The sequence below is a fragment of the Marmota flaviventris genome, chromosome 1 (assembly GCF_047511675.1).
Source record: "Marmota flaviventris isolate mMarFla1 chromosome 1, mMarFla1.hap1, whole genome shotgun sequence".
Lineage (NCBI taxonomy): Eukaryota > Metazoa > Chordata > Mammalia > Rodentia > Sciuridae > Marmota > Marmota flaviventris.
Window position 1 is genome coordinate 31599257 of NC_092498.1, and position 144179 is coordinate 31743435.

General features: G+C 34.4%; 3 protein-coding genes and 1 long non-coding RNA gene across 7 annotated transcripts; 2 read left to right on the forward strand and 2 right to left on the reverse strand.

The window, feature by feature from the left end:
- Positions 1-36723: 36723 nt before the first annotated feature.
- On the reverse strand, positions 36724-41782 carry Tfpi2 (tissue factor pathway inhibitor 2). Its single transcript, XM_027925629.2, has 5 exons — positions 41601-41782; positions 41215-41397; positions 39640-39819; positions 37950-38120; positions 36724-37594 (listed from the first exon to the last, which is right to left on the reverse strand). The coding sequence occupies exons 1-5, from the start codon at positions 41686-41688 to the stop codon at positions 37545-37547; spliced, it is 672 nt and encodes a 223-aa protein (XP_027781430.2). The 5' UTR covers positions 41689-41782; the 3' UTR covers positions 36724-37544.
- Positions 41783-42012: 230 nt separating this feature from the next.
- Positions 42013-58674, forward strand: Gngt1 (G protein subunit gamma transducin 1). Of its 4 annotated transcripts, none has more exons than XM_071612369.1 (4): positions 42013-42194; positions 52371-52440; positions 55746-55851; positions 58482-58674. In XM_071612369.1, exons 2-4 carry the CDS (start codon positions 52400-52402, stop codon positions 58608-58610), a joined length of 276 nt encoding a protein of 91 aa, XP_071468470.1. In that variant the 5' UTR covers positions 42013-42194; positions 52371-52399; the 3' UTR covers positions 58611-58674. The 4 variants fall into 4 exon arrangements, with proteins under 4 accessions (XP_071468470.1, XP_071468484.1, XP_071468479.1 ...); XM_071612383.1 differs by having other exon boundaries at positions 55749-55851; XM_071612378.1 differs by having other exon boundaries at positions 42013-42162.
- Positions 57920-95626, reverse strand: LOC139705783 (uncharacterized). Its single transcript, XR_011707606.1, has 3 exons — positions 95518-95626; positions 70732-70855; positions 57920-58354 (listed from the first exon to the last, which is right to left on the reverse strand). It is a non-coding gene; the product is annotated as an uncharacterized lncRNA (long non-coding RNA).
- On the forward strand, positions 66066-70353 carry Gng11 (G protein subunit gamma 11). Its single transcript, XM_071612389.1, has 2 exons — positions 66066-66528; positions 69924-70353. The coding sequence occupies exons 1-2, from the start codon at positions 66433-66435 to the stop codon at positions 70047-70049; spliced, it is 222 nt and encodes a 73-aa protein (XP_071468490.1). The 5' UTR covers positions 66066-66432; the 3' UTR covers positions 70050-70353.
- Positions 95627-144179: the final 48553 nt, after the last annotated feature.

Here is a 144179-nt window from a genome sequence, read left to right on the forward strand (position 1 = left end):
TTATGTAGTTAGGTTGGTTCTAAAATTTATATTTTAAAAGTGAAAACATAGCCAACAATATTAGAAAGAAAATCAATATGACAGAGTCAGCCTTATTGGCTCTGAATGATATCAGAGAGCTCTAAGAGTTAAAATTGTTTATATAGACCAGATTAGTCTAAACAGCCCCCCAAACATCTGCGACTTTGGTTTCTATGTTATTGACTACTGAAAAAGCTGTAATATGAATGAGAAAACAGGATGGAAATTTGTTTTTATCCCATTCTATCAGATTTTTCTTCTACTCCTGAATTAATTCATTCAGTATTTTGTGCATGTATGAGGAGCCACATTTCTAAATTCTAGGTAATAGCCTTTGGAAAAACAAACAGTCATAAATCCTTCTCTTCTTGGGTTTATGTACCAAAAATAGAAAGTCTCAGCAAAGGAATATGTTATAAGAAAGACCCAAATAATCATTTAGAATTAAAAGAAATATAAAAATTGAAATAAAAAGCTCAGTGGATGAGTTCAGCTGCAGAATTAGTGGGGAAAAGAAAAGTATCAGTGAACTGGGAGACAAAATAATCAAAAACAACTAATCAAAAACAGACAATACAAACAAACCAAAACATCAAAGTTCTACAGGATTAAACGAAAGATATAATGTTTATTCATCAGAGCCTAGGAAGAGTATTAAGATGGCACAGCTGAAAAAGTAGTAGAAGTTACTACTTTTTTGCTAAACACCTTCCAAATTCAACAAGAGAAATAAATCTACAGCATCAGGAATGCAGGAACAGCCCAAACAGGATCCACTCAAAGAAATGTATTCTAAGACATGTTATAATGAAACTTCTGAAAACTAATGACAAAAAAGTTTAAAACAGTGATAAAACAAATAATACCTGTTCTGGAGAGGAAAACAATTCAAATAAAATAAAATTTCTCATCAGAAGACAGAAACTAGAAGGGCATGGCAAGATGTTACTCAAGCATTTAAACAAAAATAAATCATCAACACATAATAACCCAGTGAAAATATCCTTTAGGAAAATTAAGATATTTTCAGATTAAGTTAAAGTAGGAGAATTTGTTATTGATAGATCAACCCAAAATGAAAGGTTTAAAACAATTATCTTAACAGAAAGGAAGTAATATAGAAGGAAGCTTGGGACACCAGAAAAGAAGAAAGTAATAAACAATATAAGTGAATATAAGACATGTATCTTCTCTTAAGTTTTCAAATTGTGTTTGATATTTGAAGCATAATTTATAACACTGTCTGATGTGGTTGTAAACATATATAGAGAAAATTTTTAAGACTGCTCTGAGTGAGAAAGCGTAATTGTGAATAATGTTTGTATGTAATATTAGGAAAGCATAAAATTTAAAAAGCGGAAAAAGTAGAACAAATAAAAAATAAAAACTTTAAATGGCAGTCATAACCCAAGCATATAAATAATTATATGACATTTAAATAGTTGAAGTATACCAATTAAAAGACAGAAGTTGTCAGAGTGAATTATAGATATTGTTGATGGGAAAACAAAATGGTACTCTAGAATAATAGTTTGGCAATTTCTTAAAAAACAATAAATGTAACTACCATAAGACCTAGCAAATATACACCTGGTCATTTGTCCAAAGAAATAAAGATATATACTCATACACACATACATACACACATGTGCACACAGACACACATAGTACATACACTTGTGTCAACTTCATTCACAATGGGTCAAAATTTGGAAACCATATTGAGTGCAAGGTTAAACAAACCATAAGGCACTCATAATATGGAATACTACTCATCAATAAAAAGTAAACTGTTAGTACATTAAAAAACCTGGGTAAGTATTAAAAACAAATATGCCAAATAAAATCAATGTTAGAACATACATACTGTGTAATTTCACCTATATAACTTTCTTGAAACATTATAAAGTGGATAACAGACTAGTGATGGTAAGTAGGACTGTAGCTGAATTAGGTCAACACTAAGAATCCTTGCGGTTATAGAGATATGCTGTATCTTGAATACATAAGGCCAATGTCCTGGTTGTAAAGTGGTGTGACAGCTTTTCAAGATGTTACCATTGGGGAATATTAACTAAATGGGGTACTGAGCACTCCATATATATCTTGCAACTGCATGCTCATCTATAATGATCTAAAAAATACAAATAAAATTGTAATCAATCAATCTGTCTTCTGAGTTGCATTATTTCTTTTGAAAAGTTACACTATATTGTACATTGAACTATTTTCAAAAATAAAGAAAACTCTTTTCCTTTCCCAAAGAACTACTCAATGTATGGGAAAAGTCTGAGTATAAACATATGACTGTTGTGTAGTAAGTGCTCTGGGAAATCTCTGTATAAGGAATATGCATATTCAGGATGGATTAAATTACATTGTCCAGACAAGGGGAAATATTATCTTGGACTGACCTGTGAAATCATTGGCCAGAAAATGGAATAGATTATGCAATGGGAGTTGGTATTCACCAGGTTTCTTAGGAACTTCAAGAGTTTCCCAAACAAAAGTGTGGTAAGGAACCTGGGTGGGTCCCTAGAAAGGATGGGAAACCAAGGTCAGAACCAAAAATACTTAGAAGTCACAGTGTGGAAAAATAAGGGCCTTGATAAGGAAGATCCTGAAAGAATAGACTGAAAGCCACCACAGTGAAGCAGGTAAAACGTGTGAAGTCCTCATAAGTGACTATGAAGAGGATGAAGAGAGACAGAACTGGAACTAGAATATGATCTTCTAATGGCCACTATAAGCTTGAATTAATTTTGTGTTTTATGTACTTTTTAAAAAACTCTACTTAGAATGCAATGTATGTAGGTGGTTAAAACTTCCTTCTGTGTTTTCTTCTCTCTCTACCTTTCCCTCCTCCAATCCTCTATCACTCTGCTCCAGGCTAAGGGACCCACTTCCAATTACCGCACTTGCTCTCTATGCAGGGGGTTTGTTCCAGTCCTCCCAGAGGGTGCCTGAAACCATGGATAGCACTGATCCCTATAAATACTGTGTTTTTTCCTATATATGTACAAGCCTATGATAAAATTTAATTTATAAATTAGGTACCATAAGAGATGAAAAATAACCAATAATAAGAAAGAATAATTATACTATAGTAACAATTTTGTGAATATGGTCCCTCTTGAAAGAGTCAATGTAAATATTTATTTTTTGGATTGCAGTTGACTGTAGATAACTGAAATTGTGGAAAGTAAAATAGGGCTGGGGCTGGTGGAGTAGTGTAGTCTCAAGTAGAAATAAACAATTCCTAGACCCTTCTTGATGTATTGTGCTTCATGATCTAGTTACACTCTACTGTTCAGATTTCCTAAGGTGAGAGAATTAAGTGCTCTTCCCAAATGATCTTCTTGACTCCAGCCTGGCTAGATTCTAGTCCTAGCTTCTTTCAAAAGAAAAGTTATTTTATGTTGAAGTTTAAGAAAACAGAATAGTCATTTATTTACCAGAATCTCATCTTCTTAGAATTAAATCACTTGTATTTGAGGGTGGTGAGCTTTACTTAACCCGAGAGGTCTGTGAATGGATCTTGGAAGTGAAAAACCCCACCTGTCTATAGGTTTAAGAAGCGTGGCTCAAATTGTTTTTGAAAATAGTCTGAATAATTGCATCCATCCTCAGCTAATATTTCAAATTCATTTTGACTTATATTAGTTGGTTTCAATTTACATAAAAGTGCATTCAGAGTTATGCAGGCAGTGAAACTGCATGAACATTCAAAAAATAAGCGATTAACGAAGCAAAATACAGGATTTGGTGAGCAATGAAAATGCCCACATCCTAAAGTTGTAAGGATGAGTGAATTGAGTAATTACTTTCCAGTTCTACATGAATCGTAAGCATTTTCAAGAGACCAAACATTTGGCAACCCATAAATTTCTAGCATCAGTGCGGCTCAAATATTTTCTCCTATGCATTTGTGATTCCTTGCAATTTGCTCACCCACTACCACCACTAATAGGGGGAAAGGTGAGGAGGTGAACGGCCTGCCTAAGTAACAGCTGTTAGATTGCTCCCTGTGTGGCCAAATCACTCTCCATGGTATATTAGATCTGATTAATACAACAAATTAGTCACTTGTCATACAAAGCAACTGTGCCAGGGAGGTCACTTGTAATCTGCCATTTTTCAAACAAAATAAATTCAGTAAGGACTAGGTAAACAGCAAAGGACATAGTGGATTGTTCCCCTTTTTGTACTGAACTCGCCTTCTGGTTTCAGCCCTTCTTTATGTGTGCTTCTCCATCAGAGGCCCTTTCTCCTACAAGAACATGTTTTAAAATGTGACTAAGTTTCAAGTTGTTAGGAGAACCCCAAATCTGACTTTCTTTCTCTAAGGACTTCCAGTGGTATGTCCAAACAAATCAGTCTGTTAGTGCCCCTGTCCTAGCTATTCCCTTTTTATGTCCCTTTGGAAATTCCCTAAAGAAATATGAGCTTCCACTTCTTGTCTTAAGAGTGAATGGATTGACCTGTGCTTCCTAAGATTTCTTCAGTTTTAATTCTCCAAATTTTGTTAATTTAGCCTTTTTTACCATAGTAGCATAATGTGTCTTTGGCATTAAAATGAACCTGGCTTATGAGATAATGCAAAAACCAATAATATATTTAGTTATCCAACTTCTAGTTCTCTGTCATCTCTGCTAATAAATTCAAATTTGGGGACTGAATTGCTGTAAGACAAGCAACAACTGAATACAATACTTCCTATTCCAATCCCCAACATAGAAGAAATGTTTCTGATTTCATCGAAATTCCTTAGAGTTCTATGAATGTTTAAACAATTTTCTTCTGTTACCTATAAGAGCAATTCTTCCCATATAACGTATGTTCTCACTAAATCACAGAAATTTATATTCTGCACATAAAAGCTGCCTATTCTTTCAACTTTATGTACCTTCTAAGCATGTTCAGTAGATCAGAACCTACCTTTAGAACCATTCAATAAATGGTTCCAGAAGGTACAGGATAAAGTTCAAAGACACTTCCCAGGGATGGCCACTGTGAATTTTTGATAGTAGGAGTTTGGGGTGGGGGAGGGCTGCATATATAGAGAGTAGTCTTCCTCCTGCTACTCCAACATTTTTCAACTCCAGTTTTCTCCACTATAATGAAGGAAATAGTTGAATATTTTCTCTAAGGCCTCATTTTGTGTGTGTGTGTGTGTGTGTGTGTGTGTGTGTGTGTGTGTAGGTAACTGAGGATTGAACTTAGGAGCACTTGAGCCACATTCCCCAGCCCTATTTTGTATTTTATTTAGAGACAGGGTCTCACTGAGTTGCTTAGCGCCTCACTTTTGCTGAGGCTGGCTTTGAACTCGAGATCCTCCTGTCTCAGCCTCCTGAGCCACTGGGATTACAGGAATGAGCCACTGTGCCCAGTAAAGGCTCCATTTTGATTCAAAATAATGTGTCCTTAATGCTGCCCTTGAATCAGCTGACCAGAAGAATATACCTGGTTTGGTGGCAAGCAGTATCTATATATTCCTGCTTGATCAAGCAGTATCTATATAGTCCTGTTCCTGAGGTCCTCTGTTATATAGTCTTAAAGGGAAAATCTTTGTAAAAAGTAGAATGTTTTCCCTTCTAAACTTAAATCCACACCCACAAAGCCACTCATCCTTCTCAGTAGCTAACAACCCATAAGCAAAATTTTGTAAAAATGAAAGCTTGAGCATATTAGTGACCTTTCATTAGGTTCACCTTGTAGGCAGATGTATTTTATAGGCAGATGACATGAGCCAGAACCAAAATCTGAACATGAGAAATGGTCAGAAAGGAGGTTAGCAGTCTGTGTGTAATGTCACCATCATACACATTTTGAAATCAAACCCAGTAATGCCAATGGTGCTCCTCTGGATTTCCATGAGAGCCTTATCAGGTTCTAGCCCAAAGACACTCATTTATGTATATTATGTGTCAGTCCCAGGCAGCCTTAAATACATGTATAAGTATTTACTAAAGCTTTTATAAATGACTAGAAGTTATGCAAGTATAGTAACTGACAATTGGCAGTGTACAAAGGAGTTAACTTTTGGGGGAAAATACTTCATAGATGGTGCCAGATGCTTCACATTGCATCACTTTTAGGGGCAACTGTGTCTGGTTTAAATGAGGCTGAGATGGATTGGTGAGCTCATGTGAAGACAGCTTGGGTATCCCATTGTTAAGTTGTCCATTTCTTTTTCATTAAGTATTTTTAATTTATAACCTAATCAATTATTTTATTCCATGATGGCAAATTCTATTTTCATAATTCCATCTTTTCTTCATATTTATCAATGGGAATCCTTCTCTAAAGAATATTTCTCATTAATCAGTTCTCTTTGATCACCTTTAAACACAGTTTATATAAGAAAAGCATAGATAATTCTTAATTGGTTATTTCTAGCCACCAATTTTCAGAGTAAAATATTAGTGTCCTAGTTATTTATAAGCTGTTCAATATGTTAATGTTTGTTATTGTTTTGTGTTATTCAGTATCTTTAATATCATGGGCTAGCATAAGTAAAATGTTTCTAAAATTACATTTATTATCATTCTTGTATGAATTGCCCAATATTTGGCCAATGAATAAAATATGTTGTAACACACTAAATAGTACCTTCTATAGTCACTTGAAGTAATTTTTCTGTGAAATTATTTTACCAAATTACCATATAATTAGGTTATATTCTATTTAATTTTTATTTAAGATTTTTCTGGTTATTTTATTATATTAGTTATTTCTTTTTATTATTTTGATTTAATGTTATTTTTTAAAAACATAAAATATACAGTATAAAGTTTGTTGAGTATTATCTTGGATTTTTTTAAAATCATGATCCCTCAAAAGTTAAATAATTTCATTTAGTGGAGAAGCAGAGAGAGAGCATATGAGAATAAGATGGAAATATATTTCCTTTATGCTTAGAGACAAATGATTAGAGTGAGGAGATTGCTTGCCTGAAGGAAAAAGCACGAGGGTTTATTCAGTCTATCAATAGAAGATAAACCAGTAGTGTACTATTAATGTGTGCAGCCATAGTTAAGGTTGGAAGAAGCCACTGATGAGGAGAGCCCTATAAGCAAATATAAAGTATGTTACTGAGATAATCAATAAGAACTAATATTGAAGTTTGTCTTTAGATAACTCTAAGGGATGCTTCAATGCAGAAATTAAATTGACCACATGGGAAGGGGGACTCCAGTCCTATGTCCTTAGAGATAAGCTCCAGGTTCCATTTAAGCTCAATAATACAAGAGCAAGTAACATATTTTAAAAATATGAAAAGTGGGATTTACTTTTTATTTCTCCAAACTCCACACCTATTCATTCTGTATAATTTTGACGTCTCACATTTTAGTATTTCAAATTTGGTAGAAATGTCAAAACTTTTAGTTTTAGGCCTCTTTGAACCTTCTAGAAGTTTATATGACATCTGCTGTTCTAATCATCAAAGCTCAAGCTTATAAAGGGATGAAAAACCTCTCAAAAGCAAGTGGAAAAAGTAAACACCACCCTTACAGAGAATAAGGGACTGAGAATAAAGTACATGTGATTTAAAAACAAATGTTTTGACCAAATTGGACACTTAAGTCTTCCCATAATCACAACTGAGTTAATAATTCTGAAAGACTGAGAGTTTGATAATAAAATTTATTTTTGCTTGGCCAACTACCCAATCATTCTGAGATTCCAACCAGAATTCACCCTCATTGGCTGCTGTTCATCATCCCCAAGTGAAGGAACACCCCAAACAGGAGTAAAGCACTTGCCTTTCTCCCATCACACTGTGGCAAACGTGTTATTAGTGTCTTCTGCATTTTCCTCAACTCATGGGTTCAGGTTGGATTCTATCTCTTGTTACCCTATTTAACTTCAAAATATTTTTTTTTTATAATTTTCAAATAAGTTTTAGAAATGCTGAGTTTGATAACTGAAATGTTCTGTTTTAATTTTAATGTATGGATGTGATATTGATTGAATTATAAAATTATTCTCTTTACTTGAGGAAAATAGTACCATGAGTCTATAAAGTTTCTAAACAATGTCAACACTGGGCATTTTTCTTTGAGTACTATGCAGTACAACTTATCCAATGTGGATACCTAACAACTGAGATATGTGAATGTATTCACTGCCTGGATCCTGAAGCCTTGGTATCTTAGTTTTTTCATCTCTGTGACTGAAAGACCTGACCAGCACAATTTTAGGGGAGAAAAAGGTTATATGAGGGCTCATAGTTTCAAAGGTCTCAATCCATAGACAGCTGGCTCCATTCTTTGAGGCTTGAGGTAAGGCTGAACATCATGGTAGAAGAGTGTGGTAGAGGGAGGCAGCCCATATGATGATCAGACGTGCAGAGAGAGAGAGAGAGAGAGAGAGAGAGAGAGAGAGAGAGAGAAAGAGAGACTGACTGACTCCACTCTCCAGATACAAAATATATACCCAAGCCACATCCCCAATGAACCACTTCCTCCAGCCACACCCCACCTGCTTCCAGTCACCACTCAGTTAATCCCATTAGGGTCCAATTCACTGATTAGGTTAAGGCTATGATCTTTCTACTCCAAACCTTCTTACATTGTCTCATATGTGAGTTTTTTGGGGGACACCACATCTGAACTGTAACACTTGGCCAATTAGATAGAAGACTGATTGGGTATGACTAGGAGATGTTTGGAGAAACCCAAACAATTATACAAGGAAACTCCATTTTGAAAATTAAGTCATGCAAATCCAGTGGGATGATTCCTCCCTGACTGTTAGTTCAGGGACTGCTTTGCAGATAAAAAAAAAGTTTGCCAGACAGCTGTTCCTAAGAACTATTTTATTTTGTATTTTCTGTTTTTGTTTTGTGGAAAAAACCTAGACAACCAAACATTTTTTCTGGGATTATTTTCTTGTCCTGCCTCTAAAAGATACAAACCAAGGGAACATTCTATTTGTTTGCACCACAGGAACTGTAGACAGATGATTTAGCCAAATGGCAGGCACTGAGCTATCTGAAAAAGAAAAGCAAGGAGCATAATTTGTTTGGGGATAAAAGAGGGTGGAGGAGAAATAAGTCTTTGTCTCACTATTTCATTTAAGGACAACGTTAAGTACTAAAATTCTTTTTGTCTTCATTGTTTCAGGTGGTCACCTTTGCAACAAAAGATATGTTTCTGTGTTTCCAGTACAAATTCCTACTTTCAATTGAGATGGTAGAAAATTTAGCCATGGATTAACAAAATATGCCTACACCCATCCACTCCCCACTCATCCACACCAGCAAGAACAACAAAGTTTTACATATACACAGAACTCTTACATAAATATTCCAATTGGGGGATATTTTCACCTGGATTGGAGAGTTAATGTTTTTTCTAAACATTATTTTAGAAAGGACACAATTTGGGGTCTACATCATTCTATACAGTTTGGTAATAATAACAATTGCCTGTGTCAATAAACATTTTTTTCCTTGATCTAAAGTTCAGGATCTTTATTTTGAAAGGCTCCTATTAAATAAAAGTGATTCCCCGAGATCAGGGGAATGTTTTACTCAGGCTTAAGAAGGGAGAGTCATGGGAGTTGCAGATGAAATTGATCATCAAGATTACCATCCTTTTTGAAAATTGCCCAAAGAAATATATTGGGATGTCTCCACCATTGTATTCAAGACTTTAAAGAGGGATCCCAATATAAAGCAATGTGAAAGGCACCCATCAGATACAGTGAAATACAGAGGAAATCCTTCAGGAAAATATTCCAGATGTCATGGAAAACTCAATGAAAGGTAAAACATAGAAGAACTTACTTCTTCTAAACACAATGACCAGTGTAACACACAGACAAAGGGATGCATATAGGATTTCAAAAAAGAGGAAGAAATTCCAGCTACTACAATTGGGAAATCATTGGACTAGATGGTATTTGCAATCTCTGTCAACTGTAAAGTCCTGTGATGTAAGCACTATAGAAGCAGAATATTTATTGCACTATTATTGGCTGTGCCCTCAGTAGAACATCTGATGATCAGAATGATGGGAAGTTATACATATTTTTCTACTAGTATTTTCTAGTAGTCAGACATAAGTGTCCTCTTCAGCTGTGCTCATCTTAATACCTTTGTCTAGGAGGTATTTGGTTTTGCTGATGGCTCAGAGGTCTGCCAATGAGAAATTATTCTCTGGAATGAACTGCTCTGGATTTATATCATCAAGCCACATCGTTGTACAAATCAGAAACATTGTTTCAGTGACAAAGTATCTGCAGGAAGAAGAAAAATTAAGCAAATGAATACAATAATAATATTGTAAAATTTTAAAACTCATAGAAAAGGAAAGAAGACCAAGAAAATACCATGATGATGCTATTTGAGAAAGAAAGAAAGTTTGATGTCTTGACACCCAAACCCAGGTAATCACCCAAAGCAACAGGTGGTTAATAGTTGTCAATATGAAGTGAAAACCCAGTGACAGAATCTTATCTATTTTAGTGGACACCTTCCATTTCCTTTTCTTCACCTAGGCATGGTTCCTGCTCTTTGCAAGAGGAAATTTGGTCATCCACAGATAGATACATTGTAAAATTCTGCTTGTCAGTATATATTTGGAAACAGGATCTGCCAATCTTGCTTGTGATTTTTAAACTTACAGGGAATGTTCTGAAGAGACTTACTTTCACTCTGTTGATGACAAATTCTAACAGGTGTTGTTTTTTCATCAAACTTTTCATTCCTCGTGTGACTGTTAGACAGAGACCACCTCCAAGTTCAATTTTGAAGGCTTGCGGTCTACTGTCTATTTTTACCTCCCTCTTGCACCCCCTCCTTTCCTGTGATATTTATGATATCCCAAAAACTTCCATTCTGCATCTTTCCATTGCCCCTAGACATTTTGAAGCTTCTATTACTTCTGTTCTCCATGTTCAAATCTTGCTGTCCATTTCCTTCTCAACCCTGAATGTGCTATATACTAAGTGTTACTGTCTACTAGGAGTTTATTCCTTATAAAATAAAAACAATGTCTTTATTTGCCCAGGCTGCATGCTACTTCTAATATAGGACAGGAACTGTATTTCTGAGGATGACAGGCTCGGGGGCATTCAGGTAGAAAAATATTTTTTTTAAATATGCAACTTTCAAAAGGTCACTAAAAATATTCACCAAAAGTTGTTACAGACTTCCAAAGGTCATATCTGAAATTTATATCACCTATAGGAATCTATAACAGTGGATTGACTTTTCTTCTTAACTATCCCTTCTGATTTTTAGTGTCTCTGTCCGAATTAAAGGCATTTTTGGCAAATATCTATTTTTTATAATGTTTTAAAAATATTTATTTGGGTAACTCCCTCAGATGATTTTTTTATTTGTTCAAATGCATCCCAATTTCGTTTTTTTCACACCTGAGTTTTTTGCATAAAGTGCAAGATTTTTCATCAATTTTAGCATTATGAAAATCTGGTTTGTGTAGGGTTTTTCCTGTTGGAACTTGGGCTACTGTATAAGCTAATGTGACACTTTAAGAATGTGGTCAGGACTAGCTGCTATGGTAAATGCCTGTAACCCCATCAGCTCTGGAGGCTCAGACAAGAGGATAAGAAGTTCAAAGCCAGCCTCAGCAAGTTAGCAAGGCTCTAAGTGACTTACTGAGACCCTATCTCAAACTAAAAATAAGGGGGCTGGGAATGTGTGGGCATGTGGCTCAGTGGTTAAGGCTCTCTGGATTCAGTCCTTAGTAACACACACACACACACACAAAAAAAAAAAAAAAAAAAAAAAAACCCTGTGATCAGGAAAAGTAATTTATTTTGTACTCCCTTACTGAAAAACAATGAACTTGCATGATTTCCTCTCCATCTACTGGTTAAGAGCCTAATGCTCTTATGAAGTGGTTTACTTATTAAGACAATTATGTACATCTTAAGCATTCCTAGTCACATATATGATCTCAGGCTTCTTAAAAGATAACCTTATGCCATGTTAATAAAAGACTATTATTATAAATTCCATCAGAAACAAAAGATCATATTCTCAAAATTTACCTCATTTATTTGTGTGTGTGTGTGTGTGTGTGTGTGGGTGTGTCTCAAGATTTTACCAGGCTCTACATACAGCAAGGAAATATTTAAATAACTAATTTTCTAATTTTTAGTTGTTTCTCCTTCTTATGTAAAATAGCTTTTGTGAAGAAATATATTAAACCCTTTTAGTGGTAATGTCATAGGAGAAGAGGTGTTTCTGGAGAAGGGTCTGAGGAGTTCTCAAGAGACTGGGAACTTGACTCAGGACCAGAGGGGTCCTTGGCTTACATGACAAAAAGATTAACAGTATGTAGTAGGCAGAAGCATACACAAATATTTCTTTAGAAAAGTAGATACATATATAAGGAAAAATGCAGGAAAGATGATTTTTTGGCAGGCTGGGGGTGCTCTTTTAAAGAAAATCAGGTGAGAGGTGAGTATGGGAAGGTATGTAGGAATGAGATCAATCTGGTGATTACAAGATGATTTGTGGAGGTTTGGTCATTGTCAGGATCCTTAGGCTGGTCTTGTCTCCCTTTTCTTGTCAGTAGATAATGTTGGAAGGTCTCCTAAATTATAGGCTTCTCAATATATTTTCTCTTTCTTAATCTATTTATGGGGGGATGGATAATTTTCAGTGCATAAGGTCGACTTTCAGATTTCCCAAGAATATGGGAGTGATTGACCTAGGAGAGAAACTGGATTAGGAAGTGACAAGCCTGGAGAAGTAGGCAGAAATTGTGAGTTAAAATTTGATTTCCTGGTCCTTCCTTTATGTCTCTTTTCTACCTACTTTTTTCTTTCTTTTATCTGACCTCACTAACATTGTAATTATTATGAGATTTAATGTTGGACATAACTAATGTTAAAGCATGTTGCTTTGTAGGAGGTTGGATGAACAGCAATTCCATTCATCTCCTGCCAAGGCCACTGATCTCTTCACAGGGTAATATACCTTCTGGTACTTCATAGCAATTTCTCTTCTCTTTGGTACCACCATGCCATGTAAAAATAAGTTATTTATTTAGATTATTTTGGTTGTGCACAAATGAGTTTTTCTTTCTTTATTTCTTTCTTCCTTTTTTAATGTTCTTCTGTTGTTGGTGGTATTGTTTTCAGAATTTGGAAATGTTGATCTTAGTTCAGACCTACAATCACCAAAATTTTGTAGGATAATATGAGGGTCTCTTCACTGCATTTTGCATTCCTTTTCTTCAGTTTGGAGTCACTGGCCTTTGAGAATAAATGAACACAAAGTTTTAGGTATTTTCCATCTCTGCATTATCCTTAGCCTTGAGTTCATCCTAAATTTTGCATTTGATTTGGTCATATTCTTGGGTTAGGAAGACCAAATGCTAAATTTGTCTAATACCCAGATTCACAGAATTTCAATTAACCTGGACTTTGAAAGATAAGAATTGCATAGCAGGAAGATTTCTACATCTCCCAAATGTTTTTCAGCCTCTGAAGTAACTCAGTAAAGCCATGTATACTGAATTGAGTTTACAATTTTAATTAATATGGCAAAGCTAACTCTAGTTGCTAAGACAAGACAGAAGCTTCTGAGAATGTGACATAAAGATGCAATTCCATGCTTTTATTTTTTTTTTGAGAGAGAGAGAATGAATTAATATTTATTTTTTTTAGTTTTTAGTGGACACAACATCTTTTACTTTTATGTGGTGCTGAGGATCGAACCCAGCGCCCCGCACATGCCTGGCAAGCACATTACTGCTTGAGCCACATCCCCAGCCCCCATGCTTTTATTTTAAGGTCATATGTGAACTTGCCAGATTTTCCATTATAGCTATTATGGAAATCCTAAAGGAAATCTCTATGATGGTTTGTTGTCTGTACTGTGAAAATATTCTAAGAAAAGTAATTTACTATTTTGAGATGTTTCTGGAAACTTTCCTGTATTTTACTATTAAGGTAAACACTATAATTATTACAATTTATTTCTATCATTTCCAAACTTTTCTTACCCAATACTGTTAGAAGTAGCAATTGGACTTTTCATTTCTTCCTTCTATAATTTTTTCTTCAAAGAAGATTCAGAGAAGGAAACAAAGGAAGAATTTCCTCCTGCCTAATAAGACCCTCTCATCTAATAATGTTGCTACTATGTTGATATGCTATGTAAATCAACTTCAGAAAATTATATTTTCATCTTAGACATGAAGTTATGAAGCAAAAAATAAACCTGTTTTAAGGAAGATAAACTAATTATATACAAGGATGTGCTTGAAATAAGCGGCAATCATGGCAAATTATTTGTTTTCATGTTGCAATCTAATCCTTCTTGCTTTCAATGGGGAAGAGAGTTAATTGGCATCCACATCATTTGCTGTGAAGATAATGAAAACCATTTTATTTTCTATTGCTTAGTCAAGTGAATATTATCAACAAAAAATGTTATGTTAACTGTGTATTCTGAGAGTAAGATATTTTTCAAAGATATTAAAAATTAGAGACGTCAAGGCAAAAAACTCTACTTTCCAATCAACTGTTTTCCCCAAATTAATATACAAGATGGTATACTCCAAGGATTGATCATCTTTGTCAGCTTTGTTACTTTTAGGGTGGTTTATATTAAGGTAGCAGGTGTATTTCTAAGAAGTGACTGGCACAATATTAAAAGACAAGTTAATTTCATTAAATCTTATAAGAATTCTCAATTTCACCAGACACTTCTTTTGGACTCAAATGTATTATTAAAGAAAACAACTACTTATTTGTTTCCCCCAAAGTCTAAACATTAACTATAAATGCATTTATTTTCTGAGTATCGAAAGCTTGATTGTATTAAGTGAAAAGTGCCATATTTTATTTTTGAAAAGGACATAGTATTTCTCCTTTGGTATTTCTATCTTTCTAGTCAAATTAAATGTGCAGCCACATGAATTCAAATAGGAAAAAAAATGTGTCACCTACCAATTAAAGAATAAATAAAGTTTAGTATATACAATGTGGTATGGTGGGTTTTCAGTGGAATCATTTTAAAGGCCACTAGAAATTGTGAATTTTCAAATTGGTAGAAACAAAAAGGCAAACATTTTTGCTAAATTTACATAATTTATGTACTGTAGAATTACTTCTACAGGCTAAGGTAGGAGGATTACAAGTTCAAGGCCAGCTCCGGCAATTTAGTCACCCTGTCTCAAGATGAAAAAATAAAATTACTATGATTAAGTGGGTGTTTTCTGTATATTTTTTTCTTTTTATATTAGTTCATTATAGTTATACACAATATTGGGGTTCATTTTGACACAAGAATACAAGCATGGAAAATGATTTGCTCCAATTCAGCCCATAGTTTATCCCCTTTCTCTCCCTTCCTCCCTCTACCTGTTCCCTTTCCTCTACCCTACTGATCTTCTATTTATAGTTTTTTAAAAACTACTGTATTATGGATATTTTTTTATTTTAATATTTATTTTTTAGTTATTGGCGGACACATCTTTGTCTGTATGTGGTGCTGAGGATCGAACCCGGGCCGCACACATGCCAGGCGGACGCGTCACCGCTTGAGCCACATCCCCAGCCCTATTTTGGATATTTTTAAAGACGGAATTTGTGGTATATTCACATATGTACATAGAAAAGTTTAATATTTATTTTTTTTAGTTTTCGGTGGACACAACATGTTTATTTTTACATGTTGCTGAGGATCTAACCCAGCGCCCCGCGCATGCCAGGCGAGCGTGCTACCGCTTGAGCCACATCCCCAGCACGATGGAATGGTTTTAAGGTCAAATTTACCACTTACTTTCCAATACCTTACAGATTCTAGAGCTATGTAGACTGTGATGACTAAAACTGTTTGAATTAATAGTTAAATGATATTTACTTTTTAATTTGCTTATCTTTTTTTTTACTTTAATTTGCTTATATCACTTATTGGATATAGATTTACTAAGCATATACCATATGCCACACACTGTATTAGGCATTGGACATATAGAGATAAGACAAAAACTTGACCTTCAGTAGCTCCCAGAGTCCCTGTAGAGATGTTAGTAGTAGAAGAGCAATAATGAAAGTAGATATGAAAATCAGTGAGCATATAGAATAGAGCTTGATTTGCTGTATATAGAAACACAAAGAAAGAATTCACCTGAGTACAGTATCATCAAAGGGGACTGACAGCCAAGTAGATCTTAAAATACCTATTGAATGTGACCAACAAAATTTTAAGAAAAACTTAACATGGAAATAAATTGATTTATGCAGTGAGAGATAAAAAATAAGAAAAAAAAGACGGATGAACATAGAACTCTGGGAAGTACCAACACTGGAGAGAAGATGATCCAGCTAAGCAGACAGAAAAGATGTGGTAGAGATAGGGGAGAGCTGGTAAGAGTTGTGGTTCCAAATTTAAGGAAAGAAAACATTTCAGAAGGAAGTAGGCCATGTACAACTGTTGAGGAAATCACAAGAAAGATAAACCCATATGCATGGCAATTAACAGATTAACAGTGCTTTACCCAAAGCAACTTCAGATGAGTGCAGAGGGCAGAATTATTTCCTGTTTTGGTGGAAAACTGAAGATGTATAAAATCAAAAAACTCACATTCTATTTGAGGACATATATAAATGCATTGAACATATGAGTTAGCATCACATGCTATTAGAGAGTAAGCTTTATACAGTGGCAATTATAGAAAGGATAAATTTTGAGCCAGGTGTGGTGGCCAACAACTATAATCCCAGTGACTTGGGAGGCTAAGGTAGGAGGATTACAAGTTCAAGGACAGCTTCAGCAATTTAGTGACCCTGTCTCAAGATGAAAAAATAAAATGACTAGGATGTGGCTCAATGGTAGAGAGCCCCTGAGTTCAATTCCTGGTACCCCACCCTCTACCTCCCCCAAAAGAAAAATAAGTTCTATAGAAGCTGGAAGAATGGGGAAAGGAAGTAGGGCTTTCTATAGATGAGGGAGCCCCAGATCATAAAAGTAGAATCTAGAAACCCACAGGGACATTGTGGGCATTGCATGAAGATAAAATTTCATAATTTCACTAAATTATGATAAAAGATCTTTATACATAAAAGTTGACCAAATTATGCTATGTACATAAATGAATACACTAGTGAATTTAATCTTTATGTATATCTATAAAACACCAACTTGTGTATGTGTGTGTGTGTGTGTGTATTATATATATATATATATATATATATATATATATATATATATATATATATGAAGATCAATAGAGAATGACAGGCAGGGGGAGGGAGGAGGGAAGGGGAAAGTACTGAGGACTGAAGTGGAGCATGTGGACATGATTATGTCACAATGAACCAAATATTTTGTATAACTGTCATGCACTACTAAAAATATTTTTTAAAGTACTTGAAATTACTCTGCTTACAAAGTGACATCTGATCATATCTAAACAGAAAATTTGCATCAGGGCAGATCCATAAAAACTGAAACAATTGACATAACAGGGAGAACAACAACACTGAGAATATTTAGCTTCACTTAAATATTCAGTGTTCTGTAAAACTTATTTATGTCCTTAAAAATCAGAAATGTAAATACTCAAAGGCTTCACTCTACAATATTATTTGTTACTATGTTATGCAGCCGATTTTCTCTTCTGTGTATCAGCAGAAATCACTGGCCCTGTTAGTGTTTTCTCTTGATTTAAACTTAAGTCTTATTTCAACTTGGTCCTAAGGTTTTCTGATAAGATGGGTGCTGTTATACTGCATCCCTTTTGAGGCCCCTGCATCATTTGTCTTACCCAACAGAAATCAGTGTGGGCTCCTAAGTTATTTTGTACAAATTAAAAGGTCGAAAAAACATTTTTATCCACTGTCTAGAAAATGTGGTTTATGGTAGCAAAAATCTTTTAAAACACAAATCTGTGGGAGGAGAGAATAATAGGAAAAGTGTTTTTCTTTTCTGTGTAGAAAGTTTGGGAAGATGGCATTATATGCTATTTAAAATTGATGCTGACAAACAAAAATCAACAGTTTGACAAGAGTCAAAGTTCAAACCAACTGGAGAGGTGATTTAAGTTAAATCCATCTACATTTAGAACATTTGGACAATTTAGCATTTGAATTTTTAATAGGAAATAGAATCTTTTTTAACTAAAATATCAGGGACATATTTCCAAGAAGTAGGTAACTGATATAATTCATACTCCTTAAAGGCCAATGAAATATCACATTTGGTGATGAAAGAGGATATGACTCAAGATTTAACCAGCTTCTTTCCTGAATCTACACATAAAAACAAAATGTGAGAATATTCATTGAAGAATATCAGGTTGGAATATTTTGAAAAGGTCACAGATTATGCTGAGATATATATATATATATATATATATATATATATATATATATATATATATATATATATATATATATATATATTATATATGGAAGAAAGATTAACTATATATGTGTTATTTCATTAGCAAACATGACAGGAAAATACAAATATAAAGATATATAAATATTTTCCAACATTATCAGTGAAAGTAACTAATAAGTATCTGTCCTTGGACAAATATGCCTCTAATTATATGTGAAAGATAACCAAAGATTTGTTGATCCAAGAGCTGATTACTCAGATTTATTTATTTCACACTATAATCAACAGCAAAAGTTTGATAAAGATAAATACGTTGATAGAAGTTGAATTTGGCTGTTTTTTGCTTCTTTTAATACATTCTCATATTAGGTCAGCCATAGTTGGAGTTGCACAGCTACAAATCAATTTTGGTAAGCTGCAAAAGAAAAAAAAAGCAATCAGAAACATGTAAACTGGATGTCATACTTCCATATTGTGATGTACACGTTGATTCCCTCTTCTTCCATGAGTCAGTCTTTTGCCCTGGTTCCTGCTCTTCATTCAATTTCTATGGAAAGACAACATATGTTAAAACCGTTTACTTTGACTCTGATAATGTCCTACTAAAAGACGCTGCATTGACTCCTTGCATCTGAACAATCAGTGCCTCAATCCACAGGTATGAAATTTTCAGCACAAAGTGATTTATTGACTAGGTTAATTCCAGTCCTTGATGTCTACCAACTCAAGATTGCGATAATTTTCATTTATGAGAGGAAAAGTCAAGCAGATCACTCCTTCCCCATTCAGTTTCAAGTAATCACAGGCATCATTTGAAGCCACTGTCATTTGATAACTACTTTAGTATGAGCTGTTCAATCTGTTTTGGTAAAGGCATGTGGAATAATGGAGGGGGCTATAGTGATGGAGGAAGAGTGTGCATGAGAATAACCATCCTACAGATATCAATCATAAATTCTGGAAAAAGCATAATAAATAACTTTTGTAATTTTTTTCAAGGCCATTAAACCTTATGGGAGCAAGATCCTACAGTTTGTGGCAGCCATGACAGATGCAAAAATAAGGAAGAACCCTACTACACACACATACATACATACACACACACACACACACACACACACACACACACACACGAGGGGGCAATAAAGAGGAAAGCACAAACATGAGCATAAACCCAGATAACTGAACCCTGGGTGTAGGGAGTCCTCTGTAAGGAATAGTAAGCATTCTAAAAAAAGTGAGTGGGAATTTTAATTGCTGCCCTTCAGAGGGGAGACAACATGGAACACCGAGGACAGACAAGGCATCTTCTGACTAGAATCAAAAACACCCTTCAGAGGAAGATAACAGAAAGCCATATCAATGCACATGACTAATACTAAAACTACTGATTGTACCAATGGTTGGTGAGGATAATATAGAACTAGAACTCAAAAGACACTGCTTAATGTATTGCTAAAAGCAGCTACCTCTTTTCAAAAAACACACTTTTAAAAAGTTAAATATACAACTGCCATATGACCCAGCCATCTATCTCTCCCCCTACACACACATGCATATAAAATTTCTATATGAGTGCCATAGTTTTGTTATAATCCTCAAATTGGAAATGTCCCAAACATCTATCAAAAAGTGAATGGATTAAAAAAAATGTGGGTAGCTATATAATGCAATAAAAGGGATAAAATACCACACGAAAACATAAATACAGTGTATGATTCCACATGTGTATGTATGTATGTATATAATATGTATATATGTATATATACATTCACACACATATATACAAAAATATACTCATTCCATATATTTCTAGATAATACACACAATCCATTATCACAAAAGAAGACTTGAAGTTCCTAGGGAAGCTGAAGAGTAGATGGATGGATGGATGCATTGCTAAGGACCACAAAGAAAATAAAGTTGGCTAAGGTTGTGATTGTGGTAGTAGTTTCATACACACCACACACATATGCATGCTATGTAAAACACCATAATCATGTGGAATTTCTTGAATGTCAATTACAGTTCAACAAAGGTGCAAAATATTACTAGAGAGTAAAAATACAGTAACCTGTGTTACACTATCAACAGAAACAAATCCCATGATAATCTAGATGTTGAGGTCAGCAGACAATTACATTCTCTAAAAACTGAAATAAAAATTATTTTCACATGTATTTGTAAGACTGACTATATATTGTTATAAAATGTCTTATGCCTGTATCCAGTGGCTCAGGAGGCTGAGACAGGAGGATCACAAGTTCAAGGCCAGCCTCAGCAATTTAGCAAGGCTCTAAGGAACTTATGGGAAAAGGGGAGGGGGAAGGAAGGGGATAGGGGTAGAAAAGACAGTGAAATGTGATGGTCACCATCACCATAAGTACATGTATAAAGACAACGAAGGATGTGACTCTACTTTGTGTACACTAGAGATATGAAAAATTGTGTTCTATACATGTAATATGAATTGAAATGCATTCTGTTGTCATATATAACAAATTAAAATTAAAAAAAAAAAAAACTTTTAAGGGTAGTGAACATATCCACTACTATCTCAACTGTGCTGGTGGTTTCTCAGGTGGATGGCTACATACATATGTCTAGACTATCAAGCTGTACATTTTAAATATGTGGATTTTACTGTGCATAAATTATATGTTAATAAAGCTGTTAATAAAGATCTAAAAAAAAGAGTACTACAACCCAGAACAATGGAAGTAATTCAAAATAATATTGTTATACAGAGTAATACAGTAATACCTTAAAATCTGGAGGTGAGTGTGTACATGCACACATATGTATGTGTATTTTATTGACACTATTTTTCAGTTTCTCACCTGAAGTGATTATATAGGAATATTTTATATTATTATGCAATACACTGAAAAAATTAATTCCAGGAATGAATACAAACTAATAAAGCTATGTTAAAAGGAGGGGGGGGTTGGAGATATAAAGCTCAGTAGTAATGAGTCCCTGGGCTAAATCCCTAATAACAACAAAAATCAAAAGGGTCTCAATAAATATCCATATTTGAATTTTTACAAAATATATGCTTAGAAATATAAAATTAAACTGGAAATCAATAACAATAATATATTTATAAAGTCTTATAAAGTCTTTAAATATATGGAAATTAAACAATGTCTTTATAAATAAGCCAAGAAAATATTTTTACTAAATAAAAATAACATATCAATATAGTGTGATTCAGCTAATACAGAATTTAGAGAGAAATTTATAGTCTTAAATATTTATATTTGGAAAGCAGAAAGCTTTGAAATCAATTGTTTATATTACACAAGATAGAAAAAAATGAGCAAAGTAAGCCTAGATAATGAAGGAAGTAATAAATATAAGAACAGAAACCAATTAAATAAAAAACAGAAGAACAATGGGAAAAACTAACCAAGTCAAAATTAATTCATTGAGGACATTTATAAAATTAATAAACCCATATTATGATTGATTTTAAAATAAAGAGTACAAACACAAATTATCAATATCAGAAATTTCAAAGAGGAGATCCTATAGACCCTATGAAGGAACTAAGAACACTGGAGAATCTTGTGCCAGGGATTCTCATGAGAATCCCATACTCTGCCTTACGTTGTCCTTGTCCTGACCCCTCTCTGCTCTCACACCTGGGAGGGTGGCTATTTCAGCCATTTCCCTTCATCCCTCCCATCTCAGCTTTGTTTTGCAATTGAGAAAATCTTACTCCTCCATAACATTCTGAACCTTGTGTGCTGAACAAACTGATCAGAGGTGATTATGCTACCATGATATTAATTATACATATCTCACTTATCTACAAAATGTGGTTTATGTATTCGGGAGTATGAACCTCAGCATTGAACAATGTGGGTCTCTCTGTTTAATTATAGTTGGCATTACTAAAAAAGAAAAGTTACTTTCTTTTAACATTAGAAGAAATGTAAAATCATTTTGAAGGAAGTTGATTTTTTCCCCCTAACAAATGTAGCTTTGCAATTTCTAAAGAAAATCAAAGTATCTTCTTGTAATCATCCACTATTCATAGTCTGGGAAAAACTTTAATAAGGAAAGGTAAAATTACTATTATTATATGCTAACTTGTATTTCTTAACTCCTTTCCACTTTATACCTTCATTCTGAAAGTAATAGACCTGAAATCCCATAGAATTTAAACTGATCTTTTCTCTGACTTTGTGATTGAAGGGTATGAATTTAGCATTTCCTGCTCCTGACTTCTCTCCAGAAGAAAGAATATTTGTAATAGTTGCTTTGTAAGTTTCACAGTGACCAAGTACTGCCTGTACAAGCCTCTGTGGTCTTGGTTATGATCAATCTCTAGATAAGAATGCAAACAGGACAGGTAGAGGAAGCCACATTAGTAAATTCTTGCTCATAAGTAATAACTATGGTAAATAAGCAACAAGTAACACACTCCGACACAAATTAATTTCTGCTTTTCATTCCCAAGAAAAGAATATTTGGCTATTTATATAATCATATAATTATCTCACACAAAAAATGATTTTTCAAGTCTTTTTTTTTTAAACAATCCAAGGAGTCTGATCTGAAATAGAGGGAACTATATTACATAAGCATATGAGGAAGCCTTAAAGTGAGAATTTTTCCTGGAAAATTTTATTTATTCATTCATTCATTCAAAAAATAGTTACTGATTGCAAAAAAAAAAAATACTAGGGATTACACTAAACATTTAAAATCTACAGAGAAAAATAGAAACAATAATAAAATTTTTACTTAATACATCTAAAGTTACTAGTTTCAGTTAGGCTAGCAACTGATTGTTTCAGGTACCATGTCAAGGACAGTCTGTTATGAATCAAAGATAAATGAAGGAGACTAATAGTCCAGAAAAGATGGCATAGATCCATTATTTCCCTGCTTCTCCCCTGTAAGGACAAACACAGTCCATGGAAACAGCATAAGACAACTAAAAGAAAATTCTGAAAGGTGTTATGAAAGAATGCAAGCTGGTTTGGGAACCCAGGAGTAGAGAATAACACAAGAAGTCTTATGTCCAGTCCATTCAACAGGAGAAGACAAATCAAACCCATTATTTCCTTATCTCCACCCTAGCCACAGAAGGCAACCCATATAAGTTTCATTAAGTTCGGAACTTAATGGAAATCCCTTTGACATCAGGCCAATCTAACATTACTAACAAGGAGAATTGATCAGCCAACCACAAGAAACTTCCAGGAAAATTACAAAACTAAAAAATACAATAACAGAAACAATCCACTGGATGGATTCAATAATACAGTGGAGATGACTGAACCTAGAATCAGTAAACTTGAAGACTGATGAATAGAATTTACCCAATCTGAAAAGCATAGAGAAAAGAGAATAAAAGAACAAAAACCAGAGTCTAGAAACCATGCATACTGTTCACAACAAAAGATACTTTTATATCACTGAAATCTCAGAAGGAAAGGAGAGTAAGAGAGCTGAGCAGAAAGAATATTTGATGACATAATGACTGAAAGCTTCTGGAATTGAAAAAGCTACAGATTCAAGAAGTTAAGCAGCTTAACCCAAAACAGACTAAACTTAAAGAATCCATCCTATCATAATTAAACTTATGAAAACTAAAGACAAATAAAACATCATGAAAGCATCCAGAGAAAAAGAATATATTGTCCAAAGGAATCATTAATTTGTGTGACAAAGGATTTCTTATTTAAAATCTCAGAGATCAGAAGGAAGCAAGGCATTTTTCAAGTGCTCAAAGAAAAAGAACTTTCAACTGCATATTCTATATCCAGTAAAACCACCCTTTAGGAATTAAATAGAAATAAAAACATATCAAATTAAAGACTACTAAAAGAATCTTTTTGTGTGAATAAACAAACCTTTAAAAAACCCTTTAAATATTGACAAAAGCTCATATTCAGAAGAAAGGAAATGTATGACAATGTGTAAAATGTATAAACTTTTAAAATTTATTTTACAATTTTTCTCCTTTCAGAAAGGAAAGAGAACAATAGAAAAGGGACAAATAGCATATATAATAGACCATAATGCACATAATACTAAGTGTGTAAATCACATTTGATGATTGAAACAAAAAATTGTAAGACTATCTGAGACTGAAGACATTTATATTTAAAAGTGGGAAAAGTAAAGAGACTTATTTAGAAGTTGACTTTCCACACTTCACTAGAAGTGCTAAATGTCCATACCAGTAGTCTGGCACATATGTATATTGTAATACCCAAGGTATCAGCTATAAAAACTATCCAAAAATATATGCTCCAAAGACCCTTTAATAAATAGAGATGGAATCCTAAAAATGTTGAAATATCCACAGGAAATAAAAAAGAAATAATTGAACCAAAACAAGAAAAAAAACAGATAATAAGATAGGTTGCTGCATGTCAAAAATTGCTGTAAAGGTACATGGTCTAAATACTGAGCAAGACAGGTCTATTTGGAAGGTTAGGGAAAAAATGTCCTTAAAATATGCAGGTCATGGAAAACTTGCCTTCAAATCAATGACTTAGGTAGGTTGAAAATATAAATCATTTAAACATTAGTAGAAATGGTTATGTTAACATCCAATATAATAGACTTCAGAGCGAAGAAAACTGTAGGAAAAAAAGGATATTATAGGCTACTAGGTAATAAAAGGATCAATCTACCAGAAATATGCAATGATGCTAACTAAATGTGTACACACCAGAGAAAAGACTCTTCCAAATACATGGAAAAAAAATGGACCTGAAAAAAGAAATAAATTCACTATCACATTTGGGGAATGTTCACCAAAATACTAAATCCTGAACCATACATACATTTAGAATAATTGAAATCATACATAATCAATTGTAGTATAGGAATTCTGGATAAAATTTGAGTCAGATTATCAAATCTTAACATTTTCCAAATAGCCACAAAAATATCTACAAATACAAAAAAAAAAAAAAAAAAGCAACTGAAAATGACACTGAAAACTAAAGTTACTAGAAAACTTATTAAGATGTGAAAGAAGTTTGCACTAATTGAAAAGTTATTGGAATTTATTAGGACACATAAAACAGTAGAATTATGTCTAATTGAATATTCATTTAAAAACCTAACAAAGTGGACAAAGTTATGATCAAAGATAAATATTGAAAAGTTCTTTTTAAAATGGTACAATGTAATTTGAAAGGCTACATCAAATTAAAGAAAAAGACTAAGAAAACTTAAATAAATCAAGAGTCTATATAAAGAGGGAAAAAAGTACTAAGATAAAATAGTGAATTATTAAAACCCTTCAAAAACCAAATAAATAATTCTTATATAATCCAGAACATCAGAAAAGATTAAATATTTAGAGTAAATTTTTTTTGTCTAGCAATATACTAATGAAGAAAAATCTGATAGAGCATTACAGAAAAAAATTCAGATTATTGGCAAAATTCCTTTAAAAATTAACAAACTGAAGTCAGCACTGTATCAAAAGTTTTAATATTCATATAAGGATCATTTTTCAGAATTTTTAGATAAATCCATGTTGAGTTATCAATTAGATAATTTATATCAAAAGGTCAAAAGTGAAAAAATTCACATTTATATGCTATAAATATAACTAAATTCATTATCTATTTTTGATTTAAATAGGAACATCCTAGTAAATTAGAATAATTATATTTAATTAATCTGAAAACTAATACTCCAAGCCCATGGCCAAGGGCATGATTAACCGTAAGACAAAAAGGTATGTTCATAAGTTGGAGTAAATAAAAATACATTTCTATCATGTCATTATTTCCAGAACTTTTAGCCAATGCAACATGAAGAGTTTAGATATTGTTAATAAGACCATAAGATTACTATTTGCAGATTTGTTACTCTTTCTGTGAAAAGAGCTTTAAAGAAAAAAAAATCAACTGAAATTGTACCCAGGAAATGTTTGGTGTGATTCAGGTACCATGTCCTATAGATGTCCTATAGGCCCATGTGTGTTTCACTCCTTTCCTTACTTTTAAGACAGTAAGGAGAACTTCTTTGAGGAAAGCAGGTAGCCAACCCTGGAAAGAAGTGAGATGCATGGCTTTACAGTTAAAATCCTTAGAATGTTGATCCTGATCCCATTGAAGGGAAAAAGAGTTTCATCAGTCTTTTTTCTCTACAGAGTTTAACAGAGAGTGAGATCCTGGGAAGTTATCTGCACAGGCAAAGGACATGAGTGACATGAGGCTGTGAGTGAAATAGAGAGACCCTTCAGAAGGTACCTGTGAGAGAGCGGAGAAGACGAATGTATCTGAACAACGCATAGGCATCCGGGTTCCAAAATACCAAGCAGCACATGGATTCAGTGTGAGCTTACATTCTTTTGAAAGGCCAATTTATCTGGACAAGTAGCTGTGCAAAACAATTCCATTACAGTAGAGACATGAAACTCACCAGAGGCAAGAAAGATTGCTAGATAGAGCATCCTATTGCATAAAAAGGTCAGGAGAGTTATCCTTGACTCTGACGTCAGATATCTGGAGCTGGCATTTGTGACTGAAGAAGTCTCCCAGGTCCACTATCCAAGTGAAGCATAAAAATTCTCACATGTTAGTACTGTGCCTTTCCTAGGCTTCATGGTTTAAGTATAATTTGATAAAAATGATAGAAATACGACTTATTTGCATCATTCACAATATTGACAAATTTATTTCTTTTTCTTTTTTGCAGTACTGGGGATTGAACTGAGGGTTGTTCTACCATTTAGTTACATCCCCAGAACCCTCTTCTTTTTTTGAGACAGGGTTTCACTAAGTTGAGCCTGGCCTCAAACTGGACATCCAACTGCCTTAAACTCCAAAGTTGAGGGGATTACAGGTGTGTGCCATGGAGCTCAGCCAATATTAATTTTTTTAACATTACAGATACCGACATTTTGAAAATAAAAAAAAAAATAGAAATGCAAATCCAATTAATGGATGGTATGTTTTAAGTTAAAAACAGATTCTAAAGTTAACCTAAAAAACAAATGCAAATTGCTAAGAAATTACTTTTAAAGAGCAATTAAACACTGTGATATTATTACAAAAATCAATATAAAAAGGGCAAATACCTGGCCTTTCATACTTGTACTTAAATGTTTGTTTTAACATATTGTAGCACAATTGACTTAGGGATTTTGAAATACAATGATTTAAATACTCTTGATACTTGTCTTCTTGGAGTATAACAGTTAATCTTGAGGTTAGATTAACCTTGATTATTATTCATGAGAAATAGCACTTATAAACAAATCTGGATTATATATATTATATACATTACATATAACAATGTTGTCAAAAAGTGATAAATCATTTTGCTTGTTCACTTAAAACTGCAGACTACATTTGAAACAGATTTGATTTTCTCGTGTAATAATTAAACTTATGATATACCAGCTAATGAACTCCAGAAATAAAAAGGCTGAGAACATATTTTTAAAATTAAAAATTATAGGTGAGCAACTTCTCCAAGTTAAAAAAAATGGGGATTTTACAAGTAAAATTATACTAAAAGATTCACTTTAAAATACAATGGAGAATATCAATTTGTCATGAGAATTGTAGTGGTATGATTCAGATGAAAAATTCCCAGGAGAGGATGGCTAAGAACAGAGGGCATGCCTCATCAGTATCAAATATCGAAAGAGCTGCTACACAAAAGACATAAGATTAATATAAGATTAACATCCATTTCAGAGGGGAGCAGCTGGCCTCTATTACAAAACTATAATTTAGGGTCATATAAATTTGTGTCTTTGCTGAAGAATCTATTAGCATCAAATATTAGGTATGGTAAGTTATTAATGTATGCATAGGTTAAGGAGCTTAGGTCCCAAAGACAGTGTCAACATATAATTTCTATTCTATATGATTTAAGAGATATGAATAAAAGACCAGATTATGTAAAAAAAGAGAAAAAAATAATCCAGGGTTTTTAAAACATTAAAGATTATTTTAATTGTAATACATTGTTTGAGACTTAAAATTTCCCTAGGATGTTAGTGGATATATATGTAAAAAATAATAATCTCTCCTCATACCCTCCAAAGACTATACAGATCCATAAGAGATCTAATAAAACCACCCATAACTTAACATCTACAGTAAAACTAAGAAAAAGAGAAATCACAAGATTCAATTGACATTTAACTGAGGAAACAAGATGAATATGTGAAAAAGAGGAGACTGCAGTTGGGTCCTAGACCTGGAGAACAAGGAAAATTTTGCCCCAGAAAACAGTTTTACCTACTGAGGTCTGAGGCCTGGTTGATCAAAGTCATAGCTATTGGTAATTTTTCAGGAAGGGAGAGGGGTATGAAAATCACAAAACCAGAAGTGGCAATCTTGAAAGGCATCACTGAGGTGGAACAGAAGGCAACCAAAGAAATAAATATTCCTTGGAGACCTGGCAGTGTATGGAAAAATGGAAGAAGGAAGTAGAAAGCAAAGGTCTGATAAAAAGTGAAAAGAACCACAGGTATAAAAGACACACCAACCTGTAAAAAAGGCATCTTTTATTAAATACTCTATACTAAGAGAAGAAAAGTTTCTTGAACCAAGGAACATAGTAAGCCAAACCTGCACATAATGCTCTATAGGAACATTTGTTGTGGCTGATCCAGGAATATCCAAGACACTTTACAAGGAAGAAAAAAGTCAGACAACATTCATATATGCTACTGTAAGAAAAAGAAAGTAAAACTCATTTTTAATTTAATGAATATATTACTAAAAATGCAACTGAAAAAATTTTGATGCAACACTCAAATATAAAGTCCTAACAGTCAATAAGTAATGATGGCAAATGTATGTGTATTCAGATATACACATGTGGTTTCTAAATAATAAATTATACTTAACATATATGTTAAATATATATCCCAATTAAAACTATATCCTTTCTTCTCAATAGCATGTGAAAATTGGAATTACATTGTCACAAAGAAAATCCTCAATAACTCCCAAAATAGAAACAATGTAAAAAATTGATAATTAAACAAAATAGAACAAAATAGTAATATATATTTCTTTCACCATAAACATACCTAACAAATTTACTTATGAATATAGGTTTAATAACCTTAAATAAAATATAACCAACTAAATCCAGTATTACATATGAAAAATCTAAAGATGACTTATTTGAATACAGGATGGTTTAATATTGTTTTTAGGTATTTTTCCATACATGTAGTGACAAACTATATGATCATCTTGAATTCTTTTACAGATAGTTGTTGGTATAAAGAAATGAAACTGATTTCTGTGTGTTGATCCTGTACCTGCTACTCTATGGAATTCATTTATTCTCTAAGAGTTTTATTGTAGAGCCTTTAAGATTTTCTAATTATAGAAATTATAGGGCCATGTCTTCTGCAAATAAGGACGATACTACTACTTCCTTTCTGATTGGCATGTTTCTTTTTCTTCTCCAATTGTGCTTACCAGTACTTCCAACAAACAGAATGGAAAGTGTAGGAATCCTTGTCTTGTACCAGATCATAAGAGGAAAAGCTTTCTGTTTTCTTTCATTGATTATGATGCTAGTTGTGGCCTTTTCATAAATGGCTTTTATTATATTGAAGAAATTTCCTTCTGTCTTTTTTTAGAAGATTTGCATCATGAAAGGATGGTGAACCTTGTCAAATACTTTTAATGCATCTATTCTGATGATCATTTAGTTTTTGTCTTTCATTCTGTTTATGCATCATTTTGGTTGATAGGCAAAGGTGAATGTATAGAAGAGAAAGAATATTTTATTACTATAAATCTATAATCATTCTTCTATAAAAGTCAAAAGACATGGAGATGGGGTATAGCTCATGATAGAGAACTTGCATAGCATGTGTGAGGCCCTGGGTTCAAAATTTCAAATGCATTTTTTCAAAGAAATAGAATAATTGTAAAATTTATACGAGAGACTGAAATTCTGCAGAGAGCCAAAAACAAAAACAAAAAACTTAGGAAATAAAATCTGACACATTACACTTACTGATTTCAAATTATCCTACAAAGTAATAGTAATCAAAACAATCTGGAATTGGCATAGAAATAGACATAGATCAATGAGACACAATAGAGAGGTCAGAAATAAACCCAAGTTATATATAATCAACTAGTACCTGATCAAGGCCACCAAGAAGACACAATGGGGAAAGGATAGTCCCCTAATAAATGGAATTGGGCAAACAGATGCCCACAAACTAAATAATGAAACTGAACCCCTTATACAATCCATTCAAAATAGATTAAAGATGTAAACATAAGACCTGAACTATAAATTCCTAGGAGAAACTGATATTGGCCAGGGCAATGATTTCTGGGATGTTACAACAGAAGCTCTGGTAACCAAAGCAAAAATAAACAAGGGGACAACACCAAACTAAAAAGCTTCTGCATGGCAAAGCAAATAACAAATGAAAAGACATCCTATAAATTGGGAGAAAATATTTGTGAACCATGTGTCTGATGGGATTTAGTATCCAAAATATGTAAGGAGCTCACTCAACACAGTAGCAAAAATAATAGGCCAAAGATCTGAAAACACATTTTTCAAAGAAGACATATAAATAACCGACAAATACATGAAAAGTTGCTCTGAATCACTCATGTCAGGGGAGTGCCAATCAAAACCACAAAGAAGTATCTACCCCCATTAGAATAATTGTCACCTAAAAGTTAAAAAGAAAGGGGAACCTGAGTATTATACCTGAGAAATTTAATTTTGTGCACCATTATACAGGGCAGTATATAGGCTCAAATTTTTAAATATATAACTACTATATGATCCAGTTATCCTCTTCTGGGATTTCTTCCTAAAGAAAATCAAAGGAATACCTCAAAAACATATCTGTATTCCTTTGTTCAATGCAGCCTATTGAACTGCACTGAACAGCTGGCTATTCACTATAGCCAAGAAATGGAGACGACCTAAGTGTTTATCAACTTAGGACACTTGTGGTATATATATATACACATATACACACATATATGTATATATGTATATATGGTATGTGTGTATATATGTAATATTGTATAATATTAATATGTATACATGAATAATGTATTATATGTGTATAGTCAAAATATTATATGCCTTTAAAAAAGGAAATACTGTCATTTGCTGTAACATGGATGGTCCTGGAAGACATTATGCTAAGTAAATAAATAAGACACAGAAAGAAAAATACTATTATGATCTCACATATGGAAACCAGAGAGAAAGAGAGTTAGAACCAGAGGCAGGAAAGGAGAGAAAATGGGGAGATGTTGGTCAAAGTTTACAAACTTGCATTTGGGTAGGATAAATAAATCTAGAGATCTTATGTTTTAAGAATTATACTTAATATTTTATATTGAAAATTTACTAAAAGTTGAATTTAGGTGCTCTTACCAGTATATAAGTAAGTATAAAAGGTAATGGGTAAGTTAAAGTGTTTATCGATAGTAATGTTTATCAAAACATTGTTGTACACCTTAAATTTAAACCAAAAAAAAAAAAAAGTTTAACTCTAGTAGTTATTTTAGAAACACCAATTAACTAATGCAAAAATACCACTTTGTCCTAACAAAGAAGTGATTTCTTCTTCGTTATACATTCTTAGTTGAAGATATTGGTATAACTGTTATGCAATTTTTCACTATATAATGAGAGCATTAAAATGCTTTTACTCCTTGGCTAGGTTATTTCTACTTTAAGAAAACTGAAATATGGTGATGAATCATATGACAGTGAAGTTCTGGATTTTTTTTCCTATATGGTATGCAGAAAATATAATAATGTAGTTAAAATGAAAATAACCTATTCATTTTTACATGAAAAAATTAGATATCTTTAACAATAAAAGTTCTAGGAAAATAATTAAACACTGTATTAGTGCAACTAAGAAGTTGCACAAGGTTGAGCCAAACTGTTAGGATAAGTGATAAAACCTGCTTGAGAAGGTCAAGGAATGCTTTGTCAACAAGAAGCTTCACTTTGTCAAATATTTGCAAGGAGGGAGGATTAAGTTGTTAAACAATATTTCTCAAAGGACCTTGCAAGTCTACATCCTAATCTTCTGAAGTTATTGTTTACAGAGTACATGTTTGAGCACCATCTCCAAACCACTAAATCAAAACCCCGGGCACAGAGCAAAGGATAGGAGCATGCTGTGTACCTGGCCTCACATGACCAAAAACTGGGAACCACATTACAGAAAAGTAAAGTAGTATGACATGCTTTGGAAACTGCAGATATTTGGGAGTCACTAAACTCCAAATTACAGTGGGTTACAGATGATGGTGAAATAGGGGAAGATGAATCTAGAAACAACTGTCATGGACCACTCATGATAAGGTTTATATGACACGCTAGAGGCTTGGAGACTAAACAAAGATTTAATAGAAAACCACCAATAAATTTTAAGCAAACAAGTAACCTGAGCAGATTTTTTTTCCCCAGAAAGAGTACCTGGCAACAATGTCAAGATATAGAGCAGACAAAGGAGGAAAGAAAAAACATATTCCTGGCATAAAATAAGGAGGATTAGAATAGACTTAAATACATATATTAGGTGAATAATTGAATATGCAGGTCAAGAGAAATGAAGGAGTTTTAGATAATATTTGCTTGTCTCTAAGTATAAAATAATATATAGATATCTTAAAAGTTACAACTCTGCTTTTCCCATTTTATTTTTTTTCCCAAGACCTAATTTTATCAGAAACAAACTTGTAAAGATGAGTTCCTAGCATGCTGTGATGATGAATCCTGCTATCTCAGCTACTATGAAGGCTGAGGTAGGAGAACCACAAATTTAAGGCCAGTCTTGCAAACTTAGTGAGTCTGTGTCAAAATAAAATTAAAAGGGCTGGAGGTGTAGCTCAGCAGTCGAGTACTTCCCTAACATGTGCAAGGCCCTGAGTTCGATTCCCAGTACCAAAAGTAAAACAAAACCAAAAATGGGAGTTCCTGCCAAACCATAATGCAGTCTACAGATCATAGGGTCCAAAGAAGGATCAATATGCATCCTTCTAATTATTTTGTTTCAGGTCTACTCCCAAGTGTCATTCTAGAGCTTTACCTCTGGTTATAACTCAGCTGAAATTTCTACAGCCCCTGTATCATACCAGGACAGACACTGTGGAGGATTTCCATTAGAGGGTAAAACAAGGCTTAAGACTTAGTGGAGACAGGATGACACTTGGGGGAACCATGATGCAGATGGTATGGAAGTCTCCATTGCAGTTTCCATGACTGAATGTCGTGTGTGTGTGTGTGTGTGTGTGTGTGTGTGTGTGTAAAAGAGACACGAAAAGATTATTTTCTCATTAAAAGTTACTCCCATACCTCCCCCATTCTTGCTTTTTAAAATATTTTTGGATCAAAGAATGAGACATTCCTTTTAATCATACTGTCTGGTAAAACCACAGTAGTTTAATTGTCTTTATGCTTCTGTGGTGAGAAGGAATTTCCTTTTGACTGCAGCATATCCTATGATTGCTTTATATATACTTTTTTTTCCCCTCTTATGTTAAAAATTATTTTGTTTTCAAATTTTATTGATAAATAATGATTGTATGTTTATGGAGTACAATGTGATATCTGATACATATTTAATGAAATAGTAGAGGTCTGGGGATTCAAGCAGTGTTATGTGAAGGATCTCCTTCACATAAATTTGGTATTTGAAATACCAAATTAGGGTTCTCTTTGGAGATTCCAGAAGCCCCCAAAATCCTCAAAGGCTTGACATCACTTAGTCTATGACCACAAAGCACACAAAGAAATCTTGTACTATATTTTTTCTCTAAACCCACCAAAAATAATTATAAACACAGGCCTTATTCAACCTAAACCTTTCAATGGCATGCTGCTTTTTGTTGCTCTTAAGTCACACATTCTATAAAAGCACTACCTCCCCTTTGTCTTTTTAAAAATTTTTGACTGAAAAAATTCTGGAGAAACCTGTATATTTGTCCTGACACACCATTGTGGATTTGGCAGATTTTTTCCTCTGACTTCTTATAATTTGCTCCTGTATCTCCAGTATTTCCTGATAATCTGGAGATATGATTATACAATCTAGAGGTTTGACTGACTATAGTCTGATATTTTTTTCTTTCTGCAAGGATATCTTGTGGAGGATTTCCACTTCTTACTGAACCATTATCAGGAGGCATATAATGTCTACAACACACTTTTATGGATGTTAACATTATCTGTTGATTAAAATGGTTGCTTGATCCCCATAATACTATTTCCCACCAGCCTTCTATGCAACAGTTTCAGCACCTACTGATAATTTTCACCCAGACTCAAACTTTCATAAGGGGTATCTTCTAACTTCTTAATGCATATATTAGGTGGAATTCAATGTATAACTTTCCCTAATTTTATTGCTGTGTATTGTTTTTAAAGCATAAATTTAAAAAGGATAAATGCTTTATTCTGTTAATTCATCAGTTTAATTTTCAAAGTAATGAGAAAAATGTCCTCAAACTTACAAGTTATCAAAAGTTTCTTTTTTTTTTTTGCTTGATACTGGGGATTAAACTCAGGGTCGCTTAACCACAAGGCACATCCACAGTATTTTTATATATATATATATATATATATATATATATATATATATATATATATATATATATTTTATCTAGAGACAAGGTCTCATTGATTTGCTTAGGGCCTCACTAAGTTGCTGAGGTTGGCTTTGAACTCTAGATCCTCCTGCCACAGCTTCTCGAACTACTGGGAATACAGGCATGCACAACCGTGTCCAGCACCAAGAAAGTTTTCTAGATGTGTGCATGTGTGCTTGTGTGTGTGTAATTATGAACTCATGGAGTTATATATATATTTGGTTTTTCTCATGTATTGAGCTCATTATTTCTTGTTCACATAGTCTCATTTTAGGTCAGTAGAAGCTACCTAATGTTACACTCCTGTTAGTGGCACAACTCATTAGCTTTTGACAACTTCCTTGATTTTTGGAGTAATATAACCCAGGCTCCTATATTATTTGGCCCAGATCTGTATTAACAGATGTCTCTGAAAAGCACTGGTTCTCTTCACTGAGATATAATATCGGGAGACCGAACTCTGGGTGGTAGGCATATACTTGCTGCTATCAATATGTCAAAACTTCAAACTTTTCAATGGAAGGATTGGAAAAACATTTTTAAGAGAAAAAAAAAATGTTTGTACTATTTTTATCAGTTTAAATGTTTTTACATAGTTTTTTCTCTTAAAACTAAAAATTTTGACTTACAAAGAATAGTAAATATTTTTTCTAAAAATATATAGAGAATATTCTATTCATAATTGAAAGTAACAATAGCAGTATTACTAATTATGATAAGACTACTTACTGAACACTTTTTCAGATTTCTTCAGTATTTTTTACCCTTAGGTTATATATCCAAAAAGATATATGTTCAAAAATGTGTTTTGAAAGTTACTGAAAAATAAGTATATATTCTCTGTGTAGTTAGACCACTATTTGATATAAATGTGGATCAATTGTTTTGGTTTAAAGAAATGCTTTTTATTTTTAAATTTATTTTACATTATGTAAAATATTTTCCTGATCCAAGATAAAAATTAGAAAAGGGATATTCACAGAAATTTTATCATATACCTGGTCCACTTCTGTCCTCTCCCTTCCTATACAGGTAACCATTTTTAATGGTTTTAGATCTTCTGTGATGTTTGTATGCATGTATAGATGTGTGCTTATTCGTATTGTGGGGTTTCTTTTTTTTTTTTTTTTTTTTTTTGTAGCAGGGATTGAACCCAGGGGTCCTGCTTAATCACTGAACCACATGCCCAGCACTTTTTAGATTTTATTTAGAAACAGGATCTTGCCGAGCTGCTTAGGGCCTTGCTAATTTGCTGACGCTGGTTTGAACTCACAATCCTTCTGCCTCAGCCTCCCCAGCTGCTGGGATAATAGGTGTGCGCCACTGTATCTGGCTTATTCATATTCTTTAGGCCCTATTTTTTAAAGGTATTCTTGGGATCAGATGTTATCTATATATAGATATTTTGTTCATTCCTCCTCTACAAATTCTTCAAATTGATTAGTATCTAGTTTATTTCCAGTTTTCAGTAACAATCAATGTCCTTAGGTATACACTTTTCTTAAAACTAATTCTTGGACAGGTTTTCAAAAGAGACACTGTTCAAGCAAAGGACAAATGCAATTGCAATTTTGCTAAATAAGAGGCATAATTTTAAACATGTTAATATTTTAATATGTTAATTTTTCCAAGAAAACATATAGGAATTTTAGAAAATTTATTACAGAGAAAGAAAAAAACTCATTTTTGATCCTATTTATAAGAAACAATTTATTGGTGGAATTTAAATTATTAAATCATGCATGATTTTTGGTATAATATAAACAAGAACACAACAAAAATTTTAACAATTTTAGTGGTGTCCCACCCATTTTCTCTTAGGAAATAATATAACAACCGGAAAACTTAAGGCCATCTATCTATATGTATACACACTATATATGTAATTGAGGATAGACAGAGAAAGAAAAAGAGAGACATAATAATTTTCCCAGGAGAATATTTATGATTTTAATAAATTGACTAGCTTTTTAATTAAGTCAAAATAAGTTATTGTATTGTCTTTTAAATAAATCCCCTTACTCATCACCCTGCAATTTCACACAACAGAAATGGGAGTACAGATAGTAGGGTCTATGTTAGTATTATTTGGAATGATTTTTAAAAGTCTTGGTAAATTTGCAATTTTGTCTCCTTGGGTTTAATATACAATTCAATTTTTTAAGTTCATAATGAAATGTATTTTCCAGTTCTTTGTATGATTATATATGTTTAAAGTACATGATTCTGTCTAATGCTACTTGAGTTACTATCACCTTCTGAAATTAGGACTAGCAACCCTAAGAACTGGGTGAATCATATTTGTTTTTATATCTTATACACTGTAAGAATTCAATCTCATAAAAAGGTGGACAGTAAATTAAAAATAACAGGTTAACATTTGAATAGCAGCAAGTTATGTATAAAGAAGTAACTTGATTGATACAAGTTCAATGAAAACTGTGATTGAATCACTATTGATTTGTTTCCTCATGCTCCCATATTATTCTTCAGATAGAACCATAAAGACAATAAGCATTCATAAGATGACATACAAGAAAATGCTTAAAATTGCTTCCTCTCAATTTTCAGGCAAAACGAAGCCTTGGCATCTTCTTTTTCTTCCCCTTCTTCAATGCTAAAGTCAACAAAATAACAATCAACAACATATGTCTTTGTCTGCAGGCTCACGTTAAATCACCTTTCCCAGTATGCTTCAAAGCTCACCTCATCTTATGTTTATTGATGACAAAAAATTCAGTTAAGTTCTTTATACACTCAGCTTATAACCTTCTTCCTTTAAAAATACTAGTATACAGCTACTGTCCAGTATAAACATTTGGACAAAATAGATCAGCACGTAAGTGCTATTTATGTAGAACTGGTCTAGAAATGGCAATTTTCTATTAGTAAAATGGATACATAAAATATAATTTTGCTTATGAATTATTTATAAAGTTTATTTAAAAACTGAGTAAGAAAAAAATCACTACCTTTTGCACAAACACGTGTGCAATCCTTCATGTTAATAAAGTTATTGTCATTCCCTCCACAGCCACTATAGGTGAAAGCCACGCAAGTTTTGTATCTTGTATTAAAATAATAGCGAGTCACATTAGCAGAGCACAGACCCTCATCTTTTGGGCTGTAGCAAAATATTGGACCTTTATGAAAAAGAAAATAAAATTAGAAATGCTAAAATACAAAAATTAATAAAAGGTGATGACTTCTGAAGTAATCTAATCCCGAAGAGGCTTCATTCTGAATTCAAAATATCATATTAAGCCATTTGAGAAGATGAGTCTCAAATAACAGGTAAACTTGTGTGCCATCTTTTGATGATTCTAATTTTGTAAACTGACAGAATTCCTTCTGAATGCCTTTCATCCTTTAAATATGAAAAGAAATTAAACGCCTAAACCAGACATGGTCAAGTAAAAAAATTCCCTAAATTTTAAAGTGATAAAACGTGACATACTTTGGTGAACTTTTTTTGTGTTGGTAGTTTTATTTTAAATGTTTTTATCAGCTCTCCTTCCATTATTAATCAAGATTATATACAATATGTGAGTGTGTGTGTATATTCCCAATTACCAACCATTGGAACAACAACATCTACATAAATGACTTAAGAGAACATCAGCAGCAACCATTTCCCCCTTTTGCATATTTACTACACTATAGCTACATGGCTTAATCAAATTCTCTGCCAAAGCATAATTTCTTGATGACTGAATGTATCTTTGGTATGTCTGGGAGAAATGCATGTATTATTTCTTTCCACAAAATTAAAATACTTACCAAGTCACCTATGAGTTTGAGGATGAGGATGTGGGTTGTAAGAAAAAGAAAAAGGGAAAGGATAGAGAACTCTTGGTGAAGCAATTTGTAATTCCTAAAGAATACAGAAATCTAAGTGAAATCTGAAGTCTGTATATATTCCACTGTTTCATATGCAAACCTGATTCCACACAAAGCTTACCATCCATCACTTACCAGCCCTGAGAACTTGGCAAATCATTAACTTCTAGATTATACTATAATTTTTAATATATAAATTGAGAAATGCAGGTTGAACATTCCTTATCCAAAATGCTTGAAACACGAAATGGTTTTACATTTCATATTTCTTTGAATTTTGGACTATTTTCACACACATTCACACATATAAGATATCTGGAAGAGGGAACCCAAATCCAAACATGAGATTCACTTCTTTTCATATATGCCCTATATGCATAGCCTAAAGGTAATTTTATATATTTTATTTAATGTGTCTGTTTTTTTGAAGGTAGTCCATCACAGGAGGTCAGGTGTAGAATTTTCCACTTATGACAACATGACAGTGCTCAAAAAGTTTCCTACTATGAAGTATTTAGAATTTCAGAGTTTTGGGTTAATCAGACATGCTCAACCAGTGGTTTTAAAGAGACAACACAGAAAAGGAAGCAAAAGTTTGAATAATGGCTCCATCACTTACCAGCCCTGAGAACTTGGCAAGTCATTAACTTCTAGCTTATATCCTCAGAAGTAAAAATCGGGACAAAATACTTTTTCTCATGACAAGCATTCTTGAGGTTGATATTACATCCATCTTAATTTCACATCAACTTATTGATTTTTTTCCATCGAAAAGTCTTGATAGAAAAATGAAATAAAAATACCATAAAACATAGTACGTACTTTTCTTTGGTGCACAGAAGTCCATACAAGAAGCTTTATCAGAGAACTGGTTTCCATTACGGTTACAACCAACAGACATGAATTTTTCACATGTCATGGTCATTAGATTGAAGAAATACATTTCTCTGGGCTCCTCACATATATTCTCATTGACTTCCAACCGACAAATGTGGGGAACTTCTACAGAAAAAAAAGCCAATAAAATAATGTTGGTCAAAAGTAGCCTTTTGGTCAATGTTGGTCAAAAGTAGGCGCTGAGGATGCAGCTCAGTGTTGGAGTGCTTATCCACCATGCACAAGACCCTGCTCGTTCAACCATATGAAGCAAAATCAATCAAAATTTTTAAGAAAACAAATTGGGGGAAAATAATCATTTAGTACTGGAAGAGTAAATCCCCAGAAGACTGTCCATTAATCTAGTGATTTGACTTGTTTTAAAGAGTATATTCAGATTTGACTCAGTTGTGTTGTATCTTTGAAGTTCAGAGGAAAGACTCCCTGTTCTCTAGTTGTTTCTACATATAAAGTTAATCAAATCATGTTTATATGAATACCCATGCCCCCTGCTCAGAGTCTTAAATGGCAAAGCCCTGATATAGTCCTTGAAGAGTTATAACAAACAAGTAAAACTGGACAGAGTTTTGTAAATCACCATATCCCTACAGTTAACACAAGACAAGTTTATTTATCAGGACAAAAAGTTACATAATGAGCTAAATCACAATAATAAAATCCACCGCTGGCTGTGGTAGTGCATGCCTGTAATCCCAGCGATTTGGGAGGCTGAGGCAGGAGTATCAAAAGTTCAAAGACAGCCTCTGCAATTTAGCAAGTCCTTAGTCAATTTAGCCAGACCGTGTCTCAAAATAAAAAAAGGGCTGAGGATGTGGCTCAGTAGTAAAGCCTCTGGGTTCAAGTCCTAGTAACAAATAAATAAATAAATAAATAAATAAATTGAAAACACTAAAAATATTTTAGATTGGATAATTGACACAAGGAAATGGTGTTCTCAAGGAGAGAAAAAAGCACTTATGTTTCACTTGATACATTCCCTCCCCACACCTTGTGTTTTGGGTACCAGGGGTTGAACCCAGGGGCTTTTAACTAATGAGCCACATGCCCAGCCTTTTTTTTTTTTTAATTGAGACAGGATCTCGCTAAATTGCTTCAGGCCTCCCTAAATTACTTTGGGCCTCGCTAAATTGCTGAGGCTGTCTTTGAATTTGCGATCCTCCTGCTTCAGCCTCCGGAACCAGCCGTTGGGGCTACAGGCATGCCCCACCGTGCCCTGTTAATTCCCTCGAATTTTTGTGCCCCCAGTTGAACTAACCTCTTTCCCAGAGTCCGCGCGGGCACTGAATTGTGATGTCAGTTAGGTGAGGGAAACTGTATAGTGGTTGTAGATTTGTGATCATTTTCGGAAAACTAAAAGCCAAGTGGGATCTGCTTAACATTTGAGGAATTTTAGGACAAAATTTAGCGGAGAAATGAGATCCGGTGAGTGTGTAAATTGCCCCCAGCCCTGGGGGCGACGCGGGCGGGCGGGAGGAGTGAGGGACATTGCCAGGCACTTACTCTCGATCCTCCTGCAAGCTTCATGGCAGGCCGCCCAGGTTTCGAAGTTGTTGGCGTTGCCCTTGCAGCCCCCATAGATGAACTGGCGGCAGCTCTGCGTGTACCTGTCGTAGTAGTAGCTGGGAATTCGGGCCCTACAGGGCCCTTCGTCGGGGGGCAGGAGGCAGATCTCCGCGTTATTTCCTAGGAGGGGGCAAAAGGAGGGCAGAAGAGAGCGGAGGGAGTCAGACACCGCCCCTGGGAGGCGGAGGCTTCCCGGGGAGTTGGGTCCCAGCAACTGTCAACTGGGACGCCGAGCGGGGGACGGGGGAAAGCCGGGCCAAGAGAGGGGCCGAGGGGTCCAGGATGGCGGGCGCCAAGAACCGCTTCTGGACGGGGCCAGATACCTATGTGCTCCTGAACCAGGTGGCCGGGGGCGGCCCCGATCATAAGCAGGGGCAGAAACATCAGCGCCAGGCGGCCAGTCGAGTCCATAGTGCCGGTCCGAGCGAGCAGCGGGACTGGGCGTCCCAGGACAGCGCAGGCGGACCGAGGTGCGCGGCGTGCCACCGTCTGGCAGCGGGTGCCGTTTTTATGCGGGGCGAGCGTCCGATCGACCCCCCCAGGAGCAGAGCGCGCATGAGCGGAGCCACGAGGGGCCCCTGACTCACGAGGCAGGGAGGTGACCCACCCCCACCTCCACGCCCCCACCCCACCCCCACCCGGCCCAGGCTGCTAAGTGTGTAGTGGGGAGAGGAATTCCCCACCAAGTTGAAAAGTTCAACCTGCCTCCCAAACTTTCTCTTGCAGCCAGAGGGGATGCCCAGAGTGCGTGGAGGGAAGTCGGAAAGCCAAAGGGAAATGACCTGTGACTGATTGCTCAATATTTCCAATTTGCAGCCTCGAGGAAGCCTTGAATCCACATCTCGGGAGCTTGGAGTGCACGTCTGAGAAGGGCTGAGAGAAAGTGTGAGTCACTAGCCACGGGTCTGACCAGAGAGGTACAATGGACTCTGTAGATTGGATTCATAATTTCAATGTACTTATATCTGTATTTCGATTGAATTCTAATTTACATTTAAGAAAATGCTCATAATGTATCTTAAGTGTTTAGATTTTCACAACTGTATATCCACAACTTCAAACAAGAATTAGAATATTTCTCTCATCTCAGAAAGTTCTCTCATACCTTTCCCAGAGTCGATCCATCCATCCCCAGGACAGGAGCAACCATTTCTGATTTCTGTCATCATATATTAGTTTTGCCTGATTTTGAATTTCATAGAAATGGAATCATAAAGTATGTACCATTTGCATTACTCTTGCTCAACTATTATTTTTGAAATACACCCGTGTCATTGTGTCAATAATTCATTCATTTTAATCCAATATGAGACTATACCACAAATATCCTGTTGTTGATTATATACAACAAATGTACTGTTTTTCTAGTTTGGGGCTGTGAAGTAAATGTGTGGATATGCAATTTTTATTACTCTTGAATTGAATACTTAGAAATATTAGAAACTGCCACACAATTTTCTGAAATGGTTGCATTGTTTTACATCCCCATCAGCCTTGTATAAGAGTAATAGCTATATGCTTTTGGGAAAGGAGCATACAAGTCCAGAGAGGTCCTTTTGAAGGATCCCGAGAAATTGACCAGATCAGCCCCTCCCAATTATTGCCTTAGGTCAGTACATCTGTTAAAAGTTTGTTACTTTTTAATATAAAATCCATATTGAGATGTTAGATGAAATGATGAAGATATTTTAGGATGGTAGTTTAAAGGTTTCTCTTGAGAAATGTGTCTTCCCTTCCTCCCCTTTTCCTCTTTGTATTTGACATTCTCTAGTTAATAATTATTCCTGACTTTCCATGGAGATACTGAAGGGAGTTGAAAGAAGTTCTCTTCCAAGTTTCTGGAAAACCCTGAAAACTTGCTCATAGTGGGTCAGTAGTCTGGGATATTTTGCACATCATGTCCTTTGTGTCAGTTTTCAACAGCCCTGACATCATACTGTAGAATCATATTCCTCAAAATAGTAACCTGTTCTGGAAATACTGTCAGTTTTGATTACCAGATATCTGTGATTAAGAATGATGGTCAGATCTATAAGAGTAAATGCCTAACTACAAACTCTCAAGGAGCAGGGAAAGGGAAGTTTGTATAGTTTCCATGGTGTAATGCTCTCATTATGACCAATTCCAACGGCCACTGCAGTTACCAGTGAATAACAGAGTCGGGTAGAGATGGATATAGTCAATTCTCCAGAGTCACCAGAGCATCATCCACTGAGGCAGCCAGTTTTGGAAGGACAAGAATCAGATTAGGACCTCCTAATACCTTCCAAATACTATTAGTGGAGGGAGATTTTAGCAAACATTTAGCCAGGATCATATTTAGAAGAAAAGTTAGCTTCAAGCTTACTTGTTCCCATTGTTCTGAATATAACAAAACATATCTCCTAAAACAGACATAAATAAAATTCAAAGATTGATACTGAATCAAGAGTTGTTACTTGGTATTGACTAATGACATTTATTTCTCTTCTTTGTTCTCAGCTACTGGAAATTTTTTGATCATCTACTACTCATATTTTTTTTAAAAAAATGAGCCTGAATCACAGCAAATATTTTGGGAAATTACATGTTGTATTGGAGAAATAGGCTTGGGAGTCAGAGGACACGTGGATTTTATTCCTTGCTCTTTTGAACAAGTTAAACTCTCAGAGCTTCAGTTTCATTCTCTGTTTAAAAAAAGAAAAGGCATTATTAATCACTCTACCACACAGACATGTTATGAGGATTAAATGGAAAGTGCTTAAGTATCCAAAAGACATTCATTCCCTTACACCATGGCATAGAGTCATCCGAATCATTCCCTATTCCATTTCCCATTGGGAAGCCTGGAACAGTTTATAGATGGTACATTGATTCTAATTAGGAAATAAAGCAAGTTGAACTGGACTTGTAGGACCGAAACCTGTGGCCTTGCTCCCATAGGCTCTTCTTGGTGAAGCTCGGAAGCCACCCCTGTACCCAGCAGGGGTCACACCAACCAGACACCATTTCGTGGTAGTTTCTTTCAAGAGAATAAGCTTCCAGGTGCTCTCAGTCAGAGCAGAATACTCAGTCCACTGTAGGCTATGGTGTGACTCATGGATTAGGAGCAGGAGTAGGACAAAGCAGGCCTCATGCTTCTTCTTAGGTGTAGTGGATAGACACAAGTTGAACTCAGTACTCTGAGAGGCACTTTAGAAACTTATATTCTTTCCTTTTTCTATGTGAAACAAGGTGCATCTTTAATGCCTCTTTGTCTACCATAGGAGGAAGGAGAATTGAACAAGAGTGATAGTTAGAAGGTTGGGACTGTTCAAGCCAGGTTGACACTAAGGAAATTACTCCGTTTAGGAGGAACACTTGAGTATTTTTGTATCCATGAAAAAAGACATCTTCCAGTGTACAGGGAATCTAAATTTCTCTGGGGGGATTACTCTAACATAACTGAATTTACAGGAGGGGCCATCTGGGAGGAGCAAAGTGACTCCCATGACTTTCAGAGGGATGTCACGTCTCTCCATGTCCTTACATGCGTATCTAGACCAAAAGGTTGCCACAAGCCTAAGGGGAATATTTCCTTTGTCCAGAGTCAACAGGAAATGTCATACTGGGAGGGAACTGGGGAAAACAGTCATCCAGATTGACTTGTCAATACCATACCCAGTGACAGTTACAGTGGTGATGACTAAAGAGAGAAGCTTGAAATAGTTTGAAATATGATAAAATTAAAAGTATGGAGTTCTTATAGTGTGGATGCCAAATGCTAAAAAAAAAATTTAATTGTGTTCATTTTACATCTGTATAAACTGAACCTAGGATGACAAAATATCTGGTCATGTTTACTTAATGCAATTGTGAGCAGAGTTGAAACCAGAACCCACAGTTCTTGGTTCTGTTCCTATAATCATTCTAACACACCCAGACCCAGGCTCTTCCTACTGTACCAAGACCTTAGAGGAGAATGTGAAGAGAATTAAAAGCATGTCAGCCACAGTGAGTCAGGAGTACCTGTGCATGTTGGATTTTTTACCCTGATCTCTTTCCCATCCTCTTTGGCCCCCAGAAGAATGAATCTGAGGTTAATCTGGATCATACTGGCCCATAGAATTTCCAAGCTTCAGTAAGATGCCCTGTCCTCTGCGATCCCCACAGGTTTCTTAGGCGATGAAGAATTTATGGAAAGGACTGAAGCAGACGATTTTTCTCTCTGCAGACACCTTAGGGAGATGTGGTATGTCTGGTATATGAGTGAATGATGAAAATTAATTGAACCCAGTGATTTGGGGATACATATTATATAACAGTCATTGAAGGAGTAACATTGGCAACCCCTTAATAAACAGACAGTTCTTGCTGCCTGGTAGTCTAAGCCCTATCAAAATAAAACCTGAAATGAGTCTGGCTGACACTAAGGAGGAGATCACACATCTGCTAAGAGAAGCAGTTAATCTCTTCTGAGAGATAAACAGTCAGGAGGGCTTTGTTAAAGTTTGGGCAACTCCTTCACCAACTAGGCATTTTTCTAACCAATTGGGCCCAGTCAGAAGCATTGACTCAAATTGCACCCTCTGTCAGACATAGTGTGAATTTGAGTGTATTGTGTAATAAAGAAGCCACACCAAAGGATGGGACAGTCTGTATGATGAATGTTTGCCATTCCTGTTCCCTCTAGAAAAAAAGAGAAAATGGAAGATATAATGTACCTCTGACTGTCATTATTTATTCATTCACCTATATAAAAAATAATTTGGTTAAATAATTAAAATGTTCCAGACTTTGTGCTATATATTTGGGAAACAAAGATAAACACACTAAGGGTTTCATAGCATAGTAGAATAAACAAATGAACTGTATACAACCTGTTTACAATATAGTGTTTTTATTACAACATTAAAAATATGTTCCATGGTCTATGGGCTCATATAAGAGGAAGTATGCAAAGGTCAATTCAAAATAAATTAAATATATACCAACATACCTGACACTACATCTTCTATGCAGAGACTCATTCTCTAATCAGATAGGTGATTTGGTTGGTCATTTTAGTTGCTATAGCTCTAGCAGAATATTGCCTTCTGTAGAGAAACAAAATGATAGAAACCTCTTTTCTCTGTTTCCTGCGTATATGTTCCTTCAAATGCCTACTCATGATGTAGACCATCTTTTCTCTCACTTAATGGGACAAATTTTTAATTATGTATGACACCCAGAAAGTTGGGACCAATTTTGAACCATTTTATCCAAGATCTTCCACATAAGCACAGCCTCATTGTCTACTTAAAACTGCAGTATGGCTTGTCAAGCTACTAGACAGTGGCATGTCAAGAATGGAGTAAGAAAAATTTCTCCCTACTTACGGGACACTCAATAGCAATAACAATAGTAAGGAGCACCATAATGTTTATTGAGAGCTTGCATTATGCTTTGCCTTCCTCAGTTCAGTATGTCCCCCACCATAACCACTTGAGGAAAATTCTTTATTCTCCTTACTCTATAGTAAGTTAACCAAAGCTTCAGACGAACACTTGACTTTCCCCAAGCTACATAGCCAGCACAGGCAATCTGAGTCCTGACCCCTGGTCTCACTCACTGTAGGCACATCCTTTTCTTTCATATTTCCAAAAGATGAAGTCAGGCTTATTACATACAGGCTGAATAGTCCTCATCCAAAATGCTTGAGACAATAAGTGTTTTGAATTCGGGATTTTTCTTAACTTTGGAATTTTGCATACACAAACGTATTGGAGATGGGACCCAAGTCTAAACACAGATTCATTTATGTTTGGTATACACCTTATTGCATAGCCATAAGGCAATTTTATATAATATTTTTAGTTCATTTGCATTTTGACTGTGATCAGTCACATGAGGTCAGTCATGAAATTTTCCACTTGTGATTTGTAAATGCTCAAAAAGTTTTGTATTTTGAAGCATTTTGGATTTTGGCTTTGGGGATTAGGGTTGCTCAACCTGAAGTGTTTAGGATCCTGGTTCAGTACCTGGACAGCCATATCTCAGATTTCATTTTTAACCAAACATGAAGTTTACAATTCATTCGAGAGAAAACAGACAGCTACAATGCAAATACATTGCCATGATGCTCTAAGAGGAACATCTGCCAAAAATTGATAATCAGATTAGAGGATTGAGAGAGCTAATCACAGAAGTCCTCATTTTCAGGGTTATATTTAGCATAAATTAATAGACCTTGACCTTTCAAATGTAGAGACACCTTTTCCTTGCAAAAAATATTTTCATTTTTATAGGAGAGCCAAAATCTGACATCAGTTATGCATTAATGACTGAAGTACCATATGCCCTTCAAATGTCGATTTGTTCCAGCTTTATGTGGAAAAGCTTTCGTATCTTAAATCAAGCAAGAGGACCAAGCTGCCATAAGGGGTAGAGGAGGCAGCAGATGCAGTTTGAAAGTGACATATATCTCCTAAGACTCTCACCATTACCTATTAGCTGAGGGGAAAACTAGTTTAACTGAGACTTCTGTACCGGCAGAGAGTTGCATATGCTGGTCTGGACTGCACATAACTCCCAACCAGGGAAGTGTGAGTTATTCCTGCCGGCCAAATGAATCTCCTGTATTCCCAATCTTCCTTTTTCTCTCACAGTGGAAGTAATACTCTGGCCAGAGACCAACCCCCTTCATGGGGTATCATGGAGACTAACAGGAAAACATTTCAGGAATGAGGAAGAATTTGAAATCGCTAATCTTGAGAGATAAATTGGACAAATGTAGATGGATATGTGGTCTTGGGTGTTCTTAGTGACAGCTGCTTTGCAAGGGTGTACAGGGACTCAGCCCTCCAGTAAGATGTGGCAACATAATCGTTGCCCTTGAGGCACTTCCTGTTCTTTCTCTTCCCCATATGGAAGTTTAATTAGAAGAGAAAGTGGGAGAAAGAGCAGATAAGAAAGTGGAGGTGGATAGTGACAGGAACAACTTTCATTAAGTTTGGTGGAACAGCAAGGAGTGAAACAAAGCTCTAATGGAAAAGGGACATGGAGTCATGATTGAAAATACATCAGAGAGAGCATTACACATGGAAAATATTAAAATCTGGGGGTGAGTGCTTACAGGTTAGAGAGGGGCAGAGCTGATTTTGTAGAAATAAAGTGAATGAAGCCCTTGAATAGACAAGAAGAGAAAGGACCCAGAGTAATGGCCAGGGGGTTTTCCTCTACTGAATTGCTACAATTTCTCAATTTATCTGTCCTTTTCCTCTGGCTGAACATTAAAAATTGGGATGACTCAAGGCTCACCCTTAAGAACTTTCCTCTAAATGTACTCTTCTTTTTATGTGATTTCAAAAAACTAAAACTATCAACTGCACACACTCATATATTTACATAAACATAAAATTGTGTCATCTTTGATCTCTCCTCTCTTCTGAATTCCAAATATTAATTTCTTCTTAACATCTCCACTTGGATGTCTAATAGATTTATCCAGCATTATATTTCCTGAGCTGAAGTCTTGATTATAAATCCCCATTTCCTATAAAACCCCATTTCCTCTTTTCTGATAAATGACACGTAGATACTAAGATTCTCAAGGCAAAAACTCTGGAATTACTCTTTACACCTCCATCCTATCTTTACCAAATCCATTAATGTTCCCATCATTTCTAGCTCCAAATCATATTTTTAATCTGCATGTATCTTTTATAACCATGGCAAATAACCATTGTAATTTAAATCTATCAGCTCTTAAGGAACCACTAGATTAGGTTCTTGCTGAAACTCTTGTTTCACTTGTTTCCCACTCAACCCCTACAAAGCAATCAGAGTAATTTTTATACATCACACACCACATCACAATTCCCTATTCCTTTAATATAAAATCACAGCTCTTCAGTAGCTTCTCAGTTTATTCCTCACCATGATTTGCAAGGCTCTTTGTGATCCTATATTGTCTCCCTTAATTCACTCTTATTTGATTTTACTGTGTTCAAGTTCCACTGTATTTTCTAATCTCCTAGTTCAATCAGCTTGTTCCCACCTCAGACCCTGGTGTGAGCCATTCCACCTGCTTAGCCCTTATCCCTGTACCAAATTCTCATCTCCTGATCTTCATATCTGTCTCCTTAGGAGCTGAGGAGACAACAGGAGCTAAGAAAGTTGATTTTGTTTACTGCTTCAACCCCACAGGAATATTTACCAAGTAATTACCCCCTGGTAATTACTTGGTAAATATTTACTGAATAACAAATAGTGTTAGCTGCTATCATTTGATCAGCCCAGATAGAAACACAGAAAAAAAAGTGAAAAGATACCAGGATATACATGCATGGCATGTGAACATTCAGCAAAGTGACTGGCAGATGGTAGGGGCACAAATATCATAAGCTAATAATTAAAGCATCTCACTTAATCCTTGGGACACAAACTCCCTCTTTGTTAATATCATCTCATCTCTCTCCTTTTAGAGTGCCTTGGGATGATCTTATCCTGGGTGTCCTCATCCATTTTCATGGCTCTCCCCTTCAAGAACTGCCTGTTGAAAAGAATGGCTAACAGTTTTCTCAAACTTAGTGTTCCAGGACTTTCTGATCTCAGGAAATAGCAAAACTCTTCTTTGTTTCTCAGGCAAAGAAAAAAATCAGATTCATTTCCATCACCACCTTTTTTTTTTTTAACTCAGCATTTGTTCTGTCAGCAGATCCTATTGTATTTACTTTCAAAATATATCTAGGATCTTGCCAGCTGTCCCCAAATCCATTCCTAACATTCTGGTTTTACCTATCATCCTATCTTACCTCAGTTACTGCAATTGCTGTTCCCTGCCACTCTCGGCTCCCTATGAACTAATCTCCAAATAGCTGCCAGAATGACCCTGCCAAAATATGTGACAGATAATGTCACCCTATTATTGAAAGGTCCCTAATGTTCCCTAAGTCACTCAGAATACAGCACATCTTCACAGTTGCCTGTGAAAACTCCATGGGCCCTGATTTCCTGTACTGCTTTCCCCTGTAGTCACTAGGCTCCTCAGATTCACGCCTGCTCGCTGCTGCCCTGCCCTTGCCGTGCCCTGGGATGATCATCTCTTAGATACTTGCATAGCCCACTCTCATGGGTCTTCACTCCAGGAGCATTGTCTCAGAATGGCCTCCATGACCACTTTCTGTAGTTGAAACATTTTTTTTTTTTTTGCTACCAGGGATTAAACCCAGGGGCACTCAACCACTGAGCCACATCCCAGCCCTTGTTTATTCTTTATTTTGAGACACCATTTCACTCACTAAGTTGCTTAGGGCCTCTCTAAGTTACTGAGGCTGACTTTGAACTTGAAATCCTCCTGCCTCTATAGTTAAAACATTTCTGACACTCCTATTCTTACTCTTTTCTTCATTTACATGTTTCCTTAGCAGTTATTACAATTTAAATTAGTTATAACTTACTTTTGTATATTGTTATTGTTTTTCTTCCTCACTAGAATAATATTTTTTGTTTTTATTCCCCCTCTCCTACTGCCAACCATCTAGAATTGTGTCTAGCACATAAGAGTTGCTCACTACATATTTGTGGGATGAATGAACAAAATGTTAGCTGTTAATCTTTTATAGTCCTAAGTAAAATATTAGGATGAAAAAGAATAGTGTAAGGTAAGTTACATACATATGATTTCAAATTTAATATAGTGGATTTTTTTCTGAAAATTTGTGTCAAACTGAATGTTTACAAATTAGATAATATTTGGAATATACAGGCAACATTTCTATTTCAAGGAACTGGTGATTAAACCTCTGTATAAAACAAAGGAATTTTGAGCACTAACTTGAATGACTTTTCCTTAATCTAGGCCCTCATAAGTTAAATATTTTATTTATCAGTTTTTTTTTGATGCACACTTAAAAACAGAAAACAGGCAGCCTTTGAACCTTATTCTAGCTCATATTAATTCTAAAATAAATTCACAAGAAATGTAAAGGAAACTTCGAAAGATATTAGAGACCCTTAACACATTTTATATAATTCTATCCTCCCAAAATGTTCAAAATGAATTTTGAAAAAAGAAACCACTAATGCTGATGGAGCAAAGGAAGCCCCAGGCCTCTGTCAATAGCCACCATGACTTGATTGCATTGCTAAGTGCATCTGCCTTTCTTTTCTACATTTGGTCAATATGAACTTTTTTTAAAAGAAAATTAATGTATGGAGGTTGTTTGCATAAAAAAAATATTATGTGTTTACAGAAAGTACATAATGAACTATGCTGTTTAGCTTCCATTTCTTTATGAGAAACTGCCCACTTGGCAATCCTTTAGACAGATATTGTTGGCCATATTTGGCTAGTAAGAACCCATCCTGGTGTTTAAGACCAAGGAGATTCAAGACAATGTGTGTTCTAGCTTGCTCTCTCTCATCTAGGGCTATATGATCACAAATCTCATCTAATCCAGAGTCTGGCTGTTTAAGAAATATTTTATAGTGGCCCATCTAAAACCATCAATATGGTGCTTGGATTGTAATTAAGGAGTTTTTTTAAATTCAGCAAATTATAAAGAATGAAAATGGTTTTAATATGAAAATATTCATCATGACTATATATAAAAAAAAGTGGTCAAATATTTCTAATGTGTAGAATCACCAAGGATACAGCAGCTAAGAATACCAACTGACACATATACCAAGCTATGTGGGCAGTTAATGATATGATTTTCTGGAAACAACGTAAACAACTTTCTGCAAATAATTATTGGTGCATGATCTCTACTCTATTTAGTAAATATTTTCATTATTGTAAAATTCAGTGTGTATAACACCATGAAATACGTTTTATGTTTTTATCTAAAATGAAGTTAGATTTAAGGTCAAATAATATAATTTTTTTTACTATGTAGATGTTTGACATGATATTTGACAGTCATGTTGGCTTTGGAAGAGTTCAACTTATGCATTAAGGTCTTGGGAAATGCAAGATATCTGACATCCAGCATTCACACCCACAAAATCTATTAAAAACCACAACAAATAATCTGACTTATTTTCAAAAATCTCCTGTAGGGGGCAGTATTGCTCCCATTGAGAACTTCTATGAATGGAGTACAATTCTGAGATTCTTCCTCCCACTCCTCTCTGCTTTGCTTTTTCAGCACCTTGGATTCTCTAATGGTAGTGCAAGATGAAAGAAAAGGTAAAAAGGCAAAGTCTCCTTCTTCACAGGTATGTTTTCCTGTGGGTGGGCTTATTGGGGTATGGATCTTTGGGTTGATTGAGGATGATTAGTAGTTGGGCCAGTAATGTTATCTAGCTCCTCTTAAGACTTCCCATGGAGAAGTGAACTAACCTGAAAGCTTAAAATACAAGGGAATGGGGTAGGATTTAGTTCCATTTATTGCCAACTCTGAATTTTGTATGTTATTCTATAGAATTGTTTGAAAAACAATTCCTCTCCTGTAACACTAATTTGAGAGAAGTGCACTGGAAGTGAAAACACCCCCAAACAGAAATCAAATACCTGGTGTGGTAAGCTCAGCTTTACTGCCTCTTAATGGGTGATGTTGAACACTTAAAGATGCTAGGCCACGTTTGCCTCATTTGAAAAACAGGACAGAGAGTAAAGGAGACAAAGTTATATATGAATTCTTTGATCCCTTGACTCTAATATAACTGTAAATATTAGGAATCTCCATGCAGACAATGTACAATGTCCTCCCTTGTGTGGCTGGGTGTCCTCGAAGGAGTGAAAATTGTGATCTACTCTTTTTTTCTTTTAATACAAGAACTGTGGCATAGATTTTGGCGAGCTTCCTAGAGTCTTCCTCAAAACGAAGTGATTTTTAAAAAAATGATTATATGTTATTAAACATGGTAAATCACAGAATTTTAGAGTTGAGACATCACTTGTTAATACATGAAGTCAGATAATTTGCAAGTTTTTCTATATCTAGGTGAATTTTATGACATAGGTTAAGTAAACTTACCACCACTTGCTGATTCTCTTCTGTATACCAGACAAGATCCAGAACATTGGGTAGTGGTGAGGACACAAACTTATGAAATGTATGGCCTCTCTACTAACAGTTAACTATTTTAGACTGGGTTTCCTAGAAGCCAAGTCTAAGACAGGGATTCTTACCCAGATGGTTTATTGAGGGTAATCTCTCAGGTGGAAATCTCTGAAGAAGTGAGGAAAACTGGATGGGGCAGAAATTAGTCAAAAATGTAATTTCAGAAATCAAGTATCATCCTGAAATTCTGGAACTCTGGTAATTTCTCAACTACAACTAAGATTTTCAACCAAGAAACAAAGTCCAAAGCTGCTAGATTCAGCCAGCCATTTGCTACACTTAGATCACCCTCAGGGATAGGTAAGGACAGAGTCTTCCAGGTGTTACAGGTGAAATTGTTCCCGTCAGTCAAGAGCCAATTTGCACAGAACATCTGCCCATGACAGTTAATACCTGTAGCTGCTAGAGAATGGGTACCTCAACCTAGAAAAGAGGTTTCTGTTTTTTTAAAGAATAGAATATCTTCAAGGTGGGCCTGGTAACTCTGGAGACTGAGGCAAGAGGATCAGGAGTTCGAGGCCAGATTCAGCAATTTAATGAAAAACCTCAGCAGCTTGGGAGACCATGTCTCAAAATAAACAAATAAATAAATAAATAGGGATAAAGATGTAGCTCAGTGGTTAAGTGCACCTGGGTTCAATGCCCAGTACAAAAACAAAACAAAACAAACTTCAACCTAGTATTGCTCCTATTTTCCAGTAAACCAAGGCATGGCCAGGTTAGATAATTTGGTCAAGGCCACACAGCTAGCAAGTCAAAGATGTTTTTTTGTTGTTGTTGTTGTTGTTTGTTTGTTTGTTTTTTTGCATCATATAGTATAACTTCCTGGAATAGAGAAAAATAAATCTTAAGTACTGTCCCAGATTTGCTAAGTCAAAAGCTCTTTGATTGGGCTCATGTTTAATAAGATATGTGCTCTCATTAAGGAATTAAAAATACATTCTGAAAATAATACACTATTTTTACTATACACCAAAGAAATTCTTAAACACACTGCAGTGTGAAGTATGAGAAGTTTTTCAATGTGGAGAAAAGTTGTGCAAAGGACAAAATAAGCAGATAAAACTAGCAGAAATACTTGTGAGGTTTTATACATAGCCTGAAATTGGGTAAGAAGGAAGAATAAATTTGAGAATGGGCTGTCAAATATCAGACAATTATTGCACAGGAAGAAATGATCTCTTTATTGTCAGATTGTTTCTTAAAGAATATAACACCCAAAACACAATGATATATGAAACACTGGGTTCAGTGCCCAAAGAGTATTCTTGTCTGTCTACTGGCCTTTGCTGCATGACAGTTAACCCCCCAAATACCCTAAATTACCTCTTTCCTAAAGAGGAAAAGAATATTATAAGACTGGGAAGGGAAACAATATTTCCTTAAAGGTTCTGGAAGTGAAAACATTGTATTAATACAAGGAAATAAGTTCACGCCTATATATTATTAGCAGAGTATTTTCATGCAGACATTCAATGTCATGTTCTCTGAAATGACATATGATCTGAATATGTGTACTTTCAAAAAAGCACTTCCTTATAAAAATTAAACTAAAGAGACAAAATAGAAAAAGAGAAGACCAGAGAAGGAAAAAATTGAATTCATTGGCTACAATGAAATTCTTTCCAGGCAATTTCATAGGAGTACTAGGCTAGAAAGCATCTTCCCCATTACGTGTTGGTTTAATTGAGGAAAAGAGATCTCTAACAAGTCAGAAGAGTCTGTTCTTCTCATGTGATGTGCATTGGTAGATCAGACTCCTTGTGTTCTCTTTAACCTGTTACATCTGCTCATCAGCATTATGCAATTCATTATAACATCTATATACAAATTCCAGGTATTGTGTGGAGAAACACTTTTAAGTAATATACTAATTTTTTTTCTGATCAAGAAGGTTGTTTGTTTACTCTATTTTTATTTTGTTGGTTCACATTTCAGTCCATTACCTATAATAAATTTATACTGACACTTTTTAGATACTTTTCCTTTAATACCAGATTAAATACTCTAGCAATTTAGGGGATTAATGGGTAGTCCTCAAAATGACCTTAAACTCAGTTAAATGGTATAAATTATGGAGTGGAGGGCTTGACACCAGAGTTGAGGGTTGAAAACCTAAAGTTCGCAAAGTGCAAAAGACCAGGGGAAAAGAGGAGACTTAAATTTTTTGGTTATATGCTAACTAAACTGACACCTCCTACAAACTACTGGCAGGTGTGAGAGTCAAACGCTTGCTTTAATCATATTAGTGAAGATTATAGTGAAGCTTTGAAACCCCAAGGCTAGTGTGCAGTGCTAGAGTGATTCAGAGAGAGCTCGCAAGAAATTCACTGTCTTAAGAAATTTAAAATAAAAACCAAGAGCAGTTTGCTTAGTAAGTTAAGAGCCGAGGGAAGAGCTAAGACTGGATTGAAGTCCAGAAATTCAGCTGTTTGAGTTAACACTATATTTTTACAGCAGGCAAAAGATGCCAGTGATCAATATTGAGGACCTGTCAGAAAAGGACAAATTGAAGATGGAGGTTAACCAACTCAAGAAAGAATTGGCACTGGAAAGGGTACTGGTAAGTTGCAGCTCTCCTTAGAATTTTATTTTAAGCAAGAGGTGCTCTGGGAATCCCAGGTTATAAAACATTGACTGTTGTTGCTGTTTATCTATTATATACCCAAGCGACTCAATGTGCTTAAAAATGAATTATTCATGTAAAAATTCATTAGAGATTAAGAAAGTTAAACACGAAGATTATGTCTCTGATTTAGACTCTAGGTCAAGGGTTGAAAAACTGTTGTCCCTAGACCAAGATCAGCCCTTCCTTAACCTGTTTTTTGTATGACCATTAAGCTAAAAAACATTTTCACATTTTAAAAGAGTGGCTAAAAATAAAGAAAGTAAGAAGGAGAGAGAAAGGAGAAAGGAAGAGAGGAAGTAAGGAACACGAGAAGAGAAGGATGAAGGGAGAGAGGAAAAGAAGGGGAAAGAGACTAGATTTTAGTGAAGCATTAAAATGAAACAATGCATGTAGACATTTTGTTTGTACTTTTCTAAATTTTCTTTACATGCAATATTTTGATGTTGTCGAAGTCTTTAAATCATGACCTCATCCTCTCCAGCACTGTCCTGGGCAGTAATGAATGAGTACATTCTATTCTTCTTTTGCAACTAAGGATGACTTCTGGCACAAAAACTCACTGGTTTCTTCCAAAAGCATCTGAGACCTCTTGGAAAATGGTTACCAAGAGTTCTCTGCCACTAGAAGGGGTAGACATGGCAAACTAATTAATTGTCCACCAAACAAATAGTGACTAAAGCTTGGAAAATGTAGATCTGTACTTTAGATTTCTTCATTTTAGGAAAGTTAGCAGAACTCAAACTCCTCCACAAATGATAGCAGCATATCTTACATTTTTGAAGAATACATAATTTTATCAAGACAAAGTGCAAAGGGGGTTTATATTCTTTTCATACCTTGCTCAAAATTCTTAGTCCCAATCAAAATTAGGTTTTTAGCTTATCTGATGCGTATAATTGCCTCAAAGTCCCCTGTTGCCCTTTCATACAGACAAAACATGTTTTTATGTAAAGATAAAATTGAATCCACAGCTAGTACAAAAGCTTGGAAAACACACTCTTTGACTTAAAGTTCTTATCTTTCTATTTTGAGGAAAATAAAGTTTTGGTGTTTCTTTTTCTCCATTACTCAACATCTCCCAGCTATTTGAAGTCAAAGTGATCTAATATCGGACTGTAAGAACTTTCTCTCTCTCCTTCTTGCTCTAGAGATAAACACACACCTACCCCCCACACACACATATTCACACACAAACATCCACATTTGTCTTAGTCTGTTGAGGCTGCTGGAACAGAATATCATGTACTAAGGATGAGTTCTGGTACAAAAACTCACTCAATGGGTGGCTCATAAACAACAGAAATTTATTTCTCACAGTTCTGCAACAATGGTAATTCCAAGATCAAGGGCCTGCTCCCTGTTCATACACTACAATGAATATCTTTTCTTTTCACTGTGTTCTTACCTGGCCAAAGAGGCAAGGGAGCTCTCTGGGGTCTCTTTTATAAGGACACTAATAGCTCATTCATGAGGGCTCTACCTTCATGATCTAATCACTCTCATAAGACTCCATTTTCTAATACTATCACATCAAGGCTTAGGATTTCAACATATAAATTTGGGGAGACACAAATATTCAGACACACACACATACATACACATATATCAATATAAATAAATAAATAAATATATATATATATGACATAAAGATTTTACTTGAAAAAAATCAATGGATTGTTTAATAATTTAAGAAATGGTCACTGAATAAACTTCCAAAAATGAAGTATTTCTGTGTTACTGTCATGAATAACATTAATTGAAAACAAAATAAATTGAAGCTAAAAGCATGAATAAGTGGATCCCATACCGACTAGTACTACACACATTTGTAGTTACATGTGTATACAACATTGCCTCTCTCCTCTCTTTCTGGCTGAGTCCATTAAAACACTAAAGCCTGTTTTTTGTGGTTGTTGTTTTTGTTGTTTTATTTTTTCATTAAGCTGTGATAATAATGTTACAGGTGAGTTGGGGGCAAACTCATAAACATGAGAGACTCAGCTCAGTACATACTTATTTATTGAGCACTAACTAAATGCACATTCTGCTATGAATGCCTGGGATACATTAAAAAAACCAGCCAAAGTTTCCAACTCCACAGAGCTCATGTAGAGCACTGTCATGGTCAGTCCTTGTAGACGAGTTTAAAATGAAGTACACATATGTATTTCTGCGAATCCAGGATGGTGATAAGCTTGGAATTTAAAATTACTCATCCCCTTCTATCTTTACTAGTCACTTTTTGGAATGAGGAAGAAGATTTAATTAATATTCACTTGTGCTCCAGTTGTGTTCGATCCCTGGATCTTGTCTCCTTTGAAGCTGAAGGCAGGTTCTGCTGGGAACCTTCCCTGGAATGTGGCCAGTGTCTGTAAATATTCAGGAGGATGAGTTGGGGGCAGCTCTTTCTTCTTCTATGTAAAAAGCACATATGCATCTGCAGAAAACAGAAAGAATCATTTGTAAAGATACAACGTGAAAGTTTACTGTAATAAATAAATTCTCAAAATCTACAGTATTCTGTTTTATACCATATGAGTTATCTCTTTCTCCTTCCTCTTAAGGTGTCCAAATGTTGTGAAGCAGTAAGGGATTATGTTGAAGAAAGATCTGGGGAAGATCCTCTAGTAAAAGGTATCCCAGAAGACAAAAATCCCTTCAAAGAGCTCAAAGGAGGCTGTGTAATTTCATAAAGAAAAAAAAGTCTTTAGAATATCTGTAATTGTAAAGAAAATGTGATTTTTTTCTCATGTATAATCAAACATGCACATGAATGTTTAAATTTATAAATGTAAACTTTAATAAAAACTGGGATTAACAACAGATGATTTTATGTTTTTCTTAAGATAGTTAGCACAGGGTTTAACACATAATTGACAATAAATATTGATGAAATCTTCTTTAAAAACGGTTACAATTGTTTTTTAACTAATCTCTTAGTATTGGAAGTTATGAGCAGACAGTAAATATTTTGTTTCTTCACTTTCCTTTCAATACTCATAATATTCTACTTTGAAATGTTACAAGTTAGACATGTTTTTCTCAACCTTTCTCTTGGTCACAGAATTAGGAAGTCTATTGTTTTGACACACTGATGACCTATCTTGGCAGGATATGTGCTGCAAGGGTTTTGTTCTTGATGATTTTTGTTTCCCTTTCTCCTTACCCCAAGTCAATGGAGATGGTTTTAATGTAACCTCTTTCTCCATTCTTACCCAACTCTACTTCTCACCAGTAATGTGATTTCCCCCCAGAATGCTAACTGGATTAAGGGTTCAGTCTGTGGTCACTGAAGCATAGTGAATTTAACTAGCAACAGGATAAAAGTTATTAGAATGGACTTAGAAACCAGAGGGTTCTGGTTCTGCCACTTTCTTGCCTAACTGACTTTGGATGTTCCTTAATTCTTTCTAAATCTTTGTTTGCTTTAGTCAGCTTTTGTGTTGCTGCGACTAAAATACCCAATGTGAACAACTTAGAGGAGGAAAAGGTTATTCTGGTTTATAGTTGCAGGGGTCTTAAACTCCGTTGCTTTGGGCCCAAGATGAGGCAGAACATCCTGGGAGAAGGGCCCAGAAGAGAAAAGCTCCTCAGCTCCTGGTGGGGTCAGAAAGCAGACGTGGGGGCTACAGAGAACAACCCTTCCAGAGCATACCCCCAGTGACCCACCTCTTCTAGTCATGCCCCTCACCTGCCTATGACCACCATCTAGTTTGAATCATCCATTCAAACTAGGATAATTAGGTTACAGCCCTTATAACCTAGTCATTTACTTCTGAATAACCTAACAGGAACTTTTTGGGGACACCTCATGCCCAAACCATAATGCAATTCTTCTACTGGAAATTGAAGATGATAATGGTTCTAACTACTCTTATGGGATTTAAATAATATACTAGAACAACTATAACATGTAGCATATTTCCTGGCCCACAGTGAGACCCAATAAATGTTAACTAGTATTGTTACTACGAAAGAAACAAGGTAACATTTCAGAATTCTTTAAGGTATTTGCTACTTCATCCCATCCCCATGAAAACCCTCACTAGTAATCTCCTTTACAGAAAGAAAGGTGAAGGCAAATGATAGAAAATTTGCTATTCCTAACTTGCCTCTGCTTCTGTAACAAATGACAAATATCATTACTTCAACTCAGAAATTTTTGTTGTGTTTCTCTCTTACTGCCTCCCATTTGCAATGCTATTCTGGATGCTTCTTCGGTCATCAGAATACTCAAATTTTAATTGGCTGTCATCTTTTAAAAACAAGATAAATACCATCCATTATTTAGTCTGGAAGGGAGTCTGAAGGTTTTCCCAAATTTGGCTCTCAAAGACTCTTGTCCAACCCCTTCATTTTGAAATGGAGAAAATAATGCCTCAAAGATGAGAATTGGCTAAATACTCAGGTCAAGACTGTGTTTCTGGCTAAATAGCAGTACACTCCACCACATATCTTCATGAAATGTGCTTTGGGTGTTAAGGGATTCCAGGATAAACCATGGATTCTCTTATCTCTGTTTTCCTGAGAATAACTCTTCTATTTAAATTCCTCCCACCCACCACTAGCACTTCCTATTTTGCTCCCTCCCCCTTTATTTTCCTTCATAGCACCCATCACCATCTAGCATTCTATGTATTTTATTTAATTGTGGTCTGCCTCTAAGAGTTTCCCATCTGGAAGTTAGTGTTTAGAGAAGTGTTTCATATATTCCTTTTTTTTCTGATGAAAATAAACACAAATTCAATGCTGTTGAATTCAGTAACATCTAAAGTGTAGTCCTAACCAATTTAATCTCTAGTTTTCATCTTCCAACTGGAGGTAGATTTGGGAGCCTGATGATTCTCAGTTAAAACACTCTTTTCTACTTTATTGAGGACTTTGGATAAGCAATTTCAACTCTGTGAAACTCCTTTTTTTTCTTCTTTCATGTATAAAATGAGGCATTATCTATACTTGGATATCCGAAACCCTTTAGATCAGAAACTGGCATATAGAAAAAGCCTCAATAAATGTCCTTCATTATTGTAAGCCCAGTAGACTTATAGTAGTGAACACACAGTCCCTGACATGATCCTGTATTTCCCCATTTGAAACTTGGCCATACTGACCCCTCCACCTGAAAGGTCTCTTTACTCCATCTCATTTCAGTCTTTGAAATTATTCTCTTCTTCTGAGATTGGATGTTCATCACTCTCTCAAGAGTATTTTGTGTGTCTCTTAAGTCACTTAACATTACATTATTTTCTGTTATTATGATTTGTATGGTTGTCTTAATTTCAATGTTGTATTGTACATTTCCCAAGCCTGAAGCCCTCTTCATCTTTGAAACTGCCATACTAGCTAACAAACTGTCTCTACAATTTAATTGACCTCATAAATATTTAATTCAGTTAAAAACAGGCAAGCTCAGTACTTGTGCATTGCTTATACTGAAGAATTCAAAATTCTTATGGCTTAATTAATGATTAAATCAACAGTAGGGTGAAATTCTTATTGCTAAAAAACAGATTGTCAGCAGAATTTTGAGTAAGAGAGAAATCATAGGAAGGAAGTATAGAGAAAGACTGTCCATTAAATCATGACTCCCAGAGATTGCACAGCTATCACCGCCAAAGACTATTTTGTTCAGAAGTTGTTATTTCAGGGCCACTGGTTACTGGGTTAAATGGAATGAGGTAAGACTCCAAGGAAACCAAAAATACGCCTGGCACAACCATAGCAATTGGCTCTTCAACAAAACTTTCTGGTATCATTAGTTAGAACAAGTTATAAATATTACAATATATCATTTAAACTACTTGAAGTTTGCGATTACTTTGCACATACTTGCACATGTAGGTGAGTTCAAGTTCAACTCAAAAAATAAACAAAAAATGCCCTCCTGTTATTTTTATTTGGACTGATTTGATTTAGGCCAGATTTCAAAACAAAACTTAACTCAAACTTCCTAAATTCCTAAAAGAATGTTTTTAACATGAAGAAAATAGTCAACTGAACAATGAGAATGAACAATTATCTATGATGGGAAGTAAGGTCTTGTAGGAAAAAAACTGATCAATCATTTTGGTATTGTAAACTATAAGTAGTTGTTGAGGTAACAGGAGCATCAGACCCAGATCATCCTGTGACCTGACATCATCTCTACCCAGAAAAGGAATCTTAAGAAATGACCAAGTTCCTGGAAATTGACATGTGATAAAAATCCAAATCAAATGAACTAAAACCGCATCAAATGTTTGTTAAATACATCCTTAAACTATCATTCTAATGACCTCTAAACAGTTTCTATTTTATAAATGTAAGAATGCAGAATTTGAGGGGTAATCTAGTTTATATCCATGAAAAGGAGGGAGACAAAATGTGTGCCTGGCAAACATACAAGATAAAATAAGACCAGAACAGTGATTTTCTAGCCTGATTTAATATTAAATCAAATCCAACATAACTTCTTTCAATATTTTCATGTAGAATTTTTTCATATGAATTTTTAGTAATGTACTTAATAAATTAGGAAAATAGTAAAAAAGAAATGTTTCCCTCCTTATTTCACGCCAAAATAAAAATGTTGTGATCATTGCTCTTCTAATTTAAAAATGAAGATTGTTACTTTTACTTTTCTTAAGCAAATTTATCTAAAAACAGTGGGATACCTAATAAGTTAATTTCTGGTTACACTTATCATATTTGGTCCAAGAGGTTTCATATTATACTCATATTATTTTGTAAAATTATTTTCATTAGGAATAATATGTAAAATATAAGTAAAAAGTTAGACACAACTAATATGAATTTTAAAATTTGTTCATTCAAAAATTGTATTTACTCTGGGCTGGGAATGCATCTTCAATTCTAGAGCACTAGACTACCATGCAGGAGGCCCTGGGTTTGATCCTTAGCACTGAAGAAAAAAACAAAAACAAATACAAAGCTTACTCAAAAGTTTTGAATTTTGTTGATAGCAATTGCTTACCATGATTCTTCTCTGGAAGATAAACTATAATGCCTAAGGAATGGGGGAGTATATACCCTTTTGTTTAGAAAACAAAGTCTGCATTATTTTACTATTTAAAAATCAAAGAAGAAGACAGTTTCCAGAATGCTGTGTGAACATGAGATCTCAACCTTTTATAATCAATTTTAGATTAATTACTTAATAAGACGTTTACTGTGAATTGCTTGATAATACAAAGTTTAAAAAAACAGTAGACTAATGCTAGTTTTCTCTAATGTAAGTCTCTTAATACTGTGGAAAAAGTTAAAGAACCAAAAACCAATATAGCTTTATAGATATCTATGTATGTAATTAGATTATTTCAAAAAATGCTTCTATTTTAGCCAGGCATGGTGGCCCATGCCTGTAATCCCAACAGCTTGAGAGGCTAAGGCAGGAAAATCTCGAGTTCAAAGTCAGCCTCAACAACTGTGAGGTACTAAGCAATCAGTGAGACCCTGTCCCTAAATAAAATAAAAATAGGGCTGGGGATGTGCTCAGTGGTTGAGTGCTGAGTTCAATTCCCCTCCCCCCCCCAAAACCTTCTATTTTTATAGAATACTTTTATTTTTATGACTTCTATGTTAAATATAGAAAATAAAGCTACTAAATATATTCTTTGTGGAAGTGATTTATCATATTTAGGCATATAAATACTTTTAGAGATATAATATACTTTGGTGAATTCACCCTCTCCCCTGCTCTATCATATATTTTATAAACTAGAAACCAAAACCCAGTAAAATCTAAATGACTTTTCTCATGGTGGCCAAGGGCAGAGCTGGGACTACAACTGGGTAGTGCTCAATAAATAGCTCATCATTCTTTTCATTCTAATATAGACATTAAGGATAAGTGGGTGGAGCTTCTGTTTACTAAACAGGGAAAAAAAACTGTGCTAAATTCAAGTGCCCTGAAATATTCAGTTAATGCCTCCAAGTGAAAAACACATGAATTTGATTTCTCTCCAGGTTGCCTCTGGAGAGAAAGAGAGAGAGAGAAATATTTGATGGGAAGATTTCTTACATTTATATTTTATTTTTCTTCCAGTCTTTTGAGTACTATTAGGTTTTAGTTTATAGTCAAAGAGAAAGTTCCCATTGCATGTAAACAGTTTTCACAACAGACACTTGCTGACCATACAAAGTGGCAACTAGATGAACATTAATTTCCAGAAAGTGGAGAAACCCATATTAAATGACTCTACTGCCTATATCCAGGAAATGTCTGAGCCAGGAATTCAAAATCCTCAATGTCAAAGCATTGCCCCAGCCTTGGGGGATGGAAGAGTAGAGAGATTCATGCCTGTCTTCCCATACCAGTTCTTTAACCTCTAAGGATCACAGAACATTCTCCACACGAAAAAACAAAAGCTCTTGTTGAAGGTGCAGACACTTATTTAATGACAGAAAATTTCCATGCAAGTTGTAAATATTGTTCACAAGCTAATAAGCTCCTTTTCCTCTCAAGAGTATAAAATTCCTTTTAGGCCTTTCATGGGATAGACGGAGGCACATCAACTGAATACCAGCTGAGTTTGAATTTTCCGTTGGGCTTTTTCTCCAGCGTTCACATCAGTATGTAACTTTTCAGTATATATATGGAAAAGTCATATACTGTGCATTTTTAAAACTCTTGGAGAGGTGAATGACCATTATTTCCTGCTGGGCAGTGTCTTTTTTTTTTTTTTTACCAATAATTATTTTTATTGTAAAAACAACAAAATAATTTTAAAATATCAATATTTGTTAGGTCTTTTTAAACTTTAAAGTTCTTTCACATATTTTTTTTCATTAGTTTTTCAGAAATTCTGTTAGTAGCAGAAAAGATGTGATAATTTCAAAGTGCACCTGTGGGAAATGACAAGACAAGCATGCACATAGTAGGTGATTTTTTTTTCTCAGATTACTGTAAGTTCTCAACAGGCAGGGGTTTAAAGTCAGAATCTCTGCTCCTTTATCTTTTTTTTTCCCCCAAATAAAGACAGATTTATTGCTAGCAGCCATCAATAATTACACTGTGAATGAATGATTAAATATCCCATTAAAAACGGATTGGATTAAAAACAGTATTCTAGCTACAAGAAACACACCTTAGATTCATAGACACAAATAGACTGAAAATGAGGATGTGGAGAAACTAGAATTGTCAGTTGATCTGTATGCAACCATTTGGGAAAACAGTTTGATATATTTTTTTTAATATTTGTTTTTAATTAAATTATTTATTTATTCTAATTTGTTATAGACAATGGCAGAATGCAATTCATTTCATATAACACATATAGAGCACAATTTTCCAAGTGACTGATGGTACAGAGTATTTTCACACCATTCGTGTGTCTTCATACATGTACTTAGGATAATGATGTCTAACTCATTACACCATAAATCCTACCCCATTGCCTCCTTCCTTCCCCTCCCTCACCTTTGCCCTATCTAAAGTTCTTCCATTCCTCCCCTGCTCCCCTCCTCATTGCCATTATTAGTCATCTGCTCCTTCATCTTAAGCATTTCACAATTTAATGGGGGGTTAGCCTAAACGTTCATGTCTCCTCAAAATTCATATGTTGAATTTCTAACCCCAAAGCAACAATATTAGAAATTAAGATGGTTTGGGGAGGAGGTCATGGGGTGGAGCCCTCATGAACAGGATTAGTGTCCTTTTAAAAGAATCTCAAAGCTCCTTTGCCCTTTGGCCAAGTAAGGATACAGAAAAAAACAAACAAAAAACAAAAACAAAACAAAAAAAAAACATTATGGACAACAAAATGGGCCAGAGAGGAAAAAGGAAAGACAGATTCAGAAAGACAGAGAAGAAGCATTCAAAATATAGAAACAAAATTTTTTATTGCAGCATTGCTAAAAGAACAAAATATCCATTAAAAGATGAATGAAAGATTCAATTGCAAAAGGGCATATTGACACCAACAGTGATTTCAATCTTTTTTTTTTTTTTTTTTTTTCCCTTGAGGTGAGCACTAAAGGTATGGTCTATGTTTTTAACCTTTTAGATTTCTGAGGTAATTCCTAAGTATTGGGCAGTGTCTTTCTTTTCCTTGTTTCACAAACAAAACCCGGATGTGACTTCGAAAGGGATAAGGAAAAAAAAAAAAAAAGAACAAAAAGTAAAACTTTTGTTGTGCCCAGTCCAGTGGGTCCCTGGCGGCCGGGCGTGGCAAGTCCACCAGCATCCCTGCTGCGGGATCCTGCTGCTGGAAGCTGATCCGACCTTGACTCCAGACTGACCCTAACTGAGTTCCCGGGGCAGGCCCTCGGGGGTTATAGGGACTGGGAAAAAGCTTAGGCTCCCTGGACTCTAGGAAGGGCTGGCGTGAGGAGGCCTCCCGGAGGAAGCCGAGCCCCCGGGGAGCTGGGGACGGCGGCGCTGGGAGGCAGTCACGTCCTGCGCTGGCTGGCGGGAGGCCAGCGCCCGCAGTTATTTCGGGAGGCGCCCTGGTTCACAGCACTTCCAGCCGCTCCACTGCCTGAGCTCTCCCTGGGCCCAGGGCTGGAGCAAAAATGCCTGCCCTTCACATCGAAGATTTGCCAGAGAAAGAAAAGCTGAAGATGGAAGTTGAGCAACTTCGCAAAGAAGTGAAGCTGCAGAGACAACAGGTAAGTAAGTGTGTCTGTTCCAGAATACTTCCCTCTCTGAAATAAAGGAGGGTGTGCTTTTCCTAGTTAGTTGCAATAAAACAAGAAGTTTGTATTTATTCTTGCAGCTTCTCTTTAAGACTTTAGCAGTGCCCGGGAACTGCCAGTGGATGTGAGGGATAGGAGGTAGAGGAGAGCAAGGACCTGATGAAGAATGTCGCATTAAGCCAAATGCCTAACAGTGAAGGAGCCTGTACCTGGAAAACAGACAAGGAATCTTGCATTGAACTAAACAGCAGTTGGTTTTAAAAACCCAGCTATAGGAAAATGACGATGGCTAGTTGGTTCTGGAAAGAATGGTATTTGAATTTTTCTAAAACCACATTTTAAAGTCTTCCAACTGCTTCACCTAATTTTGAATTTCACCAGTGGTCTTCAGAGATGTGATAGTTTTGTCCACTGGAAACAAAATGTCCGAGTTTCTGTTTTTATTTATTTGTAAATCCCATGTCTTTATAATATCCAGTTTTATAAGTATGTATAATGGGTCCATACAGTATAATCTGTATTTATTTATAAATAATTATATCTCTACTGAGATGTATATGAGCACCATTAAAAAATTTTAGACACGACTGAGAAGGGATTACTATTTCATCTAAAACTTATGCCTCTGTATTCTGAGGTGTCAAGTTTTGTAGCTTTTACTTCAATTTCGTACTGGTAATGGGAACCTTAATTAGGAAACTAATCTTTCTTCCCTTTATATACCATCAAGCAATCTGTGGCACAGGAGAAGAAAGCTTTTGGATAGATTTTTCTTTTTTAAAGGAAGTTATCTAATCTTTTCTCTATAGCAAGAATGTTTTGAGCTGATTTTATTTATTTATCATTTAATACTTTAAAAATTTAAGAAAAAGAATGGAAATGAAGCGAATCTTATAAATATTGTCATTCTTCTTCATATTCTATTTCAATCTGTGATGATTGGAAGATTTTTTTTTTAGTTTTACTTTTACACTTTTTTTTTTTTTTTTTTTTTTTGTCCACAAACTTAACCTTCTACTTCCTAATTCCAAATCTTGGCTCCTCCTAGAATTTGCAATGGGATGTCCTTCTTCTCTATGCTGAAACTTTCAAAATGCCAATGTTCATAGGGATAAACAGGACCCATTTAATAAGCTTGTTTCTTGAAGGGTCTCATTTCACTCAAGGCAAATCCCCCAGTATAGCAAGTGTTGGCCACCTTGATTTTACCACTTAGTATTACGAATTAAACAGAATTGCTTATATTGAAATAATACATTGCCTGTGAAAAGTTGCGATATCTTAATATTTGGTATCACTATGCAGAACTATAAGGGGAAAAAAGAAACAAGTCTGTTTTACTTATTTCATATTTCAAATTAGATATCAGGCAAGTGACAATGTAGAAAACAAGCATCATTCCTTAGCAGCTTCTCCCTGCCAGACACCACTACCCCTTAAGACATGCCCTGTTAAGTCAGTTTCCCAACTCCAGTTGTATGCCAGAGGAAGAGAAAACTTCAGGGTTAGGCTTGCTAGACAAGGCAGAAACGTCTAAGTCCTAATAAAAATATTTAAATCTATTTTATTATGCACTGTCAATTATAGAGTATTAGTACTAGGCTAGCGTTGTGACTGCTAGAGACCATTCAACTACTTCACTTTAAGGATTAAAAACAAATGAAAAACAAAAACCTGAGTGTCGGAGCAGCTGACCAGTTCCTTACATAAGACCACTGAGAGTGATAAGGCAGATACTTGAAAATGCTTTTCCTGATGCCCAGTTTATTATTTTGTTACTCGACTGTTAACATCTGAGCTCTGTGCTCTGTTCAGGCCAAGGAGACAAATTCACAAGTTACATCTGGCTCTAGTTAATTAGAATGTTGGTCAAACATATTCCCTTGATCATGAATGGAAATGTATCAGAGGAACAATAATTCACTTTCAGAGATTACAGACCTCTTTTGAAACCTAATGAAAAAGCCTCTATAAGAACAAATATAATGTGAACTTGAATCTTATCTAGAAATTTCTTCGGGGCCACAGACTCCAGGTTATAGCCACTTGCTTCATCAATTCTGATAATTTATTTATAATAACACACCCTATGAATGGCAGCAACAATTGAGAGCAAATATTATCTGAAAGAATGGTCCTTGAAAAGATTTTATTTTGCTGTAAAAAAGTTACATAAGTATATTTTAAGTTGTATCACCTAGTTTTAAATTTTGAATCAGTGACCTCCACTCTGCTATGCAAAGAATAACCCTTGGGGTTTGTAAGTGAAATAATGAAATTTTTATTTTTGTCAAGTTTTAAATTTCATACTTCCATAATTATCATTTGTGCTTTAAAATTATGTATAATATATTAACACTGTGGTATCTGCACTTATTTATAAGTAAATTATTATGTACATTTTGGGATGCATATGAAAACATGTTATAGCGATAGCCATTAAAATAATTTGAAGCTACTAATCTAGCTAAAAAATTCAATGGGGATATTCGCCTGCTTTCAATAGATCTCCAGTGCAATTGGTTAAAGCATCTACAGTTTTTACTTCTAATTTCTTACCAGGAATATAAACATTTATTAAGACATCAATTCTTCTCTTTTCATTCCTATTTATTCCGTGTGTGTGTGTAAACTCTTTCAAACTGTCCTTTAAGGATAAACTTTTTGAAGAAACTATTCAATCCTTTTTTCATTGCAGAAAAAGTTTAAACTGATTACATGAACCCAAGAATTTCAGATAAGCTTAATAAGCCTTTTATTATGATTATTGCCTTTATGCAGCAGGAAGGGACTATGAACAGAGACACAGAATGAGCTATGTGGGCAACTCCACCCTTCCCAGAGTGGTTTTCCCTAATGCTGCTGTCACTGTGTGAAATTCCAGACAGGGCACATACCACTGAGTGAGAATTGAGGCATGACACACGCCAAAACTGGGCATTATTTCCTGCTGCATTTCTTCATTATCATGAAAATTTTAAAGGTTAATATGTTTGAGTTCCCAAAATATGGTAAACATGTCAAAATTATGTTTTAACCTAGGAAGGAACTCATATGAGGCATAATGGATACAAATTCCTAGGGATGATTTACTTAATACAGTGACTTTGAAACATTTTGATCTTGACCAATAGTAAGAACTATATTGACATAGATTGTATCTTGTATACAAATAGAATAGAATAAAAATATTAAGTGTCTAGTATAGAAATTATATACAAATATAAATTTTTAAAAAGTAAAGCTGGCTTATACAACTATAGTAATTTCACTAAAAGGTGTTGATAAAGTTTGAACATTTCTGAACTAATTCTTTTATTTATTTATTTATTTATTTTATTTTTTATTTTTTTGTTTCTGTACATCAGGTGTCTAAGTGTTCTGAAGAAATAAAGAACTATATCGAAGAACGTTCTGGAGAAGATCCACTGGTGAAGGGAATTCCAGAAGACAAGAATCCCTTTAAGGAAAAAGGCAGCTGCATTATTTCATAAATAACTCTGGGGAGAAACCTCATCCTCAGTGTAAGAGCTAGTTGTTTTAGTTTCCCCAAATAAAACCTACCAGCCTTTTAAGGAAGAAAAAATGAAGTCTAAAGAAGAAATCTCTTAAGCACTGTATTGATAGGTTTATATATAAAAGCATATCTGCTTCTCATCTTTGCTCACTGTATGCCCTTTTTAAGAGGACAGAATATCTGATGTAAAATTATGGAATTAAGGACATGAATAGTGCATGACTCACCTCTTTTAATATGTTGCTTGATGCCCCAAATAAAGTTTCATCTTGGGAAAATAAGTGTTGGTGATTTCAGAAAGCACTTTTCATGCATTAGCTACTATTCCTTTCTGTAACCTATTGAGTGTTTGGGAAATGGATGAGAAGATCAAGTGGTGTGTTGGATCAGGTCTCCAAATCAGCTCTCTCGTTTCACGTGTTTACTGTGCTGCATTCTGACTTCTGGAATGTGTTTGATCTAACCCCATTAGGAAACTGAGTAGGTTGAATTCCTAATAATGTTGACAGGATTCAGATTATCCGAGTCAGGAGCCAGGCCAAGCCATGTCTACATTAGCACTTTCCCCAGTTTATCATCATTTAGATTTTGTTCAAAATGTTTATGCATCAGTGGCTTTGGGAAAAGGCCCAGGCTGGAAACAGAGATACCCCTCCTACCTGCAGTGCAGTGGGAGGGCCAGCCCTGGCTTTGAGGATCTAGCCAGTATGTTTGCCATCAAAAAGCTGTATCTTCGAGGTGCTCTTTAGCAGATGCAAGCCAAACATGACTATTTTTCTTCTCCTAAAAAAAAAAAAAAAAATACAGTGAACCCTGGCCCATTTAAAAAATTGATTTGCCTTTTAAATACTGATTAGTAAGAATTTTTTACATATTTTGGGCACTCATCCTTCATTGATGATAACATGTTGCAAATACTTTCTACTCCATGACTTCAGTTTTCTTAGTGATGTTAGCTGCAGTGGGTTTAGCTGGAGAGTACTAAATACAAGTTACTTCATGAAGACCTCAAAGAAAGGTAGTTTTCTTCCTCTCTATGCAGTTTCCCTCTTTTCCACTCTACCTTTGGTTGCAAAGTGCTCCAGATTTGGGCAAAAGAGAAACAAAAGTTACTAACTTGTCTTGTGATTTAAACTGTGGCACTGGAAGCCCATACTTCTTATATTTTCTCCCACTCACATATGTAAGTGTGCCTTCCTTATTAAGCCAGAGAGGTATCTGTGGTCTATAACAGCTTTCTAAAGTATATTAGTCTTCTTGCTCTGACATACTTGAAAGAAAACAGGATACCAAGGCTTTTCAAAAAGTAGATTACATCAAACCCCAAACAGAGACTATTTCCTTCAGTTTCCTGTCATTTTCCAAGTGATGACATCAATTAGGATTACTGAGAGCCCAGGGAAAATTCTAGTCTAAAGCATGATCCAATCCAAGGTAAGATTTAAGAGTATAACATATATTTCTTCCAAGCACCATTGAAAAATTAGTATTGAGAGTGTTGCTGCTATTAGTCATTTAACATTTAATAAAACATGGCATTTTACTATCTTGGTGCTTCTAAAGTTTTACTTTGATGAGCTGCTTCATTTCTTTAAAGTTATCCAATTTTGTTGCATAATAAAGAAAACATCTGTTCTGGTCACTGGTAAAGCAGATCAGCACGTTTATCCTCTAACATCTTGAGAGCTGTATTACCAGGCTGTCTCCCACTCAAAATATCAGTCACATTCAGCCATCTATCACAAGTCTTACCTTTTGTTCTTCATGTCCCAACTATCTGACAAATTAGCCAACCAGTTTCCAGTTTTCTCTAATAAATATTCAATCTTGTAGCTGTTTCTACTAAATCAAAACTGTTATTAATTTTTCTTACTTTGTCATCATAATTCAGCAAACCAATAGAAATATAATAAAACTGTTTTGTTTTTCAAATGTTTAAGTGCTAGAAACTTATAATAGTACAAACTACAATGACTAGTATTTGAATGTTATAAATGTAATATTCAGTGATAACTTTTAAGTAAAATTTAAATAATTACTCAAATTTTTGCAAGTAGATAATTGTGTAATCATTTGATATTGATTAAAATTAGTTGCCATATTTTGTGCATTGAGATTTAAATTCTTTGAACTCATCCTAAGTTAGAAAAATTGATGTTTTCTATTCTTAGAAAGAATCTACATTACAAGCTCACCTACACTTAGTTTTTAAGATCACATATTTTTTATTTTGGATGAGAATTAGTTTAGACAATAGTAAGAATTAGTACATCACTACTGTTTAAATTTGCATTTCCTTGATTTCCAGGGATTTTTATTGTCAACTTTTAACTTAGGTCAATTTTCTATTTTTAACTTTCCTGTTATCTTTTTCTCATTTTGAATACTAGTTCATTTTATTCTCATTAAGTTGTAGGAACTCTTCATATATTTGAGACAGTCATTCTTTGTGGTGATACATCTAGGGAATAACTTCTCTTATTCCATTAATTTTTCACTTTGTCTATTGAGAACTATTTATTGAAACACAGAGGATTTTTCACTTGTTATTTTTTTTTAAATAATTATAAATTCACAGGAAATCACAAAGAAATGCACAGTGATAACAGCAGGTATAAAATTTGGTCAATTTAAGCAGATGAAATGAATCTTTAAAATCATGGTTTAAAAAACAGTTTGGCAGTGTCAAGAATCAAAATTGTAAAGGGCAAACTTTAAAATTTTTAGAAAAATATGTAGAAGAATATCACTTTCAGGTAGAGAAAAAAACTTCTTAAAATATCACATGTACACACACACAAACACACACAAACACACACACACACACACACATACATATGCCAAGTTCTAAGATAAAAATTCATTGTTTCACTACTTAAATTAAAATCTTTATATCCAAGGCAGCTGAGGGCAAACAGTTCCCTCAGAGGAGACCTAGAGTCACACTGAGCAGGAGCTTTAGCAACACCAGTGGAAAAAAGCAACCTTGAACAGCATCGCAAGATCCCTGAAAATCAAACCAAAGTCCACAAAAGTAGTTAAAACCTATGTACAGGGACTGGGGTTGTAGCTCAGTTATGGAGCACTTGCCTCTAAGGTGTGAAGTACTGGGTTCGATCCTTAGCACCACATAAAAATAAATAAGCAAAATAAAGATATTGTGTCCATGTATAACTAAAAAAAAATTTAAAAATGTTAAAATAGAAATTTTAAGTAGGATCAATAGTTTTCTTATGTAATAGCCAAACTATTCATGAGAAAATTGAAATTCTTTGTTTTATAAAAAAATCAGAAAAAATGCAATCTGAGTAGAAAAGACAATCAACTGATATCAATACCAATATGATTCAGGTGTGAGAATTATCTAACAAATATTTTAAAGCAATCATCATACCAATGCTTCAACAATCAATTACAAAGTCTCTTGGTACAAAGAAAGAAAAAAAAGGAAAGGAAAGAAAAAGAAAATCCCAACAAAGCAGTAGAAGTTATATAGAAATACTTAGTGAAAATTGTAGAAAATACATAATTGAAAATTTAAAAAATAAATCTAATTATGTAGTCTCAAAAATAGAGCAGTAATGAGAGGATAGGATCAGTGGGCTTGAACACCAATCTATGGTATTTACTCAATTTGAACAACAGTAAATGAATTGAAAAAAAATGAACAGATTCACAAGAACATATAGGATAATAACAAAAGATCTAAATGGGCATAATTGGAGTGCCCACAGGAAAACAGTCAAGTGGGATGAAGAAGTAGCAAGAGAAAAATAATGGATGAGAACTTTCAAAATTTGGCAAAACACATAAATCTACTGGTCAGGAAACTGAGCAAACCACAGATAAAATATATTCAAAGAAATTCACACCTAAAGACAACATAATTAAGTATCTTAAAGTGAAAGACCAAGGAAAAAACTTTTTAAAAGACAGAAGTAAATAATACATTATGTAAAAAAGGAAAAAAAAATTGGATTAAATGGATTTGTCCTCAGAAAACATGGACCAGAAAGAAGAGGCACAGCATCTCATCTTAATAAACTAAATGAAAAGAACTGTTAAAATTAAATCCTATACCAGTGGAACTACCCTTCAAGAATAAAGAGAAAATAAAGACATTCTAAGGAGACATTCTCCTAAAGGAGAATTAGGAGAACTGACTAGTAGCAGACCTTCTCTTGAAGAATGCCCAGAGGATGCTCTTATAACACAAAGACTATACTGACAACAACAAGGTTTTTACTTTGAGAAAGAAAGAACAAAAGATAAAGAGTAAAGATTGAAGCAGACATTATAGACTGTCCCTCACTTTATGAGGTTCCAGGCAGAACATGCTAAAAGTCAAGCAAATTAAGTCAAGTCATGGGAGGTCTAATATGATGCAAAGAAGTGAAAAATCCAGGTAACTACTCGGGACAAAGAGTATATATTCGTTTATTTATTCAACAATAAATATGTATGGCACTCCCTCTATGCTTGGTCCTGGTTTAGACCTAAGAAATGCAGTGATGAATTGAAGTCCTTAATGTCAGGCCATTTATAGAAATTCTAATTAATCAGATAAGAATATATTATGATATATAAGATAGAATAAACAAGAAAGTGGTTTTTGTATTTTTTAGTGATGATCATAGCTCATACATACAAAATGCTTAATATTTTCTCAGAACTGGAGTAAGCTTTTTATGTAATTTATAATATTCAATTCTCATAAATACCTTATATAATAAGGCAAATAACTTGCACAGTCATATTGCTAGTTTAAATGGCTGTGTTAGCCAGCTTTCTGTTGTTGTGACCAAAATATCTGACAAGAACAGCTTAGAAGAGGAAGGATTTATTTTGGCTCACAGTTTCAGGATTCAGTCCATGGTTGGCTGGGTCCAAGGTAGAAATATCATGGCAGAAGGACATGGCAGAAGAAGGCTGCTCAGCTCATGGCAGGCAGGAAGCACGGACAGAGGTAGAAGGGGCAAGAAAGAGAGAACCTTTTTAGCGCATACCTCCAGTGACCTACTTCCTCCAGCTAGGTCCAACCTCCCACCAGTCCATTCAGCTATCAATGCATTGATCTAACTATTGAGGTCAGAGCTCTTATGATCCAATCATTGCCTAAAAGCCCTACCTCTAAATCTTGCTGCATTGGAACCAGGTTCTGAACACATGAGCTTTGGGGGGAATATTCCAGATCCAAACCATAACACTGGCGAAACTGTGCCTGAAATACTATATAATACTAATGACCTTATAGGACTCAATGATTATGAGGAGAGAAAAGAACTATTACCTAAACAACTTTCTGAAGGGACGTTTGGCATAGTGATTAAAGCCTTGTTAAAGTTTAGCTTTTCTGTTCGATGCAATGTTCTGTAGTAGCTTATTTTAGTTGTTTCTGACTTGGTTTTATCTAATCACAACCTAATATGATTGTAATAATTTTAGTGTATGCCAACTTAGTGAATTTTGCTTTCATTTTAAAAAATCACTCCTCTAGATTATTATGACAGTGATGAACTATAATCATGCATAAAATAGCTTTTGCTCATTTGTTGAATAATATAGTCTCAATTTAACACCAGAAGTTATCTGATGGTAGCCACACAAATTATGGTAGACTGCCTAAAAGAAATCAATCAAACTGTAAAGATTTTCTTGAAAATAGCAAAATTATTGAGGTATAGTCAAGCTAGCCCTAGACAATTGTTTATAGGTACTAAAGAATCTTTTCTAAGAAGTTATCAAATCCCCATTATCTGTAAAAACTTGGGTTTTCTATAATCAAGGTAACCACAGGTTTTAGCTTGTCACATCTTAATCTTGGACCCAGTCTATGACAGTTGTTGTAAATGATTTACTTTACAGAGTTAGTTTGAGAATTAATGGACCTGATTCCCTGGACTGTGGAATAGAGATCTTTAAATTTGAAAAAATACTCATGTCTTAGCACTCATTGCTACTTAAATCTAGCAGCTTCAAACTCCTCTTGGAAGTCATTGGAGTATACGTATATAAAATCTAATGAACTCTGATACTGTACAGGAAAGGAAGAAAGGGAGTTGGTCTTAATGTTTTATGATGTGAAACCTATACATGTCTCAGTTTAAGAGGAGGCCTTTTAATTTATATTAAGGACTTTAGAAACAATCTGAAAACTCTGATATTGATACAGTTCACTGTTATTTAAGAACAGGTCAAAGACCACTGTTGCTAAATATTCATTTTTTTATTACAGAAGTATGTTTGAGGGAAGAACATCACAATATGAATGACATGTTTTAATTGCTAATATGCAGATTCGCCTTTTCTCTGTTTTGTTTTTATACATCTTCAAAAGATTGTACACAATTGTATTTTCTGCTAATTGACATTTACATTAATTATTTGAATGTAAAAGCAAACATGAGATAGAATAAATTAATATTTATGACTATTTAGAGTTTTCAGTCTTGGGTGGAGAGTAATTTGGAAATTTAAAGACCATTCATTTTAGGGGCTGGGATAGTGGCTCAATGATAGAGCCACTGGGATAGTGGGTTCAATCCTCAGCACCACATAAATGTATATTAAAAAAAAGATATTGTGTCCACCTAAAAATAAAAAATAAATATTCTTTTTTAAAAAGACCGTTCATTTCAATTTGATTTGACAAATAAATCAAAGGCCTGCAAACAATTTTATAGACAAGTTCAACCCGTATTTTTCCTGCATTCTAAGAACAGGCAGTTAAAACAAACAGTAGTGACATTTATCAAATGCAACTTAATTTAATTCTGGATTAAGTGCTTGATAATAGGCAGGCTAATGAGTGAATAATTAGAGAAAAACTGGGACATTTTCTCCCTTCTGTAACATTTCATGGAAGGAGACACAGTGGCTTAAGTGAAGGAAAACAACTTGTAAAATACTAAACTAGCAGGAAGAAATTTCATTTATTGGGTATAGATTGGCAGACCAAGGAGTTATTGATCAAATTTATGTAAGAACAGAAAGAACATACTAGTTAATGGGGTACACTGTCTTTAGTAAAAAAAACCTTTGCCCTTTTTCAGCTATTGTAGGTAACAGACTCTCAAATTCAGTGACTTAAAACAATACATTTATTACAGCTTATCAGTCTACCAGTCAAATTATCTGGGCCTGGTTCTGTTAATCTTGGCTGGTTTTACTCATCTGAAGTCAGCTGGTAGATCAGCTGGGGCCTGGCAGGTAAGTTGGGTTTTGTCTAGAAGTTAATTGGAGCAAAGTGGATGTCTTTCATTCTTCACTAGTTCTTATGAGATGACAAGCTTCTCAGAAAAAGAGATTAGAAGTATTTAAAAAAGGCTTTAAGGTCTGAGAGTAGAACCAGTACAACTTTACTTCCACTGCATTCAGTTGAAAAAGCAAGACAACAATCCAACCCAGATTAAAGGAAGGAAAATGGATGCCTCTCTTGAGAAGTTGCAAAGTCATGGAGAGAAGCATGGTTACAAGGAAAGGTAGAAAACTGGGGTCATTTTGCAATCAATCGGCCTTATTAGGTAAGGATCTTTGTCTCAGCCCTGGGCTGTAGGAGCTAGTCAGAATGACAGAGGAATGTGTTGGACAAGGAACTCTACTTGGAGTTTGATGGATTAAGGTTTGATGCTGAAGGCAAAACACAGAATGGTCAGGGCATACAGACAAGTAATTGAAATTGGTGGGAGGAGAAGATTTGAATGTTGTTGAGACAGAAGCATCAGTAAGAGTGAGAGGGGTCTGGCAAAATCTAATTTTATCTATGAGAAAATGAGTAACCTTTTAAAAATTTATTAAGTCAATTGATAGAAATATCAATTTCTGGGAAATAGAAGACTACAGGATCTGATGTCCCTTATACCTGTTAGATATACAAAAAAACCCTGGCAACGTGGTCACCTCTTCACACAGAGGGACTCGTTTTCAAAAGAGCCAATTTCAGTGGATCCCCAAGCTTTTATTTTTGTTCCTAACACAGGACACAGTGAGAGTAAAAGTTACAGTATACCAATCCTCCCAATATTTCAAAAACTGGTATACCCTGGCCTTCCACCTCAGTAGCTCAATCTCTGGGGCAGCTTGCATTTCTTTCTAGTCTTTTCCTCATATTCAGCAGAAGATGACAGAGATGAGAGAGATGCCCAGAGAACTTGAGTTTGCTATTTATCTCCTCTCCACTTAATATATTTGCTTCTGTTTCAGTTTTCCTGACTACCCTGTTTGGATCTGGACTTTAGAGCAGCTCCTACAAATATTTGTGTGTTGGAAGGTTTTGTCCCCCTCCATGGTTCAATATAATTCTCTTGTTAAGATTAACTCTTTCTTCTAAATCCTGAACAGGATTTCCTGCTTTGTTTTACCATGCCACACAATTCCTCACATTTTGCCACATTTGAAAGGTACAGGTTGTCTGACGGAGTTTGCTAATACTTTTTGATTAATGAGTAATACAGCCACAGGTTTTGGGACACACAAATCATGGACTTAAAGCATTACACAGCTGGTGCCTTATTGACTAGGTAGCTGGCTCTGGAAATACAAGATTCTTCTATCCTTTTTAAAAGGTCATTTTCCAAAACAATATTATAGACCTCCCTTTTGAAAAATTTACTTCTTTACCTGAAACTGAAACTTACCACATTATCATGCATTTTTATAAACCCAAAAGTGAGCATAAGGTTTTGCATTTGTCAAATATTGGAAAGGAAGTAAGGTAATATTATAAATGTATTTCCCTGAAGTCATAAATCATAACAGTACACTAGATCAGAGGTTACCAAACTTTTTCTGTGGAGGGCCAGATAGTAAATATTTTAGCCTTTGCAAGCCTACTATCTCTGACATAGCTATTTTAATATGAAAGCAGCCCAACAATAAAATAAATAAACCAATAAATGTAGCTGTGCTCCAATAAAATCACTTTTTATAAAAACAAGCAGCTGCTGGACTTGGTCCACAGCCATAGTCCCTTGACCCCTCTTCTAGATGAATGTTTTTCAAACTACATGTTAGAAACCATTAGTCATTGATTTAGTGGAACGTAACTAATATTTTTAATAAGATCAAATAAAATCAACCAAAAATATTAGCATATATCCCATAGAGTAAAAAGGTATTTGTCTTATGAAACATGTATTTGTTTGTGTTCTAGTTAATATGTAAAATTTATTTATTTTTGTAGGTTCCAGTCAATAAAAGTTTGAAGGCTACTGGACAGGTGTGATAATGTTGAAAACTGAGCTTTTGATAGTGTCTGTAGTAATGAATTTAACCTTGACCAAAGAAAGGGTCTTTATCTGTTACCTCCAGGAGGTACTCTCTCAGCTTTTTGAATGTCCTATCTGAGAGGGATTTTCTTTACCTACAAGGGTTGGGCCATGCCAGAAAGTCTTTTTTTTTTTTTTTTTTTTTTTTTTAACCCAGGGGTGATTAACCACTGAGCCATATCCCCAGCGCTTTTTAAAAATATTTTATTTAGAGACAGGGTCTTGCTGAGTTGCTTAGAGCCACTCTAATTTGTTGAAGCTGGCTCAGCAACTTGTGATCCCCCGCCTCAGCCTCCAAAGCTGCTAGGATTACAGGTATGTGCCACTGCACCTGGCCAGAAAGTCTAATGTGCACTAGGAGTATCAACTGGATACTTGAGAGACTGAGGCCAGTGGACCATGGAGCTCTAGTAAGGACTCTGATACCAAGGATTGGGTGCACTTCCTGGTTAGCTGTATTCCATGTGTAATGTCACACTTTGTTTCCAAGGGAGCTGTTCACACCTCCTCTGGGAGAGCATAATTAGAAGCTCCATGCTCAAACACTTTTTGGAGTTTACCCCAAGAATCTCTTCCCTTCACTAAGTTTGATCTGTATTCTTTAGCTTGAATAATCTGTGAGAATAGAGCTTTGGGTGAGTTCTGTGGGTTCTCCTGGTATATTTGTGACTCTGAGGGTGGTCCTGGGGAGTGCTTGAAGCTGTAATTGGTATCAGAAGTGAAGTCAGTCTCATGGACTGCACACCCCTTAACTTCTAAGACAGATGAGGAAACCACGAGAGAGTGACCTTTTTAAAAGTGGAGCAGCAAACTGGTGGCAAAGTCACAATGAGACAAGTCTGACATCTTCATATTTAAAGTCTCCTTCCCTCTGTGCTGCTTCCTGATGCTTGCCAACGTTTGATGAGTGTATCAAGTATTGTGCTTAGGGATTTGTTCTCATTATTTTAGCCTCACAAGAACTTTATATGATAGGTGCTAGGATTATTCCTTTTGACAAAACTGAAGTTTGGAGAGCTTAGGAAAATTTCTCTGGGAACAGGTTTTAAATGATGGAAGAAGTATTCAAAGCTAGGGATTCTGATTCAAACTCAATTCTTAGATTTTTACTGCTTAATATTATTTCCTTGGATATATTGTACACTGCATTCTCTACAGAAACATGGTTTAACTTCTTTCACTTGAAACCAGCAGGTTACTTCATACAAGGAACAGCATTAGATACACCTTTTGCATTCCCCTTAGTACACAGAATAGTTAACCTTTCTTAAAGAGAGACTGACTCAACAAGTGGGGAAGAAAGATACAGAGAGTATAGGCTTAGAATCCCATGTATTTTCTTGATCTCCATTATTGTTGACAACTTTGTTTTCTTCCTCTCCAATTTTTGTTCTCTCTCTCCTCTTCCTTCTCCTCCCTCTTCTGCTTTTTTCTCTCCCTCTCTCTTACTTTCTCTTCTTCTCATTCTTTATATCCTAGTATTGTAGTGTTATGGCGGGGTGTGATGTGGCCCCTAAAAGGTCACGTGTGAGACAATGCAAGAAGGTTTGGAGGAGAAATGATTGGGTTATACCCTTAACCTAATCAGTGAATTGATCCCTGATGGGATTAACTGGGTGGTTACTGGAGGCAGGTGGGTGTGGCTGGAAGAAGTAGTTCATTGTGGACATAGCTATGGGGTATATATTTTGTATCTGGAGAGTGGAGTCTCTCTCTCTCTCTCTCTCTCTCTCTCTCTCTCTCTCTCTCTCTCTTCCCTTACTGATCATCATGTGAGCCGCTTCCCTTTTCCACACTCTTCCACCATAATATCCTGCCTCACCTCTAGTGTGGAGGAAAGGAGATAGCCACTTATGGACTGAGACCTTTGAAACCATGAGCCCCCAAATAAACCTTTCCTCCTTTACAGTTAGTTCTGGTCATGTCTCAGTCACAGCAGCGAAAAAGCTGACTAAAACATGTGGTCACCAAAATCTGATTAGGCTGATCTCAACCTTATTATCTCCTAAAAATTGAGTTAACTGAAAATTTCTGCTAATGGTTGTTTGGTTGGGTTTTGCTTAAGCAGACTTTCACTATCGTGATTTTTTCATTTGTTTTTCTTTTTCTTTCTTTCTTTCTTTTTTTTTTTTTTTTTTTTTTTTTGGTACAGCAAAATTTTTTTATTCCTTCAGATGATTAGGGTAAAAAATATCCAGAAGATGAAATATAGGATTAAAATAAAAGTGAAAAAATAAGTGAAGAATAATTCTTGTGTCATTTATCATTTACTTAACTCTTAAAGGTGTTTCTTAGCTGCACAGATCATAGTTTACACTGTTTACATTTTCCACAGGAAAATCCTTTTGGACATAAAACCCCTATTTCCTTTTTTTTTTTTTTTCCAGTTGTAACTCCACATTGCAGAGAAGACTCACCCATGTAGTCACACAGGGAAGAAGACACACCTTGTCTTGCTCCTCATTTATTTTATATTGCAGTAAATCTGGATTCTAAAGGGGATGAATAAACCAACAAGTGATAGGCAAAGCTTAATACTAATTGTGACTTCTGTGAGTGTGATGTTTTGATGTTTCCTATGCATAGCGGCATTATTTTATTTAATGCTGAGAAGTAGGCAGAGTAAGAATTATAACCCCCTCACTTATTTTCATCCTGGAAATGAAAAAATTAAGCAATAATTTATGGGTTGTTTTTTTTTTTTTTTTCCCACTGCCATACAGTTAGCCATGAGTTCTAACTTTAAATAGAGTTATTTTCCCACCAGTGTCTTTACTCTGTTTAAATACATATCTTCATTTGGTGTGTTGTGTTTTCAAACACACATTTTCTGTGAATTGCAAGTCCTTAACTCCTACTCTATATGGATATATTTGAGGGTTTTTTTTGGGGGGGAGGCAGGGGTGTCAGTGAACTTTCTGAAGTACAATTTACAATATTGTGTATATGTACTTCCACTCCCCAGCCATAAGACAATTCTCTTTGTTCATCTCAAAAATGTGCATGAGGCAATAATGGTCAGAATCTTTTACCTTCAGAGGGAGGTTGCCTGCACTGCTTTCCCATGCGGGCGGATGGCGTTGGGCCATTAGTGGAGACTGTTGGAGGCTGTGCGGTGTCAGCTCAGGGGCTCCTGACCCCCTCCCGCCGCACGGATGTCAGACTGACCATTAGGGTTTCCTTATCAATCATTTCCTTCCGTTAACCTTTCTATCATCACAATCAAAGAGGCTGCTGCTACTTCGTCTACTAGTTTTCCTCCTGGAATGAGGGGCTCCCTGCTGACCCCTCTGACCACCACCCTGTTAACATTCCCAGTTGGTTCCTTGCTTTTGTCCTCCCTCTCTTGGGATGCAGTCACCAGCTCACTGAGGGACCTCAACTCCACCCTTCATTTTCTGAGACGAAGAGCCTCTTCACACTGCCACCTTACAATTTCTCCATCTCCTTTATCTAAGTAGTTACAAGCCTCCTTTTGAACTTGAGTGTCAAAATACCACTATTCCCCTTCTTTCCTGAGTAGGCAGTCACTACTTAGTCTCTCCCATCTTCCCTTCCTCATTATCTGGGCCACCACTGCCTTACATATACTGTGCTATTAAGGTACTGAAATACTAACATTTTTGTTGGTATATTGCCAATTAAGGATATTAATCATTTTTATCTTTAAATTTTTAAATAATGCTGAGATTATTTAAGATATGAACAAAAGGACCAAATATTTTTATGTGACACTAATCTGTGGTGCTAACTAAGGGTAAAGACGGGGTTTTCCTGGGGGAACCTTGAGGGGTTTTCTGGGATGCAGATAATGTTCTGTGTTGGGTAGAGTCCCTGGCAATGTGTATTCACTTTGTGAAAGTTATTTGTGCCATATATTCTAATATGTGCACTTGTGATGTCACTTAGGAAGTATGCTGACTTCATTTTTTCCTTTAGTCATTTAAAAGCTGTTTTATTATTTTATTTTATTTTATTTTGGTTTTAAATCTAATTTCCATGGATAATAGTGAGTTCAACACCCTTTAATGTTTTTAGTCATTTGTAATTCCCCAAAGTCAGTTTGTGCTGCACTTCCTGTGGTCCTTGATAGGATCTTCTTAACTGTGGGAGGAGCAACAATAAAGAGGACAGGAGATTGTGTGCCCCAGGGGTTCTGGGAATACAAGAGAGTAATGAAGGGTGGGAGGTCATTGCCTTGTCTGGTTCCCACATGGTCTCTGTAGGCTGATTAATGATGCACTTCACTCTCATTCCCTTCTTCTGATAAGCCTCATAAATTGTCAGGGGCCTGACCCCTGGTGCTCCTGGATGATTTATTTAAGCCATGACTTTTTAAATTTTTTTTAAATCAATCATCAGAGCCAGAAGGCCAAAGGTATCACAGTTCTGGACCTTGACCTTCTTTCAGAGGAAATAGCACCTTGGGCAGAATATGGAATATGATAATTCATTTTCACTTTATGATAAATTATGAATTTAAATATCAAAATACCACTATTGTCCTTTTATTTCTGAGTGGCAGTCACTACTTAGACTCCTTCATCTTCCCTTCCTCTTTACCTCACCAGCACTGCCTTATTTTAAAATGTTTACATCTTAAGTATCTCAAACTTAGAAATTTTCTAAGCCTCCATTTCTCCCTCTCCTTTACATAAATCTTAGTATTTGTCCATACCACTCTCTAGTATTTCTACTTCTCCAAAATTTCCCCCATATTCTGACTTTCTTAGCCTCCACCACCCTGTATTAGGTGATCAACCATTTTAATGGCATACCTGTATCACTCCAAGGTCAGACCATATTAAATGGTCCTTTAGGATCCCTGAGACTGACTTCCCCACGGTCACCTCTTGCTCTGAATTCTACTCGAGGCATCCGTCCGGCATACTTGCATCTTATCTCTAGCTGCTATTCTCTGAATGTGTGTTTGTGTGCTCTCTAGCATGCACACGCCATAAGGATGGTTTAGCAATCCCCCTTCAGGCAATTGTCCTGTAGAAACACCAGCCATGTGTGAACAAATTGATATGCCAGGATATTCACTAAAGCATGTGTATAATACCAAAGTATCATAAGCATCAGCAATATTAGTTAATAGAACAATTATGTTCTTGCTGCTATTGTTTATTGAGTCATTTCCCCCAAACTGTCCTTGCAAAGCATTTGTACATATATCACTCATGGTACCTTTCACTCAGTTACATATTAGATAATGTAGTAAGAAAGGGATGGGTTTGACAAAGCATTGTATAGCCTCTCCACAGGAAAGTGAGTGCAACACCTTTCATTTTTGACCAGTTGCCTATTTCTTAGAGCATAGTTTTGTCATCATAGTTTTGAGTTTCATCTGCTTCCAGGACGTTCACTTGGTATGGAGAAAACTTGTGCTAACCAGTGCTGTGCTCTGGGATTCTTTTATTTCTCATTTGAAGGCTCCACTTCTCCATCACAATGCTTCTTTCATCTCTTCCAGAGCCCATCCCTTCTTGAGCCTGCCATCTTGCTGGCAAACGCCCATGCTACTACTCCGTAGAAACAGATCTGAGAGTATCAGATGAGCACTCTCCTACTTTTTCTTCCTACATGAGAATGGGTCATAAAACAAAAGGAGAAACTCCTTTTTCCTGTTTATTGTGAGTGCAACACCTTTCATTTTTGACCAGTTGCCTATTTCTTAGAGCATTGCCTGCATTATTTGTGTGTCTCCATCCCTTCCTTGAAATTCTGCAATCTGTTTCCATTCCCACGGCAACTTTCTTCCTGTGACACTCCAACCACCAACTCCAGTGCCTTGAAATTCTCATCCCATGGTTTTCTGTATCATTGCAGTAGGTTTCAGCTCAGAGCCCTTTTCTGCTTTGAGAGGAAGCCTTGCCTGCCATGCTTTTTTTTGCCCACCTCTGCCAAGTGGCACTTTACCAGCTTGTTAGGCATGACTCTTCCCAGAGCTCTTATCCTCAGGTACTCCATGACCCCTGTTCCTTACACTTCTTTCTTTACTTTTCTCCGAGGAATCTCACCACCCATCCACCCATCCAATAAAACATTTCCTTTTCCAGAAACCCTCAGTGGCTTTAATTTTTTTATCACCTCATAAAAGTACAAAGTACTCAGTTTGGCTTCGTGATTGTATACCACACATTTTGAATCTACCAGGTCAGATTTTCCTCCCATTGTTTTGTATATACCCATCCAGGGACTGTTAGTTGATAGCTGAGGAAGCCTTAAGCTTCTATGGCTCCAAGTCATTGCAACACTATTTACTCCATCTGAAATCCTGTCTTCTCTCCTACCTTTAGTCCTATTAAAGGGACCCTGAGGCTAGAATACAAAAACCATGAAAGGGCAAAGCAATCATTTTGGGGTTATTCTAAGAAACTTGCTTAGCAGCTAGACTTTCTTAATATATTATTTTCAAACACAATCATTTTTCATCTCTACCTTTTAAATGAGTTCCCCTTTTTTGTAAGAAAAACATAATTCTATTCTCTCTACAGAAGTGTTCTATGATCTTAGTAAACAATTTCATTCTTTTTGTGAACTAAGAATTTTAGAATGAATACCGCATATTCTATTTTTCGGTGAGAAAGGTTCAATGGTGTTAGAATCATGCTCCTCTCCCTTTTGTTCTGTGGTTTTGTTTCTATCTATTTAGATCACACACCTGGCCAGGGGCTAAGACACTGGACTCTGTTCCAGGGGAGGCTGGTGAGGCAGGCGCTCCATGACTGTCAGTGAAAGCGCGATCACACTGTTGACTGGTTTGGCTTAGACAGTAGGAAACATCTGGTCATTTTCTGATATTTATCAAGACAGAATTGTGTTTCCTTTGAAAACAGCTTCACATGAACAATGCATTGCATAACAGCAGAGGAATTTTATAACACAAAGAGAGAAAACAAGAACGTGACTATGAAATACAGAAATTAGTTTTGAAAATTTGATCAAACGTTTAATTATAATCTCAAAATAGATCAATGTTTATATTCCTAATAAATTTAATGTCTTACCAGGTCTTCTGCTTTTTTTTATCCTAGAGCTAATTTCTGTCTCCAGTGTACATTGAGACACGGAACCAACTGAAGAGGCCAACTGCCTCTCATCCACACCATCTTTTTTTCCTAGGGCCACTGACTGATATTTGTAATATTGATCATGGTAGCACCTTGTGGAAGATGTTCTGCATGGTGACCCCACTGACCTTGCTTCATCTGCAGATTTCTTCATGTGTAGGAATACCATCACTCTCCTCCCCACTATCCTCTTGGATTTCATCCCACTAAATATACACATAAATACAGATATAAATATAAAATAAAATATAAACATATCAATATATTCTGAAAGCTTTTTAATTTCTGAATAGTGTATTTCCTTCTTTGGAAAAGACTATCAGAAAATCGATCTGTGATAATGGTCCAGGTTTTGGTATATATTTTTTTGAATATAAAGTTCAAATATTTTAACAAGTCAGTCCCAAATGAACTTGAAAGGAAGTAAGGAATATAATATCTAAAACCAGATGATAGAAATGATTATAGTCTGATTTTTCTGCTTCAAAGTCCAAGTTCCAAAGTCCACATCTTTCAACTAAGCAATCTTAAAGTAAGGTAGCTTTGTCTGACTTTTCTATTTTCACATAAACCTGTGATGGATATCTAAATGCTGCTTTGCTTCCAACCTGTGTATCAGAAAATTGGACTAAATAACTTATAGTTATGGTTCCAGAGTTAGCAAATATATCAACCTGTTATGCTTGGCCCAAAGCAGACATTGCTAATCAATCTCAGGGTGCTCTCCCCCTGAGCTAGAATGGGCTTCATAATCCTTTCCAATAGCACTGCAGGTTTCCTAATCAATTGAAGTTGACATGACATACGGAATCTATTTGCTTTCCCAGGTTTAGACTTTTCTGAATATAACAAATACAGCAATCATTTGGGCAAAACTTATCATTAGTCACCTTCCAAAAGGAAAGTTGAAAAACTCCTGGCAGCTCCTCTTTTGTGTCAAACACATGGCTATTGGGGAGGGAATAACTGCATGTAGTCTGATTCCTCCCTTATCTTTCTTTCCCAACAGTGCCTGAAAACAGTATCTCAACTAGTTTGAATAGTCTTCTGAGTATATCCTCCCAGGTCATCACAACTGATCTATTTGCAACCATTATGTAAGCTTCCACCTCCTAGGACATAGTGTCCTTCCTCTTTTTTCTAACTTATCTTCTCCTGTTCCTCTGATTCCTGTAGTTTCTTCATCCTCCCAAACATCTTTCACATAGTCACTTCTTTCCCACATTATGTCTCCTTTCTCTAGGAATTTCTATCTTCACTGTGCAAATTTCTTGTCAGTTTTCCCTTAACCTTAAATGACAAAATCACGAATTTTTCCCACCTCTATTCCCAACTAAAACCCGCCTGTTATATAACTCTTCTTTTTTTTTTTTCCCACTTTAACCACAATATTTCTTAAAAGATTGGGCTTTTTCATCAATCTCTCCTTAATTCTTCACAAAGATTTTGAAAACCCTCAGAACGTGCCAAATGCTTTGCCTTGGCCTCTCAGAGGCATTCTTGACAGGCTCCTTTTCCTTGGCTTATCTGGCCCTGTACAAATTAAATGTCTCCTTTGCTTGTTCTCTTTTTGTTTTCTTCTCTAATAGTTTGTATGCCTCCTGGGGTTTTATAGTTGACCTTTTCTTCCCCTTCTCAACAGCCTTCTTTGGAAAACTCAGCTTAAAAATTCTAGCTATCATCTATTTATGACTTTCAAATTAATGTGAGCACCATAGGTTTCTCTCCTTGATGCTACTTTTGCATTTTAAATTCCCTTTCTAAACATTAAATTGTAATTCTCTCTCTTTTTTTTTAGTTACTTTCAAACTTAAAGAGACTTTTTAGTCTGAATTCTTATCTGCAGCATATCATGCACACCAAATTTAGTTGCTGTCTTTCAGTATGTTTTCTGGGACTAATTCTTCCTTCCAGTTCTCATTGTCTTCTTGATTAAAGCCTTTATCACCCCAAAACAGAAAGCTTAAAATAGTTACATCCAACTCTGTGCTCTATTCTCTATAGTCTCTTTTCATGAAACCATCTTAAATAAGGTCCCAAGGTTTGTCAGCTTCAAACAACTGTTTTAAAATCATATGTCTCTTTCCCTTGTTGAAAACCATATAGGATTACTATTACTTCTTTTTTACTTTATTTTATTATTTTATTTAGGTAGTGCTGAGGATGGAACCCAATGCTTTATATATGCTAGGTAAGTGCTCTACCAGTGAGCCATAACCCCAGCCCACTATTACCTCTTGAGTGGGGAATTTGGTTCCTTATATGACAGCCAAATTCCTCCTCGAGCCAGGGTCTGTATCTATTTTCCAAGCTGGTGCTCATGTCAACCAGGTTACTGACTCCAAATTTCACCTTGATCTCTTTTCTTACAAGTTGGAGCATTTGCTTTGCCACTTTCAATTTCTGAATAATTTTCTCTACTTCTATACTCCAACTTTTAAGATTCTACTTAACTTTTAATATTCAAACCTAACATTGTTGTGGGAGTTATCTCCAGCATTCTCCTTGAACTAGATGTGTAGCTAGGTCCAGGGAAGCTACTGACCAAAAAATCAAAAGAGGGAGGCCATTGAGGGATACCTTGGAAGATGCATAATATTTATGCCCAGTGGAGTCAAGGGTGCTAGATAGAGCCGTGGAATTGCTTAGGGAGAGATATAGAAGTGAATAGAAGAGAACCTGGGCCAAAAATCACCTCATTGGAGAAAGGCCCATAATCACCTTGTGAACAGAAGACAGAATGCAGAGAGCACCAAGAAGTTGTGGCCAAATAAAGGAGGAAAACCAGCAGACTCTGATACAACACAAGACAAAATAAAACAGTTTTTGTAGAGATAGAAATTAAATCAGATGAAAACAAACAAACAAACAACAGAAAAGCCATGGTATTTGCTGACATGGAGGTCACCAGGAAACATGATGAGAGACCTTTTGATGAAGTGGTAAAGGTTCAGCAAAGAGTAGAGTATTGGCCAGAGATAAGGAGATGAAGAAATGGAGACAGCAAAATATGTTTCTGAGAAGTGGGTCACAGAGTGAAGAGAAGTGAAGGTTCAACCTCTTCCTTGAGAGGTTGAGATGGCTGAATAGTCACCCAAAATATCTAGGTTTGAAGGGAAATTTAGAAAATACTGCAGAAGGAAAAAAAAATATTTGTGTAATGTTCCTGGGAAGATGGGAGAGTATTGGCTGAGAAGTTCATCTGGGCTATTTAGCATTAGCAAGAATGGGGGCCATCACCTCCCTTGCAAAAATGAAAAGTAAAGATCAGGAAGGAGAGAGGGAGTGTGCTTTTGGTAAGTTTGAGCTCATAATTTACAGGTTGGTTGGAGAAATGTCCAACAGGTGGAATCTATTTATACTTTAAGGGAGAAGACAATGTCAACTGCTGACACCAAGGAGGAAGTGGGAAGTAGCAGGGATAAAGATTCAGGAGAATGTAAAAGTTTTGAAACAGTCACTGCAGAGTAACATGATTGATTATAGACAGAACAATATGTAAAAAAGAAAAACAAATTGGAATGCCAGCAAAGAATGCAAGCAAGAGGAGAATCATTAAGTGAGTTTATTCAGGACTTGTGTTTTGCAAGTCCAGTGTGATAAAAGTCTGAGGCCATTTAGGATGTGGCTAAGAGTGTTATTGGACTGTTGGATAGTGGGAAAATGATCTGTTAAGGGGAAAGTGAAGGACAAAAATAAGAGAAAAGAAAGAAAAAACCAAAGAGTTGTAAATGGATGGATGGTCCTGATGAGATTCAAGATCTGTCTCAGTGCTGTATCTGATTACCCTGGGTAGAGGCTCATTCTATCTAGCCTCACCTGTCACTTATTTGAATGCTCAACATTCTGATATCATCCACCAAATATTGCCCTATGTCCTAGCTTTCTTATGGGTCAGTCACACAGTATGCATATCCATACACTTAACCTCATTTGTGGTGAGTAACAAATATCTATTAAATGAACTAATAGGAAAGAAAAGAAGAGGGTTTTTCTAAAAGTAAGGACAACACATTTTAGTTTTGTTTCTTCACAGGTGGATTGTTGTCTGCACATATCTTATGGATTCCCATTTCCATTTCTTATAACTTAAAAGTTAGTGGAAGGTATTTTAGTCTTTTATTGATCAAAAAATCGAAACATTAGATTAGGCCACTCAAACTAGAAGAATAAATATTGTGTTTGTTCATTAAGCATACATGTCTGCTTTCTTTCTGTTCACAGCATGAGGCAGAAAATTGTGGAATTTTACAGTAATTACAATTCAATACAGAGGGCCAGTGGAAGAGTGAGTCACCCACTTGTCTGGACTGAAAGAGACAATTATTTATGTGGCTGTGCCCTGCGGCTGAGCCTACAGCTGGCAATGAATGGTGGCAAACTTCTGCTTTTCCAATTTCTTTTTAGTTTCCTTCTTTACAATAAAGACCATCGCATGCAAAAGGTTAGAACTACATTGAAAATTACTGTTCAGATAATGGTTTTTTGCGTTTATTGCAGTTAGCATGAATGCTATTCCTATTACACCAATAATCGGTATCTTATTAATTATTATCTCGATTATTACTCTGCTAAAATGAATATGAATTTTCCATTATAGCTCTGAATCTGTAAAGAATATAAGCAAATTGACTTATTTCTGCATTTTCTTTATTATAATTATATTGATTTCTTTCAGTGCAGTGTGCCTTCCTTAACTTAATCTTATTTTATCCTTTTCTTCTTTAGGGAGATTTCATGCAGTGTCAAAAACAAAGTAAAAAATAAAATGTTTAAAAAAATGAAAGAAACAACGGTGAGCCAGGATTGTAAAGTGTTATTTCAATGACTGTACTGAACTGGTATCTGCTATTTTTTTTTTTTTTTGACTGAATTGAGTGAATTTTTTACTTGCCCTTATCAAACAGCAGATCTCCTCTACTGAACACATCAAAGTTTGCATAGAAGAAACTAATGGCCTAACTAACTACATTGTGTCCTCTGAGTGGGACTTCGGTCTCCCCCCTCTTTTTTTTTTTTCCTGGTAGGAAGACTGATTATTCACCATAGGACTTGTAGTCATCACTGTCATCCCAACTGCTGTCATGTCCATACCTTGGCCACACAGCCTTCTCTAGCAGGTGATGCTGAGTACCTCCTTTCATAAGGTACTATTTAAGGCCTCATGACAAATGTGAATTGACACATAATCTCTTAGGGGCAAAATTTCCCTCATTGCTCTCTTACTCTAATAAAGAGTTACTGTCCTGTGATACAGAAAGGAATGGGGAAGCCAGCATGGTGGCACAGGCCTGTAATCCCAGCAGCTAGGGGAGCTGAGACAGGAGGATTGTGAGTTCAAAGCCAGCCTCAGAAAAAGCATGGAACTAAGTGACTCAGTGAGACCCTGTCTTTAAATAAAATACAAAATAGAGCTGAGGATGTGGCTCAGTGGTCTAGTGCCCCCGAGTTCAATCCCCGATACCCACCCTCCTCACTGAACAAATGAGGAAAAACACTAGATTCAGAGTGGTCCAGGTTTAAATAATGGTTGTGTGGTTTGTTTGCTTAATTCTGAATGGATTATTTTGCCTTTTTAAAGGCTTTGTTTCCTCATCTAAGTATCAAGTTTTTTTTTTTTTTTTTTTTTTTCCTTCTGATGAGAGGACTAAAGTTCAGAACTTGAAACACAGAGTTAGGAACAATTCATAACTCTCAAGACAGATTTTTTTTTTAAGGAAAAATTATCCTCATCCCTCAGAAACCTGAGGAGAAGTAGAGAAATGCTTCTGTTCTTCTCTAAATGGGTTTCTGTATTTTAAGGGCTTAATGGGAATCAACGCTGAGATACTAAGACCCAATTGAAACTACCGAGTCACCACCTAAATGTATGCTACACATAAGGACCAAGTCTCATCAGACACATAAAGAAGGAAACGATAAAGAGGGCCTGAAGTGGAGAACACATCAAATACCAAAAAATGGTCACCAAAAAACGGTCACACAATCACAAATGTGTATTTCTGCTGAAAATATTTCCAATCTATGAAAGTAGGAAGATGACAACTATTTTTTAGAGAGGAAGAAAATATTGAGAGCAATTAAAAAATAATTTTATGCCAGGCACAGTGGTACACACTTGTAATCCTAGTGATTTGGGAGGCTTAGACAGGAGGATTGCAACTTCAAAGCCAGCCTCAGAGACTTAGTGAGACTATCAGAAACTTAGCAAGATCCTGTCTCAAAAATTAAAAGGGTTATGGATGTGGCTCAGTGGTTAAGCACCCCTGGGTTCAATCCCTGGTAGTAGTAGTAGTAGTAATACTAACACTACTACTACTACTAATAATAATTTTGTGTCTAAAGTTTTCTCTTAAAGTATTCAGATTCCATGGAATTTCAAAACCAAATATAAAAAGAATTTTCTTTCAACAAATGAAAGTATTCAAAAAATTTATTGAACATATTTTTATCAGAATCCAAAATAGTTACTTTATATCATGTCATAAATTTTTAGAACAGATAGTTTCTTGTAGCATTAATGATGAGACCAAAATGTACACTTTTTTTTCAAATCTTTTTGTAGTTCTTACTTTATGCATGTTCTCATCTAAGAACTCTATGTATAACATTTCATAATTAAGTGGGAGTTAGCTCTTGGTTTTTCATAGAAAATTTCAATCAAAATTAGGATTTTCTCTTTTACTCTTACATTAGTGGTAACTTTCTTAGCATTAATGAGTGTTAATTTTTGTCAAATGCTTTATCTGTATCCACTAAATGGATCATGTAATATTTCTCATTAATTTTCTTATCTTGAATTGGATGGTTGAGGAATTTTTCTCTTATCAGCATTTTCATAATAAGCTTCACTTGTTCATAATACATTGTCTTTTTCTGTAGTGTTAGATTGAATCAAATAATTTAAATATCATATATATAAATATTATATATAATATATATTAGTTGGATATATTTGCAAATTATATCCAACTAATTTAAATATTATATATATATATATATATATATATATATATATATATATATATATATGGAGAGAGAAAGAGAGATCATGGGAACATTGGTCTCTAGTGTTCTTTTCTTATAGTATCTCTCAGGTTGCTATCAGGGTTATGTGAGCCTCCTCAAATGAGTTCAAAAGTATTCCACTCTCCTTTATTTTCTGAAAACATTTGTGCAATATTTCTACTAATTCATTCTGAACATATATTAGAATTCATGAGTAGAGGTATCTGGGTCTGGTGACATTTTTGCTTTTGATGCTAAATTCCATTTAAAAATATGTTGATCCTTTAGTTTTAGAGTCACCTGGCAGACTTGTTCAAACACAAACTTTTAAGCCCCTTTCCAGGATTCTGTAGATCTAGAGTGGGCACCAGAATTTTCATGTCAATTATTAAGTTCCCAGAAGCTGCTGGTATTTATTTCCAGTCATACTTTGAGAGCTATGGCTTGAATAGATCAAGGATTATTGATATGATGGTGTTACCAATACCTAGTAACATTTATTTTAATTTCCTACTCTGATTATTTTAACATCTGTTCCATGCCTGGTTTTATTCTATTGACTGTTTTTATCTTCACACTATATTTTCTTACTTTGTCATGTACAGCATATTGTAATTTTTAATTGAATGCTGCTCATTGTGTATAGAATATCTGTAAGGTCTGGAGTGCTGGAGAAATGTCAGTTCTCTTCTTTCACCCTCTGATTTCAAGAAGCCTTATTTTGGACCCTCTCGACAGTCCTGCTCCTCCTCTCCAGCATAGACCATCACACTGTCTTGTAGTTGATGCAATGCCCAGGCAGCAACAATACTTCTCTCTGTTCTCCCATTCTTTCCTCAGTCTTAGGGAAACACTCCCACATTCCAAAAGTGGAGACAAGGTGATCTTTCAGCCCTGAGTGGGATCTTTCATTTGCCATGGTGGTGATTTGTGTGGGCATTAATGTGCCTACCTTTCTTTACAGGAAAGGTCTAAAATAATATGAAGAAATGCATATATGCATAGAATTGTTTTTTAAAGCTGAGTGATTGCAATATAAAGAACTACACTCATGTGAACAGGTCACTTCCCTGATAGGAAGAATTTGAGAGGGGAAGAATTCTTCATTGTATATGGAGTGAGAAACATAAAGCAGAGAAGGACTGACTTCTCTGACATCTTTGCTATTTAAATAAGGTAAACACTAAAGTATCACCTAGGAGAGAATTTGGCAATTGGACGGAGAAGGGAAGGGCAAGATCTCATGGAAAGTATACTCTTGAAAGGGTGCAGGCTATTGTATTGGGCAAACTTTTTAATAAATTTATTATGTATGGGCTATGGCCAAGTTCTCAAACACAAACAGCATGAAGTGGAGAGATCAGAGATGATACTGTGCTTATATGTACTTTATGAGCTTTGAACTAAATGAACAAGGAGTTAGTTCCACATCCTAGAAAGGCAGTGTCAACTGTAGCAGCATATAACAAAGTATTTCTGATCAAAACTGACTCAGTAAGTTAAAAAATGCATTTGATTATTATTATGGATTTACATAAAAGTCATCCCCCATTGCTTTAATACTTATAACAACTGTGCAAACTCGGAGTTACTAAACACATTTAACATATTACAACAACAAAAAAATTAAAACTAATGTGTATCATCAAGTTACAGACTGTATCAAAGCATATATATATATATATATATATATATATATATATATATATATGGTTTAAAAAGTAAAACAAAGATTTTAAATCAAGACTAACGTCTCATGTATTTTGTTCCTTGCCAGCACTGCTTTTTGTGGGGGAAATGGGTACTTGGGATTGAACTCAGGGGTACTCAACCACTAAACCACATCCCCAACCCTATTTTGTATTTTATTTAGAGACAGGGTCTCACTGAGTTTCTTAGCACTTTGCTTTTGCTGAGGCTGGCTTTGAACTTGTGATCCTCCCGCCTCAGCCTCCAGAGCCTCTGGGATTACAGGCATTCGCCACTGCGCCTGGCTTTCAGCATAGATTCTTTGTAGTCATTAGATATCTTAGAATCAGGCATTTTCACTTTGTAGTGGATTTTATTTTTCAGTGTTTACATATCTTTTGCTTACCTTCATTGTGTTCCTTAGAATAGTTCCTTTTTCAAATTATATCCATCTTGCCTGCACAGGGGAGCAAAAGGAAAGAGAGAGCACTTCTCATGCTGTTCCTGCAGGGCACATCAAGTACTTAGGACTGCAGCCCAGGAGAGAGGCCTTCTGTAGCCAAGTCATTTATTACGTAAGATGTGCTCCCTGCAGAATGAATGGGACAAAAGAGATTACACTTCCCCTCCTAACTATAGCACGTGCATTGCAAAAACTCAGATAAAAAATGGTTGGAAAGGATAAAGTACAATTTAAGCATACCAGATATTACATTTTTAGTGCTGGTGACTATGGAAAGATCCATCTCAAAGAGCAAAATGGCATTTTCTACACAACACAAACTCCCTTAAAAACAAAATAAGATCATTACTATAGCAGAGAAAACCCAAACACTGTGCCCTGAATTCAGTTCAGGCCCTTGACGATGTACTTTAGGCTCTAGGTGAATAGAAATACTTTTATAGTGTAATATCTTAATATCCAGGTCCCAAAAAGAAAAGTAGAAAATTTCATTTATTGCTCCTAAACCGTTTTTCTTCCCTTTGGCAGGGTTGGGGATTGAACCCAGGGCCTTGTGCATACATGGCAAGCACTCTACCAACTGAGCTATATCCCCACCCCCAGTCTTAAACTTTTAATACACTTTAACCCTTTGTATAGTTATAGACTTCAGTCCAAAAAAAAAAAAGATTTATTTTGAAAGACTCGGTGTTCATCTCAATTTTACTGTTTGCTTGACACCTTATAATTTCCTTGAGACTTACACTTTTGGTTCTTCATTCAAATGAGTTTTGCCACTGCTCTCAGCTTACTGATAAGATAATTATGTATTCTGCATCTTAGTGTGCTTTCTGCTGATAAATTATATTATAATTGTCCCTGCCAGGGCTGCTTAAGTGCCCGGTAGCATTTTCATTACACAAGTCATTTTCCTCCTCAAGGGTTTGTAACTTTACCCTTCCAAAATCTTTTTTTGTTGTTGTTGTTGTTCTGTTACTAATAGAATATGCATATGGAGAAGGACAAAACCAAACACACCTAATATTTAGACAGAGTCTCAATGGAGTCTTTCTTTGATTAGAACTGTTGTTATAAAGGAAAGGAAGAAATTCCTCCTCCCCTAGTTAAAGAAAAGACAATGGTGATTTAGTGGACCATACCTGTTGTTAGTTTGAAAAACATGGTGAAAGGTGGAGTTCATTCTCTGCCTGCATGTTCTCTCTCTCTCACACACACAAATGTGAAATCATCCACCTGCTGTTGATTATTTTCACAATAGCTCAATAGAGTTACATAAAGGATAAAGAGAACTGGGGAGATGTTAAAGGATGGGCTGCTCATCAGAATAAGTTATATTATGGGCTGTCAGCATTGCACGATGAGAACATGACACAACTTCTGTTGAAAGCAAAATTGAGTGCACCCAGTGGAACACAGAGGGATAGATGCAGCGTCTGGTGAGATGTGAGATAATCATGGAAAATGACAGGTACATGTTTTCAGGAATTTCTGATTATTTTATGTAACACTGTGGCAAAAAGAGTCGGAGGTAGAGATTTTGCAGAAACATGGATGTGCTAATATTTTCAGGTAATATGAACCCTCAGGTTGTTCAAATATATACTCCCTTCAAATTCTTACTGCTGTTTCACTCATGTCATGCAATTATTCCTTGGCAACATAATACTATGATGTATCAGGGCAATTATGGAATTGGAAACTAGATAAACTTGTGTTTGATTCCTTATTTTTGCAGAAGTACTTCCTTCCTTAGAGTTTTAGTTTTCCTATGCAAAAAATTAATGTAGTATCTACAATACAGGGTTGCTATGACAATGACATGTCATATAAAGTACTTAATGAATCTCTAGTATTTAGCATATGTTTAATAAGTACTAGATCTCTTTGCATAAACAAAGTTGTAATTGGGGGAGCACTTCAGATTAAACCAATTATTTAATATTTCAAGATGGAAATATTTAATGCTGTTAGATAGAATTTTCAAGATTTTATTTAGCAAAGGGGTAGAAAAGCTATATTTTATGTGGTGTCTGCAACAGTTCTGGGCCTAGAAACAGAGTATGGGTATTGACTTCCTAAGCTTTCCTGGGACCAAGGCCACAAAGCATTTGATTTTACCTTTAGAGTACTGCAAATTATCAGATTGTCAGATTTGTATTAATTAAAATATTAAGAACCAAGATATGATATGTCAAGAGTTTTGTAATGTTTTGAACAACCAATAATAATAATAAAAAGAATAGCAGTAGATACAGTCAAGATCAAGGATCACCAACTCATAGGGGCACTTCTCAAATATCCCCACCCAAACCTCCCAAGGTCAGAGGCACTCAGCTCATCTTTTGGAGGGTTAGCCCAAAGGCCTTCAGCAAGTGAATGGCAGAAGTCATGTGCTTTATCTTGTGAAAAATTTTTATTCTCGTCTGTAAGAAGTTTGTACATTAACATACTTTGGAGAAAAGATAGCCTCTTCCACCAATGGTGCTGGGAGAACTGAAAACCCATATGCAGCAAAATGAAAATAAACCCCTGTCTCTCACCATGCACAAATTCAACTCAAAGTGGACCAAGGATCTATGAATTAGATCAGAAATCCTGCACCTAATAGAGGAAAAAGTAGGCCCAAATCTTCTTCATATCGGATTAGGCTCTGACTTCCTTAACAAGATTTCTAAAGTGCAAGAAATAAAATCAGAATTAATAAGTGGGATGGATTCAAACTAAAAAGTTTGTTCTCAGCAAAAGAAATAATCAATGAGGTAAAAAGAGAGCCTACATTTGGGGAACAAATTTTTGCCACACACACATCAGATAGAGCACTAATCTCCAGGATATATAAAGAACTCAAAACAAATAACCCAGTCAATAAATGGGCTAACAGACACTTCTCAGAAGAAGATATACATTCGATCAACAAATATATGAAAAAAATGTCAACATCTCTAGAAATTAGAGGAATGCAAATCAAAACTACTCTAAGATTTCATCTTACTCCTTTCAGAATGGCAGTTATCAAGAATTCATGCAACAATAAATGTTGGCAAGGATATGGGGGAAAAGGCACACTCATTCATTGCTGATGGGACTGCAAATTGGTGCAGCCAATCTGGAAAGCAGTATGGAGATTTCTTAGAAAACCTGGAATGAAATCACCATTTGACCCAGCTATCCCACTCCTTGGTCTATACCCAAAGGACTTAAAAATCAGCATACTATAATATGACGCAGCCACATCAATGTTTATAGCAGCTGAATTCACAAAAGCTAAACTATGAAAGCAACCTAGATGCCCTTTAATAGATGAATGGATGAATAAACTGTGATACATATACACAATTAAATATTACTCAGCAGTAAAAGAAAATAAAATTATGGCATTTTCAGGTAAATGTATGGAGTTGGAGAATATCATGCTAAATGAAGTAAGCCAATCCCAGAAAAACAAACGCCAAATGTTCTCTCTAATAAGTGGATGCTGATCCATAATGGGGGGGACATGGGAAAAATGGAGGAACTTTGATGGGGCAAGAGGGATGGCAGAGTAGGGAGTGGGTATGGGGGCAAGGAAAGATAATGAAATGAGATGGACATCATTGCCCTAGTTACATGCACGACTGCACATATGGAGTGTCGCTACATTGTGTACAACCATAGAAATGTAAAGTTGTGCTGCAATTGTGTACAATGAATCAAAATGCATTCTGCTGTCATACATGCCTAATTAAAATAAATAAAATAAAAGAAGTTCATATATTTCAAAAAAAAAAAAGAATCAAGATATATTTGAAAGTGATGATAATGATTGGGAGGTCAACAATACTATGATCAAAGAGTTCATAAGCTAATAAGAAGACAGATATGTTAGCAAACACAACACTATAAAAAATGCAGTGTTGAATGCTTGGTAGAAATCATGCTGACTTAAGGGCGATCAGCTATTGTTCAGGTAATCAAAAAAATTGGCAAAAGTTATGAGTCATTTGATATGATACATATGGTCTGTAAATGTTTTATTTAACTTTAAAACTTAGAAAAGGATATTCACTTGATGTAATGTCAAAATGTCTCCTTGGAGTTTGTAACTGCTTAATAAAGTGCCTGCTTCTTCATGTTTATTTCTCATAAATCACAACCATAATGCAATATCTAATTTCCAATCTATCTTTTTAAAAAGTTAAACAAGACTTTAGAGAATTGAAAAACAATTTGAATGATAAAGGAAGTTTTAGAAATTTTATTAATGCCTTGCCCACATGTAATTCAATTGTAGTTTATTAAGCAAATCATCTTTACAAAGTTATTTGTAAATTTATTTATTTTTGTTTTCAAAAAAGCAATAATATCCTTCCTTTAAAGCTGTTTTTTAAACATCATCTTAATTACATAGTGTTTAATCAGTCACACAATTAAAATAATAATATAACTGGTATAAATAAGTTTGAGAACAAACACAAACTGACTTGGTAAGTGCACAGATTCAATTTATGAGACAAATAGCTATAGGGACTTACTATCCATGTTGTCCAGCATGCCTTGGGTACTAGTTAACTTGAGCTATGAAGGAAATGGAGACTCTCAGTCATCCATATTTTAAATGGAGGATAGATATGATAGTTTCTACAATATTAGTAGTAGTATGAAGGTAGGATTTTGTAGTAATTGTGATGGTTAGACGCCCTTGGGTTGTATCTAGGTGTGATGGCTGTCTGCCACTTATGAACTATATAACCTCAGACAACTTGTTCTAAACCACAGTGCATGCTATTTTCAAGTGATTGCCAGTGCATTGTTTTAAAGAGGGAAGCACTTAAAACAAAGATTGGTACAAGCTCTGTTTTTCAAAAGTGTTAAGAATGAAGATGGAGATAATGATGAAATGTCAGAGAAGGACTGAGAAGATGCAGTCACAAGTTAATTTTATTCCTCATATCTTTGCTTTTTAAATTTTGTTTGGTAACAGTTGGTCATAATGGTGGTGTTAGCTTGAAAAAAATTTCTCTAGCAAACAAATATGTCCTTCAAGCTCCAGGCACTCACCGTCCTTAGGTTTCCTTAGGGACAAGAGTTGTCCTAAGGGACAGGATCAAGTATTTGAGAATACTAGCCTCCACTGGAAGGAATGGGAAATTTTGAATATCACAGGTAGAGCCCCAAGTCAAAGCTTCTTGGGGAGGAACTAGAGTGAATTCATAAATGCAACTCCCACTGATTGATATAATTTCCTTTTATGATAAAACACACCCTGTTTTGTATACAAGATAAATATAATAAAAGTTGTAATCTATAAACATGGTATCAAATATTTCAAAGTATTTGATTTTTCCCACTATGTGAGTTCACCAAAATAGTAAACTAGAATCTCTTTGTTTTTCAAATATTGGTGTGTGCAGGTCTCTCTTCTTGACCTCTTCTGACTTTGAATATCCTCAATAGAGAAAGAGATCTATTTTCACGACACCGACTCCAACGGAAACATGTCTTTGTCTCTTTTATGAATTCATGCCAATAGCACACAGGCACCTTGTATGTTCTAAATGCGTTAATGTAACTATTTTCATCTTGTGCTCCCCAGCATGTTCCTTGTCACATGTCAAATCAGATATCTATGAACCAAACTTGGCCCTTAAGTTTTCCTTACTTCTTAACAACCAAATGGTCTTCTCAGACTTGTTGATATTTCTTCACACACACACACACACACACACACACACACAAATACATACACACACAAAAAATTAAAAGTTTATTTTAAAAACTGGATACAATTTTTTCCAAGACCACATTTAAAACATGTAAAAGGGTTAACAACAAGGGAAAACTTAGTGGTAATATTGATGAAGGTTAATTCTATGAAGCAAGTTTCATAGATGAGTGAAAGAAAGGCGCTTTGAAATATGGGTGTGTTAGAGTTTGATTATGACGTATGCCCCCAGTAGCTCATGTATTGAAGGCTTGGTCCTCAGTGCAGCCATGTAGATCATGAGGACCTGACCTCATCCATGGATTATTCCACTAAGGGGTTTGTAACTGAATGCATCATTGGGTGGAGGCAGAATCTGTAGGAGGTGGAACCTGTGAGGAAGTGGGTGCTTGGGGGGCATACCCTTGGAAACTGTATCTTGTCCCCAGCATCTGCCCCACCCACTGCTTCCCAGCCATTCTGAGGTGAGCAACTTGGCCCCCAGGCCTTTCAACCATGATGTACTGCTAAATCACAATCCCAAGAAACAATGGAGCCAGTCTATCATGGACTGACACCTCTAAAATCATGAGCCAAAATAAATATTACCTTCTTTAAGTTGTTTTTCTCTGGTATTTGTCACAGCAAAGCAAAACCAAATCAGAGTGAGACTCTGGAGGGGTGCAAAGGAAACATCTTCACCAACAAGGAAGATAGGCCAGAGCATCCAGAGGACCCCAGAGGCCAGCTCTGTTGAATAGGGTAGAAAACTGGGCTGAACGAGTCACAGTTCTGGGCATCAGGAAGTCACCAGTGGCCTTTGAGTGAAGCACGTCGCTGGAGGTAGACATGAGAACTATACTGAAATGTTAAATACAAAAACAGCCTAGAAGACTATAAGAAGTGATTAAATGATGAAGAAAAAGAAAGAAATGGCCACCTGCAGAGGAAGTTGAATTAGAAGTTTCCCCCTATAAGACTCTGGAGCAGATTTTAGGCTAAGGAAAAGGAGAAGCTGAACTGAGCAAGAATAGTGACAATAAAGCAAGTTTACACAGGAAAATTGGGCAAGAGAATCAGAAGGAGACACAGAAGCATTGTCTGGAAAGAACATAGGACAGCTTTCTCCAAGATCATGAGGAAGAGAGGAAATATGAATGACAGTATCTAAAGAAATTTGAGGCAGAAGAAATAGGAAGTAAAGATTTGAACACTCTCTGAGACAAAAGAGCCATTAGGGAATAACATTTTTTGAGTGAATTAGGAAAAAGGGGCTGGAAGAAGAAAAAGCATGAAAAGGCAATTTTCTCTGTCTGGTAGATGCAGTCTTTTGCATAGATTCCCCCTTATTTACTTTACACACCTTTCTTATCTATGTCCACCAATGTCCCTTCTTCTTTCCTAACCCTACCCTCTGAGATGGCTGTGGCTTTACTGTTTTTTAATTATTAGCTTTCCTTGCATCTTCAATCCTCCACACTTTGCAACTTTTCTGATTTGTCTGCTAATTAGTTCCCTTTCTACTTTCCTATAGCCAAGGTAGGGAAAATAACTCTGGTTAAGCAGGGACAGAACCAGACAGTTCTGATAAATGAGCTAAGCCCAAGCTCACTGCAGAGTAGAGCAGGCCAAGAGGACGCAGCAGCACTGCCTGCCACAGCAGCTACCCAGAAAGTTAAATAAGGACAAGGCCATGGGCAGAGTCCTGCTGCTGGTTCATTTATCCCCAGAAGTATAGTCACAGGCTCTTCAGAGAAACTACAGTTGTACCATCTCCGAGTGGAAGCAAAATACTGGCGATGCGTCCATGCCCTCTTGTGCCAGTGGCACTGACTGGGAAATAATGCTAGTTGGGACTCTTTTAATTACAAATGAGAAAATAAGGTGAACTAGCTTGAGCTAAACAGAAAATTATTAAAACAGAAATGTCCTAAGGATCCCAGACGGGTTAGAACTAAAACTGAGAACTAAAGTGCCTCTAGGTTGTCTCTCCAGTATTTCAACACAAAGGAGAAATCATCCAATGGCTTTAATGTGGGATTACTTATGGACTTTAGCTCTGGACATCGGGTAGGCAGCTCTTCAACACCAACAAGGTGTCGGGTATGCTGCCTCTAAAGGACCAGGGGCATGAAGGACCTGAGCCAGCCTAAGTTCATACTTCAAAGACTGGCTCTAGATCTTGTTTGGTAGCTTATGTTTATTCTCCCAAAGTTTTTCTAATATAAATAATTAAGAATTTATATCTTAACACCCCATGGGTAGTTCAGTACATAAAATTCTCTGCTTTGAAGTAAACTAGTGAATTTTTAAAAAATCAACTTGGGATTTCCTCCAGAAAATACTGTAAGTATAGTTCATTGTAAAATAAGCTGTGTCCAAAAGATCACAAATGTAATAAACTTAGGTTCCTAATTTCATGTATATTCTGCATGTGAAATAGAAGATGGGGCAGGACCTCCAAAAGTGTGCTGTACCCTTCACCACACACACACCGCCATCACCACCACCACCAACAACAACAACAAGAAAAAACACTATTGAGGGGACAGTCTGAGCTTGAAGACAGAAAGGAGCATTTAATCTCTGTGACATTTCTTTCCATTTCATCTGCTGCTAACTATGAACCTTGTGTCTTCATTTGCATTTAACACATACTTATGTGCAAAAGTCACAGTTCTCACAGCAAGAGCAGTGCTTCTCATTCATGTGCTTCAAAAAAAAATGTTTTTGTCACAGACTGAGAAGCCTGAGTATTAGAGCTTACACAAATTTATTTTACTATTTGATTTCATTTTTTAACAAAGCACTAATAAAATTGATAGCAAGTCTTTATTGGCAATGAGAACACAGCAATTTTCATTCAATCAACAGAGGTGAGGGCAAATTTTAGGAATAGTCATTCCAAGCACACCATTATGGTACTTGGAGATACTGACTTGAATAGGACACAAATCCTCACTAGAAACTTGTTGCAAGAGAGTGCATGGAAATTGTGACCAAATGATGATGGATTGAAAATCTCATTGACACACCCAGCTCTGAGAAGAAAGATCACCATTATAAAAACTCATGGAAGAGCCAGAGAAAAACTGAAATCAGTGAATCCTAAGAGTAAAACTAAAGTAAAAGTAAAAACCATAATTTCAGGAAATAAGTAGGAACACAAGGAAGACTGAACATTGAGGAAAACATAATAAGGGCATAGGGGCACAGAAGTAGGGATGAGAACAATGGACATAAAATAAAAATAAAGAGCTTATCAGGATTTAAATCCTAAAGGATCTACAGACAAGCTCTTAGAACTAAAAATTATATATAATGAAGTTACCCGTAAAAGTCCGTATGTAAAGGTTGATTGTTTATGCCAATGGCTTAAAAATAAAACCTGAATTTTTTTTAAAAAGGATACTATATATATAATAGCATCAAAAGACATCAAAGAGCTAAAAATAATGTCTAATAAAATGTGCTTAATAACGAAGAAATAGCTAATTACTACAGATAATCTAGCAAAATGGAGGGGAATTTCATCTTTATTTATTGGAAAGTTCAATTATAAAGAGTTCAATTATAAAGTTGAATTATAAATTCACCTCAAAGTTATCCATAGATTGAATATAATTCCAAAGTCTTAGCAGATTATCTTACAAACATTAATGAATTGACTCTCAGGTTTATGTGTAAAAGCAAAGGGCCAAGTAAGGCAGGATAATATTAAAGAAGAAGAGCATAGCTGGAAGATTTACACTGCAAATCTTATATAGCTGCAATTATTAAGGCAGTATGCATTAACATAAATATTAACAAATAGGCTGGATATGGTGGCCCACTTAATCCCAGTGGCTTGGGAGGCTGAGGCAAGAGGATCACAAGTTCAAAACCAGCCTCAGCAATTTCACAAGACCCTAAAGCAACTTAAAGAGACCCTGTCTCTAAATAAAATGTAAAATGGGGTGGGAATGTGGCTCAGTGGTTAAGCACCTGTGGTTCAATCCCTGGTTGAATCCCCCCTCAAAAAGAGTTTTCTTGTTTGTGTGTGTATGTGTGTGTGTGTAGTGTGTGTGTGTGTGTGTGTGTGTGTGTGTGTGTGTGTACCTTTCTGTTTTATTCTGTCCTATTTTCTTCGTTTGTTTTAGGGTTAGTTTTACAGTTAAACATACTCAATATTCATCACTAATTGTTATACAAGGGATCAAACTACCTAAAAATGATATTATCAATGTACATAACTATGTTCTCATAGTTTGAAAATACATTCCTGTAGCCTTCATGTATAAGGAAGAACTTAAAAACTAGAAGTCTGACTCACACATGTTTTCCCTTAGAGATTTGCTTTCTTTTGGCATTGGAACTTTGCTGTGGGAAAAGTCTGAGTTCAGTCTGATGTTTCTTGTTAAAATGGCACTATCTAGTTTCCTGAATGCCCAAAAAAAGTCTTCCTTTCATTTTGAGGTTTGGAAATTTTTAAAAATAAATTTTAGTTTGATTATTCCTACTCAATATTCCTCAATCCTTATGTGTCTTTTTTAAGACATAGATTCAGATCTCTTTATTTCATAAATGTCTTCTTAAAAATCATCTTTAAATATTTATTTGAATTTCTACTTTGAAAATGTTGGTGACATCAAGATGAAAACGTTCTTATAAGACTTAGACAAAGCTGGGCACTCTGGCACATACCTGTAATCTCAGTGGCTTGGGAGGCTGAGGCAGGAGGGTCATGAGTTCAAAGCCAGCCTTAGCAACAGCAAGGTGCTAAGCAACTCTTTGAGACCCTGTCTTTAAATAAAATACAAAATAGGGCTGAGGATGTGGTTCTGTGGTTGAGTGCCCATGAGTTCAATCCCCAATACTCACCCCCCAGCAAAAAAAAAAAAAAAGACAAAAATCAGAGCTGGGAAATAATGAAGGATAAGGTCTCATGACTGTGAGATCAGTACTGCCTCGAGGACTTTCTAAAAACCCCATGAGAAATTCCGTTATATTCTATAAGCACCCCAGGCTTTGCATGCCTCACATGTATGCACATATTTCTGTAACAAAGTTTATCTTTGACATTGTTAACAGCAATTTAAATAAGATGGTCTTGATGACTGAATGTGAAAGATGGAATGGAGGTTCCTTAAAAAATATGATAAAATTTTCATCTAATCCAGCAATCGCACTTCTGAACATATGTCTAAAAGAGTTGAAGACGAGGTCTTGAAGAAATATTTGCACACCCTTATTCATAGCAGCACTATTCACAATAACCAAGAGGTGAAAACATCTCAAATGTGCATCAACATATGAGTAGACAAATAAAATGTGGTATAGGAAACACAATGGAGTATTTTTCAACCTTAAAAATGAAGGAAATCCTGTAACATTAATGTACCCTGAAGACAGGCTAAATGAAAAAAGCCATTTGCAAAAAAAACATAAACAAACAAAAACCAACTGTCTGATTTCACTTAATATGTCTAAAATGATCAAAATAGTAAGAAATAGGGCAGAAAGTTGAATAGTGATTATCAGGTGCTGGGGGAGGGAAAAAAGAAGCTGTACAATGGGTGTATACTTTCAGATTTGCAGTTATGGAGATCTATTTCTAAACAATGTGGACACATCTCATGTTACTGAACTGCACATTTACAAATGTTTAAGATGATAAAGCATACATGATATGTATTTTTACCACATTAGGAAAAATTCATTATATTACAAAATATGAAACTTATTTCCATTTATTCCTATTATCCCTAAAATGACTGTTGAATCAAAGTGGAAATACAAATGAAAATTACAAAAGGTCTATAAGATAACAATAATGAAACCACTATATTTCAGGATTATTTACTAAACTATTAATTAAATCATTACTCAGATAAATACATGACCTTAAATATTTACAATCAACTTATTATCAAATAAAGTATGTCACATATTCAAATAACAAAGTTAGAATGAGAACAAAATAAGCAGATAAGACATTAAAAAGAAAAAAAAATTGAGTTGGTATAGTGGGTATACCTCTAATCCCAGGGGTTTGAGAGATTGAGGCAGGAGGTTGTGAGTTCAAAGCCAGCCTCAGCAACTTAGCAAGACCATAAGCAACTTAGTGAGATACTGTCTCAAAATAAAAAATAAAAAAGCAGGCTGAAGATGTGGCCCAGTGCTTGAAAGTCTGTGGTACCAAGAAGGAGGAGGAGGAGGAGGAGGAGGAGGAGGAGGAGGAGAACTTGAATTAATGAACTAGCAAGAAATCTAAATTAAAACAAACAATGAAACCTAAGTAAGAAAAAAGTAGATGCTCAAAGAGGAAATGCAAACAATTATTTAAAAACTACTTTTATCAACTCTACAAAAAGTTCTTAAAATCTCAATAATATTTTATTAAATTTTTTGGAAAAAAAATAAGCCTTTAAATTCCAAGAAATCACAATTACTTATTAAAGTAAGCAAATACTCCATCAACCCGAATCCTTGGATGACTTCATGGAATAGAGTTGTTTCACCAACCTATTCACCTGCCCAGAACTGTAACTTGGGAAAAAATAAACATTTATTGTCTTTACAGGTAATTTGAAATTACAAATGTAGTGGACAGTCTGTTTTCTTACAGCAGTTAGTCTTTTCTATTAGTTTACCATTACTGCATCACAAACTTCTTCAAAATATACTAGCTTAAAGAAACAATTATCATATTACATTTGCTGAGGACCAGGAATTAAAAAGCTTATCTCTGAGTGTTTCTGGTCAGGGGATTTCATGAAACTAGTCACAATTTTAGTAGGCCATGAGGAACCATTTCCAAAATGACTATCACCTGGCTATTGGCCAAAATACTCAATTCTTTGCTGACTTCTATCTGGAAACTTCACTTTTCATCATATAGAACTCTTCACAGAGCTGCCTGAATATCCTTAGAGATGAAAGCTGCTTCTTCTCCCAGAGAGAGAGAGAGAGAGAGAGAGAGAGAGAGAGAGAGAGAGAGAGAGAGAGAGAGAGAAACAAGGACAGAAGAGAGAGAAAGAGGAAAGCCACAGTGTCTCCTGTAAATCATCATGGAAATAGAATATCATCATTTTTGTTATATTCTGAAAGTCATAAGATTATCCCTGGTGCAAACGTGAAATCTTTTATTTTTATTTTTAAATTTTATTTAAAATCTTGCAATCTGCTTAGTTGAAGAAAGCTCTGGCTCAGAAGGGCAGGGCCCCATATGATTTAATGCTCTGCTAACATCATCTTACAATTTTTTAATAATTTTCTATTTTAATCAATGGTTTGTATGGGAAATCTGGTGTAACAATTTATAGATACTTTATATGCACACACATAACCTGGTAGACACTAAAGAGCAAAAAAAAAAAAAAAAAAAAAAAATTGACGACTTGAAAGCAAGAAAGATCCTAAGAAAAGAAAAGGCTTTATTTTTTAGTACTTGAAATGGAACATATGAGACACTGAGTTGTTATAGTTCTGAACACTGCAAATTATGTTACCCACCCAGGAGAAGGGATGATATGAAGATGTGTATACCAAGAGGTGAGAATTTCAGGGGGCCACCTTGAAGGGTGATTACTATACTAATTAATGCAAGAGGATAATCCTTATAGACAAAAGGAATATTTTAACTTTATACAGAATTTATATTTGCCTATATTGATGTGTATTGTATTGTATGTATACATTTATAAAATTTCAACTCATCAAAGCAGTCTCATTAATAGATATGAAACTATGAGCCAGTTTTACAAAGTGGATTCATAAAATTCTGTAAGATTACTAAAAAGTTGTGTTTTTCACTGGCATGTATCTATTTTTAGAAATTAATTTCTTAATAATTTATAGAGTTGGGTCTCATATTCCTCAAAGGCCTATGTGTTAAAGGCTTTATTGCCAGCCAATGGTGCATGTTAAGGAGGTAGTAGAAACTTTAAGAGGTTGGGCATAGTGGCAGGAAGTTAGGTGATCATGGGCATACCTGTGGAAATAATATTGGTACCCCACCCCCATTCAATGTCTCTTTCACATTCTGACAACCATAATGTTAATAGTTTCCTTCATCATGATTCCTGCCATGATTTATTGCCTTACCATATGCCCCAAAACTATGGAGCCAGCCAACCATGGACTGAAGAAGGATCTGAAGACATGAACCAAAATAAACCTTTCCTCCTTTACAGTTGATGATCTCAGGTATCTTATCACAGTAGCAGAAAACCGACTAATGAAATCCCACAGTTCATTGATTTTGGTCATTATGGTTTTTGGTAACATACATGACAATGAATCTACTTCTAATGCTGATACTAAGCAACTCCTTCACTATTCCTAATTCCATTCAGAGATTATTCCACACAGACATAATTTCTAATGATCAATCTTCTAGTCTTTTTCATTGATTAGATACATGCTATGGGGGTTATATATGATGTTTTGGTAGATGAGCTTAACCTCATGTATAAAATTATGATTCATGGTCCATATTCTAGATTTATACTTTTCACAGAAGTAGATTTCTAGTTTTGCCAAAGGATTATCATTGAGAAGAGATTGAATAAAGAAAAATTGTCAAGGGAATTTGTGAAAATTTAACCACCTTATAAAAAATTCTAGATTTTATTTTATTTTGGTATTCTTCTATATTTAATTATAGTCTGAAACTACAGCTAAACCACACAGATCATCTCTGATGAACCTGAAAGTCCAGTATCACAAAACAGAGACAAAACTAAATTGATAGCTGCTGAATGCTAATACAATCTTTCAAGTAATGTTTAGGAATGTAAATTGAGAATCTACAGGTACCCAGATAAATTCCTAAGAATTAAGTTTATTTTTTTTTTACATATAGGATTTAAAGCTTTCATGATTTAATGCTAAGATAAACACTTTAAAAAATAAGCCTCAGGATACATTATCTGAAATTCAAAATATTGAGCTAATGGATTCCCCCAGTTCGCATCACAGAATATTTAATAAGATTATAAACATCTTGACTAAGATTAAAATTGGATATATTGAACCTTATTTTCATTTCTACAGGATGAAAAAGGAAATTAATATTTCTGTACATTCTCTTGGTGTTTAGAAAAATCCTCTACAACTGATTTGAAATGGTTTCATAAATATAATAGTGTCAAAATTATTTGAAGTCAATGGCCATGATTTTATCAAACCCATGTTAAAGATGCTCATTTCTCAATAGATAAAAAGGGGCAGTTACCTCAGTAGAAAGGTCAGGAGGTAGTTAGATAAGTGATATTTTTTCTTTTAAAAAATAAAACAATGTCATATTGAAAGAACAAAAATGAGTAGACCTTTCCTGAATCTCTTAAAGCTTGAAGAGTAATCCAGGATAAATGCATGCTGAAATCTATTCATATATGTTTTCTTCCATAGCACTTACCAACATTTGACATACTGTACATTATACTTATTTATTTGTCTACTTTGTTTCTTCCCTAAGAGTTAAGCAGTCTCCAATGAGGGCAAAAGCTTTATTGACTGCTATATCTTCCAAATTTATAACAGTGATGGGAACATGTAGACATTTATTTAATAAACATTAATTGGGTGAACAAATAAACTCATCCGGTTGTCCTCAATTTGCTAAAAGAGGGTTTTAAACTTAAAAGAAGGTTTTAAAATTGAAAGTCTGACTTATTCTCCCTTCTTGATGGTCAAGAAAAGGCAGAATCCCTGTGGTTGTTTTTACTAATGACAAAATTTCTTTGGGTCTCTACTTGTTTCAGTTTTACTGAAAATCAGTTTTTAAGTTAGGTGTAGTGGCACATTGCTGTTATCCCAACGGCTCAGGAAGCTGAGGCAGGAAGATCACAAGTTCAAAACCAGCCTCAGCAACTTAGTGAAGCCCTAAGCAACTTAGCAAGATTCTGTCTCAAAATAAAAAATAAAATAAAAAAGAGCTGGGGATGTGGCTCAGAGTTTAAGCACCTCTCGGGTCAATCCCCATTACAAAAAATTCTCTTTATTAAAGAATTTTCAACCTCTCACCTTCATTGGAAATTCTGTTAACAGTCAGTATAATAACTCATTTCAGTAATCACACATCTTGGCTGCTCAGCTGTGTATTATGATCATTCCTGGGCTGCTTCCACCTTTAATTTACCTCTGGTCTCCAGAAGCCTAAATGTTTATCCATATGATTGAAGGAATTGAAGATTCAAAGAGGGAGATTCTAAAAACTTTTGTAAAGAATAGAGAGTACGATGCCAATAATGATACTGCTGAAACTAATTCTTGTAATAAATAAGAATAAAAATTATTGTTTACCACTTTGTGAATGCCAGTTCCTAAAATTTGGTATTCAACTGGTCTTTATTAGTGACAGAACTCAATTCAAGTTCTATTTCTTCATCTTATACTGGTACATAATATCATGTATTATGATATACTTTACATAACTATAATTAACCTATTTCTTCATCCATGGTAAAGAAATCTTTATATTTATAAATATAGTGTTCTTGACAGGAACAATGTGTTGCATGGATACAATCTGCATGCACAGTAAGCTTCAAAATTTTTGAACATCACAGATTCTCACAGTGTGTGTCCATCAGCCTGTGGTGTCTAGGACTGACATCTAACTGAGAGTTCTCTGAATTTATTGCTGCCTAAAATATAATGTTTATTAAAGGATAAATATTAAAATGTGCTAATTTGAATCTTAAAATATATTATTGAAATTCAATAGTGACTAAAGCAATGTAAAAATTAGACCAATAAAATATTTTCTTTCTAAAAGGGGTGTTTTTATTATCAACATTTTTTAAAATTGCAGGTAGATGGTGATAAACAAGATAGATCTTTATTTGGTTTTGTTAGTGTTTGACAATTCTTTATTGGCAGGGCCAACTCTTGCTCCCTGAACTTGTGGGTAGACTGTTTTTGAAATCATGGCTTCCTAAGCTACTGCCAAATGGTACTTCATTTATGAAGAACAAAATAAAGCTATTTTATTTAAAAGTGTAAGCATGGTCAAAACAACCAAGCAGGGAATATTAATGGTGGTCTATGACCTTGAGATATGTTACTGAAGCTGCCTAGAATGGCTAAAATCCAGGCAAATCATATCAGTGACAGGATTCTAATATTTGTAAAGAACTTCCTCCTGCTATGTAAAATGGACTGATTGGCACCTAGTGAAAAGGAGCAGAGAGAATGAGATGCTTCTCGACTCCCTACATATCAGCTCTCTTCTCTCCCAAGCAACGATATTTTGGAACTTCCATTTATGCTTGAAATTTAGAACAAAGCAACAGTGTGTATCGGAAGATGGCATTTTTTGTGTGAATGTAAATTTTAGTTCACACATGAAATATTTTTACTGAACCTGATAAATATTTAAATAGGATTTAAATGATTATTATTTAATAATCATTAAAATGACTGTTAAGTATATATACCTTACAATTATATACCTACCAATATTTAATACCTAACAATATAATCATTATATACCTAACAATCATTATATACCTAACAATCATTTTAATGATCCAAAAAGAAGCTTTTCCAGGTTTATATACATTTACCTATATGGAGGAACCTGGGAAAGTTTCTTTTGGGGAGATGGAGAAATAGACTATCTTCTAGTCCTTTAATGTTCTTTGAGGGTATCTTGATTTGTTCCTGTGACCCTCTTGAGGGTATAGTGGGTCTGGCAGGTATATGGAGGCTATCAACCCAATGTTGGCAACTTGACAATTTGGAATAAATTTGAAAAAAAACTAGGTTACTGGTGGCATTCTGGACTTTATATTATAATCCAACTACTTGGAATTGATTCTTCTGTTTTAGTCAAAAGCATACTAACTGGTATCTTTCTCATGCTCCTAAATACACTATTTTAAAACGGGTTCAGTTTTTGGTGGACTATAAAGGTAGTAGTAATATACCTACAAAGAATGTACTTATAAATCAGTAAATTGCAAGTAATAGAAAGGGTTTTCATTCACTGCCTTTCCACTATGGCAGCAGGTCCTCCTAGGTTGACCTTTTATGTTTCTGATTTATAATAAGAAGAGTCATTCATACAGTTGTGTAAACCACCTTTAATGACACATATCTGCATCCTCAAACCACACAGCAAGGTCTAGAATGCTATTGGTTTCCACCCCATCTTCATAATCTCTTATGGAGTCTTCTGTATTTACTCATTCCCCATTATGAGTATTCACACACTAGGAATGTTTTTTTTTTAATTGATCCAAAGTGGGCTTGTATGCAAAGATATGTACAATAGTGATAATCCTTGTGATGTAACAAGGATGTGCCATATTGATTTAACAACCTCGTTGATGAGAAATTATGCGTGCCCACTAGTTAAGGAGTTCCAGTATGGTATGATACTACTGAATTTTAACAGAAATATATCAAAGAATTAATGAAACTGCAAGTAGTGCTTATAATACATGAATGATAGTTTTCTGTCATTAAAATAGTTAAGAAACGAACACTAAATTTTGCATCTAATGTAAAAAAGTTGAATTTTGTCATAAAAACTCTACTTGAAGTTTCTGCTTATTTAAAAATCTTAAGCAATTTCTAATAAATTCTCTTTTACTAGAGAACAAAAATGAGTATATTATTTATAGATGATTTATTGTTGCATTTTGTGGTTCAACAAATTTATCACAAAACCATCAGCACGAATAGCACTAGTTCTACAGTGATACCTCTGTAGTTATAACAGCATAGTTTGAAAAACCAAAGTAATAAAGGGCAGTTCCATTGAGAGTTTCTTTGACTATGAAAAACAACCAAATTTAATTCTGATAGAAGCTCATTTGACACATAGTGACTAGAATACATTAATTGAATTGTTTGTTTTATGTGGAACATTAAAATGACATTCCATTTGGTCTTTCTATTTCTGTAGCATAATAATGAACATGTTCAATTCATAAACATTTCAGGTTAGTTATGAGCTCACTTCCTCCATGCTATTCCCTCCACCTCCCACTTCAAATTTAGCATAATTACTCTCTTGGTGATTCATGAAATCTAAAAATATTAGTAAACACAACCAAGCAAATATAATTTCTTAATAAGCCTTCAATTATTTATAGGGACAATTGCAAATGTGTTAGCAGTTTTACAGAAATAGGTCTGTTACAATATGATTATTCCTATTTTACAGGCAACAGTACAAAAACATTTGAAAAAAAGAAAAAAAAAAAATATATATATATATACACACACACACACACACACACACAAAATATCTGAAAATTCCCAAACCATAAATATAAAAGTAGTATCTGTTTAGTCATGGCTTGCCAAGGCAGGAGGGTAGAAATATAATATTCACAGAATCATTGGACATTCTTGAGAATGTGCAGAAAGTCATGCTATGTGCAAAATTCTAATGAGATAACAAATGTGGGGAAAATATAAGTGCCACTGTATCTAATGCAATATTTAATAGGTATTTTATATACCTTAACCCCCTTTTACAGATGCAGAGACTGAACCTGAGAAGGCTTAAATAACTCAGTCAATGTCACCCAGATGTTAAGTTACAAAACTGGCATTTGCATCTGTTATCTGGGACTCTAAGGATCTTCTGCTTTTGTTATCATCTTCTGTATTCCTTTTGAAGTTTATAATGTATAATTGGGGAGGGAAGATACACATAAGAAGCATTTAGTGAAGAGTAAAAAGCTAAATATAATTTTTTACCAGAATAAGTGGTATCTGTACAAGTTCAGAGAAAGTGGAGGTCAGTGAACAAAGGCAAATGTAATTAAGGAGGTTTGTGTTTCTTGTGGTAGTTATTTTTGGTTTAGTGAGCCTTTGTTTTTCCCATCTCTACAAAGGTGACCATATTTTCTTGCCACATTCTTCTTCATCCACATACCAGCAACCTCAGTCTTCCATGAGGAAAAGTGGAAAGAAACTTCTTTTTTCAAAGAATGTGATTTATCTAATTAGTGAGCAACCGACTGAGAATTATCGGTGCATTGTGGTCTATGTGAGAGCATAAAATGCTGGACTCATATGTCACTGGTTGGCCAATGACTTTGCTCTTGACTATGTTAATAATGGAAAGTGGGGAGAGAAAAAATGGAGGTATACTCTTGTTTGGGAGAGCAAGGGTATGCTCTGATCCAGTTTAAATGAAATTTCGATAGTTTGATCACAATTCAACTTCTCATAGAAGTTTGTTCAGAATTCATACAGAAGAAATGTGTATTGTTTTTGGTAACAATAAACTGCAACACTGAACAGCTTTGGGAAGTATCTTACAAAAGAAGTCTTGCTCCCCAGAAAAATGCTCCCTATCCCATAAACAATTGCAACTTTAATTGTGTCAATATAATAAGTAAACTCATAAATTTTTCTGTGGTATACTGGTTGATATCAGTGACCCAAGAAGAGACATTTATCTGGACTTCATAACTCTATAAACGTTTTATGACCTGCTTGTTTTCTGGAAAGCAGAAGATACCCAACGTGGTAATACCTGTCACCTGAGGGAATGATCACTTCAGGTGAGTACTTTCCTACTTACTTCAGGTTATAACACTCTTCAGTCTCACGTGGCAGGCCTTTCTGTATTTAGATGTGTGGTTTCTTTGTTTATTTGTTTAACTTTGATTTTGCTAATCTCTATCCTTGATTTTTCATTATTTTGGAAATGGCAATTTGTTCTGTTCCTATCTGGTTTGTGATGATTTCAAATGCCCTAGTTAGCCTCACTGAGTTTACCTATGAATTTCAGCATTGAATTGAAGGAAATTGAATATACCATTTTAATATACTGATATATTTAATATATCATTTTAAATCATTTTTGAGTATGTAATAATTACCTGTACATTAAGTAACTCAATGAATTTCTATTAGCATTTTTTTTCCACAGGAAGAGTACCAACAACTAATCATTTTCAGTCAGTGACTCTTTGTAAATTTGATAACTGACCTTTAATACAAAGTTAGTGTTAAATAAGAGCACTTGTATAAGAGATAATTTACTCTGAAATAAAATTTAGTGCAATTTGCGAAGGAGGGAAATAGTTGGGTTTTGCAAAGAATATTCACAAAGACCTGTGCTTAATAGACAAAAATAATTAAAATCTAGCAGATAACAGAGTGGTTCCTTTGGGAAATGTATCATCCAGGCTCCCATAGAACATTCTCTAGGCATCTTCTCTTGTCTGGGTAGGGAGGCAGAGAAGCTAATGAATGCAGGAACAAACTGAATCTCTTTGCTTGGCGGATTTTCCTCCACCTCTATTAACTCTTGAGGAAAAAAAAAAAACAGAACTGGGGTTGTATCAGTGGTAGAGCACTTGAATAGCATGAGCAAGGCCTTAGATTCCATCCTCCAGAACCACAAAAGCAAAACAAAAATTTCCCACTTATTTCTTTTTACCTTCCACATAGCTAGACTTCAAAATAACTTTAGAATTTGCATACTTTACATATTTTCTCAACATGAGCACATGTAGTACAAATAATATTTATAATTCTTATCCTATTAGCTTTTTCTAAATAGTAAATATGGATGTGAGCCACTTGAGATATGACATGTGTCTTACTCACTTTAACATCTTCAGAATGAAATAGTACTCAACAAGAAATACTCTTTGGATTATAAAATGAATAAATCATATAAAGAAGAAGAGAAAATGTATTACAAATGTAGTGGGAATAAATTTTAAATATATAGTGTCTGACTTTTGTCAAACATATGCATACACACACCCTAAACTTGTTAATCGAGTTTTTAAGAAATATTCAACCATTCTATTTATTTTTTCTTTAAATCTTTCAGCATCCCCAATAATATACTGGATGGAAGATATATGTAATTGATAAATTGTCAGAATGAGCATAGTAAGAATTAATAGACATTCTTTGGTTCCCAAAAAAGGAGAGATGCATTTTCCAAACATCTTAAGCAACTATGATTTTAATTTACTTAAATTTTAATTTACTTAAAATTAAAATTACTGAGGATATTTATGTTACTAAGCAAATTACCTAGCAGAGATTATCGTCCACTATTAAGGCAACTCCCAATACACTTAACTGATAAATTTAGTAGAGCAAGTACATAACATGTGTACTATAAATAATACTTAAGCAGAAATGTTAATGGAATATATGCATTTATCTAATATATATAAAACACTTAATATGAAAACCCAGACATGTCTTTAAACGACATATCCAATGTTGAAACAATGTTTTGAGGAAAGGACAACATAAAATCAGGTTCAAATTTAATAAACACAAAATTGACATACTATCTCTAATGCATTAGGAAATAATAAACTAAGGTCCAGGCCACCAATGCAGAAATTCTGTTTCTATTTTGAAATCTGAGGACAATTTAGATATACAGAATTTTTCTTGGAATAGTAGTTAATACTACAATGAAAATTACATACAAATCTTCCATTTCAAGAGGGAAAAAGAATCACAATATTCTTTTATTAATATAAACAGGCTTACTTCATTTTCCAATCCCTTGTGACCAACCCTTTTAGATTTCAGTGATTAGACTTGTCAATCTATCTGGCACAAGGCTGTGCTTATATGGCCCCATTTATGGTTCCAAGATAATTATTAATAAAGCTCCTTTTGTCCCCAAAGATGTCTCAGTCTGGATAAAAAAATTATATGGTCCTCATAATATAAATGAAGTAAACAAATATGAAATTTTTATTAATGGCATGGATCATTGCTAAAAGGTTTTACTAAGAAACTGTATAGTAACCTTCTATGAAACACACTTTTAAAGGGGTAGATAAATGCTCTGTTAAATAAAATGTTTTTTGATATTTTGAAGCTTTTTCCAGCAGCTGCAAAAAAAAAGTCAACATGAATTTAAAAAAAAAATTCATAAGAAAATCCATCAGAAAACTTTGCTTTTCTTAAATAGGGATTTATTTGAAGCATCAAGCTCAGAGTGTCCCTTCCTACGTAGAGAATGATTTTGTACCAAATATTTGGCCAGAATTCTGCTACAGATTTGATATGGTTCTGTTTATGTGTGTGTACTTGTGATGTGCTGGCCTTAGAGTATGAGCTGCCACCCATTAGAGACAGAGTTTATTTCTCCTGTGTTATAAAGTCCAAAACAGTGCCTAAGTCCTCAGGCAATGAAATCAATATGCATGAAATGCTATGGGTAGTGTTGACTTAAATGCAAAGTATGTTGAACCACAGTTATTTTCTTATTCAATTAACATTTATAGAAAACCTATTATGTACCAAGCATTTTGACACAAATGTTTTTAATTTGATACTAATAATAATCTGTAATGTATATATTGCTTTCCAGATGGGGAAATAGAGAACCAGAGAAATTAAATGAATTTCTTAAAGTCACTTAGCTCATAATTGATGAAAGGCTGATCAAAACTCAAGATTGATTGATTCAACATAAACTCTTTCTGCTTCACCTCTGCTAACATCACTAGCTCCAGTCTTTGATGTCTGCCTGAGAAGAGAGTTCAGAGGGGTAGAAAACCTTTTCTCACTAGTCTAAAATAAAATTCCCTGCATGAAGATAAAATTGAATATTTCTATTTTATTTGAAACACCTCAACACTTTCCCGAGGAAAAATGGGGGAAAGACAACATCATTCTTATCTTTGTTTCTCAACCATCTGCCCTTAACAGTTTATGAAGGAAAATGTTCGTTTCAGCGTGAAGAGTCCCTGTTGTGCTGCCGGGTGACAGCCTCACTTCTTCATTTCATTTATTTTTGAAACTGCAAATCAGCTAAATTTTGTCTTTTTCAACTTTAAAACTGGAAATCTGGTTTCAAAATTAAAGCGTATCAGGAACCCAATGGAGAACAAGAAAATCTGAGATTCTTTTCATTTAGATTTCAAAGACCAATGAATCATTTGATTACAGAGATATTTGAAGACTAGTTAATGGATTAAAAACAAAACAAAACAAAAAAGCCCTGAGCTGCATGCAGTCATCTGTCACAAAAGTTCACATGTGGGATGAAATCTTTCCAAAATATGGAAAAAGAGAATCCAGATCCTGTGACAAGTCCACAAAGTCTTACCACTGTCTGAAAGCCTGACATCTCAGGTCTCCCTCACTGGTCAGCAGGGCAGATAGTCCTTCCTGGATCACAGGAAAGGCTCTAGCTTCAACTGCATGGAGGTAGTTTGGAGAGCTCAGTTTCCAAGGGTCTTTGAAATACAAGGGAGCCTGCCATTCTCTTCACAGCAGAACTTAGGTCTGGGAAACAAACTCTGGAAAAAGGGTTTAATGAAATAGACTTTCAGTTGTAATTACTTGAAAGGTCTTATAAAGAACTCAGGAAAGAAAATGATTTAATAAGCAAACACCATTTCAAATTATAAAAACCTTGTGACTATTGATCACATGGAATTCAGCAGTAAGAACAGAGGGATGAGACACGTCTACAGGCTTCTCCCACAAATCCCAACACGGGGTGTCTCAGCCCAATGGTGAGGAGGCTGGAAAGCAAGGGAAGCTGAACAGGGATTTATTTTGAAAATTGATGATGATGATAATGATGATGACGACGACAACAACGACAATGATGTTAGCAAGCCTGCTCTGGGGAGTGTCAGCCTTCTTAGCTCTCTTTGGAGGCTGGTTGTAGAGGGTGCCTCTGTGTTTTCTATCATGACAAAGTGACAGGAAATTCTATGCATTGCCAAAACCCAAAGAACTCTACATGCAAAGAATGAATTCTACATTGCATGAGTTAAAAAAAAAGGCCAGGCTATGGAAAACACCCCAAATGAATCTACCTGCTATAAATGAATAACAACACTGCAGGAGGTATAAAAAAGAAACTACCTAAGTTACTTAGGTAAACAGTAGTGTGACTAAATGAAAACAAAAGGACAAAAGAACTGCCCACAAATAATGTATGCAGTGTGTTTCTCAAAAAATAAATATAGCTACTGAGGAGACTATGAGAACCAGAGTTCCTACTGTCTATAATAGGAAGAAGTTACATATGAGGAAAGAGAGAGAGATTGAACCTTAAATTATTGTATTGGAATCACAGTATCACTATAAATTCATGGTTTCTCATATTTATATTTATATATATATATATAAAATTTATTTTTGAATATGTGTGTGTGTGTGTATGTGTGTGTGTGTGTGTATACATGAACTACTATAAATACAGATATTCCCCAGCTCAGTTCACTGACAGGATAAGTAGTACTACTCTCATAGTAATAAGTAGACTTACCACACAGATTTGTAATGCTACTTTCTAATAAAAGGAATCAGGGCTCTTTGGATATATAGTTGATTCCAGGTCTGGGGTAGAAAATATACACAATGAGACTCTATTCTCCTGCAGCAACAGAAAGTAAGGCAATGTACTAAAATGGATGGGGCATGTCAAAAGGGCAGAAGAGCCAAGTAGAAAAAAATTTCCGTGGCCAAAGCTAGAACAATTTTAAAGAGAAATAAAATTGAATTTATTTATAATCTGTGGAAATAAGTATCTGAGGCCATAGTAACATAAATAAATATTTGAGTAAATATATGTGAAGAAGAAGAAACAACTGTTCTTCTGAAAAAAGTTCCAATTAATTCATAAAGAAGGAATGAGGAAAACAGAATATTGGAACACCACAGTAAAATTTACTGTTTTAAAAGATCCACTGATGAATACCAAAATAGGTAGGTGAAAGTTTGAAGAGAAACAGAGCTTTTGTATTTGAAACTACCTCCTCCAAGAAATAGTAATATTTACAGTGGAGAAACCTGGGAATTCAACACTTTAACAAAGTGACCTAAGTTAACCAATAATTAAATGTACTGACATCATACGCTTCCTGATGCACTGAAAGGGATATGTCACTTCTTAAAGCATTGTAAATCTGAAATGTTTTTACAATACAAAACATTTTTAAAAACTAGGACAAAATATAGTAGAATATTGAAAGTAGTTGTCTTTAATTTCTTTTTTACTGGTAGTTGGACACAATACCTTTTACTTTATTTATTTATTTTTATGTGGTTCTGTGTATTGAACCCAGTGCCTCACACACACTAGGCAAGTGTTCTACCACGGAGCCACAACCTCAGCCTGAGAGCAGTTGTCTTTGGGAGGTAACAATATAGATTATTTTTAAAATTTTTCCCTTTATTCAGTTTTCTAAAATCGTTATAATCAATATTTAATATTCAAAAGAAAATGTGTTATTATTTTAACTTCAGTTATTTTTTTAGCATAATCCCTTGTGTGTAACTTTTGTTGTGAAAAAGTTAAGTTGTGCTTTAATGTGAAAAGATAATGAAAAAAAATGTAAACCACATATTAGATAGTATCTGAAAACTTTATAGCAAAGGAGATTCAGCGTTTGACAGGGGACATTCTGCACCAGTTTATGCTGCGTCAGGCAGATACCTGTATTGTCGATAAATCGTCCTTTATATTTTAATTACAAGCAGGCTGCTTACCGTTTTTGAAAGCTGAGATAACCTTAAATATGATGAGCTTATGTGAAAAATGATGCTTTCTCTTGAATAGTTAAAAAATGTAATGCTACTTACTATCTTTTAATATTATGCTCAATCATAAGTACCAGATATTGATTTTTAATTTTCAAGGTATTATGAATATATGAAATATAGTTGTTAAAACTCCATTTTGGGGGGAAGATTTGGAATTTTGTGAAATTTCAAGTTGCCTGAGAATCACAATTCTGACATGTTATGATATAATTCTATATCTGTGACAGCTGGGCCTTCTGAAGGGACACCAGTTTCCTTTTAGGCCTCTGGAAAAATGCTAAGAAATAGCTGAAATTAGCAGAAGCAAGATTCCATCATTATCATCACTTGTAACTTGAAGGATCTGTTGTAATAACAGCTACTTCTTTGTTTCTAGATAATTTGGGAAAGTTTGTTTAAAGTTCAAGTAAATATACTTTTGGAGTAGAGAAGAAAAACTGAATAATCAGTGGATTAATGTAAGGCTGGCTTTGAACTTGCGATGCTCTTGCCTAAGCTTCCAAAGCTGCTGGGATTATAGGCTTGTGCCATCGCATGAATTTCTTTTGACATGAGGATATTCTGTATTAATAATGATATGAGTAAAAGGAAATTTAAGTGAAATTGTAGGTAAGTGTAGAGCCAGGGAGCAAAAATATACATATATGTGTGTGTGTGTGTGTGTGTGTGTATAAAATCCAATTTTAGATTACCATCCAATCTTTTCTCTCTAGAACTATGACAATGGGGTGAAATCTTTTAAATTACTTTTGCTTATACAGATTAGTACATTTTATATGTATGTATGACACAGAAGGAAGAAAAGTGAAATGATAAATTTGTATTGTAATGTTCCTAATCAGCTACTACTTATGACACACAAGAAAAATTAACATCAGTAGATGAACTAAAAACATCACTACTATCAGACTCTCAAAAGGTAAGTTATCTAGTTAAAGACAAAATATACTTGTCTATAATAGCTTGCATTATCTGAAAGACAGTGTATAATATAGACTCATCAGAATATAGTTTTAGCAGAATATAGTTTATCTACAGCTATTCTGATCTGTAGTGCTGTCCATATAGATAATCATCTTTATGGCATCCAGCCAAGTTGAAAATACCTTCTTTTAACAAAATAATTAATCCATTCAACAATTCATTGGACTTTTTCTCTTTCTCCAATTAAAAGTAAATATATATGTATATTTTGTATTTATTTATTACTTAATCACTTTACTATAATCATGAGCAATACTACCACCTTAGAATAATATTTTTATGTTAAAAAGTCTGTTCTATTGAGGGCACTCAGTCAAGAAGCACTATTTCTCAGAAAATACATTTATTACTACAGGTGATCTAATGGTGTCTCACTCTAAATAGAATTTTTACAAGTTTACCTTGGAAAAATGAATAAAATGTTTGATGAATCTGGAGCCCTGCTGTGAATTTTTTGGTGGTTGATGGTTTGGTTGTTTGATTGGTTTTGGCTTCATCTCTTCAAGACTTCAGTATTTTAATTAAGCTAAATATGTCTTCTGTAGTAATAAGTTGGTTACATTTCATTATTGTGTAGTGCCACAGATTTCTTCAGTAGTTACTCAACCAATACTTTGCATATCTAATTTATAGGGCTATAAATTGCTTTTGCACTTTATAGTGGTTAGAAAATACTGGTTTAAAGAAATCATTTTTAACTATATCTTCCAGGAAACTTGTACTTTCTGTTTGTTTTTAAGTTTTTAGGTGAGAGGAAATAAGAAAAATTTACTATTTATCCCCAATAATGGCTCCAGAAGGCTATAGGGCAGCCATCTGATTTGAAAGAGGGTTGTATGAGAACTTGAAACTGTGCTTACATAACTTTAAGTAGAACTAAAGAGCATCATTATCCAATTTAAAAATTGGTTTCTGATAGTAATCACTCAGAAAGCTTCCATTACTTGTGCAAGGTTAAAGTTCACCCAGAATCTACCTTTCACACCATAAAACCTGTTCATTTAGACTTCTAACTGGATGTAAAGGGGTGTTGACAACTTCTCGCCATTCCTAAAGGACTCCCCAACCCCCAACCCCCATCTTATGTCCTAGGACAGCTCAGAGAGAGTTTAGATCTATAACTCCTGGGGCAAAGTCCAGTATCTTGCATAAGATCCATTCCCTTGCAGAAACTGCAATGTTGGTGTTGTTGACTAAGGTGGTGCTGTGCTGCTGTCCCACCTGCATTTTACCTAAATGATGACTAGAATAAATGCTTCTTTCTCTTCTTTTTTTTCCCACTTCTTACTGTAAAATTGAATTTGCAGGTGTATATTTGTTGAATTTTGAGTCTGCCAGTCTAAGTCATTATTTAGCCTTCATTGGATCTGTTATAGAATTCTTTCTAATTAGAGGGGCTCCAAATAGGTGTTATGTATTAGAGATACAGTGCCATTATACATGTGACTGATTGGAGGATAAAAATGGTTTATAGGTAAATTTTTATATTTTTAATTATTTGCTTAATTAGATATAATGATTAGGGGGGAAATCCAATTTTTTGGCCACATACTCAGTTATGTCTGGTACCAAATTCAGACCACAGCTCTCTATTCTCTACCTCTTATCCCTGGCCATCCCTCACAGGGCCACCCTGCCCTCTGTGCAGAAGCTTTCTTTCCTAAATTGGATCTCCCGCAAAAACAGAACTCTCCATGTTGCCCCAGGAATGAGACATCTGTATCAATCTTGTACTCTTCCAGACTTGAAGCCATTTCTGGGTCCTTCTTCATTGACAACCCCATTTATCAGTTCCTGTTGAGTCTTTCTCTATAACATTGCCATTGACTTCTTTACATGACTATATCACTTGCTTGAGAACATCCAACTACCACATGTTTATAGGTTTGACAACAGGTTTTCTATTAGTATTTAAAGCCACAATTCTATGTTTCTTTTGTGTAAATGCTTTGTCCTGTGCTGGTTGTTATTGTCCTAAATATACCATATTTTTCTTCTTTTTTTCCCCCTTTTCTTTTCTTTTTTTTTTCTTTATTTGCTTGGGCTCAACCACTGAGCAACATGTATCCCTAGCTCCTTTTACTTTTTATTTTGAGACAGGGTCTTTCTGAATTGCTTAGGGTCTTGCTAAGTTGCTGAGGCTGGCCTCAAACTTGAGATCCTCCTGCCTTAGCCTTCTGAGCCACTGGCATTATAGGTGTGTGCCACTGTGCCTAGTTTGCAATCTCATTTGTAGGTCTTTACTCATCTCAGTCTACTTAGAAAGCTCTCTAGCTTCTCTTCATCTATCTAATTCCTGCATTTCCTTTTAGGCAGTCAAATTTCATCTCTCCCAGGATACAGTTCTCATTGTACCACCAGACAATGCCAGACTTAAACGCCCCAAGAACTCATCTTTACATCTGTCAACTGGTTTGACTTTTAACATGCTTCCTGTTTTCTTTAGGTATCTTGTGTATATTGTTGACTTTATAACTAATTAAGGCAAAAATATCGTATGCCCATTTTGTGTGTTTTCCACTAGTAATTTTTAAATTACTATAATATATGAGTTTGTATCATAACAGTCAAGGTATTGCAGTCAGTTTTATGTCAGCAAAAAGACTTTGACTTACTTTCATGAAAAGTGAATCATTTTGAAGGTAGTTCACATAATCATTCTGGAAGCTGGGTGATCGAGAAGTAACAGTGGACAGGAACAAATGAACTTTACCAAGAGAGCAAGAAACACAGCCAGTTGTAACTCATGAGCCCTCAGTTGGTTGTCACTGCCACTGCCACTGGACACCACATATATCTCTGTGATATTAGGACAACTAGGCTACTGTCCTAATACCTCAACCAGCTTATTCAGCACTAGATATTTGAGGCCTCTGCCATTGGATACCACATATATCTCTGTGAAACAATTGATGCCACTGATTCTATCATTAATCATTCCTCAGCTTTCTGCGTCTTTTGACATCTTGTTTGGATGTACTCAATTGGTCCAGCTCAGATTTGGAGTCTATACCCAGGCTGCCAGCAGGTCAAGAAAAGAGTGTCTGCAACCCCTTTGTCTTCTGGAATAAGAAATAATGCTGATACAACTAGCGAATGCTTCATAATAAGAAGGCCTGTCCAGGTGCTGGATATATAAAATAACAATGTCCACTATACACACCTTGCTATGTCAAATTTCAATGTAATGATAGCAACACACAACCAGCTTAAAGATTATTTATAAATACTTTTGTATATACTTTTATTAGACCTTTTTATTAGACCTTTCCCTTAATGCCATATTATAAAATGGTAAACTTCAACTTAACCTTGTATCTTAATTTTCACAACCTTGTCCTATTTTAAAATGATTGTGCAGATGAGAGTTGTGATATCAGCAAGATGCAGAAGCCCTGAACCCTCCTCCAATGATATACTAATTCAACAACACTATTTTTGTTAGAATGGCAAAACAGTGCTGATCAGTTCATCATGCCTTCCCTTTGTGATATTCATGCTACATGCCTCTTAGCATCAGGCTACAGAAAAGTTACCAGACTGTGTTTTTAAATGCCTGGTGGAAATTCATTCAAATTAGAGTACTGTGGAGTATCATGCAAATTAAAAAAAAAAAAAAAATCTTCCAAGAAAATTCAGGCATGGGTTTGGCTAAATAAATAAATGTTGTTTCCTAGAAAATTGTCCTGTTTTAGTCCTATATTGTTGCATAGAACAAAAAGAAATGTCAGGTATGGAGTTACAGAGGTTTCTTTATGTCTAGTTTATTTTCTAGCTAAACTCAGTTGCTAATTTTTAAAACTTACATTTAAAGATCATTGGATTTAAATAGTTTGGATTTTCAAAAGGTTTGAAGAATATCTCTACCTTGAAAATTCAGAATTTTTAAATCAGGCGTGGTTCATAACAAGGTAGTCCTACTAACCCATCCCCCTCACTTCCACATCTCTGCCTCCCCTCACCCTATTACACCTCCCCAACCATTCCCTCCATTCCAGAAAACTAGAAGCATGCTACTGTTACTGGCCCTCCTTCTTCCCACTTTATGATCTACTTTCAGTCTCTCTATATAGTCAGACTGAGTGACAAAGGCCATGTTGTATGCAATTATTGTGGGATTTGGAGCAAACTACCTGAATTCCACATTTTATGTGTGACTTTGGGTTATTTACTGGTTCTGGGCCAAAATTTTATGTGTAAAATAAGGTTATTAATATTAACTCAAGAGTTGTGAATTAAATAAACTAGAATACATAAAGTACTTAGAATGGTCTCTGACCTAATAAATGGAGATCACTATCATTATTAACCTGTGCGATGCAAAATAAATATCTGTGCATTCAACTAAAAAAAAATGGAGACCTTTAGGTTTCATTGAAATTCACATTTCAAAACGTGAAGGGTTCACTGCAAATCTTATCTAAGTTTATCAGGTAAGTAGAGCATTTTATTCCAGAAAGCCCAGAATTTTTAAAGACTCTTTTTTTTTTCTATTTCTAAGTAATCATATTTAACTCTTTTTTTATTGGTTGTTCAAAACATTACAAAACTCTTGACATATCTTATTTCATACATTAGATTCAAGTGGGTTATGAACTCCCATTGTTCTTAGCTAAGAAGTCTGCACTCCACTCAAAGCCCAACAGCAAGATGTGTGATTACTTAGCTCACAAAGTAGGTGATGGCTTCTCATTTATCAGCCGTGCATAACTACCAACTTCAAGATGTTTTAGGTCTTTGGTTAGCAACTTAGTTTAGCTAGAAAATAAACTAGACATAAAGAAACCTCTGTAACTACATACCTGACATTTCCTTTGGTTGGGTTTCTTTGCCTTGCTTTTTAAATTGGTTATTAGCTTGGAGAATGTTTTCTGCTCAAAACATCACCTCATATACAGAACATAAGTGCAATTTTAATAGAGCACTCATCCAGCCTTCATGACTAACACACTAAGCTCAGTGGAATAGGACACAATGAATAGATACTCTTCAACTAAATTTCAAGCTCAATATTGTCCTATTGAATAAGACACAGTCATCCATTTAACAGCTTTCCTGAATAATTCTGTCACTCTGCTTAAGTTGAATATATTCTACCTGCTTTATAAAAGGGAAAATCATAAGAAGAATTTTAAATTAGCAAAAATTTGAACCCCCCCCCCCCAATTGACTTAATGACTACAATGCTGTGCTTCCAATATTATGGGGGGAAAAGCTCAGCTAATAAATGAGTTTATGTTAGCTTATGGTATTGATCAAGCCACACTTTTTAAACAAGGGCCTTCAAACTGGTCTCAGTATTAGAATTTGAGTGAGAGATAATTTTAAAAAAAGATATATTCAGTAATAGGGAAAATAAAACCAACATAATTAATTCACTAAGTACTTGTTGGAATCTACTATTGTCCCAAGAGCTTGATGGAAAACACATAACACATATATTTAACAAAATATAACACCAAATTTTCTTTCCCAAATGAATTAAACAAAAAGACATTTTTTTGGTGGTTAAATTTTTCTTTTCCACAATTCATTTCCATAATTTTAATCATTAGAAATTCATATCTCTAAAAATTTTTAAAAACTATATATGGGGATATAGGGTAACCAGTACCACAGAGACACTTTCAAAGATAGAACCATTTTTAAAGTTCCTCATTATTAAGGAAAAAATGGGTTTTAAATATCAGCTATTACAGTTCCAAGAAGAATGCATGTTTATAATAGTTCCAGGTAAGTAAGAGAAAAATTTAGCTGCCACAAGTTAAAAAATCTTGCTTATCTTAAAAAGCCCATTTTAAGTTTATGTGGAACAGATTAGTACCAGTAGAAATTGTTTTGGAAATTAATTAAATTTCCTGAAAACATACATCATTTAACCATTAAAAGGAAAAACTATATTGAACAAAACAACACTTGAACACTTCATTAAAAAGCAAACCACTGAATATTTTTTTATGAGAGAGAGAGAGAGAGAGAGAGAGAATTTTTAATATTTATTTTTTCAGTTTTCGGCGGACACAACATCTTTGTTTGTATGTGGTGCTGCGGATCCAACCCGGGCCCCATGCATGCCAGGGGAGCACGCTACTACTTGAGCCACATCCCCAGCCCCCACTGAATATTTTTATAACAACTGCCTGCTCTTAGAATGCCTACATCCTCTGGAAAAGTTGAATATAATTTAGCTCAAAGACTATATAAGCGATTGAAACCCAATTTTTTCCATTCTTTTTTATTGATTCTTTCAAGTTATATCAAATAGTAGGATACATTTTAATATAATCAAAAAAGCATGGGGGTATAATTTGCTCTAATTCAGCCTCCAGCACTTCCCCCTTCCCCCTCCCTCCCCTATGCTCCCCTCCCTCTCTACTCTTCTGATCTTTCTGCAACTGATTTATAGTTTTTTGTTGTTGTTAATTAGTGTCTTTTGTATATTCTTGATGTTGGGATTCACTGTGCTACATTCATGTATGTACACACAAAAGTTTGTACATATCCACCGTATTTGGATTGATTTCCACATATCAGAGAAAACATTTGACTTTTGGGTTTTGTGGGGACTTGCTAATTTCACTTAGCATAATAGTCTCCAGTTCCATTTATCTTACCTACAAATGCCATGATTTTATTCTATTTTGTGTCTGAGTAATACTCCATTGTGTATATATACCACCTTTTTCTTTACCCATTCATCTGTTCAAGGGCATCTAGATTGGCTCCATATCTTGGCTATTGTAAATTGTGCTGCTATAAACATTGATGTGGCTGATTCACTGTAGCATGTTGATTTTCAATCTATTGGGCATATTCTGAGAAGTGGGATAGTTGGATCATTAAGTGGTTCCATTCCTAGTTTTTTTGAGAAATCTTCATACTGCTTTCCAGAGTGGTTGCATTAATTTGCAGTTCTACCAACAATGTATGAGTGTACTTTTCCCCACATCATCATCAACATTTATTGTTATTTGTATTCTTGATAATCGCCATTCTGTCTGGAGCTGAAATTTTAGTGTAGTTTTTAATTCCATGTCCCTAATTTCTGGAGATGTCATTTGTTTCAATTATTTATTGACCATTTATTTGTATTTCATCATTTGGGAAGTGTCTGTTTATTGGTTGAGTTATTTGCTTTTTAGTGTTTTTTGAGTTTTTGTATATTCTGGATTTTATATCTGTCTGCCACCTTCTCTCCTTTGTTCAGTTTCACTTCATCACATACATTTTTTTTTATTCTATTAAAACTTATTACATGAAAACTTGATGATTTATTCTAGGGTATATGAAGGCACAAATAAGTATATTAAGATCAAAATAGCCCTTTAAATCAGAATATTAGAGTGTTATATGAAATAGGTTTGTAGTTTATAATTTATGTAAATATATATATGAAAACCTATAAAAATATATGTGGTTTCATATATGAATATATCTCAGGTAGGTGTGTGCCCTAGTTAAAAGACAGGAAATAAACAGACACTTCTCAGAAGATTATATATATATATATATATATATATATATATATATATATATATATATATATATATATATAATCTTCTCATATATATAAAACCACATATATATATATATATATATATATATATATTCATATATATTTAAAATTAATTAACAAATATATGAAAAAATGTTCAACACCTCTAGCAATTAGGGAAATGCAAATTGAAACTACTATAAAACTTCATCTCACTTCAGTCAGAACGGCAGCTATTAAGAACACAAACAATAAGTGTTGGCAAAGATATGAGGAAAAAGGCACACTCATACATTGCTGGTGGGACTGCAAATTGGTGCACCCAACCTAGAAAGCAGTATGGAGATTCTTTGGAAAACTTGGAATGGAACCACAATTTGACCCAGCTATCCCTCTCCTCAGTTTATTCCCAAAGGACTTAAAAACAACATGCTACAGTGATGCAACCACATCAGTATTTATAGCAGCTCAATTCACAATTGTGGGACCTACCTAGATGCCCTTCAAGAGATAAATGGATAAAGAAACTGTGGGTATATATCCATAATGGAATATCACTCAGCATTAAAAGAGTATAAAATCATGGCTTTTGCAGCTAAATGGATAGAGAATATCATGCTAAGTGAAGTAAGCCAATCCCCCCCAAAAAACCAAAGGCTGAATGTTTTCTCTGATATATGAATGGATGTTGAGGAGAGCATTGGAGGAATGAAGGAACTTTAGATAGGGCAAAGGGGAGGGAGGGAAAGAACGGGTCATGGGGGTAAGAAAGATGGTGGAATGAGATGGTCATCATTACCCTAAGTGTATGTATGAGGACATGAATGGTGTGACTCTACTTGGTGTACAACCAGAGACATGAAAAATTGTGCTCTTTATGTGTACTATGAATCAAAATGCATTCTTCTGTCATGTATAGTAAATTAGACTAAATACATAAATCATAGGAAAAAGATAATGTATGAGTATATAAAAGAATATGTATATAAATATGTATAAAATACATATGTGAATATATAAATATTTAGGTCAATATACATCAATAATCATACAAATATATATGGTTTTATTTATAAATACTTTTATGACTGGGATAATGTTATTGTTAGAAGTAAGTATAGGGGAGGCAGTAAAGTTAGAATTAGTGTATGAATGTATATATATCTATATATATGAATATGTATGTGAATAAACATGAAAACCTACATAAATATATATAGTTTTATATATGGATAAGTTTAGGGTTAGGAGTATTGTTATGGTTTAGTTTAAAGATAGGGTATGAATATATACATAAATAAAAATGAATAGATATATGAATGGACATATAAATAATAAATGTACATTTTAAAATATATGTGAACATTCACATATATATGGTTTTATATAAAATTAGGCTTAGGTTTAGGGGTAGTTTAAAGGTTAGGGGTAAATTTAGAAATAGGTGTATGGTTAGGTTTTAGGATATGAACCTATATGAATATATATGTGAATAAGTATATGAAAAAATATATGAAAATTTATATAAATATATTTAATTTCATATATCAATATGTTTACAGTGAGATGTATGGTTACAATATAGTTTAAAGATAGGGTATGAATCTATAAATGAACATATATGAATGTAAAATATGTATATCACAATATATGTAAATATTCACAAATGTAAATGGTTTTATGTATAAATGCTTTTATGATTAGGGTTAGTGTTAAGGATAGAACTAAAAGGTTTTATATATAATTAGGATAGGTTTAGGGGCAGTGTAAAGATTAGGACTCAATTTAGAGGTAGGATAAGAATTAGGGTTATCATATGAACATGTATATCAATATACATAAATATATATGTGAAAAATATATATGAAAATGTACATAAATATATATGGTTTCTTATATGAATAGGTTTAGGTTTTGGTGTATGGTTACAGTTTGGTTTAGAGATAGAGCATGAATATGTATGAATTTAAATATGAACATATGAATATACATGTCAAATATAATGAATATTCACATAATCTATATGATTTTATACATAAATTGATTTAGGTTTAGGAGCAATTTTAGGGTTGAGATTCATATGGGGTAGTGGTAGATATGAACATATAAACCAATATTTATGAATATAGATGTAAAAATATATACAAAAACCTATATATACATGTATGGTTCCATATATGGATATGATAAATATTAGGAGAATGGTTTCAGTTTGATGTAAATATAGGGAATGAATGTATAAATGAATATATATATATATATATATATATATATATATATATATATATATATGAAGTTATCTGTGAATACAAAGATATAGTGGTCAGAATGTATATAAAAAGCCATATATAAATACATAGTTTTATGTGTAATTAGGATTAGATTTAAAGATAGGGTAGGGTTAGGGTTAGGACTCAGTTTATGCATAAACTTAGGGTTAGAGTCAGATATAAATATATATATGAACATATATATATGTGTGTGTGTGTATATATATATATATATATATATATATATATATATGTGTGTGTGTGTGTGTGTGTGTGTGAATATAAATAGAAAAATTTATATAAATATTTATGGCTTTATATATTTATATATTTAGTTTTTGGTGAATTGTTGTGAATTGATATAAAAATGAGTATAAATATATGAATGAATATGTATGAATACATACATGAATTTATATGTGACTATATACATATGCTTATGTATATTACATATGTCTACATATATACAAATATTTATATAAATATATGTGGTTTTATGTATACAATATTTTTCGGTTGAGGATAATGTTAGTATTAGTAATAACTGTAGGGGTAAGGATAGGGTTAGGTATGAACATATATATCAATATATATGAGTATATAAATAAGTATACATATGATAATATATGTGAAAACCTATATAAATATATGTGGTTTGATATATAGTTAAGAATAGTGTGAGGTGTATGTGTACAGTTCTGTTTAAAAACAGGGTCAAAGTATGTAAATGAATAAATATGAATATATATACAAATATATATTGAAATATAAAAATACAAAATAAATATTAATATTTATAAATGCATATATTTTTACACATGAAGAGATTTATGGTTGGGATATTTTTGGTTTAGGACAAACTTTAGGGGTAGGACTACGGTATGAACATATACATTAATTTATATATATATAACATATACATTAATATATATGAGTATATACATGCAGTTTTATGTGAAAATTAATATAAAAACTTAAATAAATATAATATACTGATATATGAGTAGTTTTAGCATTAGGTGTATAGTTTCAGTTTGGTTTAAAAATAGGGTTAAATATATATAAATGGATATATATGAATATAAATTAATATATGTATGAATATATATACATATGTCGAAATAATATAAAACATTTATATCAATGTATAATTATATATAAAAATTTTATGGTTGGTTTTTTTGTTAGGGTGAAGACTATAGGGGTAGAGTTTGTGTTAGAAAAGGGTATGAACATATATTAATATATGTGAGTATATAAATGAATATACATGTGATAATACATATGAACAATAAGTTTAGCATTAGGTTTATTGTTATGGTTTCTTTTAAAGATAGAGTATTAATTTATAAATAAATATACATTAATATATGTTATTATATACATTAATATATATGTGACTATATAAATATTTCAAAATATATATGAATATTTATATAAATATATATTATTTTATATAAAAATTATTTTATGGTTATGGGTACAGTTAGAGTTAGTCCTAAGTTTAGGGATAGGGCTATGGTTAAGGTTAGGGTATATTATAAACTTACATATCTATATATATCTATATCTATATCTATATCTATATATATATATATATATATATATATTTATATAAAGAATATGAACATTTATTAATTTATGTAAGTATATAAATAATATAAAAATGAATACAAATATGAAATATATATGAAAATATAAATAATTATGTATGGTTTGATATATAGAAAGGTTTAGTGTTAAATAAATGGTTACAGTTTGGTTTAAAGATAGGGTCAGAATATACCAATAAATATATAGGAATATAAATGAGTATATATGAATATATGTGAAAATATAAATATACATATCAAAATATATATGAATATGTATGTAAATACGTATGGTTTATATAGATAATGTTATATGGTTAAGAGAACAGTTAGGGTTAACACCAAACTTTTTGGGTAAGTATATAATTAGGGTTAGGGTTTGATAATATACATCTATATATATATATGGATATAAATGAATATATATGTGGTTATATATATATATATAAATGTAAATATATGTGATTTGATATATGGATAGGTTTTGTGTTAGGGTATGGTTATAGTTTGGTTTTTAAAAAGGGTATAAATATATACATAAGTATATATGTGAATATATGAATATATATTTTAAAATATTTATATAGATATATGAGGTTTTATATATAATGTTTCATGGTTGAGTTTACTCTTAGCATTAGGACTAAGTTAAGGATCCTGCTAGGGTTATGATTCAAAGTGTTAATATATATATATATATATATATATATATATATATATATATATATATATATATCTCAACATATATAAGTATATAAATAATTATATATGTGAAAATATATATGAAAACCTAAATAAACACATATGGTTTGAAATATGAATAAGTTTAGTGTTAGGTGTATGATTAGTGTTTGGTTTAAGAGTCTGAGTATATGAATATATTCATTAGTATACATTCAGAAAAATAAATATACATGTCAGAATATAAATATTTATATAAATATGCTTTATATATGAAATACATTATGATTAGGACTAAGTTTAGGGGTAAGTGTAAGGTTAAGGTTAGGGTATGAACATATATATCAATATCTATGAGTATATAAATGAAAATATATGGCATATATGGCTTGTTATATGGCAGGTTTTAGTGTTGGGTGTATAATTATGCTTTGGTTGAATGATAAGGTCAGATATTTATAAATATATATATATATATATATATATATATATATATATATATAATATAAATGAACATATGTATGGGTGTATATGTGAAAATATAAATATTCATGTCCAAATATATATGTTATTCATGTAAATATATACAGTTTATTTTTAAAAATTTTGCAGTTGAAGATTTATTATGGTTAGTATTAAATTTAGGGGTGGGATTAGGGTTATGGCTGGGGTATAAACACATATATCAATATATATGAATGAATAAATGAATATATATGTGAATATACATATATGAAAACATAAATAAATATATATCATTTTATATATGGATAGGTTTATTGTTAGGTATATGTTTAGAGTTTGGTTTAAGATAATGTTAGAATATATAAAGGAATATACATATATGTGTATATATATATATTAATTTATATGTAAAAATATGAACATACATGTTTATATATAAATAGTCACATGAATATATATGGTTTTCTATTTTAAAATATTTATGGTTGAGGATACTGTTAGTGTTAGATTTAAGGTTGGACTAAGACTAGGTTTAGGATTATGGTAAATATATATCAATGTATTTGAGTATATAAATGGATACATATGAGAATATGTATTTTTTTAATATATGAGGAGGTTTAGTATTAACTGCATGATTATGGTTTCATTGAAAGATAATGTCAGAATATATAAAAGAATGTACAAGAATATTAGTACCTATATATGAATATATATTAAAATATAAATATATATGTTCAAATACATATGCATATTCATATAAATATGTATGGTTTTATATTTAAATTGTTTTGTGTTGAGGGTATTGACTTAGGTATTATAGAGTTAGGACTAAGTAGAGGTAGGGCTAAGTTTATGTTTACAGTATAAACATACTATTAGTAAAGTTATATACATGCATTCACAGATGAAAATAAATATGAAAACATAAATAATTATATGGTTTGACATATGAATATATTCAGTGTTAGGTGTATTGTTATGATTTGCTTTAAAAATAGGATTGAATATATATATATATATATATATATATATATATATATATATATATATGAAAAAATATAAATATACATGTCAAAATGTTTATGAATATTCATATAAATATATATGGTTTATATATAAAATGACTTATGATTAAGAATACTGTTTGGGCTAGAACTCAGAGGTTGATCAAGAGTTAAGATTAAGGTATGAATATATATATATATATATATATATATATATATATATATATATATAGATAGATAGATAGATAGATAGATATATTGATATATATGAGTGGATAAGTGAATATATATGTGAAAATATATATTAAAACCTAAAAAACATATTTGGTTTGATATATGCATAAGTTTAGTGTTAGGTATAAGGTTAAGGTTTGGTTTAATGATATAATCAGAATATATAAATAAACATATATATGAATATATGATGAAAATATAAATACCATATGGAAATATATATATGAATATTCATATATATGTGGTTTTATATATAAAATGTTTTATGTTTGAGGGTACAGTTAGGATTAAGACTAATTTAATGTTTAGGGTGTGATAGTAACATATTTTTCAATACATATGAGTATATATGTGAAAATATATGTAAAACAAAATAATATATATTAATATATATTTGGTTTAAAGATAGGGTCAGAATATATAAGTGAACATATATGTATATATACATGCATATGTATTTGAAAAATAAATACACATGTCAAAAAAATACACAAATAAATATACAAGTCAAATTACATATGAATATTCATATAAATATATATGGTTTAATGTCACAAGCCATCCATGGGTTGCATGTGGGTCACCTTGCATGGAAGCTTAGTGGATAAAAACATCTGGGGTCTGGAAATGACCAGAAGACATTTTCTCTGGTCAATTGCCCATGGACAGTGTGAATTTCTAACCCTCTCTGCCATGGCCCACACAGCACATGAGATGGGTGTGACCTGCTAAGATGTCAATCAACCTGATGACTGCAAGACATCATGAAGCAAGACTCCTCCCTTGAAACCTTATTCCTGCCTTCAAAGTACCCTCTTAAATAAACCACTGGAGCTATCTTTCTTTCATCTATTTTCAGCACCTATGTGGACTAGATCTATCAGGGACTTAGCTTTGGTAAACATAATTCTGATTATTTGTCTTTTGTTCTTCACTAATTATTTGAGACTTTAAGTTTTAGAGTGGCTACACCCTCCTGAGCAGGTAGAAGAATCCCCCCATGAGACCCTGGACATTGCCCCCATTAGTTTAATATTTAAAGAGTTTTATAGTTGCTAGTATTGTTAGGATTAGGTCTAAGTATAAGTAACCCTAAGTATACTTAGTGTTAGGGCTGGAGTATGAACTTATGTATCCATATATATTAGTATGTAAATAAATATATATGTTATAATATGTATGAAAATATAAGTAAATATATATGGTTTGAAAAATGAATAGAGGTGTATGGTTATTATTTCGTTAAATGATAGGGTATGATATACTAAAAATATATATGTATGTATGTGAGTATATGTGAATATATAAATATATATGTCAAAATATATATTCATACTTATATAAATACACATTGTTTATGTATAAAATATCTTATGGTTGAGGGTAATGTTAGGATTAGAAGTAATTTTAAGTATAGGGTTAGGGTTAGTGCTAATGTACAAACATATATATCAATATATGTGAGTATATAAATGAATATAGATGTGAAAATATATATAAAAACTAAACTAAAACTAAATATATGTGGTTTTATATATGATAGGATTAGTTTTAGGTGTATGTATATGGTTTGGTTTAAAAATATGGTATGAATGTATAAATGAATATATATGCAAATATAAATATATGTGAAAATACAAATAAACATGTCAAAATATATATGAATATTTATATAATATATGGTTTTACATATAAATGTTTTATGGTTGAGAGTACTGTTAGAGTTAGGACACAGATTGGGGCTAGGGCTAGGTTTAGATTTAAGATATGAATATATATATGCATTAATGAGTATAAAGATTAATATATTTATGGGAAAAGCTATAGAAACTATAATAAATATATATGGTTTGATATATAAATATATTTAGTCTTACTTGTATGGTTATGTTTTTTTGGTTTAGTGATATTGTATGAATATATAAATAAATATATATATGAATTAGTAAAAAGTTTATGGGCAGCATTAGAGTTAAGACAAGCTTATGAACATATATATCAATATAAATTAGTATATGTGTGAATATACCTGTGATAATATATAAAAAAATAAATATGGTTTTATGAAAGGATATTTTTAAGGTTATTTCTATGGTTACAATTTGGTTTAAATATGTGGTGGGAATATATAAATGAATATATATGAATATATATGAGAATGTATATGTGAATATATTAATATGTATCAAAATATACATGAATATCATATAAATGTATAGTTTGGTATACATATTATGGTTATTGGTAGTTCTAGGGTTATGACAAAATTTATGGGTAGCTTTAGGTTTAGCTTTAGGGTATGGACATTTATCAATAAATATGAGATTATAAATGAATATATGTGTGAAAATAAATATTAAAATCAAAATACATGTATATGGTTTGATATATGAATAGGTTTAATCTTGGGTGAATGGTTGCAGTTTAATTAAAAGATAGGGTATAAATATATGACTGAATACATATGACTATATATATGAATATATATGTGACTATATATAAATATTCATATAAATATATGTGGTTTATATATAAAAAGTTTTATGATTGATGATATTGTTACAGGTAGGACTAAGTTTAGTTATTAGGCTAGGTTTAGGGTTAGTGTATGAAAATATATATCAAAATATATGAGTGTATAAATGAATATTCAAGTGGAAATATGTATGAAAACATGGATAAACGAACCATACCTACACCTAACATTTAAGCTATATATATGTAAATATATATAGATTTTTATATATAGATACATTTAGTGTAAGGTGTATGGATACAAAGTGATTCATAGATGAGTAATAAATGCATAAATAAATAGATATACAAATATATGTGAATATAAAAATATATATGAACATTCATACAAATATATAAGGTTTTATATATAAAGTTCTTTTTTTGTTATTGGTGGTGTTAAGGTAAGGACTAAGTTTACAGGTAGGTTAGGGTTAGTGTAAGAACATATATCCATATATGGATATATGTAAAGTACATATGAAAATCCATATATATATATTTTTTTATATATGGATAGTATTAGTGTTAGGCATATGGTTATGGTTTGGTTTAAAGAAGATGGAAATAAATACCTCCCATGCTCCTGGATAGGCAGAATTAATATTATCAAAATGTCCATACTACCAAAGGCATTATACAAGTTTAATGCAATTTCTATTAAAATCCTTTTGAAATTCTTTCAGAGAACTAGAAAAAACAATCATGAAATTCATTTGGAAAAATAAAATGCCCAGAACAGCTAAAGCAATCCTTAGCAAGAAGAGTGAAGCAGGAGACATCACTTAAACTATACTACAGAGCAATAGTAACAAAATGTCATGGTATTGGTGCCTAAACAGACACATAGACCAAAAGTACAGACTAGAAGACACAGAGACAAACCCCCATAAATGCAGTTATCTCATACTAGACAAAGGTGCCAAAAACATTCACTGGAGAAAAAATAGCCTCTTCAACAAATGGTGCTGAGAAAATTAGAAATACATATGGATCAATACATGTGGATTGAAGACTTAGGCACTAGAATAGAGACCTTGCACCTAATAGAAGAAAAGGTAGGCCCAACTCTTCACTGTGTCAGATTAGGAACTAACTTCCTTAACAAGATTCTTTTTCAAATTGATTAATTAATTTATTTATTGTATATATGACAGCAGAGTGCATTTTGATTCATTGTACACAATTGCAGCACAACTTTTCATTTCTCTGTACACGATGTAGCATCACACAATATGTACATTCATACATGTACCTAGGGTAATGATGTCCATCTCATTCCACCAACTTTCCTTCCCCCATTTCCCCTCCCTGCCTCTCCCTCCCCTTTGCCCAATCAAAGTTCCTTCATTTTTCTCATCCCCCCACCCCCACTATGGATCAGCATCCACTTATCAGAGAGAACATTTGGCCTTTGGTTTTGGGGATTGGCTTACTTCACTTAGCATGATATTCTTTAACTCCATTCCTTTACCTGCAAATATAATTTTATTCTCTTTTAATGCCGAGTGATATTCCATTGTGTATATATACTACAGTTTCTTTATCCATTCATCTGTTGAAGGGCATTTGGTAAGTTCCACAATTTAGCTATTGTGAATTGAGCTGCTATAAACATTGATGTAGCTGTGTCACTGTAGCATGCTGTTTTAAATCCTTTGGGTATAAATTGAGCAGTGGGATAGCTGAGTCAAATGGTGGTTTCATTCCAAGTTTTCTAAGGAATGTCCATACAGCTTTCCAGATTGATTGCACCAGTTTGCATTCCCACCAGCAAAGTATAAGTACACCTCTCTCCCCATATCCTTGCCAACACTTATTATTGCTTGTATTCTTTATAACTGCCATTCTGACTGGTGTAAGATGAAATCTTAGAGTAGTTTTGATTTGCATTTCTCTAATTACTAGAGATGTTAGCATTTTTCATATATTTATTGATCAATTGATATACAATTGATCAATAAATATATCTTCTTCTGAGAAGTGTCTGTTCAGCTCTTTAGCTCATTTATTGATTGGGTTGCTTGTTACTTTGACGTTTAGTTTTTTGAGTTCTTTTTATATCCTGGAGATTAGTGCTCTATCTGATGTATATGTGGCAAAAATTTGCTCCCCAAATGTAGGCTGTCTCTTGACCTCATTGATTGTTTCTTTTGCTGAGGAGAAGCTTTTCAGTTTGAGTCTATCCTATTTATAAATTCTTGATTTTATTTCTTGTGCCTTAGGAGTCTTGTTAAGTAAATCAGGGCCTAATCAATGTGATGAAGAGCCTACTTTTTCCTCTATTGATAAAATTAAAATAAGAAGCTACCGCAACACCTGGAGACTAAATAATGCACTATTGAATGATGCATGGATAATAGAAGACATCAGGGAGGAGATAAAGAAATCATTAGAGGTCAATGAGAACTCTGATACAACTTATCAAAATCTCTGGGACACTATGAAGACAGTGCTAAGAGGAAAGTCCATTGCATTAAGCTCATTCATTAAAAGGATAAAAAGTCAACAACTAAATGACCTGACATTATATCTCAAAGCCCTAGAAAAAGAAGAACCAACCAACACCAAAAGTAGTAGAAGATAGGAAATAATTAAAATTAGGGCATAAATAAATGAAATTGACACAAAATAAACAATTTAAAAAATTGACAAAACAAAAAGATGGTTCTTTGAAAAAATAAATTAAATAGACAAACCCTTAGCCACCCTAACAAAAAGAAGGATGGAGAAATCTCAAATTAATAAAATTTGTGATGGAAAAGGAAATATCACAACAGACACTAATGAAATACAGTAAACAACTAGAAACTATTTTGAAAATTTATACTCCAGTAAGATAGGAAACCTCAAAGATACCAACAAATTTCTAGAGGCATATGATGAATCCAAACTCAGTAAAGAAGACATACACACAATTTAAACAGATCAATTTCAAGCAAGGAAATAGAAGACACCATCAAATGCCTACCAACCAAGAAAACGCCAGGACTGTATGGTCAGGCACTGGTGATCAAAAGGAGGCAGATTAAAAGCAGCTGAGCAAGGTTTTATTGAGATTCACTCCCAGGCAAGACCCTCCAGTCCAACAGAGTGTGTCTGGAAGAATAGCACCCAGGCCCAGCTGGATTGGAGTTTTATTGGGCTTAGGGCAGGAAGGGAGGGCTTGGGACAGGAAAGGGAGATTTTTAGAGTCCTTTGTCCTCCTGCTTGGTTGGGAGGATGTTGCTGGGATCTGTGTCCTTCCAGGATTTGTCAAGAGACCCCACTGTTTGACAGGTGGTTGTGGGGCACTATCACTCCTTGTCTGTTGGCACCTGACTGGTTGTTCTTTCATGAGTGTGGGTTGCCTGGTGATTTGTTCCCTTAGCCACCTCAAACTGACCTAATAAGGACCAGATGGATTCATAGCTGAGTTCTATAAGACCTACAAAGAAGAATTAATACCAATACTCCTCAAATTATTTCATGAAATAGAAAAGGAAGGAACCCTTCCAAACTCATTCTATTAAGCTAGTACCATCCTGATACCCAAAATAGGCAGAGACACATCAAGGAAAGAAAATTCAAGACCAATATCCCTGATGAGCATTTCTCACCCCTGTCCCACAGGAGCTATGAAATTTGAGCTTCCTCTGCATAGAGAGTTCAGGCTGAGAAAAATGGCAAAAAATCACACAAAGAGAAAGTATTTTTCAAAAAGCAGGGGTGGGATGGCTCTGCAAACTTAGAGGTCCTGCTTCCACACTGGAAGGTGAGAGTGAGAAGAGCCCATATTTTCTTTATTTATACAAGGAGGCTTCAAAGGATTTTCATGGAATGTTTGTTTGCCAAATAAGGTAGAAGGAGGGCTGTCCAAGCCCAATAGGTAATGCTCAATTCTGGAGCTACAAAACAGCCTCTCTAGCCCAGCAAAAACTGAAGTCACTATGGTCTTTGCATGATCCATTAAGTGGGAGAAGCCACAAAACGACTTGCAATGCCAGACCAAAATCTCCTTGGCACCAAGGCTGAGTAGAGGCTTTTTAAATATCTCAGGTGTGCCCCCCCAAAACATTGATGCAAAAATTCTCAATAAAATTCTGGCAAATCACATACAAAAACATATTTTAAAAAATAGTGCACCATGATCAAGTGGGGTTCATTCCAGGGATTGGTTAAGTATATGGAAATCAATAAATATAACTCATCACATCAATAGACTTAAAGATAAGAATCATATAATTATATCAGTTGATGTAGAGAAAGCATTTTAAAAAATACAGCACCCTTTCATGCTCAAACACTAGAAAAACTAGGGATTGTAGGAACATACCTCAACATTGTAAAAGCTAACAAGACTCTTAAAGCACAAGAAGAAAAATCAAGAACCAGTAAATGGGATGTGTTCAAACTAAAAAGCTTCTTCTTGGCAAAGAAAATAATCAATAACATGAAGAGAGAGCCTTAAGAGTGGAAGAAAATCTTTACCACATGCGCCTCAGAGAGAGCATTAATCTCCAGGATATGTAAAGAGCTCAAAAAACCTAACATCAAAATAACAAATACCCCAGTGAATAAATGGGCAAAGGAACTGAACAGACACTTCACAGAAGAAAAAATACAATTGACCAACAAATACATGAAAAAATGTTCAACATCTCTGATAATTAGAGAAATCTAAATCAAAACTAAGATTTCATCTCACTCCAGTCAGAATGGCAGTTATCAAGAATACAAGCAACAATAAGTGTTGGCAAGGATGTGGGGGAAAATGTACACTCATACATTGCTGATGGGACTGCAAATTGGTGCAACTAATATGGAAAGCAGTATGGAGATTCCGCAGAAAACTTGGAATGGAACCACCATTTAACACAGTTATCCAAAGATGTTAAAATCAATGTACTACAGTGACACAACCGTTCAATTCACAATAGCTAAGCTATACCAAACTATGTACCCTTCAAAAGATAAATGGATAAATAAAATATGGCATATATACACAATGGAGTATTACTCAGCTATACAGAAGAATGGCTTCATAACATTTACCAATAAATGGAATGATCTGGAGACAATCATGCTACACGAAGTAAGCCAGTCCCACCAAAAAACCAAAGGTCAAATATTTCCTCTGATAGGTGGAATCTCATGCATAATAAGAGAGTTGGTGAGGGAAAGAATAGAAGATAG

Excerpts from the sequence above, each read along its gene's own strand:
- Tfpi2 (XM_027925629.2), bottom strand. The coding sequence starts at position 41,688 with ATGGACTCGACTGGCCGCCTGGCGCTGATGTTTCTGCCCCTGCTTATG. Across the intron at positions 39,820-41,214 it reads AGCTTGCAGGAGGATCGAGA|AAGTTCCCCACATTTGTCGG; the intron begins GTAAGTGCCTGG and ends TTTTTTCTGTAG. Across the intron at positions 37,595-37,949 it reads CACACGTGTTTGTGCAAAAG|CATTGAAGAAGGGGAAGAAA; the intron begins GTAGTGATTTTT and ends TGTTGACTTTAG.
- Gng11 (XM_071612389.1), top strand. The coding sequence starts at position 66,433 with ATGCCTGCCCTTCACATCGAAGATTTGCCAGAGAAAGAAAAGCTGAAG. Across the intron at positions 66,529-69,923 it reads TGAAGCTGCAGAGACAACAG|GTGTCTAAGTGTTCTGAAGA; the intron begins GTAAGTAAGTGT and ends TCTGTACATCAG.
- Gngt1 (XM_071612369.1), top strand. The coding sequence starts at position 52,400 with ATGAAAGAAAAGGTAAAAAGGCAAAGTCTCCTTCTTCACAG. Across the intron at positions 52,441-55,745 it reads CAAAGTCTCCTTCTTCACAG|CAGGCAAAAGATGCCAGTGA; the intron begins GTATGTTTTCCT and ends ATATTTTTACAG. Across the intron at positions 55,852-58,481 it reads TGGCACTGGAAAGGGTACTG|GTGTCCAAATGTTGTGAAGC; the intron begins GTAAGTTGCAGC and ends CTTCCTCTTAAG.